The sequence below is a fragment of the Pipistrellus kuhlii genome, unplaced genomic scaffold (genome assembly GCF_014108245.1).
Source record: "Pipistrellus kuhlii isolate mPipKuh1 unplaced genomic scaffold, mPipKuh1.p scaffold_m20_p_16, whole genome shotgun sequence".
Taxonomy (NCBI): Eukaryota; Metazoa; Chordata; class Mammalia; order Chiroptera; family Vespertilionidae; genus Pipistrellus; species Pipistrellus kuhlii.
Window position 1 is genome coordinate 982,556 of NW_023425471.1, and position 144,179 is coordinate 1,126,734.

Sequence of the window (144,179 nt, forward strand, 5' to 3'; positions counted from 1 at the left end):
AGGGGACCGTTTGCATATTAGCCTTTTATTCTATATACACTGAATGGCCGGATTATTATGTGTTCAGAGATCATCATCATCTGGCCCCTCAGTGTATTTCCCTTCATTTATTTACGTCTTTATTGCATCCTCCAGGGTCCTGGTAGGAAACAGGCAGCACAATCAAGTAAGAAATTGACAAATTTAGCAAAGTGACTGTTAGTGACAGTGGACAGGATTTAGGGAAATCAGAAAGGATGCTACAGCAGTTCGAGGGCGGGTGGGGGTGGGGGTCCTTACAACACCAGAGCTCAAATGGCAGAGGGAAGGGGTAATTAGTGGAATTTGGGAAGAGTAGCCATTGGAGGGCATCAGCTGAAAAGAGTTTCATTAGTGGGTCGCAGCCAACCCACAGCTAGCACGGGGTCATGGGATGTAGGGGCGGGAGCCAAGGAGTTACATACTCGGACCCAACAGGAAGCTGTTGGTGAAGTTCTTACAGCTCAGCCTCCAGGGTCACAGAGCAGGGCCGGAAGGCCTACAGAGTGGATCTGGAGGGGAAATGGCCCGCACACAGCCTCTAGGTGAAGTATCAGCCCCCCCACGCTGCCCCCACGCCCTTCCTTCCCACCATGTCATGTCAGTTTTCTTCCCAAGTATTTCAGAGCTTTGTTACTGCTTGGAATGGGGCCCGTCCCATGACCAATCTGGATCAATGACTGTTTATATGCAAGAAGACTGCTGATTTTGACAAATGGTTTGTGTAGCCAACTGCTTTGCTAAGAAGGCGTTTGATTTTTACTGTCTGTGTGAATGTCATATGGGGCCTGGGGAATGTCCATTATCTTTCCTGCATTCATTCCATCATTTTGGTAAAAAAAAAAAAAAAAAAAAAAAAAAGTGATGGTGGGGGGGATAATACATTATAGTTTTTTAGTATTTAAGGAGATAATACATATGAAGCAGTTAAAACAGTGTCTGCCTCATAACAAATCCTTGGGAAAGATCACACATTATTATTATTATTATTATTATTATTATTATACCTAATACTTTCAGCTGATTTGGGGCTTTTCCATTCAGCATATTGACCCTGATCATTATCAGCTGATTTCCCAAGCCAGACTGCATTTTGCAAATTCTCCCCAGAGGGACTGGGCCAGTGGTCGGCAAACTCATTAGTCAACAGAGCCAAATAGCATCTGTACAACGATTGAAAGTTCTTTGGAGAGTCACATTTTTTAAACTTAAACTTCTTCTAAGACCGCTTCTTCCAAATAGACTCGCCCAGGCCATGGTATTTTGTGGAAGAGCCACACTCAAGGAGCCAAAGTGCTGCATGTGGCTTGTGAGCTGCAGTTTGCCGACCACGGGACTGGGTGAAGGATTTCAAACAGACCTGGGTCTTTTTTTAAAATACATTTTTATTAATTTCAGAGAGGAAGGGAGAGGAAGAGAGAAACAGAAACATCAATGATGAGAGAGCATCATTGATGGCTGCCTTCTGCACGCCCCACACTAGGGATCAAGCCTGCAACCTGGGCATGTGTCCCTGACCAGAATCAAACCCGGGACCATTCAGTCCCCAGGCCGATGCTCTATCCACTGAGCCAAGCTGACCAGGACTAGTACTGGGTATTTTGACTCTACCTACAAAAGGCCCAGTAAGCAGTGAGGAAGGGAACAATCCCTTGGGGACCCCACTTCGAGAAGCAAGGCTTTTGGTGACAGCAGACTGCAAGCACAGCTGGCCATCTCTAACTGGCGATGGAACTCACTGGAAGCTTTGCACCTGCTTAGAACCCAGAGTTCCTTTCGGGTGGGTGTGCAACCCCACCAGGTCAATTGGAACATCTCTGAGGTAGCTACGGAACAGTGGTTTTCAATGTGGGCGCTTTTGCCCCTCCCCCCTCCCCCGGGCTGTTGTGCAATATCTGGAGACATCTGTGGTTATTACAGCTGGAAGGGGTCATGCTACTGCATCTACTGCAGTGGCTCTCATCCTTCCTAATGCCGCGGCCCTTTAATACAGCTCCTCATGTGGTGGTGACCCCCAACCATAACATAATTTTCCTTGCTACTTCATAACTGTGATTTTGCTACTGTTATGAATCATGATGTAGATATCTGTGTTTTCTGAAGGTCTTAGACTCTACAGCAGACAGGTTGACCCACAGGTTGAGAACCACTAGCAGGGTCGCCTAAGACCACCGGAAAACACAGATATTTACCTTACGATTCATTAACAGTAGCACAATTACAGTTATGAAGTAGCAATGAAGGTAATGTTACGGTTGGGGGTCACCACAACACGAGGAACTGGATTAAAGGGTTGCAGCATTATGAAGGTTGAGAACCACTGATTTAATGGGACTAGTTAGAGATGCCACTAAGCATCTTACAATGCCACAGAGAGTCTCTCAGAAAATGCCAGTAGCGCTGAAACAGGTTTGGCTCAGTGGTAGAGCGTCGGTCTGCGGTCTGAAAGGTCCCGGGTTCGATTTCTGTCAAGGTCATGTACGTTGGCTGTGGGCACATCCCCAGTAGGAGTTGTGCAGGAGGCGGCTGGTCAATGTTTCTCTCTCATTGACATTTCTGGCTCTCTATCTCTCTCCCTTCCTCTCTGTAAAAAATCAATAAAATATATTAAAAAAAGAAAAAAAAGAAAAAGAAAATGCCAGTAGCACTGAGGGTGAGAAACTACTGTAAAAAAGAATGATCAGCCCTGGTCGGTTTGGCTCAGTGGATTGAACTTTGGCCTGCTGACTGAAGGGTCCCGGGTTCAATTCCGGTCAAGGGCACATGCCCGGGTTTCTGGCTCAATCCCTGGCTGGGGACATGCAGGAGGCAACCGATCAGTGATTCTCTCTCATCATTGCTGTCTCTCCCTCTCCCCTCCTCTCTGAAACAATAAACATGTCTTTTAAAAAAGAAGCAGCAGAAAGGATTTTAAATATAAATTATTTTTAAAAAGAAGAAGAATGATCAGTCCCCCAGGATGTGCAGATTTAGAGACAACGTCACCCCAGTTATGGAGGTGGAAATAAGAGGAACCTGGTATTTCTGCAAATCTCATGTCTGGGGTGGCTCGAATAGTCATGCTCCTCCCCCTCCCCACCAACCTTGTCTTTGTACTTGGGAAGTCCAGGTCTGTGATTTTCCACCTTCTGTTCCTCTTCAGCTCAGAAGGCTCCAGACGGGGACCTGCTCCATGCAACCAAGAAAGGTATGGGAAACTTGGGGATCCTTTAAGTAACTGGATAGAGGAGCCATTCATTCTCGGGGAGCGGGGAGGACCGTGAACCCCAGTCCTAGGCCAGACCATTTGTTGTAGAACTGAAAGAGCAATCTCGGTTCTTCAGACTGATCTTCCCAAAAAGATCATTTCTTCAGAGAGAAATCAGACTTCTCATAATGTCAGACATGGGGGGGGGGGTGTCTCTGGAGTTTGTCTCTGATCTGCGGGACTTGGAGGAAGTCAATGCCATTCAGAAGACTCCCATAGCACATCGTGAAGCAGTGTTTGAGGCGGCAGTGCCAGGCTGGCATTTTCAGGGCATGGTGTGGTGTTTTCTCTTTCTTGTAGTTGATGCTATGCGGCACATCTCAGGCTGATCTGGACACCTCTCGTGGCCTGCTCTCTTCAACCAGATGTCTGTTCTTCCTCTGGAAGAAGACTAAACATGGTAAGCAGAACTTGGAGATCCCTAAAAAGTGTTACCTTCCATCTCTGTGGGAAGAGCTGAAATCAGCTGGCAGGAGCCACAGGGGGGAATCTTCACTTTGGCTATTTGCTGGGGGAAAGTTCTCAGTGATATTTCATCATCAATAAGAAGCGTGTCATAATTTCAGATTAATCAACACTTGCTCTGTCCAAGGAGAGACAGACGTTTGCGTTGGGAAAACAGCTTCTCTGGGTTCAATTTTTTTTTTCATCATCTGTGTAGATTGTTATGGATTTCAGAGAGGAAGGAAGAGGGAGAGAAGTATTGATCAACCACCTGCAATCCTGGCATGAGCCATGACCGGGAATTGAACTGTGACCTCCTGGTTCATAGGTCGACGCTCAACCACTGAACCACGCCGGCCGGGCCCTAGGGTTTGGCTTTAAAGCCACACAGATGGCTGAGGTTACTGTGTGCTGTCCCGACCTCTGGTGTCCCCGGAGCGAGCACATTATCGGGGCTCACGTGGGACCAGGCTGGAGAGCAGGCGTGCTGTCTAGGGAAAGCAGGGTGGCGGCTGGGCCGCATCCCTGAAGAAGGAACAGTCCCATGTGAGATTGCTGGGTCACCCAGCCTGAGAAATCATGCTGGTCATGGCTTTTAGGAGGAGTTATGTTTGAAATCACAGTGCATGAGTGGTAGGGGGTCAACTCTCTCCCCAAGATACAGGCTGTGTGTCTTCATTCTGTATTTATATATTTTTTATTGATTTCAGAGAGGAAGGGAAAGGAAGACAGAGGGAAACATCAATGATGAGAGAGAACCATGGATTGGCTGCCTCCTGCATGCCTCCTACCAGGGATCGAGCCCGCAACCCGGGCCTATGCCCTTGACTGTAATGGAACCCGGGACCCTTCAGTCTGCAAGCCAACGCTCTATCCTCTGAGCCAAACCGGCTAAGGCTTGTGCAATCATTTTGTATCAGCTGGACCTGACTTTCTAGAATGATGAGTGCATCTGAGAGAGAGGTGTGTGTGTGTGGGGGGGAGGGTACATGACACTGGGGTCCCATCAGAGCAGGCTCCCTGATCGCAGCGTTCACTGTGGTCTGAGGTAACTGCCTTCCATATAGTCACCAGGCAGGTCTGGGAGCACCTGCCTCTGAGCACGGAGAAGGGGGGTCTTGTCCCCTTTGAGCCGTTTCAGTGCCACGCTGTAAAGCTGCGTGTACTGCGCTGTGCGAGCATGTTCTAGGTGTCACATGGGTTAGCTGTCATATTTTGATGCCAGCAGCGCCTTAAGGATACAATGATGCCTGGTCAATATGAAGTGGGTTGGTAGCTGCAAAAAAAGGGTGTGTGGAGAAGTTCTATGGGTGAAGAGTAAGGAGGAAAACCAAAGTGGATTTGAGCCCTGGTCAGGGTTGCTCAGTGGTTAGAGCGTTGGCCTGCTCACTGAGGGGTTGCAGGTTCATTTCTCAGTCAAGGGTCAAGGGCACGTGCCTGGGTTGCAGGTTCAATCCCAGCCCAGGTTGGGGTGAGTACAGAAGGCAGCCAATTGATGTGTCTATCTCATATCAATCTCTCTCTCTCTCTCTCTCTCTCTCTCTCTCTCTCTCTCTCTCTCTCCTTCTCTCCCTCTCTCCCTCCCTTCTGTTCTCTCTGAAAAGCAACAACAACAAAAATATCCTCAGGTGAGGATTTAAAAAAATAGGCTGAAAAATAAGAAAAGAAAACCAGAGCTGGCCAGTAGTTAAAGCTTTGAACACAGACTTTGTCCAGGGACTGTGGCGAGAGGGGAACAGAGAACTTGGCATAGAATTGGGCTCCCTTCCAAAGCCAGCAAGTGAGGGGGGGTTACAGGCAAGGAGCAGAGTGAGGCTCGCTGGATGGAAAAGTATTAATACTAGGAGGAAACATCAGGGTATGGGACACATGGGATAAACTTTGTGGCCAGGGCCCTTGCTGAGGGCAGGCCAGGGACCAGTTATCACCCAGGAGGGGGCAGGGATGCGGTGGGATCAGACAGCAAGGTTGACCAGATGTCAGGTTGAGGAGTTCTCACTAAGCTGGTTTAGCAGGAATCTCGTGAAAACTGGGCAGATGGACTCAGATGCCCCAAAGTCAAGGTCTGGTGGCTCAGAGGAGCCTGATACAAGTTTGCCCAGTGAGCCTCTCTCAGTGCCGACTGACTCAGTTGCCAGCTGGGGGACCTGTTCCCCCCTCCTGCCCTGAGCCCTCTGAAACTGTTTCTCTGCTTATCAAATGAGCAATATAATGCCTTTCCAGTTGCCATTTAGGGCCAGTGTGCAGCTCAAATAACAGTGTACACTGAGTGGCCTGATTATTATGATCTCTGAACACATCATAATCTGGCCACTCAGTATATATATATATGTTGGAGGCCCAGTACATGAATTCGTGCATGGGTGGGGTCCAGCCAGCCTGGCCAGGGGGAAGGGACATGGGCGGTTCACCGGCTTGCCCGCTGGTTGAACTCCTACTCAAGGGGGCAATTTGCATATTAACCTTTTATTCTATAGGATATACACTGAATGGCCAGATGATTATGTGTTCAGAGATAATCATAATCTGGCTACTCAGTGTATAGGCTCAAGTCTTTTGCAAGCAGTGTGAGTCATTAGGTCTGAGTATTATCAGAAAAACACCTCAGTGGCCTTTTTCTGAAGTGATTCTGTCACCCGAGTTAGATGTGATAGAATACACTCACCAGGAGCCCTCTCCGCCCGGAGTTCTGAATGTGGGCGCCAGGGCTCACTGAGGTCTGAGGTCTAATGAAGAGTTAACCCGGGTTTATTATGTTACAGAGGAGACAACTGCTTATAGTTTCATTTCCTAGAAGCTCAGGTGGCTATTTTTATGCACACCCATGCCCACATCAGCCCTTGCCCCTTGAGGGATGGAGGATTGATAGACAGCTCATGTTTGGTCTAGCCAGCGTAGCTCAGTGGTTGAGCATTGACCTATGAACCAGGAGGTCACAGTTTGATTCCAGATCCAGGCACATGCCCGAGTTGTGGGCTCAATCCCCGGGGGGCGGAGGGGGGGTGTCATGCAGGAGGCAGGTGATCCAGGATTCTCTCTCATCATTGATGTTTCTCTCTCCCTCTCCCTTCCTCTCTGAAATCAATAAAAATATATATTTTTAAAAAGACAGCTCATATTTGTTGACCACTTACTACAGTGGTCGGCAAACTCATTAGTCACCAGAGCCAAATACCAACAGCAGAACGATTGAAATTTTTTTGGAGAGCCACATTGTTTAAATTTAAACTTCTTCTAAGGCCACTTCTTCTAAATAGACTTGCCCAGGCCGTGGTATTTTGTGGAAGAGCCACACTCAAGGGGCCAAAGAGCCGCATGTGGCTCATGAGCTGCAGTTTGCCGACCACTGACTTAACTACAGGTCAAGCATCGTGCTGAGGCTTCAGGTTGAGAAGCAGCTTTGAGGCACTGATGGAGAGCTCCAAGCCCTGGTGGAGCTTGACTGGTCTTGACTGGGCACCTGACTCTGGAAGCCATGCCGGGACCAAGCCTAGCAGTTACCCAGCCAACACTCAGTGAACTCATTGAATATCCATTATGATATCTTACTACTTACAAAAAAAGGAGAAGTTGGTATGTCTCTTTAAAGAAGAGATGTGGACAAGTTTTTCAATAGACCCAATACAAAAGGCCAGAAAGCACAGGAAAATTATGGCACCTTATTAATAATAGTTAAAGGTCTGATCTTTTGATATGGAAATTCCACTTATAAAATCTCTTGTTAAAGAAATGATCAGTGATGTGGCAAACTCTTTACAAAGATAGTCTACGGCCGTAACCGGTTTGGCTCAGTGGATAGAGTGACAGCCTGTGGACAGAAGGGTCCAGAGTTCAATTCCTGTCAAGGGCACGTACCTTGGTTGCAGGCTTCTCCCTGGCCTGGGCCCTGGTCAGGGCTTGTGCAGGAGGCAACCAATCGATGTGTTTCTCTCACATCAATGTTTCTCCCTGTCTCTCCTCTCTCTTCCACACTCCCTAAAAATCAATGGACAAATATCCTTGATTTTGCGGATAAACAACAAAACAATAATAAAAAGATAGTCTGTGCAGCATGGCAAAGGGAATCTCTCATGTCCAATGTTGGGGAGGGGTTCACTCATTGAACTTCACCATTGAGTGTAATATTATATAGCCATCAAATCATTTTTAACAATAATATTGGAAGACATAAGCACATATGCATGATATAAAGGTAAATGAAAAAAAGCAAGCTAGAGTTGGGGAACTAGCATATATTCCTGATGTTTTTCATACACAGGTTAGATGCTTACTAAATGTCAGTCTGTGATGATGGTTTACATGAATACATGTGTTACCTGATTTAAAAAAATCAACTGAGTAAATGTAAAGATCTAATTGGCTTTATTAAGCAATTCATGAATCCTCAGCATCCCATCTAACCAGTAGAAGGGTGCTCCAAGGAGTTGTAAAAAATGGGAAGTTTTGTCTGGCTGGTGTGGCTCAGTGGTTGAGCGTCGACCTATGAACCAAGAGGTCATGGTTGGAATCCTGGTCAGGGCATATGCCCGGGTTGCGGGCTTCATCTCCAGTAGGAGGCATGTAGGATGAAACTAATCAATGATTCTATCTCATCGTCTGTGTTTCTATCTTTCTCTCCCTCTCCCTTCCTCTCTGAAAAAAAAAAAATGTGTGTGTGTGTGTGTGTGTGTGTGTGTGTGTGTGTGTGGAAAGTTTTATAGGAAGAAGGGTGGGGCAAGGGGGCTATTAACAAAAGAAAGGATTGTTCTATTTTATTGACTTTTGAGAGAGAGGCAGACAGACAGAGAGAGATAGAAAGATTTGTTGTCCCATTTATTTTTGTATTCATTCATTGGCTGCTTCTTGTATGTACCCTGACTGGGGACTGAACCCACAACCTTGGCATATTGGGAAATACTCCAACCCAAGGGTTGGCAAACTCATTAGTCAACAGAGCTAAATATCAACAGGGCAACAATTGAAATTTCTTTGGAGAGCCAGATTTTCTAAACTTAAACTTCTTCTAATACCACTTCTTCAAAATAGACTCGCCCAGGCCATGCTATTTTGTGGAAGAGCCACACTCAAGGGGCCAAAGAGCCGCATGTGGCTCGCAAGCCATGGTTTACTGACCACTGCTTCAACCAACTAAACTACCCAGCCAGGGTGAAAGGACTGTTCCTGTGCCAAGGCATCCTTTCTCAGGGGAGGAGAATAGGAGGGTTTTGCCATGCAGTCGCCTCTTCTTCCTGTGGTGGATGGAGAGCGCCCACCAGCTCAGATTACTTCCCTGGTGCTTGATCACTAATTCAGGACTGGGTGACTAAGATGATGTTTGTGGGAGAGGCTGAAATGCAATCAGATCTGGAATTAAATCTAGCTTCCCTAGCATGGGCTTTTAGCACGAGTGATGCCATTTTGGACCTGTGGATTTGTGTCTTTAGCAGTTAGAACCCCATGAATAGATCGTTTATGTCTTAGAAGCCCCTTCCCTCCCAAAGTTAAGGGGCTGGGCTTGGCACGTTATGACTATGGGCCATACCCAGCCTGCCCCCAGTCCTTGTCTAGCCCACAAGGTCAGAATGTTTATGTTTTAAGTGACTGGAAAAGCTAAAGGAAGCCGAAACCGGTGTGGCTCAGTGGATAGATCATCGGCCTTCAGACTGAAAGGTCCCAAGTTCGATTCTGGTCAAGGGCATGTACCTTCGTTGCGGGCACATCCCCAGTGAGGGGGTGGGGGGTGCAGGAGGCAGCTGCTCAATGTTTCTCTCTCATCGATGTTTCTAACTCTCTATCTCCCTCTCCCTTCCTTTCTGAAAAAAAAATCAATAAAATATATTTTAAATATATTTTAAAAATGAAAGAAAAAGCTAAAGACTATTCCTTCTCATGTGTAAAAGTTGGATTAAACTCAAATTTCAGTGTCCACCAATAGTTGTATTTTGTCTAACTGCTTGTGCACTGCAATGCAGACGTGTGGGAGGGTGGAGTGGTGGTGACAGAGGACAGTTGCTGTAAAATGTAAGCTGTTTGCCGATGGGGCTTACGGGAAGAAGTGTACTACTCATGGTTTATGGAAAGCAAGTGGATAAGGTGTAAGGCCAAAGAAGTTTTGAAATTTTTTGTGATGCATGACAGCTGTTGAGTTCTTCGCTTATGTAAGCCTGCTTTATGCCATTTTATTTTTTTCTTTTGAAAACCAAGTCTGTTGGACTCAAATGGTGGGAAATTAATAACAAAAAATCTCTCTTTTTTCCAAAGTAAGAGGGTAATCTTCTTGTACTTTATTCTGTGTTCTATAATGAGACTTTGACATTTAGGGTAAGTACACTTTGCAGAGATTAGCCTATGATTAGAAATATGTTGAAGTGTGCAAGAAGAGGATATTTGGTCATAAATCTATTAGGGAAGTCTCCAGTGGAGGTTTGGTCTAGAAAACAAATAGCGTAGAAGAAACTTTCCTAATTCGAGGTGCTCAGTTAGCCTTGAGTGGGTGTATGCCACGCACATCTAGTTCTCAGGCAGCCCAGTGCTAGATTGATATGGTGGATTCAAATGGAAGACTTTCCAACAATGACTCCACTCCTCCTCTCTTCCCTGGTCCTTTCTCCTTACTCTCCTGCCAGCCATCACCTCTAGGTCAGCCCAGTTCCATGGTTGGCAAACCACAGCTCGTGAGCCACATGTGGCTCTTGGCCCCTTGAGTGTGGCTTTTCCACAAAATATCACAGTCTGGGTGAGTCTATTTTGAAGAAGTGGCATTAGAAGAAATTGAAGTTTAAAAACTGTGGCTCTCCAAAGAAATTTCAATCAGTGTACCGTTGATATTTGGCTCTGCTGACTCATGAGTTTGCTGACCACTGGCCCAGCGCATCTGAATGCAGGCTCTAGCCATGACAGAGTCCCTTGCTTCCACAATTTGTCTCAAGTGACTTCCTCCACTGAAAATGCATCTCCCAACACTTCCTTTTCAACTCGGGCAACTTGGCTTTTTCAAACATAAGCTTTAATTGATTTTGAGAGAGAGAGAGGAAGAAGAGGGAGAGAGAAACATTGATAAGAGAGAAATGTCACGGATCGGCTCCCTCCTGCACGCCCGCTACTGGGGATCGAGCTCACAACCAGGGTATGTGCCCTCACCTGGAATCAAACCATGGCCTCCAGGTTCATAGGCCGAGGCTCCACCACTGAGCCACGCTGGCTGGGCTGGACTCTTAAACTGAGGATGACATTTCTATGCTCCCAGCTAAGGTCTCCTTCCTGCTCGCCTATACAGGGTCAGCACCTCAGCCTCCTTCCCTTTCTCTCTTACCACATCCTCCTCTTTATTATGAGTTTGTTATTATTATTTGCTCTCATGACCTGAAGGGTGTAGTTTGCACCCGTATTACAACATGCTCTTATTTCTCCCATCCTAAAGTAAGCTCACTTGACCCTACTGGCCCTGGGAAGGCTGCCAGCGTCTTTGTTCCCCCTTGCAAGAAACTTCCCAGAAAGGTCCACTCTCTCTAACCCTCTCCTCACATTCTTCCAAGAACTTTGAAGTCATATTTATTTTGGCTTCATATTGAAACACATCCAGGACCTGGCAAGTTCTCCACCTCCACCCGTGCCAGCTGGGTCTTTTGCTTGACTTACTATAATAGCCTCTTAAAATATATATATTATTGATTTTAGAGAGGAAGGGAGAGGGAGATAGAAATATCAATAATGAGAATCATTGATTGGCTGCCTCCTGCATGCCCCCTACTGGGGATTGAGCCTGCAACCTGGGCATATGCCTTGACTGGAATCAAACCTGGGACCCTTTAATCCCCAGGCCGATGCTCTAGCCACTGAGCAACACCAGCTAGGGCTGTAATAGCCTCTTGACTGGTCTCTGGGCTTCCACCCCTGCCCCTCATTGTTTCTTCTCAACACAGCACCCAGCATATCCTTCTAAAATCTAAGTCAGACCACGTCACTCTTCAGCTCAAAACCTGAGCAGCTCATGCCCCTCGGAGGAAAAGCCACCATCCTTGGAATGGCTGAGAAGGCCCTACATTCTCAACGGTGGTGCTGTTCCCCTCTCCCTTCTTCAACTTCATTTCCTATTGTTCTCCTCTCCTTGCACCAGGCCCGCTGGTCTTGTTGCCATGTTCATGAATGTTCCAGCATGTTTCTACCTTAGGGCCTTTGCATAAGTCTCTTCCCTCTGCTTGAAATGCTTCCTCGCTGAATAGCTCTGCATGGCCAGCTTCCTCCTCGCCTTGAGACCTTGGCTCAGATGTCAACTTCTCAACAATGCCCATCCAACCCACCCTATTGATAGTCCCAACCCCATCTCACATTCCTGATCCCTCACACACTGCCATAAGTTTTCTCTCCCCATTACATGTATCATCTAACAGCCCACATCATTTATTGGTTACTAGAGGCCTGTTGCACTAAGATTTGTGCAATAGGCCTTCCTTTCCCTGGCTGCCAGCACTGGTTTTCCTCTGGCCACAGCGGAGAAGCCAAGTCTCTTCAGTCTTCAGTCTTCTCTCAATGCCTGCATATGCAAATTAACCCACCATCCTTGTTGTTTAATTTGCCTACTCACTCCTGATTGGCTGGTGGGCATCATGGGTGTATTGGGCAATTTGCATATTTCTCTTTTATTAGTGTAGATAGCATTTTGAGTTTAGTATTTGGAGACCATAAGCTCCAGAAGAGCAGGGATCTTGTCTGTTTGTTCCAGGGATGTGACTCAACACATAAAATCAGGTACCTGGCCCTAGACGGTTTGGCTCATTGGTTAGTGTTAGCCCTCAGACTGAAGGGTCATGGGGCTGATTCGCTGTCAAAGGCATGTACCTTGGTTGTAGGCTCCATTGCTGGCCCTGGCCACTGTGCATGTGGTAGGCGACCAATGGATATGTTTCTCTCACATCAATGTTTCTCTTTGTCTCTCCCTCTCCCTTCCACTCTGTCTAGAAATCAATGGGAAAAATATCCTCGAATGAGGATTAAAAACAACAACAAAAACAGAAGCAGGTACCTGGCACATAGCAAGTATTACTAAATACCTGTTGAGTTTTTCTTTTTTCACAATTTCCTCCCACATTATTATGATGAGGTGAGGTTTTAGTACATCTTCTGTAAATTTTAGAATGTTTTTTAAAAACCATACATATTCCTTATAAAAAACAAAAACAAAAAACAAACCAAACCTTAGAGAAGGATATAGAAATCACTGTTAAAGTTCCTTATGTGTTCTCCCATACTTTTCACTGCCAACACAAAGCAAGTGTGGGTATGTGTGTGTGTGTGTGTGTGTGTGTGTGTGTGTTATCACAAAGGGATCATACATTATATGTTATTGTGATTCTCCTTTAAAAATTGATTTAAAAGTTTTACAACTTCCTAGTATATCTTGCATGGCTTTTTATTTCAATACCTAGAGCTCTACCAGCCTTCTAAAGGTATGTCCCACTATCGGCGGTTTCCCACTTTCAACCATTTCCCCAAATTGAGGGACCACCATCCAGTTCTCACTGTGTTTCCCCTTTCTGTGAGATCCTTTGAAGGTTCATGGTGATTGGAGTCTTTGCTTAGCATTGGCAGCCGGACCTTGGCAGGCTGAGACTGTTTCTGGGTGGCTCGGAAAGCACCCAGCTGAGGCCACATCCTGGCAGAGAAATTTCAGGGGGAGCCAGGGCAGGCCTCAGCATTATAGAATAACCACAATAGAAAAGTCGCACTGCCCTAGCCAGTGTGGCTTAGTGGATAGAACATCAGCCTGTGGACTGAATAGTTCCAGGTTCGATTCTGGTCAAGGGCACATGCCCAGGTTGGGGGCTCGATCCCTGATATGGGGGCCTACAGGAAGCAGCCAATCCATGATTCTCTCTCATCATTGATCTCTCTCTCTCTCTCTCTCTCTCTCTCTCTCTCTCTCTCTCTCTCATTCTCTCTTTCTCTCCCTTCCTCTCTGAGATCAGTAAAAAAATATTTTTAAAAAAGAAAGGAAAAGGGGCAGTGAGGTAAGTTAGTTCAACCTCCACCGTTTGCGGGTGAGCAAGTCCAGATTTAGGAGGCTTTAGTCTGTAGCACTGCCTCAGAGTGGCTGACTCCGGATCTGACTTTCCGTTCAGAGGGTGCTAACCCCCAGAAAAAATAAACATGAGAAGTCAGACTAATCCTGCGCTTCCTCTAACTCGTTGTGAGAAGCAAACCACTGAAGTTCACTTCCTCACTCTTGCCATCTGTCCTCTGAGCCCTCACATTGCATCTGTGCATCTGCGGTGAACTTGCCAAGTCTTGAAGATAAAAATACTACCTGCAAAGCTAGAGACATCCTGGTGGATGTATCTTGCTATCAGTCAGTCTCACAACTCTATGGCCTCAGGCATTCTGGTGGAAATCTAACATGGGTGTAAAATCGGGAGGAATCGCCCTGACCTGTTTGGCTCAGTGGATAGAGCATCGTCCTATGGACTGAAAGGTCCCAGGTTTGATTCCGGTCAAGGGCATGTACCTTGGTTGTGGGCACATCCTCGATAGGAGGTGTGCAAGAGGCAGCTGATGGATGTTTCTCTCTCATCAATGTTTCTAACTCTCTACCCCATTCTCTTTCTCTCTGTAAAAATCAATAAAATATATTAAAAAAATAAATTCTTCTCAGGTTTAAAAAAAAAATCAGGAGAAATCAGTTCGGAATACTGGTCTTGTCCTCCAACTTCTTATTCTCACTATGGATCGCCTGGTGGCAGAGCCCTGTGCCTTGGAGATAGGCATGGCTCCTGAGATATGGCAGCAGGGCTTTTGGTTCCTGACTGCTCAGGAGCAGTGTCTGACTCATCACGGTTCCCTGCTTTGCCTAGTACAGTGCCATGCTTACAGTACATTCCCAGTGATGTTTGTTGAGTGACTACACGAGCATGGAATTTTTTATTACAAAGGTAGAGCTCAGCATGCCTTCATTTAAAAAAATATATTTTATTGTTGTTTTTTGTTTGTTTGTTTTTTTACAGAGAGGAAGGGAGAGGATAGAGAGTTAGAAACATTGACGAGAGAGAAACATCCATCAGCTGCCTCCTGCATACCTCCTACTGGGAATGTGCCTGCAACCAAGATACATGCCCTTGACTGGAATCGAACCTGGGACCTTTCAGTCCTCAGGCCAATGCTCTATCCATGAAGCCAAACTGGTTAGAGCTCAGCATGCATTTAATATGCAATTTCATAAACTAACCTGACATAGCATTTACTGGGCATCAGATGCGATTCATAAGAAATATATCTCACTCATCTTGGGGAAATAATGAACAACCTAAACCAATGAACAAAAACAGACCCAGAGACAGGGAAGCATTGATAAGACTGTCAAACCTCAGAGGGAAGGTAGGGGAGGGTGGGGGTTAGGGGGAGAGATCAACCAAAGGACTTGTGTGCATGCATATAAGCCTAACCAGTGGTCATGGACAACAGGGGGGTGCATGCATGGGGAGGGGTTTGGGATGGGAATGGGGGGATGAGAACAAGTATGTAGTACCTTAATCAATAAAGAAATTTTAAAAATAAAAAACAAACAAACAAAAGAAATATATCATCCATTTTGTGATAGCTCAAGCAGCTTAGTAAAGGCATAGAGGGAGAGAACTGTCTTCACAAAAAGTGAGTGAAAACAGATTAATTTGTAAAAAGTAAAGTGGGAATCCTCTCCATGTTATAAGCTTAGAGAGTATGGAAGCATGAGGAAGGAAACTGGTAGGGAGTCTTGAATATTAGCTTCTATGGTATTTTAAAATGACATATGGGGAACTCCTAGAAAAAAATATCATTCAAAGAATCTCTTTTTCTCACTCAAATCATGCCAGGGCAGACCAGCAGCCCCTGCGCAATGGATGAGTGATTACTCTGACACAATGTTTGCTGTGAAAGAGAGGCTAAGGGACTGCCTGGCTGAAGGAATCAGACAGCCTAGATTGCCTGCCTCCTTAGGCTTTTATTGTAACAGTTTGAGATAAACATTATCTTTTAGATACAATTAGTAGGGTAAGTAATCTTGGGAGGACACATGTGTTTGCAGTGTCCTTTAAGCAAGAACACATAAATATTAAGCATAAAAATTCCAGTAAACACACGAGGGTCCACATATACACAGACTTGCTTGGAAAGATCAAGGAATAATTAGGAGTGGCCACCTTCAGCCAAACTCCCCTAAGTCAGAATTCCAATAAAGGGGGCAGGCCACCTTCAGTCCACTTCTTTTTTGGAATTTCCTCATTACTGACTTTCCAACCAAGTCTCCCATGCTTCCCTACAAAATCATCAATACCTTTTTTAGTATTTGGAAAGTTTTCTTATAAAAACTCTAATACAACATCAAATCATTGCATTACCAAGAACCATTTCACTGCAAAGGAAATGAACCAAGAGGCAGACTCACATTATCCCAAGTGCATTGGCTATCACTATAGCAGGCAACTTGAAGGGGATTGGTAAAAAAGGAGCTCAAATCTTGGTTGGAAATTGTTCCTCCAGTCTCTGCTTCCTCATCAACCAAATGGAAATATTTATATGTTCTTAGATTTCATTGTCAGGGCTCCGTGCTGTAATATAAACAGTGTGTCGTACCTGGCTGGTGTGGCTCGGTGGTTGAGCATCAACCAATGAACCAGGAGGTCACCGTTCAATTCTGGTAGGGCACATGCCCAGGTTGTGGGCTCCATCCCCAGTGTGGGGATTGCATGAGGCAGCAGATCAATGATTCTGTCTCATCATTGATATGTTTCTCTCTCTCTCTCTCTCTCTCTCTCTCTCTCTCTCTCTCTCTCTCTCTCTCTCTCTCCCTCTCCCTTCCGCTCTGAAATCAATAAAACATATTTTTTAATGTTTTAAGTATATTTTTATATTTTATATATTTTTAAAAAGCTGTGTGTCTACCTCAGCACCTGTCACATAGTAAGTATATGATAAAGGCAGCTCCTATTGAAAAACAAACAAACAAACAAACAAACAAAAACTAAAAACATGACTGATTGAAGACTGTTCAATGTGGATTCTACATTTTCCATTTTGCAAAAACAGATGATTTGCTGAAAGAATAGAGCACCTGTGCATACAAAATCAAACATCCTCGTTTTTACCATAATTAGCTTGCTAATTGGGCATCCAAATTTATCCAGTGTGTTTGCATGTGTAATTAGCTATGATTCATTACCAAAGCTGGGCCTGTGTCATGGTGTATTATGCTAGTTTACATATCTCATTCTTGAAAGACTCATGTCTTTAGGCAACCGTGGCCCCAAACAGCAGGCAAAACCAAAACCATGTGGATTATTTGTATCACAGACAAAAGAGACGTGGCTCAATGATGAATGAATTCTTACATTTAAAAATAATGCTGGTTGAAGCTAAGGCCCCAGCTTCAGTCTGAAGCACACAGTCCCCAATGGTTTAAAAGGGGAAATTTCCACACTTAAGGACATTTCCATTGGAATCAAATATTTACCAATTTTCCATCTTCTTCTCAAGACTACCTTTTTTTTTTATTGACTTGAGAGAGAGAGGGAAAGAGAGATAGAAACATTGATGAGAGAGGAGAGATCAATCGGCTGCCTCCTGCATGCTCCCTACTGGGGCTCCAGCCCCAAACCCAGGCATGTGCCCTGACTGGGAATGGAACTAGTGACCTCTTGGTTCATGGGTCAGTGCTTAAGCACTGAGCCACACCGGCCTGGTGAAATTATCTTTTAAGTTAGGGAGCCTCAAAGGTATTATTTCTATTTGAATAACACATTTAGAAAGGTTCCATTCATTGAATCACCCCCCCCCCCAACCTGCTTAATCAGAACCCAGACATCTCATTGTAGTTAATGCTCTTTTCTCTGCCGAGAGACGTCTGGTCTGGCCTATATCATCTCAATGGCCAATGGGGCTGGGCCTCAACTATTGAGCACAGGACAGGAGCAGTCCCATTCTTGCTGTGTCTGTTCCCAGGAGAGACTAATGAGAACATGCTCAGCATTCTCGCTGGGGTTTCAGGTTCAAGGGAACAGTATTTCTGAGAAAGCAAATCTATAGGTGCCTTCCCTCAGCTCCTGTCCCATGGCCTTCCTCTGACACACCCCTTCCTTCTGTGGCACTTTCCCCACATTAACCCCTCTTCTTTAAAAAAAAAAAATGTTTTTATTGGTTTTTAGAGAAAGGGTGAAGGTGAGGGAGAGAGAGAGAGAGAGAAACATTGATGAGAGAACAACATTGATCAGCTGCCTCCTGCACACCTCAACTAGGAATGGAACCGGCGACCTCTTGGTGCATGGGATGATGCTCAGCCGAGTCACACTGACCAGGCTCAACCCTTTATTAAAAAAATATTTATTTATTTATTTATTTATTTATTTATTTATTTATTTAATCCTTACCTGAGGATAGTTTCCCCTTGATTTGTAAAGTGAGTGGAAGAGACAGGGAAAGACAGAGAGAAACATCCATGTGAGAGAGACTCATGGATTGGTTGACTCCTCCACGTGACTCGTCCAGGGCCCGGGCTGGGGAGGAACCTGCAGCCAAGGTACTTGTCCTTGACTGGAATTGAACCTGGGATCCTTTGGTCCACAGGCCAACGCTCTATTCACTGAGCCAACCAGGCCAGGGATCAACCCTTCTTTTTAGAGGCTCCACGCCCTCCTGGTTTCTCCTTGTGCCCTTGTCAAGCAGCTGATCTTTGGGAAAAGTTTACTCTTTGTGATCATTCAGTGTGACTCTTCCATGGGACTTGAAGGAAGTTCAAAGCCTTGGTTTATGCAGCAAATATGTGCCGTGCGTTCCCCATGTGGCAGGCAGTATGCCGATAGGGCACATGGAGTGGGAGGGCTGACATGGAGACTTCTGGAAAGGGGGTGTAGGGGAGCTGCTGAGAGCACAGTTCTACTTGAATCACCAGGTCTCCTGTGCAGCCAGTTCCATAGCCTCTGTGTCAGCTTCTTCTCTGCAAATCTCTTAGAACTGGGATGAGGATGAAATGCTGGGCTAAAGGCTGTTGGTTGAAGTTAGCGGAATATGAACCAACTTACAGGCTTTGCAGGGAATGGAATTTCTTCTGAGATTCGGCAGTCTCGGACAGACTCTGCTTTGACTTCATTCCATGGATAAGTTGACTGCAGCCTGAGATTTTTGTCAGCACACTGCAGCCCGTGGGCCAAATCTGTCCCGCCACCTGCTTATGTAGGGCTTGTGAGCTAAGAGTGGTTTTTGTGACTTTAATTAGTTACATTCTAAAAGTTATTTAAGTGCCCACAGAATGTTGCCTAAGTTGGTTACTGTACAGTCCTTTACAGAAAAAGTTTGCCAACCCCGGTCCACGCCAATGTTCTCTAATAGAACTTTCTGGAATGAAAAAAGTCCCTTATCTGCACACTTGGACTTCAGTCTCCTGCAGCTTTTGAATATTTGAAATAGAGTTAGTGTTGCCTGGCCAGTGTGGTTCAATGGTAGAGTATCAACCTATGAACCAGGAGGTCTTGGTTTAATTCGAGGCCAAGGCATGTGCCTGGGTTGTGGGTTTGATCCCCAATGTGGGGCATGCAGAGGGCCACTGATCAACGATTCTCTCTCATCATTGATGTTTCTATCTCTCTCTCCCTCTCCCTTCCTTTCTGAAATATATATATATATATATATATATATATATATATATATATATATATATATATATATTAAAGTTCTCATCACCAGAAAAAAATTATAACTACTTGAGGTGATAGATGTTAAATAGACTTACTGTGGTAATCATTTCACAACATACACACACACACACACACACACACACACACAAAACACACACACTCATTATGTTGTCCACCTTAAACTAATACAATGTTACTTATGTCAATTATCTATATATATAAAAGGATAATATGGTAACTGTCCAACTGTCCAAGTGGTCACAATGATGTGCACTGACCACTAGGGGGCAGATGCTTGACGCAGGAGCAGCCATGACAAACACTGGCTATTAATAGAGAAACAGCACTGTGGACCTGGTGCCCACAAAGCAACACTTGACTTCCCCCAAGTGGGACACAGGCCCCACCACCACTCTGGAGCAACAGCCCACCAAATCGCAGCCAATGCTGCCAAGACTCCATGGCACAAAATGTAGCCCCCATCCCAACCCAGCCCAGAAACGGTGCTGTGTGTGCCAGGTAATGATGTCACGTAGGCTTCCTCTCCCTAGTGACTAGCCTCCTTGGAGTGTCTTCAGCCCAGGAACATGACTTGCTTTATAACCAGGTGGAAACATGTCTCACTTTAATCAAATGTCTGTGAAGCATTTTCCCTTGCCTCATCTCATTTGATCCTTACAGAAGTCCTGGATAGGTAGACAGGAGACTCAGTGAAATCCTGTTTTCATTAGCTGGAAAATGAAGAGTTAAAAAGCTTAGAAACTTGACCCAACTGAAAATAAATAAGAAATGGTGGACCTTGAAAATTACTTCAGGTTTTCTCACTGCACAGAATATAGTCAAACACTGCTGCAGTTAAATATTTTACCCTTTGTTCTCCCTAGATGATATTGTTGATATTTACGGCTGTGTTGCTCACAATTACCTGAAAGACAAGTTGGGGTGCTTCACTGGGCTGGAGAAAGTTTAGCTAAATCAGAAAGCAGGTCTAATTAAGCAAGTGTGTTCTGTATATAAAAGGCTAAATTGGCTTGTGCATGCATGATACATATAAAGCTCTTGCTGGTGCCAATTACATGCATGTATTTTGATCTATCATTGTTTATCATGAATTTGGTTGACACTTCTATTATATAGAAAGGGTGAATAGCATTATTAAAATATTTCTTCTAATTAATTTCCTTTCAATGTGCATGAATGCATGCACCGGGCCACTAGTATTTAAATAAATTGGAAAAACAACAGTCACAATTGGAATGTTTTGCCTTCCAAGACAACATGGTTGGTTGTGTCAAGTGTATTGTGATGGCATCACTGGGGTCCAGCTTTCCAGCCTCCGATATTAGGGTCTTTCTTGCTCATAGACTGACGACATCCATATCACATAATTTAGATTCTCTCATGGCAGCAATTTATTTTCCAGTTCTAAATTCTATACTGTCTAAAACTAGCTTTGCATTTATATCCAATAGAAATAGAATTTCCATTTAAAAATAGAGACAGAAAAAGAAAATGCCATAGAAAATCCAATTAACACTGAACTAGTATACAATTTTATGATTTCTTATAAACTGGAAGTTGGCAGTTCAGAGCCATTATTGAGCATCAACCTATGAACCAGAAAGTCATGATTCAACTCCTGGTCAGAGCACATGCCTGGGTTGCAAGCTCAATCCCCAATGTGGGGTGTGCAGGAGGCAGCTGATCAATGATTCTCTCTCATTATTGATGTTTCTATCTTTCTTTCCTTCTCCCTTCCTCTCTGAAATAAATAAAAATATATTTTTAAAAGAGAAATATACAGGAGGAAAGAGACCAGACCTACTGGTAAAGGACATGTTCCAGAAATTGCACATTTCACTTCCTTTCATTTTACATTGGCTGTAACTTAGTCTCTTGGTCTTCCTTAGCTGCAAAGGAGTCTGGGAAATATAATCTTTTTTTTTTTTTCTTTTTTTTTTTTCAGAGTGGCATGTGCCCAGTTACAAATGGAGACTCTATCTCTAAGAGATGAGAGGAAGGCGGGGGAAGATATTAGGAGATATATAACAATCTCTGCACTCTATGAGAATAATAAAAAGAATTAATTGGAACTATCAGAAAATATAACATGGAATTAAAACAACATATAATTAAGCTACATGCATATAAGTGTTGGCATCTTATCTGGAAAGAACTAATGGTCTTTCCATACTGTATTTTTTAAATTTACCTTTATTATTGAAAGTATTACAGATGTCCATTTTCACCCCATTGGTCCCTTCCTCCTACTGTCCCTTCTCCACACCTTCTCCCCACTGTTGTCTGTGTCCATGGGTTATGCATATATGCATACAGGTTCTTTAGTTGATCAGCAGGGTGATTTCTGATCATGCTAAGGGCTTTGAAGGCAATCAAGCAGGGCCGTCAAGTACAGAGTACACATACCTCTCTGTGCCTCAGTTGACTCATCTGTGAAATGGAGATAACGATAGAGGTCTGTGACTCCCAAATCCTCAAGCTGAAAGCTGTGTTCTAACTCCATGGATGGCAAACTCACCATGATCTGAACTCATATGAGGGCGAATCTTGACCAGAACTGAATGAGCTAGTTCTTCCTTTTCTCTTCTTCTTTTTTTAATCCCATTTAAAGTGGCAGTGTTGGGCTTCACTGAACAAATGATTGTGTTTGATTAGGGAATGCTGCCCCAGACCACGTTAGTAGTATTGCATCCTATGGGGTACATGCATCATATGATCTTCTAAAATCTGAAAAAGTCTGAGTTGCAAAAAACATCGAGCCCCAAAGTTTTGGGGTAAGGATTGAGGACCTTTAGTAGCACCTCATGTGATGATAATGATGATTAAATGAGTTAATGCATGTAAAGCATTGAAAATGATGCCCAGCATACGGTAGGTGCTACGTAAGTTCACAAATGTCATGTCATTGTTATTATCACTATTATTACATGGGTGTATGTGTGTGATTATTTGGCCAAAAAGAGCCTCTTTGAGAATGTTTCAGTGAAGCAGACACTTCGAAGATGGCAATGACTTGGCTTGGTGAGAAGAGGAAGAAAATGATCATTTCAGGAAGAGGGAACAGCAAGTGTCACAACTGGCTTAAATGCAGAACAGAAAGCAGGCCAGATGTCTGGTGTGTGGTCAAAGAATGGGAGAGATGGTTTCAAGGTCAGAGAGATAGGCTGGAGTCAGGATATTCATGATATTAGCCAAGGTAAAGACTTTGATTTTCATTCAACGTGTAGTAGGAAGTCATTGTACTTGATCTGATTCATGTTTACAAAATAATGCTCTGATGTCATTTGATCAGTGGATTGTAGAGGAGAAGGGGAATCAGAGGCAGGCCCATCTGGAATCTGGTTGTCTGGAGTGAAGTATTGAAATGATAGAACTTGAGAGCAAGTCCTAGGTTCAACCATCCTCAAAGGCAGGGCAGCTTCAAGGTGATAGGGTGATTAGTAAAGTTCTTCAGTGCTTCCATAGTACCATTTAAGGTCTTTCTTCCCAGGGTCCAACTGTCTCTTATGTTAAACTCGAATGCCCAAGAAACATCATTAAGGGTAGGTCCCCAGATATCCCAATTTTCCTGCCTTCACTTGCCTCAGTATCCATCCTGCTCCATCAGCTAGGGGTCACCTAGGCAATGACTGACTCTACTCCTTTCCAAATTTATGTAAACTCACTGTGAAAATGTTCATCACCTTGGAGATAATTTGCAAAAAATAATACAAGAGGAGCCCTGGCCAGGCGACTCAGTTGGTTGGAGTGTCATCTCATCCACCAAAGGATTGTGGGTTTGATTTCTAGTCAGGGCACATACCTAGGTTGTGTGTTGGATCCCCAGTTGGGGTGTGTATGGGAAGCAACCAATCGGTGTTTCTCTCACATCAATGTTTCTCTCTCTCCCCTCCCTCTCTCTATATCTCTACCTCTACTTCTAAAAATCAATAAAAACATACCCTTAGGTGAGGATTAAAAAATTGTTTTTAATACAAAAAGAAAGCCAGTATATAGAATGGCAGTGCCAAAATAGCAGGAGTTGGGTGACCTTGGAAAATTAGCTAATGTGGCTGAACTGTCTTAATCTGTAAACTGTTTACTTACTTAAAATATTAAGTGGTTCAAATATTGTGAAAGATTCATGTAATGTGTACCAGAGCAAACTTAGCAAGCAAGCATTAATTGTATTAAATTCTTTTTAAAAATTTTATTGATTTTAGAGACAGAGGAAGGAAAGGAGGGAGGGAGAGAGAGAGAGAGAGAGAGAGAGAGAGAGAGAGAGAGAGAGAGAGAGAGAGAGAGAGATTTGTTGTTCTACTTATTCTGTTCCACGTATCATTCATTGGTTGATTCTTGTATGTGTCCTGACCTGGGATTGAACCCACAGACTTGGTGTATTGGGATGATGCTCTAACCAGCTGAGCTACTTAGCCAGGGCCACATTAAAGTTTTAATGTGTTTTCTTCCCAGAAATATTTGCATATTAACATTCCTTCACCCCCAAATTTCACACCTTGGCAGCTAATTGACTTATCTTCCATGGTAGCACTTAGATAACGGTGAACAGGAGAATGCTGCTTCTAGCGCTTTCAAAGCTAGGTAACTGAAAAGCTAAGATGCTAAAACCTAAATATGTAATAAGTATTATGAACCTCAGTGACTGACAAATACAGTCATGGGTGGGGGTGCTGTTTAGGCAGTTGGGAAAATACCTGAGTTGCTTATTTTATTATTTTTTGAAAGAATAGTTTATTGATTTTCAGAGAAAGAGGAAGGGAGGGAGAGGCACATTGATTGGTTGCCTCCATCACACCCCAGACTGGAGATGGAACCTGCAACCCAGGCATGTGCCCTGACTGGGAATTGAACCTGTAACCCTTTGGTGTGTGGGGCGATGCCCAACCCATTGAGTGACACTGGCCAGGACTGAGTTGTTTATTTTAAAAAGAGTGGCAGCAAAGGGGAATTTTCAGTTCTGATTCTTGTTCTGTTTTAGAATGGTGATTTGTGCTTTCTTCAACTTACAGGTGTTTCCAATGTGGACTTGGAAGAGACAATTTCTTATCCTTTTGCACATGATCCTCATTTCCAAACTTGGGGCCAGGTGGTTTCCTAAAACTCTGCCCTGTGACGTCAGTGTGGATAACCCAAACGCCCAAGTGATTGTGGACTGCACGGACAAGCATTTGACGGGGATTCCTGAAGGCATTCCCGCCAACACCACCAACCTCACCCTCACCATCAACCACATCCCAGACATCTCCCCCACCTCCTTCCAACGGCTGGACCAGCTGATAGAGATCGATTTCCGATGCAACTGTGTACCCATTCGACTGGGGCCAAAAGACAACGTCTGCACCAGGAAACTGCAGGTTAAACCCGGAAGCTTTAGCGGACTCGCTCATCTAAGATCCCTCTACCTGGATGGAAACCAGCTGCTAGAAATACCGCTGGGTCTTCCCTCTAGCTTACAGCTACTGAGCCTGGAAGCCAACAACATCTTTTCCATCAGCAAGAGTAACCTAACGGAACTGGCCAACCTAGAGGAGCTCTACCTGGGCCAAAACTGTTACTATCGCAATCCTTGTAATGTTTCCTTTTTCATCGAAAGAGATGCTTTCCGAAAACTGCTCAATTTAAAACTGCTTTCCCTAAAAGATAACAATGTCACGGCCGTGCCCGCTGTGTTGCCATCTTCTTTAACAAAACTCTATCTTCACAACAACCTTATTACGCACATCCAAGAAAATGATTTGAAGGACCTCAATCAACTGCAACTTCTTGACCTAAGCGGAAACTGCCCTCGCTGTTACAATGTCCCATTTCCTTGTACACCCTGTGCAGATAATTCTCCCCTCCACATCCATCCAAATGCTTTTGATGCATTGACAGAATTACAAGTTTTGCGTCTACACAGCAACTCTCTTTGGAGTGTGCCCCAAAGATGGTTTAAAAACCTTAACAAACTGAAGGAACTAGATCTTTCCCAAAACTTCTTGGCCAAAGAAATCGGGCAAGCTGAATTTTTGCATTTTCTTCCCAACCTTGTCCAGTTGGATCTGTCTTTCAATTATGAGCTGCAGGTCTACCATGAGTATATGAAACTGTCAGGTGCCTTTTCTTCCCTGAAAAACCTGAAAGTTTTGCGCATCAGGGGCTACGTCTTTAAGGAGCTGAAATTGGTTGACCTCTCCCCATTACATAAGCTTACCAAGCTTGAAGTTCTTGATCTGGGCACCAATTTTATCAAAATTGCTAACCTCAGCATATTTGAACAATTTCAAACACTGAAAAGGTTAGACCTTTCGGTGAATAAAATATCACCATCAGGAGATACAAGTGAAGTTGGCTTCTGCTCAAACACCAGAACTTCTGTAGGACCTCATGGGTCCCGGTTCTTTGAAGAATTACATTATTTCAAATATGATGAAGAGGCGAGGAGTTGCAGATACAAAAACAAAGAACCCCCTTTCTTGAGTTTTAATGAAGAGTGTTACAAGTATGGGCAGGCCTTGGACCTAAGTAAAAATAGCATCTTTTTCATCAGGTCTTCTGACTTTCAGCATCTTTCTTTCCTCAGATGCCTAAACTTGTCAGGAAATAGCATCAGCCAAAGTCTTAATGGGAGTGAGTTTCAGCCTTTAGTGCAGTTGCAATATTTGGACTTCTCTAACAACCGGCTTGACTTACTCTACTCAACAGCATTTGATGGGCTACACAACCTGGAAGTTCTAGATATAAGTAGTAATAGCCATTATTTTCAATCAGAAGGAATTACTCACATGCTAAACTTCACCAAGAACCTCAAGTTTCTCAAGAAACTGATGATGAATGACAATGACATCTCTACCTCCACCAGCAGGACCATGGAGAGCGAATCTCTGAGAACGCTGGAATTCAGAGGAAATCATTTGGATATTTTATGGAGAGATGGTGATGACAGATACCTAGGTTTCTTCAAGAATCTGGTAAATTTGGAGGAATTGGATATCTCTGACAATTCCCTGAGTTTCTTGCCTCCTGAAGTTTTTGAAAGTATGCCTCCACAGCTAAAGACTCTCATTTTGGTAAAAAATGGGCTCACGTCTTTCAACTGGGGGAGACTCCAGTATCTGAAGAATCTAGAAACTTTGGACCTCAGCTACAACCTGTTGAAGACTGTCCCTTGGAAATTATCCAACTGTTCCAGCAGCATCCAGAAACTAATTCTTCACAATAATCTAATCCGGTATCTGACAAAGTCTTTTCTCCAAGGTGCTTTCCAGTTGCGGTATCTGGACCTCAGCTCCAATAAAATACAGATCATCCAAAAGTCCAGCTTTCCGGAAAACGTCCTCAATAAACTGGATATGTTGCTTTTGCATCATAATCGGTTCTTGTGCACCTGTGATGCGGTGTGGTTTGTCTGGTGGGTTAACCATACGGAGGTGACTATTCCTCACCTGGCCACGGATGTGACTTGTGTGGGGCCAGGAACACACAAGGGCCAAAGTGTAGTCTCTCTGGATCTGTATACCTGTGAGTTAGATCTGACCAACCTGATTCTGTTCTCGCTCTCCATCTCGGCCGCTCTCTTTCTCATGGTGGTTATGACAGCGAGCCACCTCTATTTCTGGGATGTGTGGTATAGTTACCATTTCTGCAAGGCCAAAATAAAGGGGTATCAGCGTCTGATATCTCCAGACTCTTGCTATGATGCTTTCATTGTATATGACACTAAAGACCCAGCAGTGACAGAGTGGGTTTTGGAAGAGCTGGTAGCCAAATTGGAAGACCCGAGAGAGAAACATTTTAATTTATGTCTCGAGGAAAGGGACTGGTTACCAGGGCAGCCGGTTCTGGAAAACCTGTCCCAGAGCATACAGCTTAGCAAAAAAACAGTGTTCGTGATGACAGACAAGTATGCGAAGACAGAGAATTTTAAGATAGCATTCTACTTGTCCCATCAGAGGCTCATAGATGAAAAAGTGGATGTTATTATCTTGATATTTCTTGAGAAGCCCCTGCAGAAGTCCAAGTTCCTCCAACTCCGGAAGAGGCTCTGTGGGAGCTCTGTCCTTGAGTGGCCAACAAACCCACAGGCTCACCCATACTTCTGGCAGTGTCTGAAGAATGCCCTGGCCACAGACAATCACGTGACCTATAGCCGGGTGTTCAAGGAGACAGTCTAGCCCTTCTCTGCAAAACTACGACTGCCTAACTTATGAAGGAGAAGCTTGGCTGCCCAGACTGTCTCAAAGATGTCTCACCAAGAGTGGCTTTAAATTCTCCAACACTTGGGATTGCCAGCATCCGAAAGGCGCCACCAATATATGACAACGGAATTGGAAAATGGGGTTTATGTAGTTCATTGAGTCGTCTTTCTCATCTCTCTGTGCTTTTGCTGCCATTTGATTCTCTTCTTTCTGCTCCTGGATGAAATCCTATTGGGAGAAGGGTGGCAAGCAGAGGAGATGGGGCTTTGATTCTCCTGTAATTGTGGTTATTAAGTACACACGCAATCACGAGATTAAGAACTACACTTTCCCCCGTAGGAAGTACTGGCATGTATATAAATAGGGTAAAAAACCAAAAACACAAAAAACCGGCATCTATCTACATGACATCAGAATGTACCAGAGTTAAATAGTGAAGTAAAAACCCTAACGCATCAACTAATTACTTCAGTGTCATCTAGCGCCCCCTTCTGTGCAGACGGAGTATTGGCTGCCTGTCAAAATACCACCTGCTCTTTTCCCTGGGGTTCCATGAGAGAGTGGTGAGAAACAGCTTTCCCATTGATGGGCATGTCTGTTTACACATGGAAGCAAAGTGATCTATTTTCATACCGGTAATGCTCTTTACCTTTGATAATCATTTATCTGCTTAGATATTGTATGTATTGTATAGACTCTTTGTTTGCTCCCTGCACCCCCCCCCCCCCAATTCATTGCAATCCTAACCCTCAATGGGATGGTGTTAGGAGGGAGGCCTTTGGGAGGTGATAAGGCCCTGAAAGTGGAGTCTTCGCGATCTGATTAGTGCCTTGATAAGAAGCCAGAGAACTAGCATTCTGCCTTTCCACTATGTGTGGATGCAAAGACAAGTCAACAGCCTGCACCCAGAGGAGGGTCCTCCTGGAACAAGAGCATCCTGGCACTTTGACCTTGGACTTCCACCCTCCAGAACTGTGAGAAATAAATGTTTGTTGTTTAAGCCACCCACCCAGTTTACGGTACTTTATTATAGGAGCCCGAGCTGCCATAGACAAATAGTTTTTAAAATATAAATAGTTTTTAAAATATATTTGCATTGATTTCCGAGAGAGGAAGGGGGAGGGAGAAAAATTACAATGCTGAAAGAGAATCATGGATCAGCTGCCTCCTGCACGGCCCCTACCGAGGATTGAGCCTGCAACCCAGGCACGTGTCCTGACCAGGAATCGAACCCTGACCTCCTGGTTCATGGGTTGACATTCAACCACTGAGCCACACCTACCCAGCCATAGATAAATATTTTTATCTGAATTGCTAAGTATTGTGTCTAAAATCTCCCCATCCAATGATCTTTCAAACTGCTTTGTTAACTACTGTGGTATATTTATAAGTATCTGCAACCTTGATCTGACAACATTTGATGACTTTGATGGTGAACTCTAAAAGAGGAGCCAAGAGCATGTATTTATTTGTAGTCATCAGGCAGGGTGACAATGGTATGGCTTCCTTTAAATTAGGGAGGAAGGGGGAGGGGAAACCGAGGTTTAAAGACCTTATCACTGAGAGAGCTTCAATCTTGAACTTCAGCTTTACAGCTCAAATATAACAGAAAGGACCAAAACATTCTGAAAACACACATCGTTTCAACTGGGTTGAAATTCACCTGAGTTATTTAGTTTTATATTTTGTCATAGATGGAAATGCTAAAAGTTTTAAGTATGGTTATAAATACATAATATATGGATTATTCCCAAAGGACATGCAATCAATTACTAAGGCTCACAAATTCGCAAATTAATCTTTAGAATGGAGGATGGTTACATTGCCAGGGTTGGCTGTACTTATAGATGCCTTCCCTCTGCAGTGAAAACAAAGAGTAACACAGAACATTGGCTTTTGGCTATCCTAAATTTTCTTCCTTTCAAATACATAAAGTTGAAGCTATTTTGCCAATTTATAAACCATAAAGCACTTGAAGGCAACTCAGACATCTTCTGTAAGGCATCAAGAGGAGGGGAAACAACCCTAGCTGGTTTGGTTCAGTGGCTAGAGCGTTGACCTGTGGACTCAACGGTCCCAGATTCGATTCCAGTCAAAGGCACATGCCCAGGTTGCGGGCTCGATCCCCAGCGGGGAATGAGCAGGAGTCAGGCAACCCATTATTCTCTCTCATCATTGATGTTTCTCTCTCTCTCTCCCTCTCCATTCCTCCCTGAAATTAATAAAAATATATTTTTAAAAAAAGAGGAAGGGAAACAGAAAATAATGCAACTTAGAAACCACAGCACATTTTGGGACCGGCTTCAAGTACAGTGGTTTGTTGTAGGAAACAACCCAAAGTGCATGAACAGATGATTTTAGTTTTAATTCCTTTGTGATCTTTTTTTTTTTTTTAAAAAAAAAAAACAACAATAAATCTTTTTATTTCAGAGAGGGAGGGAGAGGGAGAGAGAAATAGAAACACCAATGATGAGAGAGAATCATGGATCGGCTGCCTCCTGCACCCTCCCCACCTTACTGGGGATCAAGCTCAAAACCCAGGCATGTAACCTTGACAGGAATCAAACCTGGGACTCTAAAGCCTACAGGCCCATGTTCTATCCATTGAGCAACACTGCCTAGGACCCTTGGTAATCTTGACAAGTCACTCGTTGAACCTTCTGAGGGCCCCCTGTGGAGTTCTGAACAACTGGAGCCGTTCATAGATGGTTCCAATCCAAAGCCACCAAGTCAGGCGACAAGACAGAGTGACTGCCTAGTCACCTGCCAAGCTCGGAATGTCCTGCTCGTCCTCTGACTTGCTTCTGGTTGGCTCTGCTCTGGAATGGACTTCCAATTCTCCATAAAACCCACTCCACCATCCAGGCTGGGTTGGGGTAGGGGGAGTCTCATGGAAGAGAAAGCTATGGTTGCGGCTGTTGGAAGCAGTGGCTTTGCATGCGCTTTGGTTGAGCACTGATCTCTTTCCCACACACAGTAAAGTTCCAGCTGCTTCAGTGAGCCCTGCCTTCTACATGCGGCTCCCTGCAACCTTCCCCCGGGGTCCTCTGGCCTGACTCACCACACATTCACATGCATAATCTATCTTATCTCAACTTTCATGCATGTGAGTTAAGGCCTACTACACTGCCTTGAATATTATCCTAATTTTCCTGACCAGCCTGGCTCAGTGGCTGAATGTTGACCTATGAACCAGGAGATAATGGTTCAATTCCCAGTCAGGACACATGCCTGGGTTGTGGGCTTGATCCCCAGTCTGAGACATGCAGGAGGCAGCTGACCCATAGTTCTCTCTCATCATTGATGTTTCTATCTCTCTCCCCATCTCCCTTCCTCTCTGAAATCAATAAAAAAATATTTTTTAAAAAACTTAAAAGATTACCCTAATTCTATGTTGTACTTAATTTCTTTAAAAAAATATTTATTGACTTTTGAGAGAGAGAGAGAGAGAGAGAGAGAGAGAGAGAGAGAGAGAGAATCATCAATGAGAGAGAAACATTATTCAGCTGCCTCCTGCACCTCTCTACTGGGGATCAAGCCCGAAACCAAGGTGCATGCCCTTGATCGGAATCAGACCCAGGACCCTGCAGTCTGAGGGCAGATGTTCTATCCACTGAGCCAAACCACTTAGGGTGTAATTTATTTCTAACATGTTTGTCATGACATTTCAGTGGTGGTATATATATATGCCCCTTCTCCCTCTTGGTGCTTTATATTATTGTTTGGAAGAGCCCAGTCTTAAACTGACTGAGAGAGTTTGTCACGGTGTCTCAAGGAGCACCCTTCAGAAATGGCTGGAAAGACCCAGAGGGGAAACAGAAGTCCTGGTGGCCTTGTGGTAGTTTTCAGACATCCCGAGAGCCTGCCAATGGACAAGATGAGGTGGGCAGTTGCTTCCATACACAGAAAGTGGTTCTCAATGTTACTGTGGCCCATGGCAACCCCTGAGCCTAAGGCCAGACAGCCAATTAGGACACCACACTTGTATGATACACGTGTCTGCCTCACTCAAGGGCCGAGGAGATGCAGTGGCTCATGGAGTCCACAGGCTTCCCAAATAGTGAATTGCGTGAGTTGATATCATGAGCAATGGAAGATTATAGTAACACTAGAGGCCTGGTGCATGAAAATTCATGCACTGGAGTGGGGAGGGTCCCTCAGCCTGGCCTGCCCCTTCTCACAGTCCGGGAGCCCTCAGGGGCAGGAGGCTATGTCCCCATCACACCTCTGCTACTGCCACTGCCAGCAGCGCAAGCCTTGGCCAGCCTTGGTTACCTGTACTTCAGGCCAGCCCTGGGGGGCTGGGGGGCTGAGGGGACTGGAGCACTCTGGAGGCAGATGCATGGAGCAGCCAGACTCAACTGGGGGCAGGCCCAGTTGTGCCATGCACCTGCTGCTCTAGTGGGGCTGAGGGGACTAGGTGCTGCCATCTTGTGGCTGTGGGCACCACCATCTTTGAGGCCATGGCAGTCAATTAACATGTTCCCTCCTTATTGGCTATGGGCACTGCCATCTTTGTGAGGGTGTGACAGTCAATTAGCATATTCCATCTTTATTACATAGGATCTCTATGAACTCATATCTGAGGCCAATTGTCCAGGGGGACCACCCTGGTGAGAAGAGTGCATGGGCTCTTCTGGAAGTGAGAACTCGTCTGCTGTTCTGTAGTTACCCCTGGAACAGTGTGTAACACTCCTGGGCCAGGTCCACATGGAGGCCCACCACTCAGGGCCTTGTGACCAGGTGACGGCCCTTAAATAACGGTTCACAGTGCTCACCTCTCTCTCCCAGGTCTGCATTTCCCATGATTTTTTGCCTTTTGATTGAAGCATCCTGTTAGAAATAGCCAGATCATTTATAACCTGCCAGGGAGTGAACGCATTACTCTTGTCCATTAATGCATCACGATGGGTCAATCTGTGAGAAGGTCACCTCTCCAGAACAGGCCACCTAAGTGGACAGAACACAGGCATCCTGTTCTGGTACCTGGACAATGTTATTGGGCAGGGCGTGGTAAGAAAGGAGAGGAAGGAAAGTCATGTTTATTAAGCAGCAAATGCAAATTAAATGATTCATTTATTCCATTAAATCTTCACATTGCCTCTAGGAGGCTGGTATTAGAAGCTCCATCTCAAAGATGATGGGTCAACTCAAAGTTGAAGGTGGGATCAGAGGGGTTAAGTCAAATGCTCAAGGTCACGGAGGGACTGAATGGCCCTACCCAAGATGACACTGTTCTGTCCAACCAATCCAAATACTTTTCCAGTTTTCCTGGGGACCGGAATAACCTAGGGAGCTTTGAAACCATGTAGATTCCAGGTCCACACCCCAGAGATGCTGGTCTCTGGGGCTCAGGGATCTGCATTCCTGGAAACAGCCCAAGTGCTTTTGCAGCAGATGGTCTGCGGACCCCATTGGGAAACACCATGTCATCCTTTGGGGTACCAGGGACTGTTATACAGGAGTCACCAGCAAGGAAAGCCTGCCCCCTTTCCCACAGTGGCAATCCATTTCTTTCTCCTCCTGTGTGTAACCCTAGGTGCCCTTCGCCCCATTGCTAGGGAGTGGAGCTGCACTTCAACTCAAATTGCTTTCCACTTGGCACTTGCTTTGGAGGGATCTAATGAACTCTATAGAATTGGCAGTTCTGTTCAGGACTGCAATGTGAAGACAGCTTGGGCACGTACCCTGGGCAGATTTAGGTAGAGATTTAGGGGCACATGGCCAACTGATTCACAGTCCCATAGGTCCTGCTTACAGTTATGATTTAAGGGATGTCTTTAGTGTAATCTTCCTAGTATCTGAATTAGATGCTGACTGTTGTTCTGTGTATGTGGTGGATAGTGTCACCTAGTGGAGCCTTATGGGTATTGATGTTCAGCTACCTTGGCTGGGTCTCCAAAGAGGGGTGTGGGAAGAAAATATGATAGACTAGAGACCTGGTGCATGAATTCATGTACCAGTGTGGTCTCTTGGCTTGGCCTGTGCCTCTCGCAATCTGGGACCCTTCGGGTGATGTCAGACTGCCAGTTTTGGCCCAATCCCCACAGGGCCAGGCTGAGTATGCACAGATCTTTAGTTAATCTCTTCCCACACTCCCACCCTCCTTCCCTCTGAGATTCATCAGTCTGTTTCATGTTTCCATGACTGTGCATTGAGCGTCTGCCCCCTTGTGGTCATTGCACATTATAACTACCTGCCAGTTGGCTGGTCGCTTAGGCTTTTATATATATATTCATCTTTTAAAAGGTGTGTTCGTGGCTATTTTACCATAAGCCCAGTGTGTTAATACAGATATGTGTCAAATGTCATTTGTTGATGAGAGGGCAATATAAAAAAGGTTGAAGACCATACACTATGACATCTTTGGACTGTTTATTTCCATTGCTTTTGCTTCATATTTCAAGAGGAGCTGGTTGTGTATTGCCCTTTGCACATGCGGGTGTAAATGAAATACCCAAGTTAACTGAGTGAGCAGCCCTTCCCCCCATGACATAATGACACATTTCCTTTTCCATAGAACATGACCCCCAATGTTAAACTGTGGTTTAAGTAGCAATGGACTCTCTCTTAGTCTTTCTGTGTGTGTGTGTGTGTGTGTGTGTGTGTGTGTGTGTGTGTTCTCTCTCTCTCTCTCGTCTTCTCTTTATCTCTATCATCTCTGTCTCTGTCATATTTCTCAGTAATCTAACCACTAACTATTCTCTCAGCCACTCCCTCCCACTCCAGCCCACAAATGGTATCTTTAAAGCCCACTATAACTTGGTAGCTTCAGGGTTAGCAGTCTTTTTATTTTTTGTTAATCCTCACCCAAGGATATTTTTCCATTGATTTTTAGAGGGAAAGACAGAGAGAAACATCGATGTGGGAGAAACACATCTATTGGTTGCCTCTTGAATGAGCCCTGACCAGGGCCTGGGCCAGGGAGGAGCCTGCAACCAAGCTACATGCCCTTGACCTGAATCGAACCTAGGACTCTTTGGTCTGCAGGCCTACGCCCTATCCACTGAGCAAAACACAGCCAGGGCTTAATCCTATTTAACTGAGTCCATGAAAACTGTTGTTGAGTGGGCATGAGTCTTGCCCGCTTCCCACAGACAAAGTTAAGCAGGTCTAAGATGATGCATGCTCACTTGCTGTTTTGAATATGTAAATATATATAACATTCCACATACGGCAAATATTTTTACTCTTTTTCTTTTAGCATACAGTATCTGGGAATTTTCTTCTCCTAACCATCTGCTTTGTATAAAGTTTTGGCTCAACATTTCATGTGCCATATTTACATATTATATTTAAAATATTTTTATTTAAAAGGTGACAATGTGTTAGCTTGTCCATTCATTACATAGTCTGTCTCAATCACTGCTTGGCCTGCTTTTGATTTCTTTGGACTTAAGCCCATCATACTTTACAGAAATGCCTCAAATATCCAGAGCTCATGTCTGAAGGCTTTTAAAAATATATAATCTTTTATTTTCCACAACCTTCTTGCTTTCATGAGAACGCTGACCACTTCCTGCTTAAAATTTGCGAGGGAAGTCCCTTTTTGCTGATCCAAGTTCCCATACATCCCCAGTTCTGCTTTTTCCTATGATCCTGCAAGAAGCAGCAAATCCAGAAGTATGAAGTCTTGCCAAATGCTGGTTCACATGAGACCAGGGTATGGTTCTGAATCTGGAAGAATCGGGATGGCATTCTTCCTGCCATCCCGATTCTTCCTGCGCTTACCTCCTCCTCATCTCCCTGCTCTGGCTATCATTGATCTCCATGTCACACTGGAGTTTCTATTTTCCCAATATGGCTTGTTGTCATAAAACTTCATTTACAAAGCTCTGTTTGGACAGACCGTGTCAATGTTTATATACAAAAATGTGAAGAGCTTTCTTCTGAGAATGTTCTGGGCATGGTTTTTTCCTCCCTAAGAAAAGGACAAGTTCCCATTCTGCCCCATTTCAGGAGTTGATGTCAAAAGGTAAGGAGACGATGCTGGGACTGTGTGGCTCAGTGGATGAGCATTAACCTATGAGTGAGGAGGTCACAGTTCGATTCCCCATCAAGATACATACCCAAGATTTTGGACTCAATCCCCAGTAGGGGGTGTGCAGGAGGCAGCCGATGGATGTTTCTCTCTCATTGCTATTTCTCTCTTTTCCTCTACCTTTCTGAAATCAATCCAGATTAAAAAAAAAAAAAAAAGTTAAGGCGAAGAGAAAACTCCCTCTAAACTGCCATTCAAAATCAATAAGAAATAAATACAATGTCAGTGAAATGGTCTATACTAATAAACTAGTCTTCAAAGCATCATGCCATGCTTGGATTCTGGAAATGAGAAGACTCTTCTTTTTGGAGACTAAGAAGCAAAATGTATAGATCCCCACCCTCGTGTGGGCTGTACCTTACAGATCTCCACCCTCGTGTGGGATCTACAGAAGAGAGAGTCCTTACTGTTAGGAGCACTAAAGCTATCATTTCTAAGACTCATCATTATTGATTGATTTCCATTTCCATAATTTAATCTGTAAGATAGTGATGAATGTCATATGAAGTGTGTCTTCTGCATTATGTAGATGTGGTACTGAGACGCTGTCAATTGCATGCATTCATTCATGCATTCATTCATTCATTCATTTTGTTCAGTCAGTCAATGAACAGTTATTGATTGCCCACCATGGCCAGGTGTGGTATTGGGGGCTGGGGAGACACTGGTGAGCAGAGATGGAAATGCTCCCTTTCTCCCAGAGCTTATTCAGAAACCCGTTAAGCAGGTAACCATGCTGAGGGAGCTTCAAGATCTTTGAAGGAAAGGAAGAGGGTCCTGTGAGATTATATCACTCTCTTACAACTCAGGGAGCTGAGTCAGATTGAGGAGGGGTGGAGGAAGGCTGCCTAAGGAAGGCGCTGGAGCTGAGATGTGAAAAAAGAGTTAACTGAACAAGACAGCTCATGCTTGTGGGTGAGAGATCATTGGCAGGTTTCCAATGCCCAGCCTGGAGATGCTGAGCCAGTAGTTGGCCATAGTCTATGGAGCTCAAGGACAAGAGCTAAGCTAGAGATGTGTAGAGTCTCCCGTGGCAATGACAATAATGGGCACCTCGGGCAGAGATGATGTAGTCTAGGGCCGTGGTCAGCAAACCTCGGCTCTCAAGCCACAGTTGGCTCTTTGGCCCCTTGAGTGTGGCTCTTCCACAAAATACCACGGCCTGGGCGAGTCTATTTTGAAGAAGTGGCGTGAGAAGAAGTTGAAGTTTAAAAAATGTGGCTCTCAAAAGAAATGTCAATCGTTGTCCTGTTGATATTTGGCTCTGTTGACTAATGAGTTTGCTGACCACTGGTCTGGGGTATACTAGTCAGTAGCCTGGTCTTCGGGATTTTAAAACTCACAGAAACTGCCAATATACTACTGGCCATTTGAGAGCTCGAGCTTTGCCGTGTGGCTCTCAAACTCCATCGGTTTCCCTGGCCCTGCCCCTAGTGCCTGGGTTTCTCTGTTTGAGTCCTGACAGCTGCCTGTTAAATGAGAACCTGAGAACCAGCTGATCCCCGCGCAAACGAGGCAAAGACAAACCTTTGGTATTTATGAGTTACCCTGGGAGGCAGAGCAATCTGCGAGAAGGTAACCTCCCTCTCCCCCTGCCTTTGCTCCTGGCAAACTGACCTCAAGCTCTGCGCACGCAGCCTCGGGACAGGTGCGGGGCAAGTTCCTTGGGGTTTGTCTTCTAAAGGCCTAGCCCAGTGATCGGCAAACTCAGTCCGCAGAGCCAAATATCAACAGGACAACGATTGACATTTCTTTTGAGAGCCACATTTTTTAAACTTCAACTTCTTCTCACGCCACTTCTTCAAAATAGACTCGCCCAGGCCGTGGTATTTTGTGGAAGAGCCACACTCAAGGGGCCAAAGAGCCATATGTGGCTTGCTAGCCGCAGTTTACTGACCACGGGCCTAAAGGAATCATGGGAGACGGGGTGTGGAGGAAAGCTACTCAGGGACACCTGGGCCACCAGGAAGGGCAAAGGGAGAAGGCTGCTCTCCACACCCCTGGTGGAGAGAGAAGAGACGAGGGCTACGCGGTCTCTTGGTTCCGAGCAAAGAGGGAACCTGCCAAGTTTGTGTGGGAAAAGGTTAAGAAATGGATTGTGCATGCATGCCGCCCAGGCGTGTCACCACATCAAACCCAGCACCTGTGCACCAGCCCTGGGAGGCCAGGGTCCCATTCCCCTGGAGGTCTGAGTGCAGCTCCCGGAGAACCAGGTAAGAGGGAAGCTCAAAGCCAGAAGGGAAACTGAGGCACACAAAGTAAGGCCGTCTTGTTGCACATTGCAGCTGATAGGCTGAGACTCACACGGACATGCGTACAGGTACTGCTATTTGAGCATTTCCCACAGGGCTACCTTTCTCATGTAAGCTGGTTTTGTTCGGTTTGGTTTGGTTTGGTTTGGTTTGGTTTGGCTTGGCTTGGTTTGGTTTGGTTTGGTTTTCTCACAATGCAACTCAGTAAACGGATATAGAATCTGTGCGGGGGAGTCTGAGCTTCACTCAGATCATCTGTAGTTTTGTGAGATTGACCCTTCTCTAGCTCATTTCTCAGTTAAAGCGACCTGTTCCCAGATGGGGAGCAAAGGCTTGTTTCACGGTGTTTGCTTTTCTTAAACGTTTCAACACTTTAAGACCCATGGGGCAAATTATGATTAAAATGGCTTTTATTTGGAAACTTGGATTACCTGAAATGAAGCTGCCCCCAAGCCAGGAATAGAGCTTTTATGCCTGTGTGGATTTTATGAACTTTTACAGCAAATTAAAGTTTTGTGCTCATTTAATCCTGTACATTTTTTTTAAAAATATATTTTATTGATTTTGTGCAGAGAGGAAGGGAGAGAGAGAGCTAGAAACATCAATGAGAGAGAGTCATTGATCAGCCGCCTCCTGCACACCCCCCACTGGGGATATGCCCGCAGCCAAGGTACATGCCCTTGACCGGAATCGAACCCGGGTTCCTCAGTCCCCAAGCCGACGCTCTATCCATTGAGCCAAACCGGTCCTGGCTAATCCTGCACATTATCACACAATGATCCGGCTGCCTATTCAGAAAGTCCGAACTACAGGGCGGGAGCGCCACCTGCTGGCAGGATGGTTACTGACGCCTTTGCCCTTGACTGGATCTTCCGGAAGTAATTTATGACCCTGAAGGCGGTTCTGAAGTTCCTTGAGGTGCGGGTGCAGAAAGGAAGAAACAAACATGTTTTCTCCAATTCTAAAAGCACCATTTTGGCCTTAGCTCAACCACTGAGCCATACTGCCTGGGCAAGGGCCTTGGGAGTTTTGAGTACTACTCCGTTTGGGTTTTTCTGATACTTTTCTTATGATGAGACTTGTGTTATAGGTTTTGATTCCCCTTCTCCTGACATCATATCAGAGGTGCCTGTTATCAGCAAAACTGTCTTTATATTCATCCATCAGTACCTATATTAAGGTAAATATGGCTTTTTGCTGATATTTCCAGCTCCAGCCCAGAACCACGTGGTTTATTCTAGCCTTCCACTTTTGTCTAAGCTCTATTTTTGACCAAGCCCTGTTGTAGCTTTAAAAATATTTTCTCTCCCCCTCCCCCTGGTCTACACCCACTGACAAGGATGGCTAACACTCAGAGCTTTACAAGCTATAAAAACATTTCCATCTGACTGTGGGCGCAATGGAACAGTCACACAGGATGGTCTCGCTTTATCAACCAGCTCATTCAACTGTGGCTGTCAGTTCACGCTGCCATCCACTGTCCCCTCAACCTGACCTTGAAATCCTCCCCATCTCCCAGCCAATGTTCACTCTCTCCTCTGTAGTGTGTCCCTCCATTATAGTCAGGGGCTCAGAGGAAGCCCTGACTTGAGCCCGCTTTGCCAGTGTTGTCATAGAGGAGAGCAGAGTGGGAACTAGATAAATTATGGTCCAACCAAGTTAAGTCAGGGGCCTTCTCATTACCCATCCCATAAAGGGAAGACAGACCACAGAATATACCCTGTAAAGGTTAAAGTTAATCCCAACATTTTTTTTTACTCTCTGTTTTCCCATACCAGTCATTTTCCACAGACACAACAAATATATAAGTTCCTGGTATAACTCAGTGGTTGAGCATCGACCTATGAACCAGGGGGTCATGGTTCAATCTCAGTCAGGGCACATGCTCAGGTTGCAGGCTCCATCCCCAGTGGGGGGCGTGCAGGAGAAAGCCAATCCATGATTCTCTCTCATCATATATGTTTCTTTCTCTCTCCCCCTCTCCCTTCCTCTCTGAAATTAATAAAATACAATAAAAAAGAGGTGGGGGTGGGGAGGTAAGAACAAAGGGTTGATGGGAGCCAGAAAGCCCACCCTCATCCTCTTTTCAGAATGCTGACTAAATGTTCCGCTGCTGGCTCTTCCCTTGGGGCAGTTGCGAAGGGAGAAGTTGAGAGAACACAAGAGCGGAAGCACAGCAGTGAGAGTTCCAATACTTCTTTCTGCCTCTCTCACCCCCTTGACCCTTGGCTTCAGTTCCCGCATGCAGGAAATAAGGGCTACTTCCAGCTCTAAGTTCTGTGGTTTTTTTGGGGGGAAGGGTGTTGTATCTTGGCCAATTATTTGGGAGACGCTGACTTCAGGAAACACAGGAATGGGTTGAAAGTGATGGACAGACCCTGATAAATGCTCTGCAATCTAGAACGGACCCAGAAAGGGAAATGGCAGGGGATGGAAGGGACCCTGCCTTGTCCCTGCGTCTGTGAATGCAGACAGGCCATTGGGAGGCAATGGTCCCATTCCTCATGGTGAAATGAGCTTCTGGGAGCACCCATACGATTGTCAGTTGATTTCTCAACAGAAACTATGCAGGCCAGATGGGAGTGGCAAGACATATTCAAAGTGATGAATAACAAGAACCTACAACCAAGCTTACTCTACCCAGCAAAGCTATCATTCAGAATTGAAGGTCAGATAAAAACTTCACAGATAAGAAAAAGCTAAAGGAGTTCATCACCACCAAACCAGTATTATATAAAATGTTGAAAGGTATTTTTTTAAAGTATATTTTTATTGATTTCAGAGAGGAATGGATGGAGAAAGAGATAGAAACATAAATGATGAGAGAGAACATAGATCAGCTGCCTCCTGCATGCTCCACACTGGGGATCGAGCCCACAACCCGGTTATGCACCCTGACTGGGACTCGAACTGTGACCTCCTGGTTCATAGGTTGATGCTCAACCACTGAACCATGTTGGCCAGGCTCTGTCTTATTCTTAATCTTAAGGTAAAAACTTTTAGATTTTGCCCATTCAGTATGTTAGCAGCGAGTGTTATATATGGCCTTTATTTTTATTTATTTTAATTATTTCTATTTTTATTTTGTTTTGCCAGTCCTTTTTCATTTTCAATTTTTTTTATTGATTATGATATCACATAATTGTCCTCATCCCCCTATTCTCATCCCAAACCCCTCCCTACAGATGCCCCCACCTCCCCGTTGTCCATGGCCACTGACCAGGCCCATATGCATGCACACAAGTCCTTTGGTTGATCTCTTCCCCTTACCCCCACCCTCCCCTACTTTCACTCTGAGGTTTGAAAGTCTGTTCACTGCTTCTCTTTCTCTGGGTCTGTTTTTGTTCATTAGTCTATGTTGTTCATCATTTCCTCTAGATGTGTGAGATCATGTGATCTAAGAAATACCCTTGTAAGAACCTAAACTGAGACAAGCCATAATGGTTATGCTGAGAGGCAAATGAATCAGTCTGTATTGAGTTCCTTTCTGGGCCAACAGTTTTGAGTCCCCATTTCAATGTCAAACAGTTATGTGTACATGTCAGCCATGCTATTTCAGATCTTTAAGAAGAGGAAGAAGAAAAAGATAAAGATAAAAATCATGAACAACAAATATGTATCTATCAACAAGTGAATCTAAAAACCAAGGGAATCAAAAATCTGATGAACAGAATAATCTGGTGAATATAATAGAATCAGGGGCACAGAAAGGGAGTAAACTAACAATTCTCAGGGGAAAAGGCGAGTGGGGGGGGGTGCAGGAAGAAACTGAACAAAAAGCGTACACCTATGGATGAGGACAGTGTGGGGCGGAGGGTGGGATAAGGGCAGAGGGTAGGGTAGGAACCTGGTGGAGGGGAGCTATGGGGGCAAAAAAGAGGAACAATTGTGATAATCTGAACAATAAAGATTTATTAAATAAAAAAATAAATAAATGAGCTTTTGTTTGGTTAGCTGGGCCACTGTGGACAGTTGCACAGGTTGGCCACAGCTGAAGGTCAGCTGGCCACATGGCCAAGTGAGGCTGCAATCCCTCCCTCCCTCCTCTTCCCTATCTCTGCGCTCTGATTTGGGGCTACTCGGCCCCCTAGGAGGAGCGCCTTTGGCTTAATTGTTCACCCAGAGAGCCACCATTTCTCCATGGGCACTGAGGCGTTGTGTAGACAAGCACTTTAAGCTTTGGTTTGAAATAAGAAATAATAGTACAGATGCAGAAGAACTGTCTGGTGTTGGGAATGAGCATAACGGGGTAGTTGGGAGGTAGGGTGAGTGCTTGAGACAGAGAGGGTTCAGAAGACTGGGTTACAGCATCCAGGAGGGAGGGAGGAAGAGAACAGGGGAAGGAGGACCACGAGATCTACAATGCCTTCTACTGCGGCTGAGTCCCACAGCCCATCTCACTCGGGTCTGTGCTGACCAGGCAAGGGCAGCTTGCTGTCCCCTAAAGAGCTCTGTGCCTCAATTTAAGACCAAGATGCTCATATCAGATCTGCCTTGTGTAAAGGATCCTCTTGCGTATCTCTTCACCCGATCTCCATAGAAATCCTTTGCTTAAAAAATGTTTCTTTTACATGACTCTTTCCACTTGAGCCATTTCTCTTTCTTTCTTTCTTTCTTTCTTTCTTTCTTTCTTTCTTTCTTTCTTTCTTTCTTTCCACTTGAGCCATTTCTCTTTCTTTCTTTCTTTCTTTCTTTCTTTCTTTCTTTCTTTCTTTCTTTCTTTCTTTCTTTCTTTCTCTCTCTTTCTCTCTCTCTCTCTCTCTCTTTCAGGTTAACCCTCACCTGAGGCTATTTTTCCATTGATTTTCAGAGAGAGTGGAAGGGAGGGAGAGACACACAGAGAGAGAAACATCGATGTAAGAGAGACACATCAATTGGTTGTCTCCTGCATGTGCCCCAACCAGGACTGGGGATCAAGTCTGCAACTGAGGTTTGTGCCCTTGGCTGGAGTCGAACCAGGACCCTTCAGTCTGTGGGCTGAGGCTCTGTCCACTGAGCCATACCAGCTAAGCCAGCCTTTTCTTATTTGATGTTGTTGTTGTTTTTTTTCATTAACCTATTCCCAGAACCTGGTACTGTCCTAGGTCTTGCGGCAGCTCCAGGGCTCCATGGTATTTCCTTCTGAGGACTTTACTGCAGCCTGGATGTGGAGAATCCATCTGCTGCTCTATGAGTGCTCTGGAGCTCAGCAACACCACAAGAGAGGGTGTGGCCTAAACCAGTTTGGCTTAATGAATAGAGCATTGGCCTGCAGACTGAAGGGTCCTGGGTTCTATTCCAGTCAAAGGCATGTACCTTGGTTGTGGGCATATCCCCAGTGGGGGGTGTGCAAGAGGCAGCTGATCGATGATTCTCTCTCATTGATGTTTCTAACTCTCTATCCCTCTCTCTTCCTCTCTGTAAAAAATCAATAAAATATTTTCTTTTAAAAGAGAGGGTGTGGCCAGCGCCCCAAGAGTGGTTCTCTTGGCCTTCTGTGGCAGCAGCCAGTAGATGAATGGATCCCACAACAGAAGTAACAGTAGCACTAGCTCTACTTGTTGACCAGCCAGTAGAAAACCTAGGAAGGCTCATTAGGCTTAACTCAGTAGCTCATCAGGCGCTAGACTGTTTGTAAGTATACCCCTAGTGTGTGCCATGCTTTATGAGATCCTAATTAACTGGTCTATAATTGGATGACACATTGTATCCAAGAAGCCAGAGCATGTGCATTTGACTTTTCTAGAAAGGTGGACCAATGCTATAGCCTTAAAGGGTCTTCCTCAGTACATATGGCAGCCATTTTTTAAAAATATGTTTTTATTGATTTCAGAAAGGAAGGGAGAGGGAGAGAGAGAGGAACATCAATGGTGAGAGAGAATCATTGATCAGCTGCCTCTTGAACACCCTACAGCAAGGATTGAGCCTGCAATTTGGGCATGTGCCCTGACCAGAAATCGAACTGGGACCTCCTGGTTCATGGGTCAACTCTCAACCACTGAGCCATGCAAACCGGGCTAGACTGGCAGTCATTTTGACTTTCCTTATTAACCTTATTTCTGAGCAAAGGTTTCAAGGGAAACCAAGGGACTGGGTGGCGGCCAGATGAGGTCTTTGATCTCACAGTCGCCAAGGGTATTGGTGAGCATGAAGCCACGAGCTGTGCTTCCTGATGTCATGGTAACCCCTTCCCAAACTATGCACCAGGCCCTGAATTGCCTGAGGGACCAGTCATTGCGGATCAGTTTAGGAATGGCCACCCAAGCTATTGCTGACATTTTGTTGCTATTAATCCTCACCCAAAGATATTTTCCCATGGATTTTTAGGGAGAGTAGACGAGAGAGGGAAAGACAGAGAGAAACATCAATGTGAGAGAGACACATCACTCGGTTGCCTCCTGCATGAGCCCTGACCAGTACCTAGGCCGGGGAGGAGCCTGCAATCAAGGTATTATAGAACCTAGGAAACTTTGGTCCACAGACCGACACTCTATCCACTGAGCCAATTGCCATGGCATCGATGACTCCTGAAAGCATGCCTTCATAGCAAGGATTTACAAATATGTGTGTTGTCACAGAGAGAGGTTATGCCAGGGAGGGGAACCAAAGGCCTGGGGGAAAGTAATGATAGCAGTGTGTGTGTGTGTGTGTGTGTGTGTGTGTGTGTGTGTGTGAATGTCAACCCTACCCACATTGTCCCCAATGTATGTGGTTTCCTCCAAATGAAGGCATGTGAGGCAAGATGAAGCACATTCTGTTCCATTCTAACAACTCCTTTGGCCAGGGGTCAGCAAATGTTTTCTGTAAAGGAAGTAGTTTAGGCTTTGCAGGTCAAAAGGCGAATTGAAATTGCACAATTACCTAATGATAAAATTCAAAATACAATAATCAAGTGCAGCTTTGGTTAATATAGGCAAATAATGGAATTCTTTTTGTTGTTGTTACTCCTCACTGGAGGATATTTTTCCATTGATTTCTAGAGAGAGTGGAAGGGAAAGGGAGAGACACACAGAGAGAAACATTTATGTGAGAGAGACACATCAATTGGTTGCCTCCTGCACGTGCACTCACCTCAGAGCTGGGGATCAAAACTGCAACCTAGGTACATGCCCATGACAGAATCAAACCCAGGACCCTCTATCCACTGAGCCGAACCAGCTAGGGCAAGAATGGAATTCTTTGATAATAGTTTGCCTAGCTGGAGTTTAAAGTTAGTATTCTCCATCATCACATGAGTAGGAAAAGTTTGCTGGCCCTCTCCCTGAGAGCTTACAATCCAATGCACGTATTAGGCCAAATCCAGAAACTACATCTTCTTGCCTCATGAATGAATGTTCACGCCCATCCATTCACTCCCTCCTTCACTCATTCTGTGCAGTGTTTTGGAGCTTATAATATGTGTCAGATACCTGGTGGAGGGTCCACACCTACCTTGGAAATGTGCTGTCTTGGAAATGTGTGGAACAGCCCAGCCGGTGTGGCTCAGTGGTTGAGCATCTACCTAAGAACCAGGAGGTCAGGATTTGATTCCTAGTTAGAGCACAGGTCCCGGTTCTGGGCTCGATCCCCAATAGGGGTCGTGCAGGTGGCAGATGATCCATGATTCTCTCTCATCATTGATGTTTCTATCTCTCCCTCTCCCTTCTTCTCTGAAATCAATACAAATATATTTAATAAAAAAAGAGAAATGTGTGGAACAAATGAAGCAATACAAATATTATTTATTTATGTCTAAAAATTATGTAACAAAAGATGAATTTGGGTAATCTTAAATTGTGTACAAATTTATCGCAAACTTAAAAAAAAAAAATCCACACCCTAGCCCTGGCCAGTTTGGTTAAATGGTTGGAGCATTGGCCTCTGGACTGAAGGGTCTCGAGTTTGATTCCCTATCAAGAACACGTACCTCATTTGCAGGCTCGATCCCCTGCCCTAGTCAGGGCGAGTGCAGGAGGCAACTAATCAACGTGCCTCTCTCACATCGATGTTTCTCTCCCCCCCCCCCCACCTTTCTTCTCCACCACTCTCTCTTAAAAAAAAATCAGTGGAAAAAACGTCCTCGGGTGAGGATTAAAAACAAACAAATTAAAAACACCCTAGAGTTTTCTTAGTAAAAGAATAAATTTCCCAGTTTCTGTCCCTCACTTTCCCTTAATTCTGCTCTTCGGAGCTAACTGCTGCTAACATTTTTTTAAAAATATTTTTTATTGATTTTTTACAGAGAGGAAGGCAGAGAGATAGAGAGCTAGAAACGTCGATGAGAGAGAAACATCGACCGGCTGCCTCCTGCACACCCCCTACTGGGGATGTGCCCGCAACCAATGTACATGCCCTAGACCGGAATTGAACCTGGGACCTTTCAGTCCACAGACCGATGCTCTACCACTGAGCCAAACCAGCTTCGGCGCTGCTGCTAACATTTTGGTGAGAATCCTTGTATCCGCCCTGCCCCCACTTACCCTCATACATATACTCACAAAAATACACTGTCTGTGTCTGGCTTGGGGAATATTTAGATCATTTTATAAATAACTTGCCTCCACCCAGCTCAGTTTTGAAATTGTAAAGCAGTGTCCATAAATGATTTGGCAATAGTTAAGAAATCACAAGTTCCCCTCTTTTCAGATAAACTTCTGCAAACCGCATGCTCCGTACCACTGGTAGCAACACGGCCACTTTCAGGAAGCACAACAGTTTCTCTTCTTCGCGCACCTGCTGCCAGCGGGTACCCCTGTGGCGCTTAGTGCGGGCCATGCCATGAGAGACTAGGAGGGTCGGCAGCAGAAAAGCGGTAAGCTGTTTCTATTCCTTTCACCAAGCTTTCCAACAAAATAGGTGATTGCTTCCCCCCCCCCCCCTGAAATATGGTTTGGTGGCCACTGGTGTGACAGGGACAGTGGTGAATGGCAAGCAAGCGTGGAAGGTTTGGTGTTGAAACCGCTGGAAAAGTAGGCACAGTGGCCTGGGATGCAGGTTTGAAAAAGCAGGTGCATTGTTGTGGACAGGAGATGAAGCAAATGCCAACTTAGGAAGGGCATGGGAACAGTCCTTCCGGTCCTGCCAGAAGCAGAATTCTCTTTTAGGACCAAAAGGGTGGGAGTGAAGCAGGTAGGACGTATCTCTCCTGTTGCTTCTACAGAAAGGCCCACAGTCCCCTCACAGGCCCAGCCGGAAGTCAGGGCAGTAAGAGGGGCTTAATCTTTAATATGACTTGCTACTGTCATCGTTCGGATGGTTTAAGGGACGTGTTACTAGTTCTAGAACCATATTCTCTAGTGTTTAGGCATAGCAGGTGGTCAGTTTTGTTATTGTCAAGAACTGCCAGATTGAAGATTAAACTTTATAAATTTTTTTGGTTAATCCTCACAACAGGATATTTTTCGATTGAGTTTTAGGGATAGGGAGAGAGGAAAAGAGTGAGAGGGAGGGAGAGAGGGAGGGAGGGAGGGAGGGAGGGAGGGAGAGAGAGAGAGAGAGAGAGAGAGAGAGAGAGAGAGAGAGAGAGAGAGAAACATCTATATGAGGACACACATCCATTAGTTGCCTGCTGCAAGCACCTTGACCAAGCCTGCCAACCTTCTAATCACTGAGCATACTGGCCAAGGCTAACCTCTATAATTTTTAAGAATATGTTTTCTAGAAAATTCAATAAGACCTAAGAACAATGGAAGAAGTCTGATTTCAAGTGAAGCTCTTCTGAAACTTACCCAATTTCCCCCACACCTATTTAGTGCTTAAAAAAGGACTTGGAGTCATTTCGTCAACATTTAATAGATACTCAAGTTTAAGTTCACTTGTGCATCCATTTGGTGCCATTATAGAGCTTGAATGTAAATTAATCCTGCGCTAAAATGTTGTAATGCTTTACAGAATCGCCTGGGCCTGTGGTGGGCAAACTCCGAGCCACGAGCCACATACGGCTCTTTGGCCCCTTGAGTGTGGCTCTTCCACAAAATACCACGGCCTTGGCGAGTCTATTTTGAAGAAGTGGCGTTAGAATAAGTTTAAGTTTAAAAAATGTGGCTCTCCAAAGAAATGTCAATTGTTGTACTGTTGATATTTGGCTCTGTGGACTAATGAGTTTGCAGACCACTGGCCTGGGCCATTGTGGCGATGACGTGTATGGAATGGCAAATGAAGTCAATGTCAACTTGATATTTGTCAAGTGCCTTGACTGTGTGTCGGAATGGCAGAGAAGCTTTTAGGAAGTTGGGCTCCCAGGCTGAGCCCCGGCCTAATGAGGTCAGAATCGTGGGGTGGGGTGGGGGTGGGGGCTGGGCTTTGTAGCTTTCTGGCTTCGCAGGAATGTAGAGCGCAGCTCCACTGAGAAGCGCTGTGGTCCTTGCACTAAAGAACACAGTGTTTTTTAGGGGTGACGAGGCGGCGGAAAGACCAGAAGCTTCTTCGTTAGCCCCTTGGGCTTGATTTCAGGAAGCAAAGGAGAAGTGCAGGAGCCCTGGCCGGGTAGCTCAGTTGGTTAGAGCAGCATCCCCATATGCAAGGTTTCGGGTTTGATCCCCAGGCAGGGCACGTACCAAAATTAACCAATGAATGCATAAATAAGTAGAACAACAAATCTCTCTCTCTCTCTCTCTCTCTCTCTCTCTCTCTCTCTCTCTCTCTCTCTGAAATAAGTAAGTAAATAAATAAATAAATAAAAACATTTAAAAAGCCCACCTGGTGTGGCTCAGTGGTTGAGTGTCTACCTATGTATCAGGAAGTCAGGGTTTGATTCCCGGTCAGGGCATATGCCCCGGTTATGGCTCCATCCCCAGTATGGGGTATGCAAGAGGCAGCCGATCAGTGATCCTCTCTCATCATTGATGTTTCTATCTCTCTCTCCCTTCTCCCTTCCTCTCTGAAATCAATGGAAATATATATTTTTGAAATAATAGTAAATAGCCCTGACTGGTTTGGCTCAGTGGATAGAGTGTCAGCCTGTGGACTGAAGGGTCCCAGGTTTGATTCTAGTCACGGGCATGTACCTTGGTTGCAGGCACATCCCCAGTAGGGGGTATGCAGGAGGCAGCTGATTGATATTTCTCTCATCAGTGTTTCTGACTATCCCTCTCCCTTCCTCTCTGTAAAAAAATCAATAAAAATATTTTTTAAAAATAGTAAATAAATGGGGATGCTGGATTTATTATTGTTGAACTATGACCCCCAGTTTATAACTATTCTGGGCTCTAAGAACACAGTAAGTGTAGATACACAACCACGGTTCTGGGTCCGCGTTAGCAAGCACAGGCTGTGTGGACTTTGGCTGAAATCAGTGCATTTCCAGTTGTTTTGCAGGAGTACAGACTGCTCCCCGACAGACTGAGGGGTGCAGAAAGGCATTGTGGGTAGTCCACCGGCACTTGAATCCTGAAGGTTCCAGGATGGCTATGATGACTTTGCTGATGATAGAAACCAGATCATTGCTAACTGGCCTCTTGGCTGCAGCCCTGCCAATTCGTTCATCACATGTGAGCTCAATCCCAGCTCTGCCACCTATGTTCAAGTGGCGGTGGGCAAAGTAGAATCTCTGAGTCTCATGTTCCAAGGCTGGAAAATGGAGGCCTCTGAGAGTACCACCTCGCCGGTTTGTAGGAGAATTAAAGAAGAAAATGCATGACGCTCACTCAACCCACTGTTTGCCTGGTGCTAAAGCACTCACCAAGTGTTCCCTGCCATATTTCCCAGATTTCGAATAGCATAATTTTTCATATTTTTAAAGAGAGAATCCTTTCTTAAAATATGTATATTTTCATTGATTTCAGAGAGGAAGGGAGAGAGGGCGAGAGAGAAACGTCACTGATCGGCTGCCTCCTGCATGCCCCACACTGGGGATCAAGTCTGAAACCCGGGCATGTGCCCTGACTGGGAATTGAACCCCGATCTCCTGGTTCATAGGTCGACACTCAACCACTGAGCTATGCTGCCGGGCTTTCATATTTTTTATTAATGTAAAATCAGGATCCATCTGTTCATTGATGTGTCCATTTAATGTGATAGAGCACATGTGTCAAACACAAGGCCCGTGGGCCAAATCCGTCCCGCCAGGCCTTGCAATGTGGCCCGCACAGCGCTGTCATCACTGCACTCCGCTGCGTTTCCATCACAATGACAGTTTATGACTGTTCAGTAAACCATTTGGCCCGCGATTTAGGCTGGATTTTAGATTTTGGCCCCTTCTCTGATTGAGTTCGACACCCTTATGATAGAGGGTTTTTTCATCTTTCAAAACTGTTCATGAGTCTATCGAATTTGGACAAAATATGGTATTTTGGGATAAAAGAAAGTATCTATTATTAATTGTACATTTCAGATGAGGTGACAAATCCTATCTGCACAACCATTACTTTATTAATTCACTTTCACAATATATCATCAGTGGTCACCATAGGCAACTACAAATTAATCAGCACCCATTAAAAATTAGAAATAGCCCTGGGTGGTGTGGCCCAGTGGTAGAGCATCAGCCTGCACACCAAAGGTTTGATGCCCAGTCAAGGGCACATACCTGGGTTGCATGTTCCATCCCTGCCCCGGTTGGGACATGTGTGGGAGGCAGCCAATCAAGGTATCTCTCTCTCTCTCTCTCTCTCTCTCTCTCTCTCTCTCTCTCTCTCTCTCACACACACACACACACACACACACACACACGTCAATTATTAAAAAATTCTTGGGTAAAGATTTAAAAAAAAAAAGAGAAATATTTCTTGCTTGGCGAAACTTCCGTTCTGGTTGAATCCCACATCATGCCCAAGCAGCTAAGTGATCCAGTTGGAGCATTAATCACATCTTATAATCAATAGATCCTCTTGATGCTACAGTGTTAGGGGGCATCAGCAGGAGTGCTGAGAAAGGGGTGCAGCTGGGGAGGAGGGCAAATCACATCTTGGTAAATGAAGTCTTTCAAAGAGAGAAGGAAGGACACCTTGTTGTGACATCTCTGCTTGCAACCTAGGACATGGCGTGAAAGGATAAAAGCATTTTAGCCAGAAAGGCAGCCTTAGCCATCTGGTAGACCCCTTCACCCTAGATTGCATGGGAAAACCTACGGGATTTATTTTGGCATCGCCGGGTGGTTCAGTCTTTTTGAACCCAGTCTCTGCCCTGCCTTCAGCTCTCATCCCCCTCCTAGGCTGGGTCCTGGGGGTGGTCCCTGGCTCCCTCTGAGTCCCAGAGTTCCTCAGCTAAGGCAGACTTTTCTGAGCTGTTTCTCCACCTGTGCTGATCTTTTAAAATTGTGTTTTTGGGCTCCAAGTTGAGAAGGAAGATTTAGACAAGGACTGAGACAGGTTGTTTTTTGTTTTGGAAAAATATATATTTTTATTAATTTCAGGGAGGAAGGGGGATGGAGAGAAGGAGAGAGGGAGGGAGGGAGGAAGAGGGGGAGGAAGGGAGGGAGGGAGAGAGAGAGAGAGAGAGAGAGAGAGAGAGAGAGAGAGACAGAGAGAAACATCAATGATGAGAGAGATTCATTGATCAGCTGCCTCCTGCATGCCTCATACTGGGGATCGAGCCCACAACTTTGGCATGTGTCCTGACCGAGAATTGAACCTCTACCTCCTGGTTCATAGGTCGGCGCTCAACCACTGGCCAAGTGAGACAGGTCCTTTTTATCATACTATTTGACTCCTGAACCCGAGGAGTTTTGGCTTTTCATGTGCCATGGACCCAACTGGAGACCTGACTCTGTTCGGAACATAGGAAAGCAGTTGTGAAATAGCTTCCTCCATAGCTAGCAACAGCTGGCTTTGGCAGGGAGGGAAGTTAGGCAGATTTCTTGGTATGTGTGATTCACCGGCTTTGTCTAAAGAAGCGAGTCTGGATTTCTGTGGGCGTTTCAAGGCCACACCCGGTGAAAGGTCCAGACCATGCAGACTTGGTCAACCTCAGGGTGTTCTGTGCAGTGAGCTCACCAAGGCCATGTCCAGCCCAAGGGCCTTGTTTCGGCAGCTTGAACTTCTCTTGACAGTGGGCTCCATTGCACACTCATTCACCTGCTGTCTGCTCTCACTCTCCATCCCAAGGCTGCCACAATAGAGTCACCCAAACTTCGTGGCTGGAGACAACAGACATGTCTCCTCTCCCGATTCCGGGGGCCAGAAGCCCGCCATCTAGATGTCCAAGGGTCGGCTCCTTCTTGTGGGCTCAGAGGGAACTGTCCCATGCCTTTCTCCTGACTCCCCGGGGAGGAGGGCAGCCTCGGTGTTCTTGGTTTGTAGCCGCCTCACTCTGATCTCTGAGTCCATCTTCACGTGTCCTTCTTTCCTGTGTTTGCCTATGTCCAATGTCCCTCTTCTTCTTCTAATAGATTTGTGTTGATTTCAGAGAAGAAGGGAGAGGGAGAGAGAGAAACATCAATGATTGACAGAGAATCATGGATCAGCTGCCTCCTGCACGCCCCCTATGGGGGAGGGAACTTGCAACCAGGCATGTGCCCTTGACCAGAATCAAACCCAGGACCATTCAGTCCAAAGGCCGACACTCTATTCACTGAGTCAAACTGGATAGGACCAAATATCCATTTCTTAGAAGGATATCAGTCATTGGATTGGGGTGCACACTAACCCAGTGTGACCTTGATTCCATTTGTAAAGACCCTACTTCCACATAAGGTCACATTCACATGCCCTAAGGTTCAGAGTACTTCAACATGCCTTTTTAGGGGGACACAGTTCAACCTGCTACACTTCCCTGTTCTGACCTACTTCCCCACAATGCTGGTCCTTTACGTCACCAGCTCACAGTCTAACATTGAATCTACTTTCCAGAAAGTACCTCCTGCTTATCTGGGGGCCTGATCTGAGCCCGTTAGGCTGTCATTGACAACCAGGGCCAACTTCTCCTTAGGCACCGGAGGCACCTGGCCTGCGGCTCATGACACGTTTTTACTGTTTTTAATCCTCATCTGAGGATATTTTTCCCATTGATTTATAGAAAGAGTGGAAGGGAGAGAGGGGGGAGAGAGAGAAAGCACACACATTGATGTGAGAGAGACACATCGATTGATTGCTTGCCTCCCGTATGCACCCCGACCGGGGCCAGGATCAAACCTGCAACCTAGGTACGTGCCCTGGACCAGGAATTGAACCAGAGATTCTTCAGTGAGCAAACTGATGCTCTAGTCACTGACCACACCGGCCAGGACAGGTTCATGGTAGTTTAAGAAAAGATTATAATTGCTTTAGAAATCAGCAAAATAATGAATATAAGGTAGCCTGAATTATATTCATTTTTATTATCCTCTCCAGAGGATATTTTTCCATTAATTTTTAAGGAGAGTGAGAGACAGAGAGAAACATGGATATGAAAGAAACACATCGATTGGTTGCCTCCTACATGAGCCCTGACCAGGGCATAGGCCGGGGAGGAGCCTGCAACCTAGGTGTGTGTCCTTTAGTTCGCAGGCTGATGTTCTATCAACTGGGCCAAACCAGCTAGGGCTATATTCTTTTTTTTTTTTTTTTTTTTTTACCAAAGGGATCATAAAATATAATAGGTACCATTATTTTTTTTAATGGAAGAAGGGGGCCATGGAGGCCAGAGTGCCTCAGGGCCATGAGCTCCATAGCTTGGCCCTGCCAACAGCCACATTCTATTTCCTGATTTAACATGTGCCAAGGAGAATTCAGGACTTGCTGTGTGTCTGCAACAGAGGAGATTTAAGTATTGACCCACAATTTCTTATCAAAAACCTGTGGGCCAGAGTGGTGTGAACGTTGAGAATTCTTGTTTTAGCAAGATACCACGTGCCTGCATGCTACATGACAGATCACCCCCAGCGGCTCTGGGCCTCGCCGCAGCTGTTTCTGCTGCGAGACCAGATGCTCACGCTAAGTGGCTAAATCAAGATGACAGTGGCCTTGAGTCCGTCCAGATCAGGGTTTGCTGCCAAATCCGTTTACAAAATCTTCTGGTGCTCAGACCTTTGGGAATTTCAGAATGAAAAGGGGATTGAGGAGCTGTGCCCACAGGACCTGGGTGAATGAAAGAAGCCACACATCAGCCCTGAGCAGTGGTGAGAGCACTGGCCACCGTGCCCAAGGGTTTGCAAGTTCAATTCCTGCTCAAGAGCACTTACCTCGGTTGCAGGCTTGATCACTGGCTCTGGTTGGGGCACGTGCAGGAGGCAACCAATTGATGAGTTCCTCTCACATCAATGTTTCTCTCTGTCTTTCCCTCTCTTTTCCACTTTCCAGAACATCAAACCTCAGGGAAGGCAGGGGAGGGTGTAGGTAAGGGGGAGAGATCAACCGAAGGACTAATATGCATGCATATAAGCCTAACCAATGGACACAGACAACAGGGGGGTGGGGGCATGAATGAAGGGTGGGAAGAATGGAGGAATAAGGACACATATGTAATAGCTTAATCAATAAGGAAATTTTTTAAAAAAGAATCAATGGAAAAATTGCCTCAGATGAGGATTAACAATAAATTAAATTAAATTAAATTAAATTAAATTAAATTAAATTAAATTGAATGTTGCTATCTTGCTCATCAACGGTTTTAATTTTTGTAAATAGTGTTCATCCCAATGACTAAGTTTTTGGGTATCCCTTAATTTTTTTAAATATATTTTATTGATTTTTTACAGAGAGGAAGGGAGAGGGACAGAGAGCTAGAAACATCGATGAGAGAAAAACATCTATCAGCTGCCTCCTGCACATCTCCTACTGGGGATGTGGCCACAACCAAGGTACATGCCCTTGACCAGAATCGAACCTGGGACCTTTTAGTCTGCAGGCCGATGCTCTATCTACACCGGCTAGGGCTTGGGTGTCCCTTTAAATTGTGGACTCAAAACCCCGCTACTTACTGTGCCTGTCTGTCTTCCAAGCGAGGTCCTCCAGTCTGCTGCCTGGGTGCTGGCGTGGGATGCTCAGAAGCCCATGGCTGCCTGAGTTCCCAGAACCCGGGGAGTGAAGAGGTCAGGGTTCCACACTCCAGACACTGACTGTTCTTTCACCTCGTGTTTTCTCCTTGACAGTTGTCCGGGCCTTCCATCTTGCCTGGAGGCCTGAACCCACGGCTCTGGATTCGACCTTTCAAGATAGTAAGTCTCAGGGAGGGGCCCGGGAGGGGTCTAACTCTCAATGAAGACAACTAGCCAGTCCCCTGCCCTGGCTGCTGCCCCCTTCCAGAGCCTTCCAGAGTCAGGCCTCTGTGATGTGAGTGGGCTTCGCTCTGGCTGACTTTGAGGCTCTCTGCTCCGTCACCTAGGCCCAACCACCTGCACCGGCATCTTCCTCACCTTACTATGCATCCCTTGTCTGCTGTGGTCCCTCTTGTGCCTTCTCTGATCTTGGAGGGTCCTAGCCCTTACTGTCACTTTAATGGGAACCTTCAGCTGTCAGGCTCAAACAGCTAAAGTCTCTCTCCTCTCTCTCTCTCTCTCTCTCTCTCTCTCTTCTTTCCCCCACCTCTCTCCATCTCTCTCTATCACTCCTGTTCCCCCTCTTTCTTTCCCCTTCCCTTCCTCCCTTCTTTTCTACCTCCCTTCCTCTCTCCTTCTCAGCTTCTGTTTTATTTGCATAGTTCCACTTTCCATCTTATTTGCATAATTGCCCTTTCCCCTCTATTTATAGAGTTGCTAGTTCTCTCTCTCCCTTTCTTTCTTTCTTTCTTTCTTTCTTTCTTTCTTTCTTTCTTTCTTTCTTTCTTCCTTCCTTCCTTCCTTCCTTCCTTCCTTCCTTCCTTCCTTCTTCCTCCCTCCCTCCCTCCCCTCCCTCCCTCCCTCCCTCCCTCCCTCCCTCTCTCTCTCTCTTTCTTTCTTTCTTTCTTTCTTTCTTTCTTTCTTTCTTTCTTTTTCTTTCTTTCTTTCTGCATTGTTGTTATTTCTCTCATTTATTTGCAGACTTGCAGTTTGTCTCCTGCCAGGCTGGATGGTCCCCCCTTAATGAGAGCAAATTCTCCCTGGGTTCCTTCTCACTTTGTCTGGGACTTGCTTTCCTCTGAAGTCTTTTTGGAGCCACAACGCCTGGTAGCCAGGGGTCTGGGTGTTGCCAGAAGGGCGGGGGAGAGAGAGAGAGAGAGAGAGAGAGAGAGAGAGAGAGAGAGAGAGAGAGAGAGAGAGATCAATGATGGGAGAGAATCATTGATTGGCTGCCTCCTACACGCCCCACTGGGGATGTGCCCTGACCAGGAATGGAACCTGGTTAATGGCGACCTCCAGGTTCATAGTGTTATGCTCAAGCACTGAGCCACACTGTGGGGCCTCAACATCTAATTTCAAATGCAACTGTCTCTCATTCAGCGCTGAGCAATTGAGAATAGCCGCTAGGGGACGCTGGAGACCAGAGGGGTGCCTTTAGAAATTGGCTGTTCATTGATTGGCTGCCTCCTGCACGCCCCCTCCCCCTCCGGGTCAGCGGCAATTTAAAGTAAATGGTGACCCATGGGAATGATCACAACATTCCGGAGGGGACTTGGGGGAGAGGAGCTTGAGGTCCCTAACTCTAGCCTCTGGAAAGAGTTCTGAGGTAAGAACTTGAGTTAACAAGTGCATGGGCCAAGGAATAGGCAGCTATGGGAGAAGCTGAGGAGCTAACCCTGACTGTGCAAGCCTCTCTATCCATGTCAGGGCCTCGCAAAGGTGCAATGGACCGCAAAGGCTTCTCATGCGCAGAGTGAACCTACCTCACTCCACCCAGCCACAGCTGAGGAGAGAGAGCACCGAGTCCGGGGCCAGGCAAGAACTGTGCCTCCCGCCAAGTTCTTCCTCTGGGGCGCACACTGCCCTGGATGATCTCATTCAGCCCAAGGCTGTACTTGCCATGGCTCCCAAGTTCATCCCTTTATCAGAACTCTCCTCTGAGTCTACCACACACATAGGCAACTGCTTCCTGGCCATCTCCACAAGAAGAGCACAAACTCAACATGTCAAATTTAATGAATAACATCCACTCCACCCGCCCCTGCCCCAAGCTAGCTTCTGTTTCAGTGAATGACACTCATCATCCAGTTGCACAGACCAGGGACCTGGAAGTCACCTGGAATTCTTCAGTCTCCCTCTCGATCCCCCCATTATACAATACATCTGTTGCCATGGCCCTCAGTTTTACCTTCTAAGTATCTCCTGAATCCACTTCTCTCTCTCTCTATTGCCACCAGCTTAGTTCAAGCTGTCATTACCTAGCTCCCAAAGTTCTGTGCACTTTGCCAGGGACCCCTGTAGGATCAATGGGCATGGTATCGTCCTGCTTAAACCCTTCAAAGGCTTGTATGGCTCTTCAGATAAATATCAAAATCTACTCTCATCTTAAAAAAAAAAATATATATATATATATATATATATATATATATATATATATATATATATATATATTTCAGAGAGAAAGGGAGAGGGAGAGAGAGAAACATCAATGATCAGAGAGAATCATTGATCGGCTGCCTTCTGCATGCCCCCTACTAAGATTGGAACCCACAACCCAGGCATGTGCCCTTGACCGGGTCTACACCATGGCACTCTTTCAAGCCCACATGAGCCCCTGACCGGAATGGAACCAGGAACCTTTCAGTCTGCGGGCCGATGCTCTATCAACTGAGTCAAACCAGCTAGGGCCACACCCTGGCACTCTTGGTTCCTGTCCACGACTCCTCTGAAGGCACAGCATGGGGAACTTGGAGTAATACTCTCAGGGCCTTTGCATATGCTGGAACAGTCTTCGGACTTCTTTCTGCCTTATACATGCCAATCGCAGCTCAAGTTTCACTTCATCAGGGAGATCTTTCCCAGCCTCCCTGAGCAGGTCAGAGCCTCTTGTTTGGGCTCTTATGGTACCACATGCTTCTTTGTGTCACAGTTGAAATCTTGTAATGTTGAGTTTAACTCATGTCCAACTCCCTAGACCCGTGGTCAGCAAACTGTGGCTTGAGAGCTACACGTGGCTCTTTGGCCCCTTGAGTGTGGCTCTTCCACCAAATAGCACAGCCTGGGTGAGTCTATTTTGAAGAAGTGGCATTAGAAGAAGTTGAAATCTAAAAAGTTGGCTCTCAAAAGAAATTTCAATCGTTGTCCTGTTGATATTTGGCTTTGTTGACTAATGAGTTTGCCGACCACTGGGTGGCTAGACGGTGAGCTAATGACTAAGCTATATGTGGAATCAAATAGACTCTCCAGGCCACCTCCTAGCTGGGAAAGGACAGGGAAGAATCAGGAAGAGACTTCTGAATCTACGTAGCTATGTTCACACTTGGAAATCACACAGGCTTATATGTGCTTAGAGGCCAAGTAAATCTTACCTAATAGACAAACATGTAAGTTGACCATACCTCTGCCACACCCACAGCCAATCAGAATGAGTATGCAAATTAGAAGGCCAAAGATGGCGGCTGCCCCGCTGCTCCAGGCACAGAGTGGCCAAGTGGGGCAGGACGCCTGCTATGAGAAGGAGGACAGGGGGCGAAGGGATCTGCAGGAGCAGAGTGCGGCAGCCAAGAAACATTACAGACTCCAGAGTCTACAGCCAATACAAAGAAGGCAGACTCTGGCCAGAGTGAAGGCCTGGGAACCGGGTGCTGGAGGAAAACCAGTGCTGGGAGCCAAGGGAAGGAAGGCCTATTGCACGAATCTCTTCGTGCAACGGTCCTCTAGTATAACATAACCTGGGTCACCTCCCAAAGTTGCTCACATCCCCAAGCTTCATGGCCCCTGGACACACCTGTGTCTCCCAGGGGAGATGCTGAGCCTGCAGACCTATGGTGGCCTCTACAAGTTTTCAAGCCAGGAAACCTCTTTTCACATATATTATCCAGACATATTTTTTTCTATTTCCACATAAATAACCCCCACATTTAGAGGTTTCAAATACTACCACTTATCAGCTGCATTTCTTGTAGGTCAGAGGCTGGGTAGGAGCCTGGCTTCTCTGCTCAAGGACTCATAAGTCAATGTGTTGGCCAAGCTAGACTTTTAGCTAGGGGCTCTGGATAAGGATCCATCTCCAAGTTCATTCAGGTTGTCAGTCAGCTTTAGTTCTTTTCTTAAAAAAAAAAAAAAAAAAATATATATATATATATATATATATATATATATATATATATATATATATATATATATATTATTCATTTCAGGGAGGAAGGGAGAGATAGAAACATCAATTATGAGAAAGAATCATTGATTGGCTGCCTCCTGCACACCCCACACTGGGATCAAGTTCGCAGCATGGGCATGTGCCTTTAACCAGAATTGAACCCGTGACTCTTCAGTCTGCAGGCCGATGCTCTGTCTATTGAGCCAAACCAGCTAGGGCAGTTTTAATTCTTTGTGGTTATAAAATGGGGTGGGCTGGGAGGGCATTTTCTGTTGGCTGTCAGCAGGGAGCCACTCACAACTGCCTTTATTCCTTGTCAATGGCTCTGTCCATCTTCAAGTCAGCAAGAGTGCATCCATTTTTCTCCTGCTTCCAATCTGTCTGACTCTCCCTTCTGCTTGCTACTAGCCAGAGAAAACTCTGCTTTTAATGGTGCATATGATTAGATTACTAGTAAGTCCAACTCGATCTTCACCATTTTGCCACACAATGTAACATAATTACAAGAGAAACATCAGAGGACAAAGTCATAGGGGCCATCTTAAAATGCTGCTCTACCACACCAGCTGAAGCAGGGATTTCTTTTAGTAAAAGTTAAGCTTATAAGCGTTAAGAGGACTTTGAGAAACCAGTGTGAATGCCCTGTCTTGAACCATAAATACTCTGGTCATATAATAAAGTTGCATCTTCTTGGTCAGGTCACCTAAAAGGTTGTGTCTGATTGGCAAATTCTTGGTACCAGTCCTTACATACAGTATAGGCACCTGATTTTTTTAAAAAGTTACACAGGCTGGTGTGGCTCAGTGGTTGAGCGCCAAACTAGGAACCAAGAGGTCACTGGTTCCATTCCCAGTCAGGGCACATGCCCAGGTTTTGAGCTCCATCCCCATTGTGTGTGTGTGGGGGAGGCGGGGGGGGGGGGGGAAGGGGGGTGTGTGTGTATGCAGGAAGCAGCTGATTGATGATGTTTCTCATCAATCTTTGTATCTCTCCTCTCCCTTCCTCTCTATCTAAAAATTAATTTTAAAAAACCATTTAAAAAAAAGTCACTTTGGAACAAAAAGGATGGGTAACTACTATTATTTATTTATTTTTTATGTAACTCAATGAAAGTTATACCTACCCTGTTTCCCCCAAAATAAGACAGTGTCTTATATTAATTTTTTCTCCCAAAGTTGCGCTAGGTCTTATTTTTAGGGGATGTCTTATCTTTCCATGCACTAGGTCTTATTTTTGGAGGATGTCTTATTTTCGGGGAAACACGGTATTTTTTGTCAGATCAAAAAACAAAACAAAAACCATGATGTAATTTTGGGTGTACCACAGCACTCTAGTAGCTAGCTTCTGTGGGCCATGAGATGCAAACGGTTGAAAATGGCTGGTCTGTGTTTGAGGCATTGCTATGGCAGGAAGATTTTAAAATGAGCTTGTGTCATGTGACAGCTCATTTTGAAATCTTCCTGACCCAAGAGTCCCAGCTCTGCAATCTATCCCCCTTAAGAGTTGCTTAAGCCTTGGACTTGGTTCCTTCCCTTACAAAATATGGACGGTAATAGAGCCTACCTCGTAGTGTTGCTGCGAGCATGGATACAGGTGAGAACATGTTTGTTCTGAACCTAATTTAATGCAATTTCTTTTGTGGTTCAGAGAACTCCCACTTCAAAAGCCGTACAAAGTTTGGTGATCCCCGGTTGATTTCCTCAGAAGACCCCCAGCAGCTATGACCGCTCTAATACTGTGCCTCAACATTTGATTTTCCTTAGGAAAACATGACCCTTCCGTCTTTGCTTCTGACCTGCCTTGTCCTGCTAATCTCGGCTTCCTGTGGGTTCCCCACGGAAACCAGTTATTTGAGAAGAAGCTTTCCTTGCGACGAGAAAATACAAAATGAAACTGTTGTTGCAGACTGCAACAACCGTCGGCTGCAAGAAGTCCCCCAAACCGTGGGCCCAGGTGTCATGGTGCTCGACCTGTCTGACAACGTAATCACACAAATCAGGAACGGATCTTTTGAAAGCCTGCACAATCTCACCTCCATCAACCTGAACCGCAACGCCATGCTGCCGCCCTACTGTGAGAATTATCGCAGAACTAAGAAAGGCATGAACATCACAGATGGGGCATTCCTCAACTTGCAAAAGCTAACGGAGTTACTACTTGAGAACAACCAACTAGACAAAATACCCTCTGACTTGCCGGGGTCTTTGAGGGTCCTTAGTCTAATTCAAAACAACATCATTTCTGTAAGTAAAAACAACACTTCTGCACTGAAGAACTTGGAAAGTCTCAATCTGGGCTGGAACTGCTATTTTGGTAATGTTTGTAATAAAACTTTTATCGATGACGGGGCCTTCGAAGAGATGACAAATTTGAAGGTGCTCACGCTGTCCTTTAATAACCTTTCCAGGGTACCCCTCAACCTGCCAAGATCCTTAAGGAAACTGTTTCTTAGCAATACCAATATCCACACCATCCATAAAGCAGACTTCGAGGGCCTGGGAAATTTAACAGTCCTCGATTTGAGCGGGAACTGTCCAAGGTGCTTCAACGCCCCGTTCCCCTGTACACCTTGCCCAGGAGACGCTTCGATTTCTATACATGGTAGTGCTTTCGAGAGCTTGACCAATCTTAAATATCTCAACCTCTCTAGCACTTCCCTCCGGAAGGTGAATTCAAGCTGGTTTGACAAGATGCCTCATCTAAAGGAGCTGCATCTTGAATTCAACTACTTGGTGCATGAAATCGCCTCTGGGGAATTTTTAACAAAACTGCCCAGCTTAGAAATACTTGACTTGTCTTATAACTATAGAAAGACACAATATGTAGATTATATTGATCTTTCCCCAAACTTCTCTAAGCTTACCCTTCTCCGGTCTTTGCATTTAAGAGGTTATGTGTTCCAGAACCTTCGCTCTGAAGATTTCCAACCCCTGATGAACCTCTCGAACTTAATGACTATCAACTTGGGCGTTAACTTTATTAATAAAATTGATTTTGGCATTTTCAAGAACTTCCCCAACCTGACAGTCATCTACCTGTCAGTAAACAGAATATCGCCCTTGGTCAATGGTACCCGGCAAAGTCTCTCCACTCTCCACAGTCATGTCCTCAAACCACGCTCAGCCGATAGCGAGTTTGACCCCCATTCGAATTTTTATCACAGTACCAAACCTTTAATAAAGCCAGAATGTGTCAAGTATGGCAAAGCCATAGATTTAAGCCGAAACAATATTTTCTTCATTGGGCAAAAGCAATTTGAAGCTTTCCCTAACATCTCTTGCTTAAATCTGTCTTCCAATGGCAATGGGCAAGCATTAAATGGGAGCGAGTTTTCAGCTCTGACCCAGCTCAAATATTTGGATTTTACCCACAATAAACTGGACTTTGATGCTAATAGTGCTTTCAATGAGTTGCCTGAGTTAGAAGTTCTAGATCTCAGCGACAATGCACACTATTTCCAAATAGCAGGGGTCACACACCGGCTAGGCTTTATTAAAAATTTAACAATGCTGCAAGTTTTAAATGTGAGTCGCAACAACATTTTTACCCTAACAGAGTACAACCTGAGCAGCGGGTCCCTGAAAGAATTAGTTTTCAGTGGGAACCGCCTGGACATTTTGTGGAAGGCTGCAGACAAGAGGTACATGTGCATTTTCAGGAATCTCGTGGCACTGGAACAGCTTGATATATCCTTTAATAATCTTGAGCGTATCCCCCAACAAGCCTTCGTTAACCTGCCCAGGAATCTCACAAGGCTATATCTAAATGACAATAGGTTAATTTTTTTTAACTGGACATTACTCCAGTACTTTCCTCGTCTCCAGTTGCTTGACTTAAGTAGAAACCGTCTGTATTATTTAACATATGGCCTATCTAAAATCACACACTCTCTTCAGACGCTGCTCCTGAGTGAAAACAAGATTGTCCAGCTGCCACCTGGCTTCGTTTCACAAAACAGCAGTCTGGTAACCCTCGATCTAAGTGCCAACCAGCTAAAGATGATCAACAGATCTACATTTCAGACAAACGAGAACAGCAACTTGGCCCTTTTGCGACTAGACGGAAACCCCTTTGATTGCACCTGTGACATGGGAGATTTTCTAAGATGGATGGATGAAAACCCGAATGTCACAATTCCTAGGCTGACATATGTCATGTGTGGCAGTCCTGGGGATCAAATAGGGAAGAGTATTGTGACTCTAGAGCTAACCACATGTGTTTCAGACACCATTGCAGCCATACTATGTTTCTTCACATCCTTCATCACGCTCACGGTGATGTTGGCTGCTCTGGCTCACCACTGGTTTTACTGGGATGTTTGGTTTATGTACCATGTGTGTCTAGCAAAGATCAAAGGCTACAGGTCTCTTTCCACATCCCAAACTTTCTATGATGCGTATGTTTCTTATGACACCAAAGATGCCTCTGTTACAGACTGGGTGATCAATGAGCTGCGCTTCCACTTGGAAGAGAGTGAAGAAAAAAATGTGATGCTGTGTTTGGAGGAGAGGGATTGGGACCCGGGATTGGCCATTATTGATAACCTCATGCAGAGCATCAAACAAAGCAAGAAAACAATATTTGTTTTAACCAAAAAGTATGCCAGAAGCTGGAGCTTTAAAACGGCATTCTACTTGGCCTTGCAGAGGCTGATGGATGAAAATATGGATGTGATTGTATTTATTCTGCTGGAGCCAGTGTTGCAACACTCTCAGTATCTGAGGCTGCGGCAGAGGATCTGCAAGAGTTCCATCCTCCAGTGGCCTGACAACCCCAAGGCGGAAGTCTTGTTCTGGCAAAATCTGAAAAATGTGGTCTTAACAGCAAACGATTCGCGGTATAACAATTTGTATGTGGATTCCATTAAGCAATACTAACTGATGTTAAATCCTGGTTTATCACATAAGACAAAGGCACAGCAATGACCCTTCTGCCTTGGTCAGCTATTGCTGTGTAACAAATTACCCCAAAACATACTGGCTTAGAATGACAGAATTTGTTACCATGTAGTCTCTGTGGGTCAGGAGTCCAGTATGGCTTAGCCACGTCCTCTGCTTGGGGTGTCTCAAAGGCTGCAATCTAAGTGTTACCAGGGCCACACGCATCTCCTGGGATTAAGACTGCAGTCTTTGAGAGACCCCAAGCTCACACTCATGTGGCTGCTTTCAGGATTCGCTTCCTTCTGGGCTGTTGGCCAAAGGCTGCTCTCAGTTATCAGTCAAATGGACCTCTCTTACATGGTAGGTTGCTTCATCAAAGCCAGCAAGAGAAAGAGATTTTTCTGTTTTTTAATTTTTAATTTTTATTTTTATTGATTTCAGAGAGGAAAGGAGAGGAAAAGAGAGACAGAAACATTAATGATGAGAGAGAATCATTGGTCGGCTGCCTCCTGCATGCTCCACACAGGGGATCAAGCCCGTAACTCGGGCATATGCCCTGATCAGGAATCGAACTGTGACCTCCTGGCTCATAGGTTGACTCTCAGCCACTGAGCCACACTGGCCAGGCCAAGAGAGAGAGCTTTCTGGCAAGACAGAAGTTACCATTTCTTATAATCGAATCAGGGAGGTGATATCCATTTCTTTGGCCATATTCCATTTGTTAGAAGGAAATCACAGTCCCCACCAGCTCAGTGGGAATGGTCCTCTCAGTCCGGGGAAACTAGTCTATGATGAAGATGGGTGATTGTAATGGCCCCCATCAGAGACTGAATATCAGGAGGTGGGGGATCATTGTGAGCCAGCTGGGCAGTGGCCTACTCCACTTTCTTTTCAATATTTAAGAATTTTGGGAACCATAACTAATAGTTCTGATGGTAAGTGGCTTAGATTTATCATACATTCATAGCTGTATGATTATATTATACCGTGTTTGCACTAGTCTTTCTCTTAGAATTATTCTTATAAAATATTTGCCTTCTAAGGTGTAGATGCCATTTAAAGGTTCATGTAGTTTTTAAATGGTTTACTTTTCTGCTTCTTAACCATATTTTAGAGTATTCAGCTAAATTAGAAGCATCTGGAGTACCTGTCAATTGTCATTGCTGAGAATCTTGAATAATTAAAAATGCTTCATTTCACATAATGAGCATATTATAAATATACAATAGGAAAATTGATCTATAATATCAAAGCGATTGGCATCTACACTGGGTTTTTTGAGAACACTTTTTAAAAATGGTTGTTAGAGCCCTAACTGATTTGGCGCAGTAGACAGAGCATTGGCCCGCAGACCAAAGGCTCCCAGGTTCAATTCTGGTCAAGGGCATGTACCTTGGTTGCAGGCTCCTCCCCCGCTCAGGCCCTGGTCGGGGTGTGGGCAGGAAACAACCAATCAATGTATTCCTCTCACATCGATGTTTATATCTTTCTCTCTCTCTTCCACTCTCCCTTAAAATCAATGGGAAAATATTCTTGGGTGAAGATTAATGAGAGAGAGAGAGAGAGAGAGAGAGAGAGAGAGAGAGAGAGAGAGAGAGGAAGAAAAGTCTCTTCAGAATTAAAACAAGAAAAATCTCTAATGCACCATCCTTTAGTACATGCAGGATGAGTTCTCTCTAAATCTGTATTTCCAAGGAAATGTAGTAAGATATTTTGCTGGTGTTTGTTGAGGCATGGGAACAAATATCTGAAAGCAGGGTCACTCCAGGAAGGGAAACCCCAAAAAGGAATGGTCAGGGCAGTTACAGCTCGTCTCTGTTAATGCCACAGTTGTTTGTGGTCTGGTAGAAGCTCATGGCTGTGTTGCCTGATTGTTTTGGTTAAATAGAAATGTAGATTTTTAGCAGTATTAGTAATGATGGAAGTATGTGAACCTCACACCCTCTGGTAGTGTTCTGTTGACAGAATCAAAGTGAATAAAAATCACAGGCAGTTTTGCCTTTCTTGCAAATATCTTCATAAAGTTGTGAAATCAGTGGTTAATAACAACATTTATTTCCGAAACTCACTTATTCCTCATCTAGGGTTCTCGTATGGTAAAATCAGACCTATAATTTGTTAAAGAGAAAATCAGCATTGTTCTGTTTTTGTTATTTTGAAATGTATATATGCTAATACCTGCGGTTAAGTCTTTAAAGTTCCAATTTTACAAAGATGTACAGTGAAATTTCATCTCCCTCTCAATACAAGTTCGCTTCCTAAAGACAACCACTAGTAAAAATTCTTATGTGTTCTTTTGTATGATAGTGTAAGACTCAGTTGCCTTAACAAAGTGATCCAACAACACAGAAGTTTATTTCTCTACCTAATGCTGTGACCTGAGTGTTTGTGTCCTCCCCAAGTTCACAGATCGAACCCTGAAAGTGGTGGTGTTAGAGGTGGAAAGTTATGAAATTGACCCAAGAACTTTCCCTTGCTCTTTTGCCTTGTGGCGGTACAGAATGTGGGCTATCACCAAACACCAATCTGCCAGCACCATCATCTTGGACTTCCAACCTCCAGAACTGTGAGAGGAATGGTCGTTGTTTATAAGCCACCCAGTATCTGGTATTTTGTGTGTTTTTAAAAATATATATTTTTTATTGATTTCAGAGAAGAAAGGAGAAGAAGGGAGAGAGAAACATCAATGATGAGAATCATTAATCAGCTGTCTCCTACACACCCCACACTGGGGACTGTGCCTACAACTCGGGCATGTGTTCTGACTGGAAATCAACCCGTGACTTCCTGGTTCATAGGTCAACGCTCAATCACTGAGCCACACTGGCTGAGCAGTCTCTGGTATTTGTGAAAACAACCTGAAAGGACTAAGACACCTTGAATAGTTCAAAGAGAATCGTTTAGGTTGGCAGGGCAGCTCTGCTCTCCATAGCCATTCAAGATCCCTTGTTCTTTTCTCTTATTGCGCTGCTGTCCTCTGGGGAATTAGCATCACCTGCATGGTCCAGGTTGAGTCATCTCTACGGCTGGGGAAAAAGGAGGAATAGTACTCAGACAAGTGTCTTAAGGTGTAGACTCAATAGTGGCACACATCTACTCACTTTCTATTAGTGAAGACCTATTTGACCTCACAAAACTGCAAGGTATGCTGGGAAAGATGCCCAGTGAGAAGTCTGTAACTGTGGAAGAAAGGGAGAGGAGATTTGGTAGACAGCTAGAAGTCTCTGCCACAACTTCTAGAAGTGTTCAGTTTGCACATCTGAGCCTTCCATTGCTCATCTAAAATAATAAAAGGGTAATATGCTAATTAGACCAGAGGACCTTCCAGATGAAGCCAGGGCTGCGAGGGAAGCCGGGTCCAGGTGGCTGCCAGCAGTTGGAGAGAAACCTGGGTCTTGGTGCCAGAGGGAAGCCAGTGCTGGCAGCCAAGGGAAGGAAAGCCTACTTTTGCCTGAATTTTGTGCACCAGGCCTCTAGTTTACTATAAAGGAGCAGACTTTATGCTAGTGTTCTACATTGGGGCTTTTTTCACTTAATTTTTTTTAATGACTGCATAGAACTGCCTTATATGAATGAACCATAGGTATTTTCCCAGTCCTTCATTGGTCAACATTTTTATTGCTTCTAATCTTTTGGTATTACATCTAATTTTATAATACTCTGTCTTCATGTTCACCTATGCATATGTCTAGAGAATAAAAGAAGTTTGGTACAGCAATACTGAAAGTGTTCTGCAGACTGATGTTGATCTGCAACTGGTTGTTACTGGTCTGTGATGAGATAAATACAAATCTGATCTTTTGCCCCAGGTGGCTTGAGAAGTACAGGTCTAGAAGTGGAATTATGGGGTCAAGGAGCTTATGAAGTTTAAAGGTTTATAGACACTACCCAATTTGTCCTACATAGTGGTTCTCAAATGTACACTTCCACCAAGAGTCTTGGCAGAAAGATATAAAAAATTACAGAGTCAAAAAAGAATTGATGGTGCCCTAGCCAGTTTGTCTCAGTGTATAGTATGTTGGCCTGTGGACCAAAGGATCCTGGGTTCGATTCCAGTCAAGGGCTTGTAACTTGGTTGCAGGCCCCTTCCCAGCCCAGGCCATGGTCAGGATAGTGCAGGAGGCAACCAATTGATGTGTTTCTCTCATATCAATGTTTCTCTCTCTTTCCCCTCCCTCTTCCACTCTTCCTAAAAATCTATGAAAAAATATCCCTGGATGAGGATTAACAAAATAATAAGAATTGATGGTTGTCATCTCCAAAAATAAGACAGAATGTACTCAGAGTCCATCTTGGCATTCCTTGTTGAAGAACCAGTAGAAGTCATCAATTTAGTGTGGATTTGGGCAGCCAATCAAAACACACTATTAGCACAGGTGTGATGTAAAAGTCTAGAACACTCCTGGCATTGTGAGATCTGTTGGGAAGGGAGTTAGAAACGCATATTTAGCATATGTATTGCTTTAGCTCATTTGGTTGGAGTGTGTCCATATGTTGAGGTTGTGGGTTCTATTCCCAGTCAGGGCACAAGCAAGAAATAACTAATGAATGCATAAAGAAGTGGAACAAGAAATTGATGTTTTTGTCTATCTGTTTCTCCCCTTACCCTCCTCTCTCAAATTAATTTAAAAAATTTAAAAACTACACAATGCAAATTTCCATACAGTGTTATTGACTGATGTTGATCATGGGAAGAGGAAGAAGCCCTGTGGAAGGATGGGTTGAGGATCACTGAGATAAGTGTTACTGAGCTTGACGTGATTACGTAGCTGAGTGATGATGGAAACAGGTATGGCTCCATGGAGGCAGGAGGAGAAAAGCCTGAGACTACAGCCAAGAGCTGGCTCGTGGTTTTGACTGATATTCACGTCACAGCTTCTTTGTGTATTCACTTTTTACCTTCTGACCTCTGGCCCTGGCAAACGATAGGTTCAGGTTTATATGGGTTGAGAAACAGGCCTCTCTGACGTGGTTAGGAATCTATCTAACATCTTTTTAGGGTAATGCTAGGTTTTCTTTGCCTTGTAATCAACCTTGATATTGGAACAACCAGCTGAACCAAGCGCTTCCCACTGTCCTCAGCAAAGGACATAGACGTTAGGAGAAAAGTCGCGTCTTTTCAGGGGAGAAGACTCTGCCAGGATGGTTTTTTTCCAGTGGTCTGGGGAGTCGGACCCAGCAGATCCTTCTCCGCACTCTCAGAACCTTTTGCTGCCAAGTGGAGACTGTCTCAAGGGAATTCTCCACTGTTTGGATAGAGCTTGCTCCTGCACATAGTCTTCACTGTTCATGCAATAGAAACGAAGTGAGCACTAGTTGTCACTGTGTCAAAGCACATGTGTGGGGTGTCTTTGGACCAATGATGACCCATCTTTCCTTCCCTCTCCAAGACCAGGCCTTGAGGAGGGGGCAGGTGAGCATGTTTCCTTGGGGTGAAAGGGGGGAAGGAAGAGAGGGCTGTGGGAGAGGGGGTCTGTGTTACAGCAGTCAGCATCTGTGTGTGAAGGACTCTCTGGAAGGTCTCCCAGGCCTCTGAGCTCCAGCTGGTCCTGTCACAGTACTAGGAACCATCCGCATCATTCATTGCCATGTGCTGCAGGAGTGGAGAGTTAAGTCATGAACACTTACTATAATCAGATGCTCAGACCCCGTCTATTGAGAAAGAATAGGTCTCACACATTCCAAACTTTTTATTTATTTTTTTCAAGGTTCCATTCTCCCCTATTACCAGCTTTGGTGAGGCTATAAAACGATTAGGCTTGGGATATTTTACCTATCATCTCATCCATCTTTCACTTTAATTCAAAATTTATACTTAGTAGATAAATGCTTGTTGCATAACTAATATGTCTGAGTCCTAAGGTGCATTCAAAAATGGCCAAAATCCATCAACTAATCAAAAGGTAAATAAAGCGTGTTCTATTCATACAATGCAACATCACCCAGCATAAAAACAAATCAAACACTAACACATACTACAACATGATGAACCTTGAAAATATGATGAGTGAAAGAAGCCAGACACCAGCACCACATGTGGTCTGATTCCGTTTATGTGAAATGTCCAGAATAGGCCATTCCATAGAGACAGTGGATGATTGGTTGCCCTGGGGCTGGGGGTTGGAAGAAGATGGGAAGTGACTGTTACTGGGCATAAGACTTATTACTGGAATGCTGCAAATGTTCTGAGATTGATTGTTGGGACGGTCACACAACTCTGAACCTACTGACTGCCTTATTTCTCTTTGTTGCCCCTCTTGTTGGTGGCTTTCCTAGCTGGGCCCCCTCCATGTGTGAAGCTCCTGGCATTTCCACCCTACACTTTGTTGTTGTTGTTGTTAATACTCACCTGAGCATATTTTTTACATTGACTTTTAGAGAGAGTGGACGAGAAAGGGAAAGACAGAAACATCAATGTGAGAGAGACACATCAATGGGTTGCCTCCTGCATGTGCCCTGACCAGGACCCAGGCCAGGGAAGAGCCTGCAACCAAGTCACGTGTCCTTGACTGGAATCAACCCTGGGACATCTTTGGTCCGCAGGATGATGCTCTATCCACTGAGCCAAACAGGTTAGGGCTCCACCCTACACTCTTGAAGTCCTCTCTATCAGCTCACTCTGGTCCCTCTGCTTTCTTCTTGGATCTGCTCAAGATTTGCCAAATCCCTGTTTGGCACTGATCTCTGTCTGTTTGCCTCTGTAAAAACAAGTATAAAAACAACCAAACAACAGAAACATTCTGAACTACAGGTATTAGAATGTCCAGTTCTGATGATGGCAAGGGAACTGGGTGGCTCTGGGCCAATCACTCCACCTTTCTGAACAGAATTCCTTCTTGTAAAATGGACTACATGATCTCCAAGGTACTTTCAATATTGCAACTGTATGAGCTTCCTCGGGTTGCCATAACACAGTGCCACAACCTGGTGGCTTAAAACAGCAGTTCATTGTCTCAGTTCTGGAGACGGAAAGTCTGGAATCACTGTCTGCATGGCTATGAGCCCTCTGAAACCTGCTCTTCTAGCTCCCGGTGACTGCTGGCAACCCTTGGTGCCATGCCAATCTATGCCTCCATTGCCACCTGGTTATCTTCCTTCTACTCTTTAAAAGTATTTTTATTGATTCTTTTAGAGAGAGGAAGGGAGAGGGATAGAGAGTTAGAAACATCTATGGGAGAGAATCATCTATCAGCTGCCTCCTGCATGCCTCCTACTGGAGATCTAGCCCACAACCATGGTACATGCCCTTGACTGGAATCAAACCTGGGACCCTTCAGTCTGCAGGCTGATACTCTATCCATTGAGCCAAACCAGTTAAAGTCTCTCTCCTATTACAGTATGACTTCCTATTGACTAACTAGAGGCCCAGTGCACAAATTCATACACAGATAGGGTGGCTGTTGGCTGCTGGCAGGGTACTCCCTCCCTTCCCCAGCTGGCCCTGCCCCCTGGTCCAACTCCCAGAGTTCTCCCTGTTGAGGGGACAACTTGCATACTACACTTTTATTATATAGGATTACATCTGCAACAGCTCTATTTCCAAATGAAATTGCATTCTAAGGGACTGGGGGTAAGAACTTCCACATAAAATTTGGGAGCTGGCATGCAGTTCAACCCATAACATCAACCATAGCTTTTCTTTGTTAGAAATTACTCAGAATCCTATGAAAGTTGAAAATGCCCTTGTGAATGGGAAAGTCACTTATGATTGTTGTACAAGTAAAGGCCGTTTCCCTCTCAGCTATTAATAAAGCTGTTATGGTGATACGGCCAGGGTTCCACTGTCATTATCATTGAGCTGAAAGCCATAACAGAGCCCATTCTTTCCAGTGGGCACAAAAGGTCACACAGTTGTGTTCTCTTCCTTTCTGCCCTTGAGCGTTTCCAGGGGATGGGACATTGGCAAAGCCCCGTGTCTTCATCAGCAATCACATTGTCGACTTGGAGGAACAAGGCGGGGGATAGCTGTGCCAATGACCAAGCACAGATAATGATCTTCATAAATGTGCCTCCAGTGTGCAAAGGGAGGGCACTAGATTTCAAGTTCATAAGACATCACCCTAGCGCAGTGGTCAGCAAACTGCGGCTCGCCAGCCACATGCGGCTCTTTGGCCCCTTGAGTGTGGCTCTTCCACAAAATACCATGACCTAGGGGAATCTATTTTGAAGAAGTGGCGTCAGAAGAAGTTTAAGTTTAAAAAATGTGGCTCTCCAAAGAAATTTCAATCGTGGTACTGTTGATATTTAACTCTGTTGACTAATGAGTTTGCCTATCACTGCCCTAGCTGGTTTGACTCAGTGGATAGATCATTGGCCTGTGGACCAAAGGGTCCTGGGTTCAATTCCTTTCAAGGGCACATACCTTAGTTGCAGGCTCCTCCCTGGCCCAGGCCCTGAACAGGGTGCATGCAGGAGGCAACCAATGTTTTTCTCTCATATCAATGTTTCTGTCTTTCCCTCTCTCTTCCACCCTCTCTAAAAATCAACGGAAAAGTATCCTTGGGTGAGGATTTAAAAAAAATAAAGTTCACAAGATATCAACAAAAACAAACACAAAAACCCCACTATGAGAGCAGAACGCTGGTGTTGGGAAGCTGTTTATTATCAGAGCCTGATGCATCTCTAATGGTGAGGAGAAAAGAGCCCTGTGTCTTACCTTCCCAGTCTTGCTCCATCTGACATTACACCCGGACTATTTTAGGGATAACACCACAGTTATCTCAGCAATGATGGCACCAAAAGCTCAGAGATGACAGCACAGTGCCTGGGTTTGCAAGAAGAGCCAGATCCAAAACCGGTGTGGCTCAGTGGATAGAACATCAGCCTGCGGACTGAAAGGTGGTCACAGGTTCGATTCCGGTCAAGGGCATGTACCTTGGTTGCAGGCACATCCTCAGTAAGGGGTGTGCAAGAGGCAGCTGGTCGATGATTCTCTCTCATCGATGTTTCTAACTCTCTATCCCTCTCTCTTCCTCTCTGTAAAAAAATCAATAAAAAAATATTTAAAAAAAAAAAAGAAGAGCCAGAATCCTTAGGCTTATTCTTGATTTTCCATCTCCTTCCCAAACATTTGGCCAGCACTCTTGATTTGACCTCCTCAATTTCCCTCACATCCATTCTCCATTTCCATGATCAAACTCCCTTGTCCACACTACCAGCATCTCTCATTGGCTTCCTGGTATCGATTCTGGTCCCTCCAATTCAGTTCTAGCGGCTGGAGTGATTCTTATAGAAGATGTGACTTCTGATTTAAGTTTAAAATTGTAGTGAATTCTGAGTTCAGATGTGACTCCTGAATTAAGTTTAAACTCTTTTTAAATATATATATATATATATATATATATATATATATATATGTGTGTGTGTGTGTGTGTGTGTGTGAGTATATATATATATATATAATTGATTTTTTTACAGAGAGGAAGGGAGAGGGATAGAGAGTTAGAAACATTGATGAGAGAGAAACATGGATCAGCTGCGTCCTGCACACCCCCTACTGGGAATGTGCCTGCAACCAAGGTACATGCCCTTGACCGGAATCGAACCTGGGATCCTTTAGTCCACAAGCCGACACTCTATCCACTGAGCCAAACGAGTTAGGGCAAGTTTAAACTCTTGACCTCGGCTCACAAGGCCCTCTGTGACCTCCCCTTTGCCTGTCCTCCAGCCTCCACTCTTAGCACCCCCATGAATAGCCTTTAGTTCATGCTGAGAACACAGCAAACTCTCTTGCCTCAGCACCTCCACACATGGTACTATCCCGAGGCATCGCTTCCTCCAGACTCCACTTAGCTAATTCCTGTACATGCTATGGGGAGAGGTTAAATGTCACTTAAAGAGGCGTTCACCCTGACTGGTTTGGCTCAGTGGATTGAGCGTCAGCCTGCCAACCCAAGGGTTCTGAGTTTGATTCCAGTCAAAGGCACATATCCGAGTTGCGGGCTCCATTCCCAGTGTGGAGTGTGCAGGAGGCAACCGATCAATGATTGTCTCTCATCATTGATGTTTCGATGTTTCCCTCTTCCTCTCTGAAATTAATTAACAAAAATTTTTTAAAGAAAAAAATTGATGAAAATACAGACCAATAACATGAGATGGGGCAGGTGAGGTTTACTACCACCAGAGGGCGCGCAGCTTTCTATCGCGTCAGTACCAACTACTGCCGGCAGGTGGCAGAAACAGTCTATCTAAAGCATCGGTTTTAGCTTCACGGGGAAGGCGGAGGGGTGGGGGAGGAGGGCATTCTCTTTGTTTGCTCTGAAACCTGGCTCCTCACCTGCCTGTGGACTCAAATCCCACAGCAAGCTGGAGCAAGCGTGTTGAAACTCCGAGAGCTGATGAAAAGCTGGAGCCCATGCTAATCAGGCAGTGGGCTCAGAAAAGCAGCAGTTTGGGGCGGGGAACCTCACCCAGCTAGGCTGTTGGTCCCGCAGTTTCTGGATTTAATCAATTTAGATAGGAACCCGTAAACTCACGTAGAGGTTTTCTATTGGCTTCTGGTGATGTCACACGAGGCTGGGAGAACTGGTTTTCTAGGTGTGGGGTTTCTTTATTCCCTGATACATCTTGAAAAAAAAAAAAAAAGAAAAGAAAAGAGAAAAAGGAGCGGGGCCTCCAGTTGTAACTGGATATTAAGCCTTTCCCAAACAAACTATTTATAAACAAGTACCCCCACCCCGCCCCCGGCCCTCCTCAGGAAATAGAAGTGTAAAGTGGGCGGAGGCGGTTCTCACCAAGGAAATCACCTGGGAGTTTCAAAGTGCACCTGCAGGCACCAGGCCCCACCCCAGAGATTCTGCCTCAGTGGTGGGGTGCGCCTGGGCAGCTGGAGATTCTGAAAGATGTCCAGGTGAGTCCATGGGGTAGCCAAGACCGGGAAGCGTGAGAGGTGCAGCCTTTGGTCCTTTGTTAACTAATCCCCATGCCGGCTAACTACAGACGCACCTCGTTTTAGTGTACTTCTCTTTGTTGCGTTTCACAGGTATTGCGGGTTTTCCCTGCAAAACGGAAGGCACCACCCTCCCCACCAGTGAAAAGATTAGACTTGCTTTATTGCGATCCTTGCTCTATTACCGTGGACCCAAACCTGAAACACCCTGCATGTATGCCTGTAGTTTCGTTTCCTTGCCGTGAGCAAATCTATATATATAAAAGGCTAAGTGACTAGCTGGCAGCTATGATGTGCATTGACCACCAGGGGGCAGGCGCTCAATGCAGGAGCTGCTGAGCAACAGCAACTTTGCAGAGTGCCCTCTCACACTCTGGGATACAACTTCTGAGGGACCCCACCTGCTGGAGGGACCCCACCTGCTGGAGGGACCCTGCTCACTCCACAGATGCCCTTGGAGCCCCAGCGCTGTCCCAGGTGAGGCCGGCTTGGAAGACACTGCAGGAGGTTGTCTCCAGGGCATGTCTGGCCCATCTCACCCAGTCCCGCCCCACTGGCCACCTTCTAATGAATTTCCTTTCAATGTGCATGAATGCATGCACCAGGCCTGTAGTTTAAAATAAAACCCAAACTTAGTAAGAAAAAGCTAGCACAGGGTCAGAGGATTAGGAATTCGATTAAAATAGAACATAAAGCAAAGTCAGGTTTTTTTGTTTGTTTGTTTTGTTTTTAAATGTATTTTATTGATCTTATACAGAGAAGAAGGGAGAGAGATAGAGAGCTAGAAACATCGATGAGAGAGAGTCATTGATCAGCTGCCTCTTGCACACCCCCTACTGGGGATATGCCTGCAACCAAGGTACATGCCCTTGACCAGAATCGAACCTGGGACCCTTCAGTTCCCAAGCCGATGCTCTACCCATTGAGCCAAACCGGTCTCGGCAAAGTCAGGGTTTTTTCTCTCTCTTTTGAATTGCCCCCATTCCCAGCTCCCAAAGCATACCAGCCTGCTATGTAGCCATTTCTGGACGAAGCCTGGGATTTGCTGACCTTCAACTACTTCCAGGTTGTCTAAAAGGAAGCTGATGGGACTTTGACTTTGACTGACCTGGCAATTTGTTGGCCTCAAATCCCTTTCAAACCTCTGCAGTGGACAGTGGAGAACTGAGTGTTTCCGTATGCAGCTTACCCTCTGCACTGGGAGGCTGCCAACACAATTTAGGTCAAAGCAATTACACCGGAACTGCTGATGTCAGCAGTGATTCCGGGGAGTTCCATGCTACCTCATTTCCACAGCCACATGCCCCCACCTACCCACCCACTCACCTTAGCTCCTGGTTACATCTGTGAACATGCTGCAGGTCCCACAGTTCGCATGGGCAGCTCGTTAGACTAAGCAGCTCTCGGGGTAGACAGAGTTGGCAGTGCAGCATGGTTGTGAAGGTGTGAAGGAAGGACCAAGACCTTGGACTATGCGACAAGCTGGGCTCACCACTCTCTCACAGCTGAGTGATGTAAGCAAGTTTTCACTGTCTCTGAGCTCAGTTTGTTCATCTCTACTATAAGGGGAATAATAACTATTTTGGGTGCTTTTTCTTTCTCTGTTTTTTTTTTAATATATACTTTTATTGATTCTAGAAAGGAAGGGAGATGGAGAGAAAGAGAGAAACATCAATGATGAGAATCACTGATCAACTGCCCCCTGTACCCCCCACACTGGGGATCGAGCCACCACCCTGGCATGTTCCCTCCTGGCTCATAGGTCAACACTCAACCACTGAGACATGCTGGCCAGGCAGCAAGTTGGGTGTTTTTTCTTAAATAATTAGGATAAAATTGAGATGTGCTGGTAAACGTTTAACAACTGTGTGTTGTTGTGTTTTGTGGTTTTGTTGTTGTTTTGTTTTGTTTTGTTTTGGGGGGCACTAATTAGTGTTTGCCAATTTCCATGGTGTAAATACTCCCACTGTGGCTGATTTCAAGATACCAAGGTGGCGTTGGGAAGAGACTTCGCCATCTGGGATACAACTTCCTATAGCCCCTCCCTACAGTGTAGCTGATTCTCACAAAAAAATTACACTCCCCTTCACCCGAGAGGGACATTTATGCTGACAGAGGGCTTTGCCATGTTGAAAACGTTTTATTTTTTATTTTTTAAAAATATATTTTATTGATTTTTTACAGAGAGAAAGGGAGAGGGATAGAGAGAAACATCGATGAGAGAGAAACATCAACCAGCTGCCTTCTGCACACCTACTGGGGATGTGCCTGCAACCAAGGTAATGCCCTTGACCGGAATCGAACCTGGGATCTTTCAGTCTGTAGGCCAATGCTCCATCCACTGAGCCAAACCGGTTAGGCTTGAAATGTTTTACATACACCATCTCAGTCCAGTTCCAGGGCAACATTGTGAGATGGCGGGGTGAGCATTGGTTCTGTTTTAGAAATGTGACGCCTTGGGCTCAGAGACAAACAAATTACTCAAGGGCATGCAGTGAGCAATCTATAAAACGGGTGTAGTCAGCAGACTAATGGCCCACAAAGATGTCCACACCCTCACCCCTGAAACCTGTGAAGGTGTAGCTTTCCCAGCAAAAGGTTTGTAATTAAGGTTGCTAATCAGCTGTCCTTAAGATACCAAGTCCCAATCCCCCAGGTGGGGCCAATGTAATCACCAAGATCCTTACACGTGGAAGAGGGAGGCGGAAGAGGAGAACCAGAGGGAAATGTAACCATGGGGAAGGGTCGAAGTTATGCAGTGCTGCTGGCTTTCAAAATAGAGTCACAAGCCCTAGCCGGTTTTGCTCAGTGGAGAGAGCCTCGGCCTGTGGAGCGAAGGGTCCCAGGTTCGATTCAAGTCAAGGGCACATACCTTGGTTGCAGGCTCCTCCCAGGCCTGGGCCCTGCTCAGGACTCAAGCAGGAGGCAACCAATCCATGTGTTTCTCTCACGTGGATATTTCTCTGTCTTTCCTTCCCTCTTTCATTCTCTCTAAACATCAATGGAAAAATACCCTCGTGTGAGGATTAACGACGACGACGACAACAACAACAACAACAACAAAAATGCAGCCACAAGCCAAGGAATGTGGGCAGCGTCTCAGAGCGGCAAAAGGTAGGAGCCTTCCCTAGAGCCTCCCTCCAGTGGTTTTGGGATTTGGGCCCCATGAGACCTCTGTATGGGACTTCCGGCCTCCAGAGCTGTAAGAAAATACGCGAATGTCACTTAAGCTGTGATATTTGTGGTCATTGTCATGGCAGGAATAGGCAACTGTGCAATAGAATTGGCCATTAGGTCTCCTCATTCCTCACATCTCGGCTCACACCCCACCTTCTGAGGGAACCTTTTTTTCTTGCCCTTTTTAGGCCTTTGCTTTCTCCCCCATCAAGCCTGGCTTTTAGCATTGACCGTCTGTGGTTGCAGTTCTTGTCATTCCTGTCCGCTGCCTTCCCAACCCCCAAGGGGCAGGTAGTACTCTGTCACTTCCTGCCAGCATGGTTCCACTGGAGCCATGGTTGGCAAACTGCGGCTTGCGAGCCACATGTGGCTCTTTGGCCCCTAGAGTGTGGCTCTTCCACAAAATACCATGGCCTGGCCCAATCTATGTTGAAGAAGTGGCGTTAGAAGTTTAAGTTTAAAAATTTGGCTCTCAAAAGAAATTTAAATCATTGTGTTGTTGATATTTAGCTCTGTTGGCTATTGAGTTTGCCGACCCCTAGAGCAGAACCACTAGACTGAGAATGTGTGGCTAAACCAACCAGTGAGTGCTGGGCTCTGGCCTTAGCAATGGCCCTGTACCCCGTCACTGCCTGGCATCACAGGCTGAGCTATCAGTGCTGCAGGACAAGTAAAAGCATGGCATGGGTCCAGCCAGCATGGCTCGGTGGTTGAGTGTCCACCTACAAACCAGGAGGTCACAGTTCAATTCCCAGTCAGGGCACATGCGCAGGTTGTGGGCTCGATCCCCAGTGTGGGGTGTATAGGAGGCAGCTGATCCATGATTCACTCTCATCATTGCTGTTTCTCTCCTTCTCCTTCCTCTCTGAAATCGATAATATATTTTTTAAAAGCTTGTCTTGGTAGGCTGGAGCCCCCGACTCCCTCCATACAGTGCCATCTGTCTTTCAGGCCACTGGCCCAGAAGTAGCCTTCCCCGGGCCAGCATGCATCTGCTAACCCCTTCTGCAGGGGAAAAAGAGTTCTGGCTGGACCCTGGAGAAAAGCAGGCATGATGAGTGGGTTCCAGGAGCCCCAGGCTCCACGGCTGCCATCTTTGTCTCAGCAAAGCTCATAATTGGATTGGGCCTTTAGGCCACTCACTTACTCCGCCTCGTTTATCAAATGGGCAGGATAACAGCTCTGGGCTCTGCTTGCTTTCACGGCTTCTGAAAGAGAAATAAAAGACATGTGGCCGGCCTGGCTGGAGTTGCTCAGTGGTTGAGTATTGGCCTAAGAACCAGGAGGTCAAGGTTCGATTCCTGGTCAGGGCACATGCCCAGGTTGTGGGCTCAATCCCCAATGTGGGCCGTGCAGGAGACTGCTGACGAATGATTCTTTCTCATCATTGATGTTTGTGTCTTTCCTTCTCTCTTCCTCTCTTTGAAATCAATATAAATATACTATATATATTTTTAAAAGATATATGGCCAGGCCTTGACTGCTGTCACACAGCTAACACCCTGAGAGCAGCTGTGACCACGTGATAAGAAGGGCCAGGGCTGCTAGGAAAGTTCCCATTCACACAGGAGGGAAGTGAAAGTGAATCGTGTCACTTTCTGTCACGTGACAGCTGTGGGAGGCTGATCAAATTACTGAGCCTCCGCTTCCTGTGTGAACTGGGGGCAATGTCCTCCCACCGGCTGCTGGCTTCCAACACGCCCACCCACTCCAAGCCCTACACCAGTGGTTCCCAGCGTGGAACACCCCACAGGGGGGCAGTTTGATGTTTAAGGGGGGCAATTCGAGAATGAGGTATTCACAGTGAATTCTGTGCCTTTCTTATGGTCCTAGGGGCCTCATATACAGTACATACACACACATTGTGACATATTTGTGCATTTCAGTTCTCTATGATATGTTTTGGAACTTCGTTTGCTATTTTTTCATATCACTTCATATTATTATTATTATTATTATTATTATTATTATTTTAACCATGTCTTAGTGATGTCTTCCTCAGGATTTCCACTGTCCCTACGTCCTTTGATTTTTCTCACTCACGGATGCCGTGTTCTCTGGAAGCGTGTGTAGACCAGGTGAATAGCCTTTTAGGCTCCTCCACGTGACTGGGGTGACCTTTGTGAAGAAGAATTCTAGGTCACGGGGGGTGGGGGGGCACTAGGATTTTAGAGGTGCTGAGGCGGGGCATGGCCAGAAGAAGGTTGCGAACCACTGCCTACACCAGTGGTCGGCACACTGCAGCTTGCGAGCCATGGTTTGCCACTCTGTTGACTAATGAGTTTGCTGACCACTGACCTAGATTCTCGATTCCAATAATTACAGGCTGTTGTTCCTTGTGATTAAGCCCCTATCCCATGCAGCTCTTTGGCCCTCTGAGTGTGGCTCTTCCACAAAATACCACGGCCTGGGCTGGTCTATGTTGAAGTAGTGGTGTTAGAAGAAGTTTAAGTTAAAAAAATGTGGCTCTCCAAAGAAATGTCAATCGTTTTACTGTTAATATTTGGCTCTGGTGACTAATGAGTTTGCCTACCACTGGCCTACATCATCATCCTTATTTCACAGGGCCAGCATGGGGACTGGCTACAGAATGTGCAAGCCCAGTGCTACCCTCCAAAAGTGATTAGAATGAAGCAAGCTCAGGGCTCTCCCGAGGGAGAAGGCAAGGGCGGCCCCTTGTGACCACACAGGTCTTGGGGCCGTGGGCAGTGGGACTCCAGCCTCCTTCGAGGAGGGAGCAGCTTGCAGGCTCTGGAGGTTGCGTGGGGAGGGACATGCCATAAGGAATGAATGATAGACCCTCCGGCCACAGCCCTGGTTACTTGGAGGAAGCAGATGCGTGCTGGTAGATAGCACTGGTTTCCAACTGAACTGTGGGCCCCGAAGGCCAAGGAGAGGCCCTTGCCCTTTCTGGGGCCGTGGTGGGGGGAGCAGGAAGGTTTAGGAGCAGCAGGGAGCACACAGGGCAGGAGCTGACACCAGGGGACAGTGTGGAGCAGGCTGAGTAGGGCAAGCATGCTTCCTGGAGGAGTTCTTACTGGGACCCTGCAGGGCGCAGTGATAAGGGGCTGGGGGAAAAGAAGAGTGGAGAAGGAGTGGACAACTTTGATAAATCCAGATTGCAGTCTGATACAGGGGATGCAGAACAGCTTCTGAGGCCTGATGGCTTGGCCTTTTTAAAAAAAAAATATATATATATTTTTTTATCGATTTCAGAGAGGAAGGGAGAGGGAGAGAGAGAGATAGAAACATCAATGATGAGAGAGAATCTTTGATCGGCTGCCTCCTGCACACCCCCTACTGGGGATCAGGCCTGCAACCTGGGCATGTGCCCTCGACCGGAATAGAACCCAGGATCCTTCAGGCCACAGGCTGATGCTCTATCCACTGAGCCACACCAGCCAGGGCTGGAAATATTCTTTATGTCAATAGGGGTGGGGGGTCAACCCTCTTGGACTGTAATGAAAATGAATACATTTCTTTCTGCACGTGAACTTCCTGCACACCGGCGCTCAGAGGACTCAGGCATTCTTTGCTCCATGAAGCCATGTGCAGAGAGGACATGCTGCAGCTTGCCGGGTCCCCAGGAGCCTCACTGCTCCGGTTCTGACCTGCCTTCAGGGGCCACCCGGTGGGCTGCAGCAGCTCTGCCAGGGAGGAGCCTGTGCTGAGGCCCGTCAGGGTCAGGCCCGGCCAGGCCTTAGGGACTGTGAGTAGCTCAGGGGAGCTCTTTGGCTCACTTGTCTAGCCCCTGGCTCTCCTGGTCTGACCCAGGCTTGACTGGCCTCGAGGGCCTGCTTGGCCTGTCTGTGGCTCCATCAGCTCTTGGGGTTCTCCTCCAGTCGCCACTGGGTTGCGCTCTCGGCCACCTCCCCACACCGCTGCCTTCTGCCCTCTTCCCTCCCCTCTTCCCCCTGCTTCCTTTCCTCCTCCTCCTCCCCCTTGTCTTCCCCTTCCCCCTCCCTCTGTCCCCTGTGCCTGAGGACCAGCTGGGGCTGAGCTGGCTTGAGCCCCTAGGGAGAGAAATGAGAGTGAGGGACCTGAGACTTACTAAGCCCTCTGCATGTGCATGTGTTTGTGTGCATGTGTGTCTGTGTGTGTTTGTGTGTGTGCCTGCCAATGTATGTGTGTGTTGCCTGTGTGTGCTTGTGTGTGTCTGCCAATGTGTGCATGTGTACGTGTGTGTGTGTGTGTGTGTGTGTGTGTGTGTTTAGGTGGACCTGGATGGACAGACGGCCAAAGTAGAGAGCAGTCTGTGAAACAGAAGCATGTCTCATATGTGACCTGGGATCACTTACACTGGTCCTTTATCTGAAATTCCAATTTCATGCGTTTTGATGGATGGGGAATGCCAGGGCAGGGAGGGAAGACAGTGTTCCTTTAAGCTGGCGCACGGCACCGACAGGGAAACATGGCCACACCTACACAGCTCATCACCGGGACACCAGGTCGATGCCAACCAATAATGGCAGAAGCGATGGTGATTGTAGGGCAGGTGTGTGAGGCTGCTTTGCTCTGCGTCCATGGAGGTGATCAGCCGACATGTGTGGGGGTGGGGAACGTCTGGCCCACGGGCCATATAAGGCCCGTGAAATCACTTGGTCTGGCCCTGCCAAGGCGTTGGTAGTGAATTAATTGAATGTCTGACCCAACAGAGCAGGCTCATGTTTGAGTGGATGATTGTGCATGGGCTGCGAATGATGTTATAAATATCCAATGGCCCTTGGCAGAGAAAAGGGTCCCCGCCCCTGCTGTGAAGGAGACTGGTGGGCCCTTCCCACCCCCACCTGCTCTGGGGGACCCTTCCTGACCCCCCGCACTGTGAGGCCCCACAAGGCGAGAGTAACCAGGGACCATAGGCTTGGATGAGAGGCTGAGAGGGCAGGCCAGAAGCCACTCCTGCCCTGCATCCAGCCTCACCTGTACTTCCAGGCTTTCCCACCTGTTACCCAGTTGGGCCCCTCCCTTGTCACACACCCCCCTCCCGGCAGGGCTCTGCTGGCCCTGAACTCTCGAAGTGGACAGAGAAGAAATCGGTAGAAAGTTACTTTCAAATAAACAGAAGGAGGTCTGATGAAAGCCCAGGAAACCACAGCTCTTCCTTTGCTGGGGCCCAGGCCAGGAGCCAGCCGGAGACCAGGGCAGGTTGCTTGCCAAGTGCCTGTCCCATCTCTTCACTTGCTGATGGGCGCCAGCTACCCCATCACCCACTCCTGGGCTGTGTGGAGGCACGAAGGAGCCAGCAGGTGCAAAATAAGGGCAATGCTTTCAAAGACAGCATCTGTACAAAGGAGCACTTTTATGGCCATTCAACATGACTCTGGGTGTTTCCGCTTAAAGAAATCCAAGGCCTGAATGTTCAGACCCACACACACATCATTAGGCAGTTCCAAGAGCGGTTGCCCTCCATCACTGAAAAGAGGACTCAGTTTACCAACATGTCAGGAGCTCCCATTTCTCAGGAAAAACCAAGGGGCACTGCTCTGATTCAGGATGGCTCTCCTGGGCCTGTGGTGTGTCTCAGTTGCATTCTAGAAAGGAGGCCTGCTCTGGCCCTGACTCCAGTCAGTTGGATTTAAAATTCTAAGAGCCATAGCCTGGACAATAACTGTCCGCTGTCCCTTTAAGATCACAAGTTCCTTCTATTGCAGGAAGCAGGAAGTGCCACCACTCAGTCTTGGCTGTGTATTTCACTTCCTTTCAAAGGTGTTTTCTTACTAAAGTATCCCCAAGTCCTATTTCTCTTTCTTCCAGAGGTACATTCAGCTACATTTGTGTTGGTTTTGTGAAATGTCTTGAGCAGACAAATATACAAATAACATATATTTTTTAAAAATATATTTTATTGATTTTTTACAGAGAGAAAGGGAGAGGGATAGAAAGCTAGAAACATCGATGAGAAAGAAACATCGACCAGCTGCCTCCTGCATACACCCCACTGGGGATGTGCCCGCAACCAATGTACATGCCCTTGACCGGAATTGAACCTGGGACCTTTGAGTCTGCAGGCTGACGCTCTATCCACTGAGCCAAACCGGTTTCGGCATAATTTTTATTTTTTAGTAGACTTTTTCAGAGCAGCTTGAAGCTTACAGCTAAATTGAGTGGAAGGTAGAGATCTCTCATACACCCCCTTCGCTCGCACATGCGCAGTCTCCCCCATCGTCAACACAAATAATGTTTGTTAAATATATAAGAGAAGAGCCCTGGCCGGGTAGCTCAGTTGGTTGAAGCATCATGCTGATGAGCCAGGGCTGTGGGTTCGATCCCTGGTTGGGGCTCATACAGGAGTCAGCCACACTGACTTGTGGGGCCTCACAGTGCGGGGGGTCAGCAACAGATCAATGTTTCTCTTTCTCTCTCTCTCTCTCTCTCTCTCTCTCTCTCTCTCTCTCTCTCAAATCAATTTAAAAAAATAAAAGAAGTTAGTTAAATATATAAAAGATGAAAGTAAAGCAAAATGATATTTAAAACTAGAAAAGTAATACCTGCTTCTGGTAAAATGTAAATGGTGGAAGATTCTCCACCCTTTTACCCAGAGGTACCCTCTGTAGTTCTGAAAATTCCTTTCTGGAAATTGCCTCTGCACACCTCGCTTGTTTATCGCACAGAGGGCGTCGCACACTATGTAGGAGGTTCTCTTTCTCCGCTGAAGGTATGCTTTGGACATCCTTTCAGGGCATCATGGGTAAATCTGCCTTGATCTTTTCCTAGTGACTGCGTGATTTCCCATCGTTTGTAACTCTTCTGCTAATGATTCTACAGTTAGGTTGACTCTAACCTTTCCTTTTACCTCCGATGCTCTGGGGCAGTGATTGGCAAACTGTGGCTCGCGAGCCACATGCGGCTCTTTGGCCCCTTGAGTGTGGCTCTTCCACAAAATACCAAAATACCACAGCCTAGGCCAGTCTATGTTGAAGAAGTGGTGTTAGAAGAAGTTTCAGTTTAAAAAATGTGGCTCTCCAAAGAAATTTCAATCGTTGTACTGTTGATATTTGGCTCTGTGGACTCATGAGTTTGACCACTGGCCTGGGAAGAAAGCTATGCATGTGCATGTAGATGTAGACATAGATTCATATCATTGGGTGAGTGTTGAAGGGGTTCAGAACAGGCCTCCCCAGGATCTGCCACCTGAGCATGAGACTTATTTTGAGTTGAAGGCGAGAGATCCCTTGGGGGGTCATGAGAAACTTTGACCTCTCCCTTAAAGAATTTGAATTAAGGGCCTTGCCCGTAATAAGAGTTATCACTGAAAATAACTTTTTATGGCCAATCTACAGGGCAGGACAAACTAGTAAGCACTAAACATCTGTTCTTTTTTTTCTTTTTTTAAACATGTTATTGATCTTTAGATTGCAAGGAAAGGAGAGGGAAAGATAGAAACATCAAACATTAATCGGCTGCCTTCTACTGAGGATCGAGCCCGCAACCCAGGCATGTGTTCTGACCGGGAATGGAACTGGCGAACTCTTGGTGCATGGGTCAATGCTCGACCATTGAGCCACCTCAGCCGGGCCATCTGTTCTTCCTATCATCCTGCAATGTCCTTCTTCCCTGGTGCCCTTTCTGTCCCTGAGCCTCTCAGGTGTGGGGTCTCAGACTCTCCCATGTATGCAGGGCTCCCACATGTATGTGTAATTGCATTGGATGATTAGTTAGTCTGTTTCATGTGGACTTCATGATCAGACCCACTGAAGGAACCTAGGAGGGTCCAGGAGAGTGCTTTCCTCCCCCACAACGTCCAGTGTGGCCTTAGAGAACAATCCTAGCAGTGGAACCACTGGACCGAACTGGAAATGCTGTTTTAACTGTGGGAGCCACTGGTACCTCTGAAAGATTGATACAAATTTATACTTCCCACGGGGGCTCTGAGAATGGCTTTCAACTTGACTGCTTTCGTTTTCTTTCCCTGCCGCCTGGCCAATCTCAGATGTTACTCAACCTCCTGGTTTCTGTGGGGCTGAAAGGGGCAGAGAGGGCCTCCTTGTGTGATTCACACATGAAAGCCTACCGTGCAGGGACCTCTTCCCGCATGAATCCTGGATGGTGAGGAGGGGCTGACAGGCCAGACTTCAGAACCAGTTGGAGCTGGGTGCAGTCCCAGCTCAGCCCGTTGCCAGCCTCAGTTTTTCCATCTGTAAAATGGACATCCTCAGACAGAGTGCATGGGGTCATTGAGAAGACCTAACAAAGCAATATGAAGTGGCCAGCACTTCCAGAGGTTAGTCTGTTTCCCAACCAAGGAAATAGCTGTGAGTTCACCATTCCCTTGCTTGCTGCCCCTGCTTGAGAAAAGAAGATGCAAATGAAATGGTGGAAAGGAAAACTTCAACTGTTGCCCTGGCCAGTTTGGCTCAGTGGATAGAGCGTCCGCCTGTGGACCGAAGGGCCCCGGGTTCGATTCCAGTCAAGGGCACAGGTCCCAGTTGCTGGCTCCCGGCCCTGGTCAGGGCATGCAGGAGGCAACCAGTCCATGTCTCTCTCACATCAAAATAAGCCTACGTTTTTATGAAAATGGAAACTTTTGTGTGTGTGTTTTTGCGGCCCACAACCACTGAGCCACACAGCCAGGCAAAGGTTTATCATTTTTGACACAGAAGGCTATTGGGAGTTTGTCCTACCTCTCCTTTCAATATGTTTATGACCTACTAATTTTTTTTTAAACCATTGTAATATGAATGACCGCGGGAGAAAAGATTCAAGATTTAAAAAATTCCCTGTACTGAGAGCATCGGGCTATGTAGGAGGAGGCAAAAGAGCAGAATGAATTCCTGTAATGACATAATTTGAAAATTGGAGCAGGCAGATTTTTAATTTATGTGATCTCTGACTACAACAGCGATGTTTGAAGGTTTTAATGATGGAAAAGTTGGGTGATTTATAGGACGAAATCTAAAGGCCTTAGCCTAGGATTCTAGAAAATATCTAAACGAGGCAGCTTCTGAGCCAGCCAGTCTGAGTTCATCCCCTGCCTCTGGCTTTCACTATGTGGTTTTGGCTAAATTACCCCAAGGCTCCAGATTCCTACATCTGCCATGGCGGGAAGTCACAGGGCCTCTCTCAGAACTATGTCAGGGTTTAGGGAAGCTTCTAGGCACATAGAAATGTTTACTACCATCGCCCTAGCCCAGTGGTCAGCAAACTGCAGCTCGAGAGCCACATGCGGCTCTTTGGCCCCTTGAGTGTGGCTCTTCCACAAAATACCACTGCCTGGGCGAATCTATGTTGAAGAAGTGGTGTTAGAAGAAGTTTATGTTTAAAAAATGTGGCTCTCCAAAGAAATTTTAATCGTTGTACTGTAGATATTTGGCTCTGTTGACTAATGAGTTTGCTGATCACTGCCCTAGACAGTTTGGATCTGGATAGAGTGTCAGCCTGCTGGCTGAAGGGTCCTGGATTTGATTCCGGCTCAGGGCACATGCCCGGATTGCAGGCTTGGTCCCCAGTAGGGGGCGTGCAGGAGGCAGCCGATCAATGATTCTCTCTCATCATTGATGTTTCTATCTCTCTCCTCTTCCTCTGAGGTCAATAAAAAAAATATATATATTTAAAAATATTTACTACTATGAATGCCAGTATTAGAGTCATGATCCGTGTTGTTGTTAGAATTATTCTACAACATGGCCCCTGTGGGCCTCTCACCGTTACTTCCTGTTCTGTGCAAGCCCCAGGCAAACTAAGCTACTCACCACCCCTGCACACACTGCAAGGCTCTCTGCCTTCCTCTTGCCGCCTGGCTGTGCAGAGGCTGAGCAGCCACTTGGAGGGGATGTTGGAAAGGCAAAGGCAATCCCCAGAAAGGAACTGAGTCGAATGCAAGTTCCTTTCTCTCTGAGATTCCATCAGATCAACAAAGCGGACAGGAAACTTAGCAGCTCAACATTCAACATTCTCCAGAGTGATCTCTGACTCCTCTCCTGTTCATCCTCCACTCATTTTTTAATTTTCTTTTTTAAATATATTTTTATTGATTTCAGAGAGGAAGAGAGAGGAGAGAAAGAAACATTAATGATGAGAGAGAATCATGGATTGGCTGCCTCCTACTAGGGATCAATCCTGCAACCCAGGCCTGTGCCCTTGACCGGAATTGAACCTGGGACCCTTCAGTCCTCAGGCCAACGCTCTATCCTCTGAGCAACACCGGCTAGGGCCATCCTCCACTCCTTTTTAGCCCACTCACTGAGGGGGCCTTACTTTCCAGCGCTCTGAGCCCCTGTGGGGATCCTGGGCAAGAAGTTTCAGCTGATTGTGAGGCAGGAATGGGCTGTGATGGAAGGACACACGCCCGCTTGGCAGACCGACCTGGGGCTTGATCTCCAGCAAGCGGCTTACATTCTCCCAGCAGTTTCTCCGCCAGTAGAATGGGGACTCGGTTCCCACTCCCAAGGCTGAGAATTGAATTAGCTGTTGTGTACAGAGCGGCCCCGAAGAGCCTTCCCCTCCCTGGCCTTCCCCTCCCCATTGTTAGGGGGGCATGCAGGCCATGTCTTTACTGGGATTTAGATGGACACGTGGGGATTTTGGGGCCACGGGGGAGGGTGGGCTGCTGCAGGAAGGTTGGGGCAGATGGCGGGAGGCCTTGAAATGCAAACCAAGGGCCCTAGCCAGTTTGGCTCAGTGGCTAGAGTCAGCCTGCAGACTGAAGGGTCCCGAGTTAGATTCCGGTCAAGGGCACATGCCCACATTGCTGGATGGATCTCCAGTAGGGGTCATGCAGGAGGCAGCCGATCCATGATTCTCTCTCATCACTGATGTCTCTCTCCCTCCCCCTTCCTCTCTGAAATCAATACAAATATATATTTTTAAGAAAAGGGACCTGGGCTTGAGGAAGCAGAGTTAGGGGCCTGGCTGTTCTCACCCCTCCACTGTGCCTCCTCCTCTTCCTTCTCTCTGCTGGCCAGCACTCTGCGCAGCAAGTAACAGGGTAAAAATAACAGGACGGATCTTCACGAACACAGACTCGGGGGATTGTTTCCCAGCACTGGAAATGGCTACAGAGTGGTCCCAGGCCCACCCTGGAAAAAAAATAAAATAAAACACAGTGTGCCCTGAGCCGCTTCCTGCTTCCAGCTGGCACAGGCATAAGGGGACACCCTCCCATGCCGGCCCCCCAGATGAGGAAGGCAGGCCAGGTACGGGTCCTTTCCATTGGGATCGAAGGCCCGCACCTCCACCCTGGTTGTGCCCAGCACGAGTCACCACTTAGAAATGGAAGCTTCTGGAAGCAGGACGTCCCTGCTGACACATCAGTACTGAAAGGATCATGATCTGGACAGGAAAGCGCGGTGGCTGGGGTCACAGGGTCAGATCTGGGGGAACTAAGTACAAGGACCTTCCTCACTTAGGCAAGCCGGTTCGGTATAATTCATCACTGTTCATGGAGCAACTTCTGTTTGTGGGCACAGCCGCCTCCGGGCGCGGGGTGAAGACCTGTGTGTGCTCTCAGCATGAGTAAGGATAGCAACCCACCAAGTTAGCAGACAATGGCCCTCTAAGCCTCAGTTTCCCCTTCTGCTGAAGAGGCTCGGGCCCAAACTAATGCAAAGAGCCTCCTCTAGTGTCTGCCCTTAAAGCAATGGGAGCTGCTTTTTATTTGCAGAAAGACTAGTGTAAGATCTGTGTGACTAGTACTTGGCTAGAAATAGCCAATCTGAAAACATCTTTTTAAAAAGAAAAGCATCTTACATGCTTACTTAATGCCCAACGCAAGCATCTTTTTCTGTCCTGTTTTCAACCTTTGATTGAAGAAGAAGAAGAAGAAGAAGAAGAAGAAGAAGAAGAAGGAAGGAAGGAAAGAAAGAAAGAAAGAAAGAAAGAAAGAAAGAAAGAAAGAAAGAAAGAAGAAGAAAGAAGAAAAAAGAAGAAGAAAAAAGAAGGAGGAGGAGGAGAGGAGGAGAGGAGAGGAGGGGGGGGACGACAGCCTGTGGACTACCAGGCCCAGTCCTAAGCATTTAGGCCTCCAAACAACCCAGTGACATGAGCCCCCTTTACAAACGGGACACAGCAGGCCCAGAAAAGGTCATGGACGTGGCCAGGGTCACGCATGGCTTCAGAATGGTCCTTGAGCTTGTACTCCTTGCAGCTGCCGCCCCGGCTCCTTACCATTGTCTCTGGCTGACAAGTTGGTGAGACACAACCCTCCCTCCCTGGCGCTTCCTCTGTCCCCGCTACCCTCTTCCTCTCCGTACCCCAGCACCGCGATCTGCTGCTGCCCCCAAACTAGGGAAGCCCCAGCCTTTACAAGGACTGCTCATCTCCCTTAGAGGCAGCTCTGGGGGCAAGGCTTGGAGGAGCAGCTGGTGGGGATGGTTGTTATGGGCGAGCTGGGGAGGAAAGAAGTGACTCTTGAGGGCCGTGGCGGGGGAGGGGGGGGTGAGGGGGACGAGTCCCAGAACCCACAGAAGTGGTGTGGCAACTGCCGGTGGAACTGGCCAGAAAGATACCCTGTGTGACCTTGACTGAGCTTTCACAGCGAGGTGGCCGGCAGCAGGGAGACTCGGGGTCCTGTAACCAGAGACGTGACATCCTGTGTCTGCACCGGAGGGCTCGGCACCCCCATTCGGAGAGCAGCCACCCACCAGAGCGTGAACTGGGGAAGCCAGACAGCTAGTCTGCCCCTCCCATGTCCCCCCAGAAGAAGGAAGTGCAGGGGACGAAGAAATGGGGAAGTCCCAGTAGCCCTGACCAGCTGTAAGGGTCCATACCACAGCAGACCCCTGTCCCCTTGCAGACCAAGCCTCGGCCATAAACATGATGAGCATGGATTTGGGGGCGTCTGGGCGGAGAAAAGTGTCCCAGGCCCTCTTCTGCATCTAAGACAGCCCTAGGAGGCCATTTCAAGCCCCAGGCCTTGCCTCTGGCCTGGCTCTCTGCAGGCGCAGGGCGTGGTCCCTGTCACTGTCTGAGCTGCCAGGGGTCAGTGGTGCAGAAGCAGGTGCCATTTTGAAAACTGCTCCTGGCTGCCTACATTTCCGGGTGGAACACACCTCAAAAATGCCTTGTGCTGGAAAAGCCTCCCTTCAAAACCCAGAGTTCCATTTCTCAGGCTTCAGAAAGAAAGGCGATTGCTTGTGTTTGGCATCTGCCGAGGGCCTCCAGAGATCACTTGTATAATTTAGGAAAGAGGGGCAGGAAAGCAAAAGACCCTCCTCCCTGTCAAGCAGCAAGCCCATAGCACAGCTTGAACTTGACTTCTGTTTCTCAGGGAGGGGCGGGCAACTCTATACATGGACCTCACAGCAGCAAATATTGCGGTTCTTTGGTTTGGATGTGCACAAAAATGACAGCGCCGAAAGCAACTCGCATGTCACACCGGAGAAATGTTTAAAATTCACTTTGTGGTGTTTTACCTCCCACCCCAGTAGCGGAGACCGACGTCGACGAGACAAAGAGGGCCGGGTGGGGCCCGATGCCCTCCGCTGGCCGGAGAGCTGAGTCACACGAATCGCGCCCGCAGTGGGCGAGGCCCCCCTGCGAGGCCACACCGCACCCTGGCTCGGCGATGGCTCCACCAGACAAAGCCAGGCTGGCACGAAAGGAATGCCTGTTCCCCTCGGTACCCCTCGGGCTCTTAGGGATCCTGCCCGGGTCCCCTAGAGCAGGGTGCGGGCTGTTGCAAAAATCCATGATGGCAAAGCGGACCTAAAGGGGAAAAATGCATCAGGAAGGGCGTGTTGGGGGCTGGGGGGGTTGCTCTCTTATTTTTCCGCCCTCACTGCGGTTAGGGGGCATCGGTGGGCGCGGGTGGGGGGCCCCCCAGGCGCCACGTAGGGCCCCGGGACGCTGACCCAGACCCCGGGCGCGAAGGAGTTAAGGCGGAGCGCGGTGATGTCACCTCATTTGCATAGCGGCGCGCATATAGGGCCGCCCGCCGCCCCGCCCGGCACTCGGCGGCTGTCCCGGAGCTGATCGACTTCTCTCGCTCGCGCACCTCGCTGGGGTGAGCCCGGGGCCCCTGCTCCCGCGCCTGGGTGGATCCCCTTCCTTCCCCGCACCCTGCTGCGGCACCCCCAAAGGCGATCCCCGGAAAGGGCTGCCTAGGGGAGGCTGGGGAGTGTCAACGCTTTCCAGATTCCGGGTAACGGGGCGATTTTTTGTTTCCTTTTTAAGCATCCACCTGGCGTCTTGGTACGCGGCTCCCAGGGAGCAGGTTTCCCCTTCTTTCTCCCCGGGAAGGCACCCTCCGTAGCCCCCGAGGCAGCGCTCCATCGGGAACAGAAAGCGCCTTTGTTCCAACGCGCACCCACCAGCCCGGGCTGCGGCCACTGCGCTCCCCGCCCGCCTCGGCGGCCCCGTGGGCTGCCTCCGCCCAGGTTCGGGGCGTCTGGGCAGCCTCGGAAGCCCTCCTTGCAGGGGGCGATGCGTGCCGAGGTGGCAGAGGGGGCCGGTTTGGGGGCGCGGGCAGCTCGGTGCGGCGTCCGCATTGTTGCGCGCCGGCGGGGAGGCTGGCAGGGCGGTGGTCAGTGCCTTAGAGACAAAAGGAAGCAGCGCCTTTGCAGAGGAGAAAGCACCTGGAGGAAATGGGATGGCGAGTGCAGCCCTGGCTCCACCTGAAGGCTGTTCCCTCGCTTTTTTTCTCCCCCGGAAACGCGCCCTGAGCCCGATTTTGAGGTTGCAACGCCGCAGTGAAGCCCGCAGCGCCCCGTCGGCCTCCTGATGCGGGAGCGGTCCTCCCTGCGTGGCGCCTCGCCTTCGGGGAGATTGAGACGGGGCGGGGGGTGGGGGCTCCTTTTGCAGAGAGAGAGGTCTCTGGCTGCGAGGGGGCGCGGGAGGAGGCGGAGGTGCGGGTTCAGGCGTGAGATTCGAGGCCCGAAGCGCGCTTCTGCGCTCACCCTCCTCCCTCCCGCTCTGTGCCCGCAGCTTCCTCTGCAACCATGTCTGACAAACCCGATATGGCTGAGATTGAGAAATTCGATAAGTCGAAATTGAAGAAGACAGAAACGCAAGAGAAAAACCCACTGCCTTCAAAAGAAAGTAAGCCCCCACCCCCTTCTATCCCCCCCGCCTTCTTGAGAAAGGGCTGAGAGGGAGGGCCGGTAGGGAAGATGGGAGGGGCGGGGCGGGGGGGGGGGGAGGAGGGTGGGACCAGAGCCGACAGTTGATGAATGTGGCTTGGAAAGGTTAATTAAAAATGAGTCTGCAGCCAACAAACGGAGTTTGAATAACCCAACGCAGGAATGTTTAATATGTCCTAGGCGTAGGCTTTATCTGTCTGATGCTCCCAGTTCATAAAAAGCCTTCGTGATGAGATGCCTATGGGTACTTGCAGGGTTTTGCTCCTTCGGAGGAAGGATCCTTTACACGAAAGCACTGTGGTCTTCCCCTAGGCTGCAGCGAATCCGCATAACTGACCGCCTCCGCCTTTCTCTCTCTCTCTCTTTCTTTCCCATCCACAGCGATTGAACAGGAGAAGCAAGCAGGCGAATCGTAATGAGGCGCGCGCCGCCAAGATGCACTGTACATTCCACAAGCATTGCCTTCTTACTTTCCTTCTTTTAGCTGTTTAACTCTGTAAGATGCAAAGAGGTTGGATCGGTTTCAGTGACTGTGCTGCCCCTTTTCACATCAGAACTACTGACAACGAAGGCCGCACCTGCCGCCCCCATCTGCCCGGCCGGCTGGCGGGGAAGGGGGGGGACTACCATGCATGTGGGTGAAGGAATGGGCTGGGGGGGGGGGGGCGCCGGTGAGATCTAAAGGAAACACCAAGTTGGTCAGGGGGTCCTGCAGGCTGTAAAATGCAGTTTAATCAGAGTGCCATTTTTTTTTGTTCAAATGATTTTAATTATTGGAATGCACAATTTTTTTAATATGCAAATAAAAAGTTTTAAAACCTGGCTGGCGTCACTTGTTTGGTGTCTGGGAGGAGCGCCTTATTCGCGGAGGGAAAGGGTCTCCCCGTGGAGGGGTCAAGGGGAAACATCTGGTAAAATGGGTGTCACCCGGGTGGGGGCAATACCTCAGCTGCGGGAGGTAAGTGGGAGGGAATTACTCATGGCTGAGTTCCCAGCATGAATTGTATAAAAACGGATCGAGATGTGCAGTTCTTTATATAGAGAGTGCCAAGCCAATGCTGCATTTTGTACCCGATTAAAAAAAAAAAAGATAGTTCCCAGCACAATGTCTTGGGTGTCAAATTGAACTTGGCTGGCCAGCTAATGACCCACAGGGACAACAGGACTGAAGCATTCCTGTCGGAGGGGGAAAATGAGGGGAAATGCGTTTTAACAGCTGTTTCATCGAGGAAGCCCACACACGTTTTTCCTCACCTAACTGGGTTCTAATTAGAGGTCAGTATTGGAAATGGCTTTTAGAGAAGAAGCGCACTTCAATGAACAGGATTTTAAAATTCGCACTTGAATAACAAAGCGGTCGGATGAAGGCGGGGTGGAAATGGTGCCACGTTCAAGTGCAGGGACTGAACTGGCCGGTCCCCAGGGCTGGTCTTGGAGTCCAGAACCTCTCAGTCCTTGGACGTGCCTATTCTACCTGGTGACTTTGGGGAAAGCCAAGCCCTGCATGTGGGCATTTAGGGTACAGAAAGGGAACCGGGGATCAGCATGAAGTGGGAACATTTAAGGGGAGGTCGTTTCAAAGCTAAGGTTCCCAGTGCAAGCGCCCAAGAAGTTCAACCCCCTCCCCCTCTCACCCCCCCAAAAGAAACTCATGAAACCCTCCTTATGAAGGAGGGGTGGGGGCCAATTGCTGATCATTATTAAACGGGTCCATTTCCTTTCCTTTGCTCAACACTTATTTTGAGAAACGCACAGGAAGCCATTTACCTGCGGTTAGCAGCCGCAGCAGCAGCAGCAGCAGCAGCTAGAAGCCTTTATCTGCATTGCAGGGGAGGGGGGGGGGCGTGTCCCAGCTGCGTGCGGTGAGCACAAAGGTCTGGAGGGGCCCGGCGCCCCGCATTTTTTCCTGCTGCGAGGAAGGGCGTGGGCAGATGGGCGTGCCCCGGGCACAAAGGCCCGCGGCGGCCCGTGCCGTGTGCACTTTTCAAACAATGCAGACGTGAAGGAGGATTGGAGGGGGACCCAGCTCCGGGGCTCCCCCGTTTCACACGGAAAAGGAGCATTCAGGGGACGGGGCGGTCCTTGAAGTTCAGGGATGAAAGAGGGGTCCTTTCTCTCCTGGGAGCTTCAAGCTAAAATTTAGGGAGAAAAAGAAAAAGGGGGGTGGGGGTGGGGGAAGTGAAATGAACAATCTGGCAATGATTGCCTTGGGCTGCTAGGCTCGCGTGGGCTGGGCCAATTCAGAAGCTCCTGCACACACAGCACTGAGCTGCGGGTGAGAGTGGGGGTGGGGGTGAGAGAGCGAGAGCTTTTTTTTTTTTTTTCATTTGAGGGGGGAAGTGAATTCTTTTCTCTTCCCAGGAGAGAATCCTCCCAGAGGCCCGGGTATGTCTGAGCCAGCTGGGCTTTTACACTGATTGAGGAGATAGTGTTGGAAAAGAATGTTTTTCTCACCGACACCACGGGACCTGAGGTTTACCATTCAAATGGGGGGTCATCTCAAACGAAGGAACCCCTGTACCCCCACATCTTTGACTCCCTCCGCACCCCCAGGAGGAAACGGGTTGAGGGAGGTTAAGAGCCGAAGACCCCAAGGTCCTGTCTGGGACTTCTGCAAATTTTGCACCGACAGACCTAATAAAGCAAAATAGGGGAAGCAAGAGACCCAGCAAAGGCTCTGAGGCTGGCTCACTCTTTCCTAAATCCCAGATTCCTCAGCATCGCAGCCACGTTTGCAGCCTCCGGAGGAGGGAATTTTAGAGCTGCACGATTCTTCCAGAACAGCACAGTTCTTGGGCTGTGTGTGCAAGGATGGGGTGGATGCAGTGGGGGTTGCTTGTGTAGGGGAGAGGGGGAATGCAAAGTCTTAATGAACTCCGAGCCTCTCCCAGTGTGCAGGGCCTCCTCTTCCATAGCTGGCCTCCTCCGGCACGCTGGGGTTTAGATACTGTCTCCTTTAAATGCACCGGGGAGATCTGCAGATTTCCCGAGAGAAGCATCTCACCCCACAAAACACAAAAAAGAACCTTCGACTCTTTCTCAATGCACGGGACCCATTTTCTGCTGACCAGAAAGACAGCGAGTTTTGAAACCAACATCATGGTCCCCCAAATAAAGAACCCTTCTGCCTTTCTCAGCTCAAGAATGTGAATTGAAAACATGCCGTTTCATACCGTTGAAAGCACTTAGAGCTTGATCTGCCCCAATAACACTTTGGCGGGTCTGGCAAGAGAGGAAGAAAAATACCTTTCCCTACCCCCAATTTCTCACTTGTAAGAGAGACTGACACTGCAATCTAGGAGAAGTAAACACATCAAGTTGAAGTTCAACGGTATTTTATTTGCATGTAACGAGAAGAGGTTGCATTACAAATTTAAGACACAGGTGTGCAGTGAAGTAAACGGAGGAGAAAATACATTTCGGAGACCTGCAGTTACCTGGCTGATTTTTAACTCTCATCTCTCTAGTCACATTGCTAGTGCTACCCCAATTCTGAGAATTGTGGGCAGGGGACGCACACTCTACGCTCATCCTATCTAATAAAGATAGAATATGTAAATTGACCGTAACTCCACAAAAAGATGGCAGCACCCACAGCCAATAAGGAGGGAATATGCAAATTATGGGACAAGGTGAGAGGCGAAAAGCAGCTCCTGCTGGAGCGAAGGTGGTGCCAGCAGCCAGGGGAAGGAAGGCCTATTCTTACATGAATCTTTGTGCATTGGGCCTCTAGTGTTTGTATATTCTCTCATGTCCAGTAGCATCTCACCTAGAAATGAAAGCATATTAGAGCTTCAACATGCACTTTCCCCCTTCATTGTTGGAGATGTTACTTAACATGGTGTTTTGGGGCACCATCGAATACATGAGTATTGTGTGAGACAGCACAATTTTAAATACATTTTTACAAACATGTAAAGAACTTTGAATGCTAATTTGCCACTGTCCCTGGTCGTGCTGATTTTGAGTCAATTCTTATATTATTGAACTTGCATACTAGGTCATTAGGTTACCCCACCAATATGTATTAACTGTGCAATGCCTGTATTTTATGTGCTGCAGAGATACAGTCGTAAATAAGAAAACATAGCCTCAGCCCCCACGTGTCTCTCTTGGTTAAAGTTGCCTTTTTCATATGAATCTGAGTGGAAAATGCCAAGATGCTATTGTTTTCCAATTTTGGGGTGAATCCTGTACCTAAAGGCTGTGGACTTCCCCCAAAATGTATCTATAATGATCACATTTCAATTCCTCACAAAGGTCACTGGAAAGTGAAATGTGATGGAAACCAACTGACTCTTTGCACCACAATCCAATATTTGATCACCATGGGGAGGTCAGGAGGAATAGCTCTTGCCTGCTATCTTTTGATGACCCTCTCGGAGGCATGCCCAAGATTTAGGACATGATTTTAAAATGGATGTTCTTCTAGGATTTGACAAGGTAGATGCTGGGTCTCCAGAGAAACACTTCATATTGCTAAATCCGTCCCCTCCCTCTGTCAGCCTTCTTTGTTCTATTTGACTTTTGAAATCCCTCTGGGGACAAGCGAAATAAAGGATGGCCACATGAGGATATCTGGAAGTGTAGCACCTCGGCGGCTGGCAGTTGGGTCACATCTGTGTAGCGGGAGCTTGCACGGGGAGGGACGGGTCCTGCTGGAGATCTATTCAGAGCGGGTGCAGCTATTCCTGTGTCATTCTTGTCAAACCACGGGAAATGAGGCCTTTCCTCATCGCCACATTGGGCTCTGCCACTGGCCGATAACTGTTGCCTAAGACAAAATATATAGACAGCACAGCCCCCTATCTGCATATCGAGGGCCATCCAGTCAGCTCAGCCTGGATAATGTCTTGCATGAAGGGAGCAAAGACTCGTTTTTTTTATTGACTCAACAAACTATTGCGCACCTCCTGTGCGCCCAGCTCTTTCCTGGTTGCTGGGAAGAGGGCCATGAGTCAGCCTGGGCCCCTGGGAGAGGCAGATGCATGTGGATGAGTAGCCATGGACCGCATGAGCCAATGAGCCGGCTCATCCATGGTGGGGGCAGAGAGCTGGAAGCAGATGTGAGGGCCCCTCTGCCTGACTCAGGGGTTTGCAAGTTCAGTTTCCTTCCGGCACCCAGGAGCTATCTGAAGCTCCATTGCTTAGCCCACAGGACACAGCCTGCGGACTTCCTGCTCAGAGTGCAGCTGCATGGGGCGAAGGGCGAAGAAGAAGCTGTCCATACTTGTCATGGAGACGGTGATGAGCAGGGCTACATGCACTCAAGTACGAGATGATGATAAGTCATGCGTTTATTGAAGCTGCCTAGGCTGCGTCTCAGTGAGACAGGCTGGGACACCTCCATATTGTCAACACGTGGCATGCTCATTTGCTACCAGTTAATGGTGTGAACAGAGAGTTGGCATTTGAAACGCTTAAAATGGTCATTCTGGTGAGATCTCTGAGGTTCACACATGAGAAGCTGATTGTCTATCTTGTATAGTTCCCTAAGGCTGCTGTAACCGATCAACTCTGTGTCTTAAAACAACAGAATTGCCCTAGCTGGTTTGGCCCCGTGGATAGTGTCAGCCTGCAGATTGAAGGGTTCCAGGTTTGATTCCAGTCAAGGGCACATGCCCGGGTTGCGGGCTTGATCCCCAGTAGGGGGCCTGCAGGAGGCAGCCAATCAATGATTCTCTCTCATCATTAATGTTTCTATCTTCCTCTCTCCTCCTCTCTGAAATAAATATTCAAAAAAACAACACAGAATTCATTCTCTTATATTTCCAGAGGCCAGACAGAAGTCCAGCATCAAGGCTGGTGATGCCCAGAGGGAAAGGGGGTGGGGAGGTAGAAGAGGGTAAGGGGAGATAAATGGTGATGGAAGAAGACTTGACTTTGGGTGGTGAACACACAATACAATATACAGATGATGAGTTATAGAACTGTACCCCTGAAACCTATATCATTTTATTAACCAATGTCACCCCAATAAATTCAATGATTTTTAAAAAATTAAATACAAATAAAAAGTCACAACCCCCCCTCATGATCTGTAACTACATTTGCAGAAACTCCTTTTCCAAATAAGTGAACATTCCCGAGTTCCAGGGACTGGACATGGACTGAGCTTTCTCGGGCCACCATTCAACCTACTAGGAAGGGTGCCTCGTAGGCCTTCAGGTGGAGGGATTGCACCCTGAAGGCAGAGGTGGGGAGCTAGGCAGCTGTAGGCTAGCAGGGAACCCTTACCGAACGCTTGGGTTTGTGGAGGAGAGAGGGTGATTGCAGTTTTTCGTTCTTTCTACTAATCAGAAAGTTACTCCGATATAAGATTCATAGGGGACCGTGAGTGAGCGGAGACACAGAAAGGGCCATGGAATGAAGGAAAGCAAAGGTTTGGGATCGGTTCTGTTTACTGCGATTACAGAGCTGAGTAAGTAGCAGGGCGAGACAATTGTGCTGGGACAGTCATTTGAAAGGCCCTCAAGGCAAATGAAAAATACCGTCTGGGGATAAGTATATGTACTCTTATAAGTAGTTGGAGAGGCCTGTCCTGAAAATTAAAAAGTAAAAAAAAAAAAGAATATAAACCGGATTATTTGAAGAAAGGATTTTAATATACAACCTTGAACTTGGCATTTTAAAAATTATTGTTAACTTGAGCTAGGAAATGAGAGCACCGTGAGTTCATACAGCCCAAAGTCAATCCTCAAAGCCACACACACATGCCTAAGGCGTTGCCCTGAGATTCCAGGCATTTCTCTGTAAAAGCCTTGTGTCCTAACAGAGATGCATGAACACACATATGCACCAAGAACAAACACAGTGGCAACAAATGGCTTTTTGTTGGGCTGTTTGTTAACCCTCACTTGAGGGTATTTTTCCATTGATGTTTTAGAGAGAGTGGAAGGGAGGGGGAGAGACAGAGAGGGAAACACTGATGTGAGAGAGGCACATAGATTGGTTGCCTCCCCTTCGTGCCCCCACTGAGGCTGGGGATTGAGCCTGCAACCGAGGTCCATGCCCTGAACTGGAATCGAACCTGAAACCTTTCAGTCTTCAGGCCAAGGCTCTATCCACTCAGCCAAACCAGCTAGGGCGTGGCAACAAATGCTTTTTAAAAAATTTCTTTATTGATTAAGGTATTACATATGTGTCCTTATTCCTCCTGTAACTCCCACCTCCCAGTCATGCCCCCACCCCCCTGGTGTCTGTGTCTGTTGATTAGGCTTATATGCATGCATATAAGTCCTTTGGTTGATCTCTCTCCCTTACCCCCACCTTTCCCTATCTTCTCTGAAGTTTGACATTCTGAGTGATGTTTCTCTGTCTCTGGATCTATTTTTGTTTATCAGTTTATGTTCATTATATTCCACAAATGAGTGAGATCATGTGATGTTTATCTTTCTCTGCCTGGCTTATTTCGCTTAGCATCATGCTCTCCAGCTCCATCCATGTTGGGCAACAAATGTTTTGAACCTTCATCCAATCAGGGCTGCTTTTCAGAACCGGGCCAGAAAAGAGAGGAACCCAGCAGGAGAGATGAACTGAAAAAGACAGCTAGTTAGGTGTTCCCAGGTGAGGTCAATTGAATCTAATTTAGGATTGAGAACCGCCTGCCCAAGCAAGGCCGCGCCACACTTCTGACCAGATTCCTTTGAGCAGCTAGAACTGATCTCCCTCTCCCCCTCTCCCCGGAGCTGACACCTCTGATGGCGGTGTCTGTGTGCTCAGGATTTCTTAGGCATTTGGCTTGACAGAGGTCAGGGGTGATGGGCCGTTCTGTGGACCACAGGGGATGCTGATGAGGACCTTGTTAGGGTGCGAGGGCATGTAGGGACCAGGTGAATGAACTCGAGGGGCGTCGGATCGGGGAAGGAAAACAGGCGGAGGGAGGAGGCGGAGGGCCGGCCCGCTGGCTGCTGTTCTAGCCTTGGCTCCTCGAGCCCAGGGCCACGTCGCAGGGCCACACCCTGGAGCGTGGTTTTCAAGCCACGGGCGTGGCCCCTTACCGGTTCAGGAAATCAATGTGGTGGCTTCTTGCCAGAATGAAAAACCAAAATGGAACAGAAAAGCCAACAGGCCAAGACAAATCCCTAAAGAGAAACGGAAGGGGAGTGAGCCGACTCACCTGCCCGGCAAGGGTAAGGGTTGTTTCATCAGACGGTTTTGGTTATTTATGGCTGTGTGTATGTGTGTGTGTGTGTGTACTGAACAGCCTGTGGTGTAAACTGTTTTTCTCAGGGTGAGTCACAGTCACATTTATCAAGACACCCACCTCCACTTGCCTCCTTGTGAGCTCATTTCCTTTCTTTTCTTGGTCTGGTTTCCCCTCCTGACCAACCCCTGCACCTTGGCCCTAACCCTCCTCCCCTCACCCCTACTAAGCCATCCTGCACACCCCAGGCCTGAGTCCACTCCGAGCCCGCCTCCCCATTTCTTCCCCCAGGCTCCCCGGTGCCAGCAGCTGGAATGGCACACTACCAGGCTGTCAGCATTGAACTTGGCTCCTGTTCCTGGTCAGCTCCCCAGCGGCTGTGCAACCTTGCACACACTTCATAACTTCTCTGTGCTGGGCGTTTCTCATCTGAAAACTGGATGGTGGAGAGGGGGAGAGACACATATGTGGTCTTGTTGTGAAGCTTGAAGGGGCCTGTGCACCTGGAACATTCTAAGTGCCTGATCGATGGTCACTTTTATAAGAAGGACATTCTCTTACATAAGCCCAGTACAAGTTCGAATTCAGGAAATTTAACATGGACATAACGGTACCGTTTCTCTAATATACCGTATTTTTCAGACCATAAGACGCACCGGACCATAAGACGCACCAGTTTTTAGAGAAGGGAAATGAAGAAAAAAAGATTCTGAAACAAATAGTGTCCTAAAATATTTTATGTGCATTAAAACCCAACATCACAGTCATAAACACATGTAATCAACCCTGTAAAGTAAACAGCAGCATTTAGAACCATTTTAGAGCCAGGCAAGCACACAGAGACCACACAGAGCCGGGCAAGTAAAAAAACTTTTTTTTTTAAGTATATGTGTAGACTATATTTGGACCATAAGACGCAGGGACTTTTCCCTCCCACTTCTGGGGGAAATAAAGTGCGTCTTATGGTCTGAAAAATACGGTAATGTCCATTTTTAAATTTTGCCAGTTCCATTAATAGAATCCACTCCAGGGTCACACACTGCAGTTAGTTGTCCTGTCTTTTTGTTTTGTTTTGTTGGTTAATCCCCACCCGAGGATATTTTTCCATTGATTTTTAGAGAGAGTGCAAGGAAGGGGGAGAGACAGAGAGGAATATTGATGTGAGAGAGACGTATCAACTGGTTGCCTCATGCATACACCCTGGTCAGGGCCAGGGAACCTGCAACCAAGGTATGTGCCCTTGACTGGAATTGAACCGGAGACCCTTCGGTCTGCTGTGGACCAACACTATGACCACTGAGCATCCGGCTGGGGCTTATCCTGTCTGTTTAATCGGAAGTAGTTCCCGCTGTTCTTTGACTTTCAAGACGTTCACATTTCTGAATAGGACAGACCAACTGCTTCGCAGAATTCCTCTCAATTTGCGTTTGCCTGATGGCTTTTCAGGAGTAGAATCAGCTCATTTCTGGTAGGAATACCCTGCAGGTGTGCTGTGTCCTTCTCTGGGGCCTCACTCGGGAGTGGACCATCCGGTCAGTTGTCCCCTTCATAGATGATGACTTTGATCTCTTCGGTCCATGGCTGCCGGGTGTGCCTCTATGAAACCATAGCTCCTCTGTGCAATGGGTAAGGGATCTGTGCAGAGATAGTTGGAAATTCAAATCACCTGTTCCTCATCAAACTTGCACCAAGTACTTTTGGCATCTACTGATGATTCTTACCCGAATCTGTTACTTCTCTGATGTCAGCAACAAAGTGCATTTCTAACTATTATTTCTTCCATTGAAGAGTCTGTCTTGACTCCATTGTATGCTCTTGCCTCCTTTGTCAAATATGGAGCATAATGGCTTGGCTCGATTTCTGGGTTCTCCATTCTGTTCCATGGCTCTGTGCGGCTGTTCTTGTGCCAGTACTGGGCAGTTTTGAGAACCGTGGCTTTATAATATAGCTTGATATCTGGTATTGTGATCCTTCCAACTTTGTTCTTTTTTCTCAGGGTTGCTGTAGCTATTCAGGGTCTATTTTTATTCCACATGAATTTTTGGAGAGTTTGTTCTAGATCTTTGAAATATGCCATTGGTATTTTAATTGGGATTGCATTGTTATTCCTTCTAATGTAATGTATTTTTGTGTGTTCCTCCTTGTATGCATAAGCCAATGAATGCAATTTCAGAATCTATATGCTCACAGAACTAAAGGTGAAAGCGTCTTGCCCTAGCCAGTTTGATTCAGGGGATAGAGCATCGGCCTGCAGACTGAAGGGTCCCAGGTTCAATTCTGATCAAGGGCACATGCTTGGGTTGCAGGCTCGATCCCCAGTAGAAGGCATACAGGAGGCAGTGGATCCATGATTCTCTCTCATCGTTGATGTTTCTCTCTCTCTCTCTCCCTCTTCCTGCCTCTCTGAGGTCAATAAAGAAATATATATATTTTGAATGTGGCTGACAGAGGCCTGTGCTGTCATTTCCTCAAGAGTCAGCCCAGGGCTGTTTGCAGCAACCACCATTGTCACATGTTATGACTGTGATTTTCAAGCAGAATCCTGATGCATGAGTGTGAATCCCAGCCACATTCATTGCAGGCTAGACTTGAACATCCATTCTGACCAACTGCAGATTTTACCACCTGGCAGAGAAACCGCGTGGTAAATTGCTGCGTGGCCACCACAGAGACTTGAAGTGTTTGGGGATGGCGGAAGTGGAGCCTTCCCAGCACCTGCAGGACAAAGGGTGTTTGCATTGCACAGGGCACCTGGCCAGACCTGGGCTCGCAGGCCAGGCCTTGAGCACCTGCTTCTGTAACTAAGCTGGGCAGAGCCAAGAGGTGGTTTGGGGCCCTGGCTGGTTTGGCTTAGCGGATAGAGCGTCGACCTGCGGACTGAAAGGTCCCGGGTTCGATTCCGGTCAAGGGCATGTACCTTGGTTGCGGGCACATCCCCAGTGGGGGGTGTGCAGGAGGCAGCTGGTCGATGTTTCTCTCTCATTGCTGTTTCTAACTCCCCTCTCCCTTCCTCTCTGTAAAAATCAATAAAATATATATTTTTAAAAAAGAGGTGGCTTTGGAGCTGGCACTTTGTCTTGAGTCAGGTGCCTGCACATCAGCGACTTGAACAAACATCACCTGCTCTACTGGTCAAACACACCTCCCCGGCTGGCCGAGAGGAACAGAAGGGAGAGCGCCAGGGTGGCTGGCCCGCGTCCACCGTCTACGTGGAAGAAGTGTGTGCAGCCAAACGCTGCTGTTTGCTGATAGCCACGGCGCCCTTAGGGTGGAAGGCCCGGGCCAGTGCTAACACAGCTGCCTCCCTACGCACTGACTCACTGGCCCTTTGAAACACACCTGGTGGGGTGGAAGCCGGGAGAAAGGCTGATGTTAATGGAGTCTGGCCTCAGAGGAGACAAGCTCCGGTGTGTCATCACAGCATATACACATTGGCTCCTGTTCGGTTTTTCAGAGGAGGTAACAGTTGACCTATTTTGTGGTGTGGGGGTGAATTCTCACCCAAGGATATTTTTCCCATTGATTTTTATTTTTTATTTTACCTTTCTTCTTTTGTTGAAAAATGATTTTATTATTGAGAGTATTACAGCTATCCCCTATTTCCCCCCTTGGCCCCCTCCACCCCTCTCCCAACCCATCCCAGGCCTTCACCCATTGTCTGTGTCCATGGGCTAGGACTAATCTGGACTTTAAATCCCTTCTGGGAATTGAACCTGTGATTCTTCAGTGGGTGGGATGGCACTCTAACCACTGAGCCACTTAGTTAATTTTGTTCATTAGATTCACATATAAGTGAAATCATATGGCACTTGTCTTTCTCTGGCTGGCTTATTCCACTTTGCATCATACTCTCTAGATCACATGTGTCAAACACAAGGCCCGCGGGCCAAATCCGTCCCGCCAGGCCTTGCAATGTGGCCCTCACCACGCTGTCATCACTGCACTCCGCTGCGTTTCCATCACAATGACAGTTTATGACTATTCAGTAAACCATTCGGCCCGCGATTTAGGCTGGATTTTAGATTTTGGCCCCTTCTCTGATTGAGTTCGACACCCCTACTCTAGATTCTCCATGCTGTAGCCAAAGGTAACGTTTTCTTCTTTTTCAGAGCCCAATAATATTCCAGTGGGTAAAGGTACACAGCTTTCTTTGTCCACTCATCTACTGATGGGCTCTCGGGCTGTTTCCAAATCTTGGCTGTTGTAAATAACACTGAAATGAGTATAGGGTGATTATATTCTTTTGAATTAGTGTTTTGGGTTCCTTCAGATATGTTCCCAGAAGTGGATTCACTGGGTCATAAGGCAGTCGTTCTATTCTTAATTTTTGAGGAAGCTCCATACTGCTTTCCACAGCGGCTGCACCAGTCTGCATTCCCACCAGCAGCGCACACTAGCATGGTGTTTGAAACCACTTGGATTTCACTGAGAAACAGCAGTAAACTGCATAACATTCCCTTTTCTCCACATCCTGGCCAGCACTTACTCTTTGTTGATGGTAGCCATTCTGATAGGTGTGAGGTGACACCTCATTGTAGTTTTAATTTGTTTTTCTCTGATGATTAGTGACCTTGAGCTTCTTTACATATGTCTCTGGCCTTCTGCATGTCCTCTTAGAGAAGTGTCTGTTCAGGTCCTTTACCTCTTTCTTTCTTTCTTTCTTTCTTTCTTTCTTTCTTTCTTTCTTTCTTTCTTTCTTCTTCCTTCCTTCCTTCCTTCCTTCCTTCCTTCCTTCCTTCTTCCTTTCCTTCTTCCTTCCTTCCTTCCTTCCTTCCTTCCTTCCTTCCTTCCTTCCTTCCTTCCTTCCTTCCTTCCTCCTTCCTTTATTCCATTCCTTCCTTCCTTCCTTCCTTCCTTCCTTCCTTCCTTCCTTCCTTCCTTCCTTCCTTCCTTCCTTCCTCACCAAAGGATATATTCCCATTGATTTTAGGGAAAGTGGAAGGGAGGGGTAGAGACAGAGAGAGAAAAACATTGATGTGAGAGAGACACATCGATTGTCTGCCTCCCACACACCCCCCTGACCAGGGCCGGGGGTCGAGTCTGTAACTGAGATGCATGCCCTTGACCAGAATCGAACCTGGAACCCTTCAGTCTGAGGGCTGATGGCTCTGTCCACTGAGTGAAACCAGCCAAGGAACTTCACCTATTAATTGAATTGTTTGTTTTCTTGGTGTTGAGTTGTATAAATTCTTCATATATTTTGGAGATTAACCCCTTATCAGATGCATCATTGGTGAACATGTTCTACACAGTGGGTTGTCCTCATTTCATTGGTGGTTTCCTTCTCTGTGCAGAAGCTTTTTAGTTGATGTAGTGCCATTTGTTTATTTTTACTTTTGTTTTTCTAGCCGAGGAAACATAGCAGAAAAAAATGCCACTACCAGAGACTTCCGAGATTTTACTGCCTTTGTTTTCTTCTAAGAGTTCTATGGTTTAACGACTTACCAGTACATTTAACTCTTATCTATGCTGAGTTTGTTCTCCTGTTTGGTGTAAGGAGGTGGTCTAGCTTCATTATTTTTTGCACGTATCTGTCCAATTTTCCCAACACCATTATTCCTAAACTTGAAAAATAACAGTAGTAATCATGTACATGTTTCTTTAAAACCAATCAATCAAACAATATGGAATAGACTGAATGAAGAAGGGGCAGCTCCCCTAACCTCCACCTCATATGCCAGAGGTAGCTACTGTTAACACTTTTATGTGAGCCATTCCAGATGTTTCCTAGCCATGGTATTAGTGGCATGAGCTGCTTGGGGAATTTTCCAGAAATGTGAGAGGTGACTGTTAAACGCAGGCACTATTAAAAATGAAATTATATGAGTTTATAATGAAATAAATCACTTTAAAAGTAAAGGTGATGGATACTCATAACTCATCAGGGTCTGATTATTTTGCTCTTGGGGTTTATCGCATCGGTTGTGTTTGGGAGAAATACTACCAAATGGTGCCGATTGGCAATGTCAACTCCTCTTGAGGACTTGACACCTCGATTGGCAGAGAATGTGAAAGATAACCCATGAAAATGAATCAAAGCATAATGTAAAGATGCAACTAACATGCTAATGCAATTATGTTTACATTGAAAGAAAAACAGCATTACAATAAATGGTATTGCTCAGTGAAGGAAAAAAATAACTGACTCTCTGCAGAAACCAGTTTGGCTCAGCGGACTAAAAGGTCCCAGGTTCGATTCCGGTCAAGGGCATGTACATTGGTTGTGGGCACATCCCCAGTAGGGGGTGTGCAAGAGGCAGCTGGTCGATGTTTCTCTCTCATCGACGTTTCTAGCTCTCTATCCCTCTCTCCTCCTCTCTGTAAAAAAATCAATAAAAAATATATTTAAAAAAAGATAACTGACTCTCATAGATGTACATCCTTTCCTTTTAAAAAAAAATTTGGATGCCCAAATAGACAAGATCTGTCCTCTAAACTCATTTAGTCTTTCTTTAAAAATGTATCTGTTGTTTAAAGTATTACAGATGTCCTCCCCCCATTTATCCCCTCCACCGAAGTCCCACCCCCGACCCCCAGGCCTTCACCGCCTTCCTCTTCCTTCAGATTTGTCTGTTGAAGGACAGGGGGTGTTGACTTGTAACATTTCCCATAGTGGGAATGTTGCTGATGTTTATGGAATGGTGTGGCTCAGTGGTCTGCAGTTTCTACATTGTAGACCCCCAACTCACTTTCCTCATCGGAATCACTGAGTTGTTTTAAATTGTCAGTATTATTGCTTGGGCAGCTCATCTCTACACCCCCCACCTCGCTCTGTCTGCTTACTTTGTTTCTCTATCACTCACTTGACCCTTACTCTAATCAGTGGTTCCCAGCTGGGGCACAGGCCTCACAGGGGGGGCAGTTTGGTTGTTAATGGGTGCAATTTGAAAATGAGTATAACTGAATTTTTTGCATTCCTTATGGTTCTAGGGGCCTCATAGATAGTGTATAAAATATATACTGTGACATGTTTATGATTTCAGTTCTCTATGATATGTTTTGGAACTTTATTTGCTATTTTTCATATCACTTCGTATTATTATTATTTTTTAACCATGTCTTAGTGATTTCTTCCTCAGGACTTCCACTGTCCCTCCGTCCTTTGATTTTTCTCTTTCACGGACACCGTGTTCTCTGGAAGCGTGTGTAGACCAGGTGAACAGCCTTTTAGGCTCCTCCACATGACTGGGGTTCCCTTTGTGAAGAACAACAATTCTATGTCACCGGGGGGAGAGGGGGCATCGGGATTTTAGAGGTGCTGAGGGGGGGCATGGCCAGAAGAAGGTTGCAAACCACTGCTCTAAATGGTCAATCAACATCTTAGGCACTTTCCATGTTGGGAGGGTGAAGACGTCTTCTGATCTAACAGAACCAAAGGAATGATCACACTGCTGGCCATAAGGGTTAAGTGTCCTGGCTCCTTCGACCCTGTAGCACGTACCATGTAGGGATGCTCCCACGGGAGAAAACTGGCTTCTCCTCAGAGGCTGATTTTGTGTTCTTTTCAGCCAGGTGGTTCTCCAGGTGGAATTGAGCCAAGATCCTGGTCTTTCCCTCACCAGATGACAGGGTTTCCTCCAATCATGGCATGTATTGCCTTAAAAGAGAACTCTAAAACCTCTTCCGTGTGGTCTGGCCAGTTGGCTCAGTGATTGAGCTCCAACAAGGAGGTCACAGTTTGATTCCCGGTCAGGGCACATGCCCAGGTTGTGGGCTCGATTCCCAGTATGGGGCATGCAGGAGGCAGCCAGTCAATGATTCTCTCTTGTCATTGATGTTTTTTTTTCTCTCTCTCTCTCTCCTTCTCTCTGCAATCAATAAAAAGAACAAAACAAATTTTAAAAATAAATGAAACCACATCCATGTGTGGGGTAACTCTTCTGTAAGTGCCCCCAATCAGAAGGTTGTAAAGGCAAGGGTTGGAGGATTGGACGTGCGGTGTGAATACAGGCCGAGGGAAGCGAGATTGTTGAGTAGATGCAGTTGAGTAGGTAGGGAGTGAGGTCTTCCACGGGGTAAGGGGAAACAGGATTTGCAGAGACCCTCAGGGTAGCAAAGCTCTGATGAAAAAAAAACCAACTCTATAAAAATCTGTAAAGTCCCTCATAAGAACACATTAATAAAAAATAGAGCAATGACAACAAAATAAGAAAAAAGGAACCTAGACATAGAGCCAACTGTTGTAGATCAGAAATCATTTTCCCAGTCAATGAAAGGACCGGCAAGTGTGGTTGGAGCGTCGGCCAATGAACCTAAGTTCTCAGGTTTGATTCTCTGTCAAGGGCATGTAGCTGGGTGCCCGCTCCATCCCCAGTTCTGGTCCAGGCGAGTATGGGAGGCAACCGATCAATGTGTCCCTCTCACATCAATGCTCCTCTCTCCCTCTCTGTCTCCCCTCCTTTCCACTCTCTCTGAAAGCCACTGGGAAAAATATCCTCAGGTGAGGACTAACAACAAAAAAGACTGTACAGTTGACTTGGGTTTGTTAGTTTTGTTGATTCTCTAGCCATAGTCTCAGTCCCAGTGTGCCTAGACCAGTGGTTCTCAACCTTTCTAATGCCGCGACCCTCTAATACGGCTCCTCATGTGGTGGTGACCCCCAACCATGAAATTATTTTCATTGCTACTTCATAACTGTCATTTTACTACTGTTAATGAATCATAATGTAAATATCTGTGTTTTCCAATGGTCTTAGGCGACCCTGCTAGCAGTTCTCAACCTGTAGAGCCTAAGACCATTGGAAAACACAGATATTTACATTATGATTGGTTGCCTCCCGCGTGAATCCCTGCCGGGGCCCCGGGCCGAGGAGGAGCCTGTAGCCAAGGTACATGCCCTTGACTAGAATTGAACCCGGGACCCTTCTGTCTGCGGCCTGGTGCTCTACCCACTGAGCAATACCGGCCAGGGCACATATACGCTGTTGGAATCAGGGAGGGTCAATACTCACTGTGGTTCCCCTTGCCCCCGAGAACATAACTAGAAGCTCTCCTCCTCAATGGTGAGCCGGCAGCACTACCTTTCCATATGAAGACCTGCTGGATCATAATTAAAACTTTCATTTGACTATTAAAATTAAAGAAGAGCTATAAATTAAGGTAACCCTACTCAAACCTCTGGGGGCAAGTCTAAAGATCCTGTCTGTAATTAGAGAGCTACAAACCTTAAGGAACACAGATTTTTCTCGGCTTCGAGGTCTCATTTTGCGCCAAAGCCGGTATTTTGTAAATCACAGCTCTTCCAGGCTGAGGACACATTTCGGTTCTTGATTAGCATGATCGCCTAAAACGCGTGGCCCTTGGGGAACTCAAGTCCCAGCTAGAAGACTGACTTCGTATCCAGATTGTATATGCACGAATCTGGGTGGTCTGGTTCATGACTTCTCTAGATTAGAGTTGCTATAGCTATACAGTGAACATGTTGGGTTCCTAACCTTACTTGACTGTCTTAGTTTGAAAAGCTTGAGGCTTTATTGTAATAATGACAAGAAGCCCTTAATGCAAGCTCTCCCAGAAAGCGGAAGGCATTGTCCTGGCTGGTGTAGCTCAGTTGGTAGACATGTCATCCTGTACACCTGAGATTCCTGGGTTTGATTCCTGGTCAGAACACATGCTAGGTTGCAGGTTCAATCCCTGCTCCCAGTTCGGGTGTGCATGGGAGGCAAGTGATTGATGTTTCCCACAGTGATGTTTCTCTCTCTGTGTGTGTCTTTCTCTCTTCCCTCCCCTCTCTCTAAAAATAAATGAAAATATCCTTGGGTGAGGATTAAAAAAAAAAATCAACCTACAAGGCATTAGTTGAATAGGTGGTGGCTTTGGTTATTAATTGTTTGGATAGTCTTCTTTGCACTTGTCTATATTTTCCGTGTGTGTGTGTGTGTGTGTGTGTGTGTGTGTGTGGTCATCTATAATAATAAAAGTGTAATGTGTTAATTATACCAGACATCCTTCTGGACAAAACCAGGCTGCAAGGGAAGCCTGGGTCCTGGGTGCCAGAGGGAAGGGGGTGTCGGCAACTGGGGGAAGGAAGACCTACTCTTGCATGAATTTTGTGCATCGGACCTCTAGAATAAAGAGAAAAGCTGTATTTGAAAACACAGTAAAGACGACATACACATATAGGTTTTTCATTAAAACTTATTGAATTAAACTAAGGTATTGTGCTCAGGTAGGCACGCCTTAACTCTTCAGTCCATTCCCTGACTGTCATTTTCCCACTCGCCAGTCTTAATATTTGTCCTTTCTCTTTATAGATCTTACTCCTCAGTTTTTATCTCTCTTTTTTTTTTTTCCATTGGATTAAAACAAACAATGAGCTTTAAAAAGAACATTCTCATGGTAGATATCTCCGGAGAGCTTATATTTACTTTAAGCTGAATTCTTGCCAGACCGCCCAGTGGATATTACTAATTTTTCTTCATCAACATGTTACATTGTAATGGATACAATGCCCTAGAAATGGGGTAGCCAAGCAAATCTCCCACAGCCCAACTGGGCAATACAAAACCATAACCACTTTCTATCTAGTTGTAGAAAATAAACATTTAAAAAGTTTTATTTAATACTAGTGACCTGGTGCATGAAATCTGTGCACATTAAAAGGGGATTAATTAGAAGAAATATTTTAATTTTGTTATATGCCCTTTCTCTATGGTAGAAGTGTCAGTGATGAAAGAAAATTGGTAAAATGTATATGAAAATTTTACTCCTGTCAGAGTCTGGGGTGCACCACAGGACCCAGAGTCAAGTCCCTGCACACCCATGTGCACCTTGAAATCAATGCAAGACCCAGACCCAGCTGGCCCCACCCCCATCAAGCCCCACTGGATGCGGGGAAGAGGGTGGAGCCTCAGGTCCCCCGTCAAGCCCCGCCAGGTGAGGGGTGCAGCCTCAGGTCCCATGGTGCATGCCAGGTGGGGGGGCACAGCCTCAGGTTCCCTGGCACACCCTCAGGTCCCCCAGGCTGGCACTGGGGCAGGGGCCATGGCCTGAGGTCCTCTGTCAAGCCCCATTGGGTGGGGGGCTCAGCCTCAGGTCCCCTGCTCTAGTGCCACACAAGCCCAGGTCCCTGCTGATGGCTCATTATGGGAACCCTGCCTCCAATGTGGGCGCAGCCATCTTGTGACAGCTCTATGGTATGAGGGTCAATTTGCATATTACCTCTTTATTATATAGGATATTTTTATTGATTTTGAGAGAGAGAGGAAGGGAGAGAGAAGCATCATCGATTGGCTGCCTCCTGCATGGCCCCCACTGGGGATCAAGCCCGCAACCCGGGCGTGTGCCCTGCCTGGGAATCAAACCTCGACCTCTTGGTTTCTATGTTGATGCTCAACCACTGAACCACACTGGCCAGGCTAGAAAAATAATTTGTATTTTTCTCCCTCCCTCCCACCCACTCTCCTTTTCCCCCTCCCTTACTTTTATTTTCCTTTTGAGGTTGGTAAAAGGCAAAATTATAGGTATAGTAATTTGGGCCCTAAGAATTTGGGAAAAGGAACTGCCACTTGCCATGTTTCCCATCGGCTAAAGAGATACCTTTTGCTAAGAATTTGAAAACATTACAATCCAGTATCTATGGTCGTTGAAAGTTTTGTTTGTTTGCTTTATAACATGATGCCAGCATGACACCGTAGTCAGCGGTGCCTGAATCTAACATGACATAGTTTGTGTTCAAAGTGTTGAATGAGGACAAGGAAAAGCTGGACATGGGGGCTTACCCATGATTCTCTTCAGTGGACAGGGATCTTTAGATGCGAGCCCACTTCTGGTTTGATTATCTTGGCTGGTTGCCAGCAATCACATCCACGGATTTGCCATTTCTTGGCCCATTTGTCACACATACTGATGTGTGTATGTCAAATAGTGTGAAGGATTCTGTGGTAATATTAACATATGGTGGGGGTCTCCCGCTGTGAAAACCAGGAGGTACATCCCAGTTTTCTGAGTCAATTGGGCGGGATGAAATGCATATACAGGACCAGTTCCTTTAGCAAAAGAAAGATCTGGCCTGATTTGTTAACCTGACCACTATAAAGACATCTTTGCTCATTTAGTTCATGTCCATATACTTATGACTTTTTTCATCCATAAGATTTTCATTTCAAAAGGGAACAATTGCCCTAGCCAGTTTGGCTCAGGGTAGAGCATCGGCCTGTGGACTGAAGGGTTGTGGATTTGATTCCGCTCAGTGTCACATACCTTGGTTGCAGACTTAGTTTGGGACACATCCAGGAGGCAACCAATCGAATGTGTCTCTCCCACATCAATGTTTCTCTCTCTCTCCCCTTCCTTTTCACTATCTCAAAAGAAATCAATGGAAAAAATATTCCCAGGTGATGATTAACAAGAGAGAGAGAGAGAGAGAGAGAGAGAGAGAGAGAGAGAGAGAGAGAGAGAGAGAAATCTTTTATAATGATTAACTCTGATAATATCTCTCTACACACGAGAGTTAGCAAACATAACCAGCTACCTGTTCTTCTAAGCCTGAGATCTAAGAATGGTACCGGTATTTATATTTGTAAACAAAAAACCAATCATACTGTTTCTTGGCATGTAAAAATGATATGAGATCAAATATCAGGATTCAAACATAAAGCTTGGCACACTAGTTCCCTGGGGCTTGTCGGTGGCTCCTTTCATGTTCAATGCCAGGGCTGGGGAGCTGTGACAGAGGCCATATGGCCTGCGAAAGAGAAAATATTTACTAAGTGACCCATTTCAGGAAAAGTTTGCTGCCTCCAATACAGACAAAGCTATTTGCAAAAGAAGAAGTGAGGTGCAGCGTGAAGTGTGTAGACAGACACATAAAAACGATCACAGGAAACTGGCATGGGTTAGAAAGCAAACTTCCCATGCGATATCATTTCTAGTGAAGCATCTGGCATAAGCAGGGAAAATAAACATCTGCAGATTCAAGGACAAAAGAAAAATCCAAACCCTGAACTGTGCGTAGTGGGAAAGTTTGAAGAACAGAGCATAAAGATGGAAGGCATTTTTAATTTTTAATTTTTTTTATTGATTTCAGAGAGAAAGGGAGAGGGAGAGAGAGATAGAAACATCAATGATGAGAGGGAATCGTTGATTGGCTGCCTCCTGCATGCCATGCCCCCTACTGGGGATTGACCCCATAATATAGGCATGTGCCCTGACCAGGAATAGAGCCGTGACCTCCTGTTCATGGGTCAGTGCTCAACCACTGAGTCACATCTATTGGGCATAATACATTTTATACATTTGTGTGCTCATTTCATTGATAGTTTTATTTGTGTTATCAAACAGTGCACATTGTTTGGCTTAATGTTCTATGGAAGCATAACAAATTATTACAAATTTAGTGACTTAGGCAACACATTTGTATCTTACAGTTTTCATCTGTTAGGAGTCGGGATGGTATAGCTAGATCCTTGCCTCAAGGTCTCCCCAGGCTGCAATCAAGGTGTTCAGGCTGGAGCTGTGTCCTCATCTGAAAGCTCGGTACCCTTCCAAGCTCAAGTGCTCACTGGCACAATTCTTTTCCTTGAAGTTGTGTAATACATGGTGACTTGGAGCAGGCCTAAGCCTTCTTTTAAAGGATGCCAACTGATTAAGTCAGGCCCACCAAGAAAAACCACCCTGTGATTACTGAAAGTCACAGGGATTTGGGACCTTAATTACTTTTGCAAAATCCCTCCTACCTTGCCATACGATGTAACATAATCAAGGGAGTGACATCATCACCTTTGGCACATAATATAACCTAATCACAGATCATACAAGGGGGCTGAGAACATAGGTACCATCTTCGCTTTTTTTTTTTTAATTTTAATTTTTTGGGTTTAATCTTCACCAGAGGATATTTTTCCATTAATTTTTAAAGAGAGTGGAAGAGAGGGGTAGAGACATAAAGATAAGCATCGATGTGAGAGAGACATATCAATAGATTGTCTTCCGTATGCACCCCTAACAGGCCCTCGATTGAGTGAATCGACCCCTGGATCTTCCAGTCTGCAAGCCAATGCTCTGTCCACTGAGCCAAACCATCTAGGGCCCATCATGGAATTTTGATATCATGCTGTGGGCAAGAAAAGCAGAATTCTGAAGAGTTGGAGGGAGCCAACTGAGAATCATAGTTCTCCCACCTCCCAGTTGTGTGACTACACATTCCCAGACCCGAGTACCTTTGGCTGTAAACTAGAGATCATTCTAGCATTCTAGCACCTACTACTTTGGGTGGTGCCAGAATTAGATAAGATTAGATTTCTAGCCCTGGCCATTTTGGCTCAGTGGATAGAGCGAGCATCAGACTGCAGACCAGAAGGTCTCAGGTTGGATTCCGAGTGGGAGCATGTGTCTTGGTTGTAGGCTCCTCCCTGACCCAGTCCCTGGTCGGGGCACATGCAGAAGGCAGCCAATTGATGTGTTTCTCTCCCATCGATATTTCTCTCTGTTTTTCCCTCTCTCTTCCACTCTCTCTAAAAATCAATGGGAAAATATCCCTGGGGAAGGATTTAAAAAAAAAAAATAAATTGTACTTCTGTATACTAGCAACCAGCAATTGGAAATTAACCCTTTGCACTCTGCTGTCCCCTCTCAGGGGACATCGGAATTCTAACATATCACTTGGATGTCCCCTCTCAGTGGGGACATTGCAGTTTATTAGTGATTACGGGGAATTGAGTTAATTCAACACACGTGTCCGCCGCAAAGTAGCGTCAAGTAGCTGGTAGCCAATGTCCCGAATGGTTCGGAGTGCAAAGGGTTAAATATTAAAAAAAAAAAAAAAAAGATACAGAGGGTCTAGCAGAGTGACACAAACAGGGACTGGGTATTAGATAGCTTCATTGGGTATTTGATAGCTTCAGTAGCTATTGCTGTTCATCCATTCAGACATTGTATTTGTGCAATAAGAAAATAATACTGGCCATCCCCAGAAAGTGCCTCATTGGATCGCCAAGAAAGCAAGGCGAGAGGAGGGACATGACGGATGCAAATGACTCCTGGTTTATCATAGAAAGGGCTTGGTGTGGTGATGATTGAGAGCAAGCTAGTTCAGTTAATGGTGCTTTCACACAAAGCAGATACTGTGTGGGAAAGCACCTACGCCTAATAAATATTGAAGTCAAATCTGGGCAGAAGTACATGCTTAATAACTGTTAGTGGATTAATAGGCGTGGTTATCTGCTTCTGCAAGTCAGATTACTTGCTAACCAAATGGTTTCTTTCCCTCCCCTGTTACCCACAGAAATATTTGAATATGACAAACATTTGATTTGCCAGATGGCTCCTCCTCCTTCCCAGATCTAAGGTAAGGCCTGTTAATATGAAACGGATAGAGAACGTTCAAATATAAGAACCTTTGTCAAAGGTCTTGATAATGTGTAGAAATTAAGAAATAGCAATACAAGCCCGGGACCTCTAGTATTGGTGCTGGGAAAATGTGCTTATCTACTTCCTCCTCTCAAGTTCAAAGCTGCCGTGAAGGGGAGAAGAAAAAGAACAAAAACACTCCCTCTCCAAACAAGAAAGCTCCCCCAAACATACCACTCTAAATCTGCTCCTGTCCTGGGAAAGAAAAAGAAACAGTCCCCCTGGGAGCAACTTCCTAGTCCCAGTGCATGCATCTTCCCCCCCCCCCCCCCCCCCCCCGCCGTGACCTTGAGCTCACAACAATGGGTGGACAGAAATGCACACAGTGCAGGCTTTGTCTTCTGATATTGTCATCTTGCTCCGCAGGAGGTCCTCAGGCCTGGTGACAGGGTGACAGCCCTCTCCAGCGTGACTGGTGTGGCTGTGGGTGGGCCTGGGAGCAGGGGCTGGAGCTGGGGTGACTTGGCCACCCTGGAATTCCTGATGAGGCTGGGCTTTGGGCTCCCTGTGTCCCCATCTGAGTGAACCTGAGAACTAACGGTTCTAAAGTTTTATGGAGAAGGAGAGAGAGAATGAATATATGTGAGAGGGGCCCTAACTGGTTTGGGTCAGTGGATAGAGCGTCAGCTCATGGACTGACGTGTCTCGGGTTTGATTGGGGGCTCCATCCCCAGTGGGTATAGTGGGTACATGGGGTGTGCAGGAGGCAGTTGGTTAATGTTTCTCTCTCATTGATGTTTCTAGCTCTTTATTCTCCTTTCCTCTCTGTAAAATCAATAAAAATATATTACACACACACACACACACACACACACACACACACACACACACACTGAGTGGCCAGATTATGATGATCTCTGAACACATAGTAATCTGGCCACTCAGTGTATATCCTATATAATAAAAGGCTAATATGCAAATTGTCCCCTCGACCAGGAGTTCGACAAGCAGGAAGGCTGGCCAACCGTCCATGTCCCTGCCCCTTGGCCAGGCTGGCCGGACCCCACGCACCAGGCCTCTAATATATATATTGAGTGGCTAGATTATTATGCATTCAGAGATCATCATAATCTGGCCACTCTGTGTGTGAGTGTGTATATATATATAAGATTCAGATTTTGCTAAATGGCTCATAAAACAGGACTTCTATTTAGAGGGCAGGAGGAACAAACAGACTATAGCATTGGTAAGTCATTTTTTGCTTTACTTCAAGAACTTCTGCATATGATCTTTCTATTTTTTTTAATCATTAAATGATTGGAGAAAAATAGAATAGTGGAGACAACTGTCCAGAAGTTTCCAGACATTGGGTGCTTGACATAGTGGAAATATATAGACACAGATTGTCTAGTCTTTATGTGGACTCATTATCTATCACTTTTATTCATTTCTTTATTTCTATGTATTTATTTAGAGGAGGTAGGATGTGGGAAGGGCCATGGACAGACTTTATTCATTCAGCACACACTCCCAAAGCAGCTCTATTGGGTATAAGATACTGTGAAAGACACACAAATAAATTCTAAACACAGAGAGAGAATGAATATATATGAGAGAGCTGTGCTGCACTCATTTACCTCACTCATCTTCCAGAAAAGTTGGTCAAAAGCATTCAACAGGCATGGCTCAGTGGTTGAGAGTTGACCTATGAACCAGGAGGTCATGGTTCAATTCCCTGTCAGGGTACATGCCTGGGTTGCGGGCTTGATCCCCAATATGGGGCATACAGGAAGCAGCCGATCCATGATTCTCTTTCATCATTAAAGTTTATCTCTCTCTCTCTCCTTCTCCCTTCCTATTTGAAATCAATAAAAAAATAAAAAAAATTTTAAGCATTCAATGGGTTGTCTAATTCTAAATAAGAACAAGAGTTGCATTGAATAGACTTCAGCAAATGTGAACTTGAGTGCCTTTTATTTTCCTTCTAAACATTTGTGGTGTTTTTCTTTTTATGAAACCTCACTCAAGGATATTTTCCCTATTAATCTTCAGAGAGAGTAGAGGGAGGCAGGGAGGGAAGAAGAGAAGGAGGGAGAGGAAGGAGAGGAAGAAGGGGGAGAGAGAAACATCAATGTGAGAATGCACGGGCCAACGCTCTAACCATTGAGCGCACTGGCCAGGGCTTGTGGTGTTTTTCTTGAAATAACAACCAACCTAATATATACATTATTTGTCCCACCAGCAGCATGATTGCCAAGAAGAATAATCCACGTGAGTGCTGAGGCAGTTAGCCTTTGATTTCTGAGCTGTTGGAGCTCTCTAGGCAGCTGGCCCCAGAGGGCAGGAGGGGGGTTGGGGGGATGTCCCTAGAGAACCTCTGAACACCTTACAGGGAGGCACTCCTTAGCCAGGGCCGCCCCAGCTTTTGGCTATGAGAGCGCCTCTGATGATGAATCAAAACCCCACATTAGCCAGGCCAGCATGGCTCAGCAGTTGAGCGTTGACCTTGAACCAGGAGGTCATGGTTTGATTCCCTGTCAGGGCACAGGCCCAGGTTGCAGGCTCCATCCCCACTGGGGAGCATGAAGGAGGCAGCCAGTCAATGATTCTCTCTCATCATGGATGTTTCTCTCTCTCTCTCTGTCCCTCTCCCTCTCTAAAATCAATACAAATACATTTTAGGAAAAAACACCCACATGAATGAAATGTGTGCTTCCATGCATGGTATAAGAAACTCTTCTCTAGACTGGCGAAGTGTCATGTGCAGGGTCTCTCCTGACAAAGGCAGCCAGGAAGGGACTCTCTGCTCCCCAATTGCTTTCTCCTGCTCAATCAGGTTAGAAAGGAGGGGAGCCCTTTTGTACCCTTCTGCTCTGCTTCTCCAGCCAGAGCTCAGATGCCTGCCACGCATTCTTCAAGGGCTGCTAAGGAAGGATTGTAGCAAGCAAGTGCTTCTGTTTTGCTGCCCGTCCTCTGGCGAGGAAATGAAAACAAAGGGATGACATTGAACTTGGCGCTTGAAACTGCAGCACTGTTGTTTCTGTGCTGACTAGCTGGACAAGCTCACAATATTCTGGGAGCAGGAGCCAGTGCCCTGAGCCAACTCAGCCATTTCTTCAGAGTGAAAGCACAGGGGCGGGCAGTAGGGTTTCCTCTTTCCGACCTGCCCAGCAGCAGGCTGGGCCAAAACGCATGCAAATAAAAATCAAGAAGCCCAGATAGCAACCAAATCATTTCTAGACAATTCGAAAATGAACTTCAAGTCTTCAGCTCAAATATCACCTACTTAAACACATCTGTTCTAGCTCTTTATAGACTATGAGGTTAAATACATAAACTTACAGTATTAGAATTCTCTCTGTACTGATACTGGCATGTGACTTAAAAAATTAACATTATTAAAAATTGATTTCAGAGAGGGAAAGAGAGAGAGAAACATCAGTGATGAGAATCATTGACCGGCTGCCTCCTATACACTCCCCACTGGGGATGGAGCCCACAACCCGGGCATGTGCCCTCACCAGAAATTGAATCATGATCTCCTGGTTCATAGGTCAGCGCCCAACAACTGATTTTTTAAAAAGACAACATACAGTGATTTTTAAGAGCCTAGCATTTATATCTCAGTAAAGCTGGGGTGGGGAGGTGTCTAGCATTGAATGAAAAGACTTAAATGCTTTTGGATTTCCTTTTTCTGATTTTGAAGGTGTTTTCCCCCCTTTCCTTTATTAAGCTACCTTAAAGATTTTAAAATTGAAGCGAGGTACAAGGAAGCTGCAGAGGAGCAGAAATGGTAGAGTCAGCCTGAGTTCAAGGCGAGAATCCCAGGCCTTCTGATCCTTTTCTCATTCTTTTTTTCTTTCATTTTTTTTTTTTATTAAGGTATTATATGTGAACATATCTTACCATTGCGCCCACTCCCCACTCCCATACATGCCCTCCCTCCCCAGAGTTTTGCGTCCATTGGTTATGCTTATATGCATGCATACAAGTCCTTCGGTTGATCTCATTCTTTAGGGTCACAGATCTGAATGCTGAGTCCCGGGTCAGTGGGTCTACTGGTACCAGGGATCCCATGAAGGCGAGGCTTAGTCCACAGACATGTAAAAGCTTCCTTTCTCCCTGAGGCGGGAGATTTATTGAGAAAATCTGCCTGCAGCTATTGTGGCTGCTTGGCAGCCTTGCTGCTCTGGTACTTCCTGTTAATCATTTGCATTTCTATGGCCCATTATAGCTAAACGTTTGAAAGGACGGATGATGGGAGGATTAATTTAATTAAACTGTACCTCTCTGGCTGAGGGACAGCTAGGACAATATTTTGTTCATTTCAGACCTGGGAGATGAAGGCTCAAAGTTGCAAAGATATTTCTCTTTCCTAATGCCGCATATGGATGTGGAATGTGAATAAATCTTGCAGTACAGTAAAAAAAAAAAACAAAAAAAAGAAGAAGAAGAGAAATACAGATTTTTTTTCCTTTGGGTTGGAAACAGAAACCCTTTTCAGAGATTTTTGAGGTGTCCCCCCCCACCACCACCCCTTAGCATTATTCACAAGTCAGCTAACTAAACCGCCATTACAAAACCAACAGCAGCATCTAATACCTCTGTGATTGGGGAGGCCATAAAGAAATTAGCTACGGAATGCAAAGCCTCCGTTTCCAGGACTTTCAAGATCTTGCTCCTCTATGAAAACCCACTGATTGCTCCTTGTCAGAATTTTCCATGTATATTGCTGTGTCCACGATTCTGAACTTTTCATTATTTTTTAGAATTTTGAAATCGATTAGAAAGAGAAGAATCTTCCAGCTAAGGAAATGGTACTCAATTGTTTGGGTGAATACATGTTTGATATGGAATCTGTCATCCCTGTTAAAACTCTCTGAGCTAGTTACTAAGCTAAAGAGGTCCATTGGCCCGAGCACATCAGAGCCCAAAAAGACACGAACAGGAGCTTGTGGCAAAGAAAGTAAGGGTTGCCAGCCAGTGTGGCTCAGTGGTTGAGTGTGGACCTATGAACCAGGGGGTCACGCTTCGATTCCAGCTCAGGGCATATGCCCTGGTGATTCCAGTGTAGGGTGTGCAGGAGGCAGCCAATCAACGATTCTCTCTCATCATTGGTGTTTCTGTCTCTCCCTCTCTCTTCCCCTCTGAAATCAATAAAAATATATTAAAAAAAAATAAAGTACGGGTTTATGGTAAGGAAGTGACCCACAGAGTCAGAGGTAGCTAATGGTCCAAGACCTGGCTGCCTGATGGACTATATAGGAGAAATATCCTTAATCCTGGTGACTGGTCGGCACTGGGGTAGGGAGGGATTAACTGACCTGTGTATCTAGTCCTGAGGTCAGCCACCAGAGTTGCTTCTGGTTTTGCTGCTTTTCTGGGCCTGGAGCTGAAACACAACTGAGTTATCTTAAACATAACTGGATGTTATCTCTAGTTTGACCGAAACCCTGTCTCTGGGGACAAAGGACCTGAGGCTTGGCTCCTAAGATGATTTGATGCAGACCAGAACCCCATTGTCTTGAGGGTTCAATGATTAAGACATGCAATGGGGGAGGAGGCAGGTGAGCCGGGATGAGACCAGTGTGAATGAGAAAGGAAAGAAAAGAGAAAAGGTCATACTGAAGAAATGAAGTCTCTATGCGGTTACAGGAGTCTGGGACCTAGAGCGAAGAGTCTGGTTATTTTCACACAGCCATTCGCGTGCTCCCTCACCTTGTCTTCTAGTTGTTTCTTAGCATTTAATTTTCAAGGGTGGGAGTTAGGCACATTTTTGTCTCTCACGGGCTGGCCAATAGACCAGCTGTCATTGCCTTGCCTGGTCATTCTCTCCATTCTCCTTCTGCATGGGAAGAGGCACTGCCCCGACTTTCCCAGCAGAGCTTTGGTTGCTGCAACTTGCTTTCTATTTGACTATAAAGTGAAGGGTCTCTGGCTTCCATCTTGTGAAAATCAGACCAAGTATCTATGGATTAACAGTTCCCATCTTTGCAGACTTTGTCCTTTGAAGCTCGTTTGCTTTCTTCTCTTTTAATTTTATGATGAGAATGAAGAGCCCAAAGACCTAGTCTCTCCAGAAGGATGGTCAGGGCCACGTGGCTGGATGGATAAAGCGTCCAGGCCTGATCCGTTGGCTGTTGGAATAGTCAAGTGGGGAAAAAAATAATGGCCCCGTTAACCACCTTTTCTACCCGAATTTGAGTCTTGGTTGCAAATTGTTTCTAATATCTTTTCAGCAGAGTCTTTACAATATTCTTGTCAATAACTTATCCTAAAAATCGTTGAGAAGGCTCCATTAATGCTTAGCGCAGATGTAACCTTTGGATTCCTTTGTGACTATTGCTTTGCTCTTAACATGTGCTGGTATGAACTTGTTTTGAAAGTCCTGACCTGACAACACATTTCCACCCAGCAAAGTCACCGACACCTTCCTTATGGGCTGGTTTTAAAGGGCCTCTTCATCTCACTGGCAATGACCTTGGAACCTTACGTCCACCATGAACATTTCCAGCGCGCACACTCCCACACCTCATTGCTTCTTTCATTCTCCAGGTTGCTGGATATTGAACATATATCACCTCAAGTGTGGCTGCTTAGAATTTGGTTTGAAATCCCAGGAGTCTCTCTGTGTAAGAACGATGGATTCTTCATTGGGTTTAGAAACTGGCTTATGTTGCTTTCTCCAAAGATAAGTGGGATGCTTTTTCATTTTAAATAACATGTAGTGACTTGCCATGGGTTCTGGATTTTTTTTTTTTTAATTGCATGGTTCTCTGATGTTGCTGGGGATTCAAGTTCAGGCATACAATGTAACTGCAGCCACGAAGGATGGGTCTGCTCTTGGCTTCTAATTGGCCACGTGACTCTGGGCAGGTCACTCTCTGTGGCTTTGATTTTCATTGGTGAAATGATGTAATTCAGTCAGTGCTTTGCAGGCCTTGTCCTGGTCCTTTATTTGTAAAGGTCTCTGATGACAGGTGAGCCATGTCCTCATGAGTCCCAGCGCAGCGCCTAAGGCCTTGTGCTTTCCTGGAACACTCATCTCCTTTTGGGTCCCAGGCTTCTGAAGAAGGGCGGGTGGAAAAGGAGACCCGAAACCCAAGTTGTTTCAGTTCTGACTTGGTGAGTTTTGAATTTAAATGCGTTTGCATATGAAGCAGTGAATAGGCAGGAGAATCCTACAAAAAGAGAGTCCTGAGGTTGGATGAGCAATGCACAACCCCTTTCTATGGATAATTTGCTTTGGGAGCAAAACACATCACCACTCAAAGCCAACAAAGGGAAAAATAAGAATAAGGGGAAGAAAAAAGAGAACCCATCACACCACGTGAGAGGCATTTATTAAGCAAAGAGAACATGCAGCATGTGTGTCCATGTATGTGTCAGGATGGTTTCTGGGATGGAGGTTCTTCAGGCAGAGGACTTTGCTCCCAGTCTCAAGACTTCTTATTTAAAAAAATGGGGGGGGAGGGGAACACCTGGTCAGTATGGCTCAGTGGTTGAGTGCCGACCTATGAACCAAGAGGTCACTGTTCAATTCTTGGTGAGGGTACATACCCTGCTTGTGGGCTCAATCCTCAGTGGAGGCGTGAGGGGGGCATGCAGGAGGCAGCCGATAAATGATTCTCTCTCATAATTGATGTTTCTATCTCTCCCTTCCTCTCTAAAACCAATAAAAATAAAAAAGGGGGAGGGGCAATGCTAGGAAGGAACCCTGTTCAGACCTATGCTACATGCTGTAGCATCTTCCAACTAACTCTATGGGATGAATAGCACTTGAGTTGTGACATGTGATAATGCTGCGACTAAGAATGGTGGACTATGGTGCATCGCCATTGCTTCCTGTTACGCCCAGACTTCGTGATCCCCAAGGACCACCAGGGAGCCGAGTCTGATGCAATAAACAAAAGAGCCTCTTCCATGCTAGCATGGGCTCTGTCCCACTCACGCCAGCAGCATGGCGGAAGAGAGAGTGAATTTCGCCAAGGCCCGGGGGGGTTTTACTCCGGTGGTGATGTCACTGCTTTGGCTGTCCCTGATTGGTTGGGTGAGGGCTAGGGTCCAGTTACACAAAAGGGAGGATAACTCTGCCCTGTCCCACAGTGGAGTCAGGGTTCTCAGGAGTTCGCCTCTCTCTGCCCTGCTCTCTCACTTCCTACTACTTCCCACCAAGGCAGAGATCCCTGTTGTGTAAGGGATCCGAGCACACTACCTGCACATACTATGTTTACTCCTTTTACATTCATTTGAGTCCTGACTGACAAATGAGTTCCAGGCAAATGGTTATCTGCATGATTTTTCATAGAATTTTGTTATATCAGCCCTCACGTGAAATAAAAAAACCAATCGGAGGGAGGAGGTCTGAAATGTTGCTTGGGAGTGTCAAGAGGAGAGGGAGAGAGATGCTAAGGATTGAAGTAGAAAGAACTAGCAAGGAAAAACATATGACACTATTACACTGGAATTTTTCCTTTTTTGGCCATCCCCGAATTTCCATAACTATAACCATTCATCTCAAGCTATTCCTCTGATATTTGTGCATCTTATAAAAATGAAGAGTTTATAAAAGGCAAAATCTTGGAGACCTAAAGAATCTGTAACTGGCCTTTTTGTTGTTGTTGTTGTTGTTGTTGTTGTTGGACGTTGTTACTTATCTGCCCATGAGTGCCTTTCTAAGCTTTCCTTGGATTTATTTTTTTGGAGAGGGAGAGTTTGAGGGAAAATTAGTTTTTCTGTTTAAATACTGGACCTCCCAGCCGAAACCGGTTTGGCTCAGCGGTAGAGCGTCGATCTGGGGACTGAAAGGTCTAGGTTTCGATTCCGGTCAAGGGCATGTACGTTGGTTGCAGGCACATCCCCGGTAGGGGGTGTGCAAGAGGCAGCTGGTTGATGTTTCTCATCGACATTTCTAGCTCTCTATCTCTCTCCCTTTGTCTCTGTAAAAAATCAATAAAATATATTAAAAAAATAAATAAATATTGGACCTCCTGGAGAACATCTGCTTCTCAGAGAGTGATAAATAAGGAAAGGAGATACGCATAGAACACATTTTTAAAAATATCAGTTCCACGAAAGAAAACATGACATGAGATTTGTGGGAAGGGTTCAAGGGAAGTCAGACCTCATGCAGAAAACAGCATAATGTGGCCCTGAGTGCAGATAATGAAGAGATGCTTCTAAAGAATCAAAAAAGAACTAAGAATTGCAAGTAATGTTGATTTTTCTCTTGGGCTTAGAAACTTTGGGGAACCATTTAAAAATAAATACTCCACAGTTCTCCCAAGAAGAGTCGGAGAGGAGGGAGATTCCTACTGGACAGCCCTCTGTGTGCCTTAGGCTGTTCCAAGTCTTGGAAATACAGAGTCTAAAACACACTCAGTTCCTGCCCCCAGGGAGCTTGCCTTCTAGTGAAGGGTCACTGACAAACTCAGAGATATCTATTAGGCAAGATGTATTGGTAAACACTTTGGACAGAAGTAAAATAGGCTAGCCCTATCCGGTTTGGCTCCGTGGATACACTGCTGGACTGCAGACAGAAGGTTCGATTCTGGTCAAGGGCATGTGCCTCGGTTGCAGGCTCAATCTTTGGCCCTGGTCGGAGCCCATACAGGAGGCAATTAATCATTGTGTCTTTCTCACATGGATGTTTCTCTCTCTCTCTCCCCCTCCCTTCTACTCTCTGTAAACATCAGTGGAAAAATATCCTCAGGTGAGGATTCACAAAAACAAAAAGTAACAGAGATGATGGGAAGGTAGGGATCCGGGCTGTTTCCCATAGATTATGGTCATAGAGGTCATTAAGTCTAGTTGAAGGGACTGAGGTTAGATGAATCGTTCAACACCATACCCATTCCAACTTATGCCAGCAGTAGCGGTACCTAAGAAAGAATGGTCTGATGTGCTGGTGGTGATTAGGGCATTGCGTAGAGTTGACCTGATCAACTGTGTGGTCAGTAAGCACCATGACACATTGAGGAGGAGAGCACTGTTAACTCCAACTTTTAACAAAATACACATTTTTATTGATTTCAGAGAGTAAGGGAGAGGGGGAGAGATTGATTGGCTGCCTCTTGCACAGCCCATACTGGGTACTGAGCCCACAACCCGGGCATGTGCCCTGACCAGGAATCAAACCTTGACCTCCTCGTTCATAGGTCCACGTTCAACCACTGAGCAACACAGGCCGGGCTGTCTCTCCGACTTTAATGTTCACAGGAGTCTCTGGGAAGTGGGTGAACATGCAGATTCTGGTGCAGTAGAGCCACGGCAGGGCCTGGGACTCTGCATTTGCAGCCAGCGCCCAGGGGATGCTGACGCCACTGGTCCACAGACCACATGCTGAGGGGCCAGGTCTGGTGCGCGGAGCACTCTGAGAAGGAAACCTCAGAGTTCCAGCTTGGATTTTTCGCTCAGCATTTCCCCCATCGCCCCACTCCCCACCTTCGGAAGAATCCAGCCTATAAAAAGCAGACATTACGAAATGCCAGTGCCAAGCCCGAATTACCATGTCAGGCACATAATTATGTGCGCCAGAAACAGATGTCTCAGGCTGGGGCTCAGCTCGGCCTGTCGCCGGTGCCACGTGATGAAGTGGCTGGTGGAGGCCACCCAGCAGACGCGCGAGGAAAAGGGGGTCCAGGTGCCTGCGCCTCGGGGATGAGAGATGTGAGCAAGGGTCACCGTTGCATAACGAACGCTGGCCACTTCCCTTCCCCAGCAGATTGCACGCTGAGCCTCCTGCGCGGCATCTTGGCTGTGAGGCTGACTCAGTCTGTGTCTGTCCTGGCAAGCGTTTCTCCTGGCTGGGGAATAAAAATAGCACAGCGCGTGTGCCACGAGGGGGCTTGGCCTCCACACCAGGCCTTCGCCCCAGCAGCCCTGAAGGAAGAGGCCTGAGCGAGGCCCTAGTGGGGCAGCCTGCAGAACCAGCTGTGGAGGCAGGCTTCACATATGACCTGCCTGTCGTTGCTCTTTATTTTTTTACTAGAGGCCTGGTGCACGAATTCGTGCAAGGGTGGGGTGGCCTGCAGGGATTGGGCCGAAATCACCATCCAACACCTCCTGCAGCTCCTACCTGATGCTCCCGCTCATCCTGGCCCCGCTGTGCCTGCCTCAGGCTCGCACCCAATCGGTCCCATCTGGGAGAGGCTCACACTGCCCCAGCAGTGTTCACTAGCCATTGGCCCTGCGTCTGGTGTCCTCCCAAGGGGAGGGGCCTGTGGGATTGGGCTGAAACCAGCTCTCTGATATATGTCATAGGGAGCGGTTGAGCAGTCTTAACATATCATTAACATATTACGCTTTGATTGGTTGTTCTGCTGTTTTTGCCATTCAGTCTATTTGCATATTACCCTTTTATTATATAGGATTTTTGTTAATCCTCACCCACGTGTACTTTTTCCATTGATTTTTAGAGTGAGTGGAAGGGAGGGAGGGTGGGGGAAAGAGAGGGAGAGAGAAACATTGATGTGAATGAGACACATAGATTGGGGGGTGGGGGCAGGCTCAGGGATCGAACCTGCATGCCCTTGACTGGGAATCGAACCCTGGACCCTTTGGTGTGTGGGTCAGTGCTCTAACCACTGAGCAGCACTGGCCATGACTCATTGCTCTTGACATTTGAGCCTATTTGCTGGCTTGCTGCACTGTCTCACTGTCAACAGCTATGTCTGACCCTGCTTATGTAAATACACGTCCTTGGGACTCAGCCACCAGCTCAGGAGGGAAATTCCAGCCCCTCTTTGTTGTGATCTGGCTGAGTTTGGGAGAACTGAGTTTCTTTTTTTAAAACAGATATTTTAGAGAGAGAGAGAGAGAGACATCGATGTGAGAGTGAACATCAATCAGCTGCTTCCAGCCTGCAACCTGGGCATGTGCCCTGATCGTGAATCAAACTGGCAACCTTTTGGTGCACGGAATGACGCCCAACCCAGTGAGCCACACCAGCCAGGGCTGAGCTTAAGTCTTTTTGCAAGCTCAGTTCCTTCTCGGAGGAAAATGGGGACAGTGATGATGAGAAAAAATTAAATTGACATCTCTAAGTGGACAGTTCCCGTGATTCTCATGGAGGCAAGACTAGTTCTGGTGGGTCTGTCACAGCTACGGGGAGGGCTTTGTTTCATTTTGAGACTTTGGACCATTGGGTCTATAAGACCCTTGGGGGATGTGAAGATGAGGAGGCCAGTCGGTGGTAGATATCTGACTTTGAATATCTAGGCATGTGCCCAGATCTTTTAAACCAACTTACTCCTTCTGTAATCAAGACTGTCACCACCAGGAATATGACCATTTGCCTTGGAGCATATGAATCTCAGCAAGACAAACAGAACTCTCTGGACCCCCAACCAATGGTCTAGGAAGCTGAACTTCACTGTGGGAATTTCTGCTCATCTCTGTTCAAAGTTGAACTAGAGAGGTGGTAAGGAGAGGCGGATCCCTCTTATCAGTGACTGGAATGCTTTTCCATGACCCAGAGAACCGGTCAGGGAAACAAAGACTAGTTCCCTGGCCAATAGCAGCCTCCCAGCCTTGGGGAAGGGAGCAGCTAAGGCAAACCCCTCCCCCTTCACCAGATCTCAGTCCATCTCAGTATCTCAAGGATGCAGCCCTGGGGTGGCCCAGCTGTGGCAGGCCGTGGGCTGACTGGAAGCCAGGGTGACTTCAATAGCTGAAGGGACCTTCATCTTTCTGAGCATCAGATTTTTGTCCTCATCCACCATGTTTTGCACGGCTCTAGGAAGAATTTGAAAACAGATGAACGTAGAATGCATTGCCTGGTGTAACAGGACTCAAAAAAAAGCGATTGTCTATATTCCTTTATATATCATCAAAGAGCTCTTTCCTGCCTGTGAATTCCTAGTAAACATGAGGGACTCTTTGCAGTAAAAAGAGAACACACTTTATATTACTAAGAAGAAAAATAGGTGCTGTGCACATGTTTTGTTACAAGGCAAAGGGGAATTGGGGTTGCAGGTGGAATTAAGGTTGCTAAGCAGATGACCTTAAGGTAGGGACACTATCCTGGAGTATTTGGTGGGACCTAGTGTTCCCAAAGGGTCTTAAAAGGGAAAAGGGAAGAGGTAACTATAGAAGATAAAACTAGAGAGATGGCTGTGTGAGAAGGACTTTGCCTGGCATTGTCAGCTTTGAAGATGGAGGAAGGGCCATGAGCCAAGGAATGTGGGCAACCTCTAGAAACTGGAAGAGTTCAGGAAGCGGCCTCTCCCCAAGAGCTGCCAGAAAGGATGCAGCCTTGCCAACACCTTGAACTTAGCCCTGTGAGACCCACGCCAGACTTCTGAGCTACAGACCCACAAGCTTGAAAAATCATGTTGTTTGAAGCCACTGAGTTTATGGTCCTTTGTTACCATGGCGATAGAAAGCGGGTGCACCTGTTAGTAGACACCCTGGAGCAATGCACATTCTTGGCTGTAGGAATGAGATGCTTATAGTTACACAGGTTTTTGGGGACCTCTCATTCTTCTGCCCGTGCATAATTACAGGTGAATTAGTATCCCCCCTCCCTCAGCCCCCATTTGTTTGGAATGAATCGCAACTGTTGAACTCAGAGCAGCTACCTATAGCTCTTTTTACACGTTCTATGATGTTTGCAAACGTGTACGTACAAAACAGTTGTGCCTGATGTGGGCTCCCTGATGTGACTTTGTACAGGGTGTGTCCGGGCTGAATTAAAAGGGAAATTCCCACTCCAGGGCAAAGTGACATTGCTAAATTCCAACTGAAAATATTTACAGATCTCAAGGATTCCCTGGGAACCGTGCAGATGGCCTCGCTAACTTTTGCATATAAAAGCAGAAATGACAGAAACCCAGTTCGCACTGTTCCGCCCCCTCAGCCTAGCTCAGAGCTGGAGAGGCACGTCCGAACTCTGAAGTAAACATCTGTAAAGGGATTTGGGCCCCTGGAGAAGGAAGTTGGGAGGCCGGCCGAAAGGGAAGGAAGGCCTATATTTACCGGCCACGGATTGTAGTTCCTGTTGTGAAACTGACTCAAGGCTGTTTCATAACAGCGGGGGGCCGCGGGCTGGGGTGCGATGAGGAAGCAGCTCCTGGTTCCTCCATGTCACACAAGTGCAAGGCCTCCTCTGCCCACAGCGATCCAGGGAGGAAGGAGGAAGCACGAGCTCTTGCAGACACAAGACTGCTTGGTTTCTAATCGCAGAGATAGGTTTTCGAATGGAATATTTGAGAATATGCAGCATGTCATGTCCTCTGTTCTTGTGTGTGCTCTTTGCTTGTCTGGAGATTCAAATAGCTGAAAGCAGCAAGCACACTCTCACCTCCTTCCCCGCCCATGGCATGGAGCAGTTGTCATCGCACAGTCAGGGGTTGCAAAAGCCAGCAGGGCTCTTTCAGAAAAGAATTCCATGCAGGTCCTTCTTCTCATCTACCTTTGCCACAAATGCCAGAAAAACCGTGTGGCAGCAGATCTGCCTGGAAGTTCAGCTGATGAGTTGGGCAGTGGGAATTGCAGCTGATAAATGAAAATGGAACCTGCCCTTGTCCCTTTGAGGATGAATCCTAGAGGGGCTAACATACAGGGAAGGACTGCAGACACTGTGCGGAGCTCTCACTGGGCAAACACTCAAGAGTCTAGACCCGTGGTCGGCAAACTGCTGCTTGAGAGCCACATGTGGCTCTTTGGCCCCTTGAGTGTGGCTCTTCCACAAAATACCACAGCCTGGGCGAGTAAATTTTGAAGAAGTGGCATTAGAAGAAGTTTAAGTTTTAAAAATGTGGCTCTCCAAAAAAAGGTCAATTGTTGTACTATTGATATTTGGCTCTGTTGACTAATGAGTTTGCCGACCACTGCTCTAGCCATTGAGCCAAACCGGCTAGGGCCATTGGTTGCTTCTTGCATGTGCCCTGACAGGGGATCAAACCTGCAAGGAAACTGTAGCCAACTGAGCCGCCAGGCCAGGCCAGGGCTTGGTTTCCTAATTCCTCACTAGAAGCCCAGTGCACAAATTCATGCATGGGTGGGGTCTCTTGGCCTGGCCAGCAATCCAGCCCATTGGAGTTTGCTGGCCAGGGGGAGAGACCGCAGAAAGTTGGCTGACCAAGAGTGGTTGGCTGTGGAAGCATCTGCCCCCTGGTGATCAATGTGTAGTCATAGCAACTGGCTGACTGGTCATCTGTGTTAGGCTTTTATATATATAGGTTAGATTCTAGGTGCTCCAAGACTGGGAGCTGAGGTGAGCTTTGCATTCCCAAGGATCTCTCTCCAATCCCAACCTCAGGCCATTGACACTTGGCCTCTTTGCTGGGAGTATTTACTGACATTTGCACTGATTCCTGCATTGGTGGCTTTCCCTTTCCAATGCAAGCTTCTAGAAAAGCAAGGCAGGCTGCTTTCCCCGTGGCAGGCTCGGAGGGGGTGTGTGTGTGAGGTGCACCCACCACTGCAAGATTGGCCCCTGACTGGCCTGCATTCTGACTGTTTCCCTCCCAGCAGGTGACATTCTGGACTCTTACCCCAGATGCTGGCTCCATCGCAAAGGCCTGTCCTTAGCATTTTGTCACTGACCGCACTGGAAGTGAAACCCTTGGCTGGCTTTCACGCGGGGACACAGTGTATAAGGAAGTAAAAAGGCAAAAAGAGAACAGACCTGCCTTGTTCCCTTTCGGTGCAGGTTGGGTAGGTTGCAGCATGGAGAGCTGCATTGGAGGCCAGCGAATGACACCACACCGCCACCTCCGCAGTCTCCAGGGAGCCTGGCAACCAAGTTCCTCTGCGGGAAGTTGGGGGGTGCCTTGCCTGGGACATGGAAGGAACTCAGGAGACTCGCCTGTTATGATGGGGCAGGGCCCTGACAGGAGCACTGCAGGACTTGCACTGGCAGCTGGCATGGCATCTTGTGTCTTCCTTTCTTCTGGACCAAGTTCTTGCTGGGACTTAGGGGATCCATTTGTTGAAGGTCCCACTGTTGCATCTGATTCCGGCCTTTCCCAGCTTGAAGTTCAAACCCATGGGGTCTTCTCTCTAACCCACCTCAGAGTCAGATCACTCTCCATGGGTGGTCTTCAGAGTGGCCCCAATGCCTCTGAACTAGCGCTCTCAGGTCTCGGCATCTTCAAAAGGCAAGGCGAGGGCAGGCCTTCTTGGGATGCCTCTCCCTCACCATTCAGATCCTTGCACCCACTTTCCTGTCTCAGCCCACAATTATTATTTCCTCTCCTAACCTTACAAATCAAGAAGGTTGGGCCAGAGGGCAAGCCCAACAGGCTCAGCAGCGCCTTGCTCTTGGTGTGGTGTGAGATGGAGAAAAGAAGGTGGGATTGGTGTCAGATTTGGGTCCCAACGGCAGCAATCCTGCTCCCTGGCTGTGCGGTTGAGTCCCTTCTCCAGGTCTCAGTTTCCTCATCTCTGAAATGGGAACGATAATGCCAGTCTCAGGGTCGTTGAAAGAGCATGGATGGAAGAGGTCTTGCATATGAAAGAGGCGAAGCATCTGGCATATACAGTACTACATGAACTTAGCTGTTATCATTAGTGTGTTATTATTACCATTAACATCTTTCATAGGATTAAGAAGTAATAAGAACTTGTTGGGCCCGGCCGGCATGGCTCAGTGCTTGAATGTTGACCTATGAACCTGGAGGTCATGGTTCCATGCTCGGGTTATGGGCTTAATCCCTAGTAGGGGGTGTACAGGAGGCAATAGATCAATGATTCTCTCTCATCATTGATGTTTCTGTCTCTCTCTCCCTCTCCCTTCCTCTCTGAAATCAATAAAATATACACATTCTTTAAAAAGAACTTCCTAGGCAAGACCTTACAATGATATGTTAAGATCCTAGGCCAATGATCAGCAAACTCATTAGTCAACAGAGCCAAATATCAATAGTACAACGATTGAAATTTCTTTTGAGAGCTGGAAACCGACTTCTGTGCATGGGCCACAAAGTTTCAATCGCACTGTATGTGTGTGCCTACATGTGGTATTTTGTGGAAGAGCCACATTCAAGGGGCCAAACAGCTACATGTGGCTCGCGAGCCGAAATTTGCCGACCACTGCCCTAGGAAATAGTAAATTCCATTCTCTGCCAACAATACTCTCGTGTTTCTCCTCCCATTTTGGGACCCAAGTCATATCTTATTGTATAATTATTATTTCTGCTGTGATTTCTACTATGTTTTCCTTTGTCATATTCCACAGAACCTGACAAAGTGTTGTATGCATGGGAGTGCATTCTAAAACAGAACAGATTGAATGGATTGTTTTCCACCTAACCAACCAGCCTCTTATGCCAAATGATCAGGGTGACAATTCCCACCATCCCGAGCAATGATCAGAGTGACACAGCAAAGCAGCGATGGCCTGGGATAGTCATGGCCACATACTGAGCAGCACCCTCGAGTTCTCATGGCCAATGCCAAGGACACCACTTGGTTCTCCACACGCAGGAGCCAAGCCATTCAGGGCTGCTGGAAGCGGGGCCTGGAAGAGGCACAGAGGTTGAGTGGAAGTAAGAAGGTCCTTCTAACTGAGCGGCCACATGGAGCTGACACTGGCCACCCGCTATTTCTCATAAGCCTCCCAGCCACCCTCAAGGCAGAGATTTTGTCTCACATTGTGATGAGGACACGGAGATCCAGAAGGATTAAGTAACTTTCTCAGCGGCCAGCCAGACCGTGGACTTGACAGCCTTTGCCTTCCTGCCCTGCTATCTGGACTGCTCAGCACTGCCAAAGGCATCGCTTATCTCACCCAGGCTCAGACAACATGCTTCTGTATCACTCAGTTCTCTCCGAGGCGCCTCGGGCCTTCAATGACACCTTTCCCCCATTTTCACCTCCCTCTGCCTCCCTGGGGTCATCAGGAAGTCATTCATTGCCTATGTTCCAAATGAGGGGCCCCGAGTTAGACTTTACAATAGTAGGCTCTATGGGAGAGGATTAAGCTATCCCACGTGGCACCCTTGCCTCCATCTCCAATAAATATCTTCCTGATGGAAGAACGTGTCCAATAAGCACACCCCCTCCCACGTACTACTTAGATCAATGCACTTGGAAGGACATCGATCTAAGACATCAGCGACAGCTCCTGCTAGCAAAAGCCCTCGGAATTCCCCCGCAAACACAGACTCCATGGCAACCAAACAAAAAGAGGGAAAAAAGGAGAAACTCCCTCTCCAGCCACCAGCTGTCATTCCTTTCTGCTCAAAACTGCAGGGCAATGCAGATGTTATGGAAAACGTCGTTGTTTTTACGCCTGGCACACAGCATGACCCTGGTCTGTTGCTCTAGTTGACCTCTAAGTGGCACGGAGATTTGGGGGTAAGATATTTTTCTGAGGGATGAGTCCATAAATTGGAGCAATTTGACTTCACTGGTCTATACTGGAAGCAGTCATTTTGACTTTTTCCCAGACACTCTGGTCTCCTGACAATCTTCATCCTTTCCCCCAGTGAGACTCTAGCCCAGTGGTCGGCAAACTCATCAGTCAACAGAGCCAAATATCAACAGTAAAACGATTGACATTTCTTTGGAGAGCCACATTTTTTAAACTTAAACTTCTTCTAATGCCACTTCTTCAAAATAGACTCATCCAGGCCGTGGTATTTTGTGAAAGAGCCCCACTCAACGGGCCAAAGAGCTGCATGGTTTGCCAACCATGGCCCTAGACTGGCGTGTCTCTCTCTGCACAGTGAGGAGCCATTGGTATGTATAGGCCAAAATAATCGATCTATTCCTGGTTTCTCCCCTGAAAACAACTCACAATTATATCCCTGATTATGACTGACGGTTGTGTCCTAAAAAGAGTTTTGTATTTATTTTGCTACACGTGGCTCCGTGCCCAGCACCACCATTACAAAGGTCTACGTACGGATTCAATTCCGAGGCCCATGACAAATGTTCAGAACTCGGTGGTGAAAAGAGAGGTTTCCTTCTGTCGCCCTCCCTGCCATTTATCTTGTGCGACAAACGCCTTCCCCCATGACAGTTTTTTCCCCCCTGGACAAAGAACTTACGAGGTCTCCCACTCAGTACATTCTCCATATGCTCTTCTCCCTGGAGTGGTTTAAAAATCAGAGCTAGAGGGCCCGTTTCTCTCTCCATAAATCACCCCAGAATGAGCCTCTGACAGATCAGCAGTTGGAAGGACTCCCAGCCAATCCTGGGCTGATTCCTTTCTTCCCAAGGAGTGGGGTCCAGGGCCCCGGGCTCCCCTCCCTTATGGCAGCCGCAGCCCACACCGCTCAGTGTGTGGTGGGTTTAAGGAACTCCATCTCCCTTCCTCTCTGTGATGATGTGTGTTCTCTTATGAGGTATAGAATCCCTCGCTAGTTTTCTCTGAGAAGAGCAGAGGCTTATCTGCGCGAAGATTCCCCACCAGGGCTGTCAGAGCATCCAGCCGTCGAAAGAGAAAGTTGGAAAGAACCCGAATACCCAACGAACGACACTCAGCACATAAATTGCCGTAGAACAAAGTGGGATATGAAGGGTCCGTTTAAAATGAGGTGTCTGAGGGCATTTTCATGTGGTGGAAAGTTTCTGATCCCTGTACCGGACCCTGTGTGCTCATGGGAGAAAGTCTGTAGGTTCCATTTCCGGGAGTGAAGTTGCTTGTGGGAATGTGGAATCCTGTGCAAAGGCCCTGGGCAGGGGAGGAGCGGGAGGGGAGGAGGGACTGCGCGCTGGTTTGGGGGAAGGAGAGGAGATCTGTGTTGAGTCCTGGGCGGTCCCGGAGTGTAATGGATGGGGAAGAAGCCCGCAGGCCTTACTGGTCATGATCTGATTCTTCTGTAATGGACAGAGGGCGAAGGTTTGAAACAGGAAGTGCGGTGATCTGAACATTTGTAATAATAGTGTTCTAAAATAGTAACAGTGTAGAACAGTATAGTGCACCTATTATGATTGTTGGTTTTTCTTTTTAAATCCGTTTCAGAGAGGAAGGGAGAGGGAGAGAGTGAAACGGAAATATCAGTGATGAGACAGAATCATTGATTGGCTGCCTCCTGCACACCCCACACTGGGGATGGAGCCTGAAAACCGGGAATGTGCCCTGATTGGGAATGGAACCGTGACCTCCTGGTTCCTAGGTCGACGTTGAACCACTGAGCCACGCCAGCTCTGAGAGCTCATCTTTCTAATGCATTTAGGAAAGAAACCTTGGGCTGCAGGTATAGATGGCAAGACCCAACCCAGGGACAGGGGGGTGAGGGCTTAGAAGGGAGGCAGGAGTTGAGCAGGAGATGCAGAGCGCAGGCCCGGGCCACACGGTGGGAACATTCTGACTTCAGCTCTGGTGTTTGCTTTGCTGTGGGGTCACCACTGCTCTGCCCTTTGGCTACAATAAAACAAGAGCAACTTGAGAGGAAGCACCTCCCCCCCCCCCCCCCCGCCCCCTGGGGAACAACAGCTTGTTTACCTGAAATGGAAAATTCCTTGAAGCAGATTTGCCAGCTCCCAAGGATTGCGATGCTGTGAGGTCAATACATGTTCTGACTTGGATAAGGTCCGCACAGACTAAGCGGAAACTCACAGCAGCCTGGAGGAAGGCTTCTGTTTTCCAAGTCCATTCTCTCCAGGTTTGCTTTAGAGCAGTGGTTCCCAGCGTGGGCACGCCCCACAGGGGCGCAATATGATTGTTAAGGGGGGCAATTCAAGAATGAGTATTGACAGTGATTTCTGTGCATTTCTTATGGTTCTAGGGGCCTCATATACAGTACACACACATATATTGTGACATATTTATGCATTTCAGTTCTCTATGATATGTTTTGGAACTTTATTCACTATTTTTTCATATCACTTCATATTATTATTATTATTATTTTAACCATGTCTTAGTGATTTCTTCCTCAGGACTTCCACTGTGCTTCCATTCTTTGATTTTTCTCTCTCACGAATGCCGTGTTCTCTGGAAGGGTGTGTAGACCAAGTGAATGGCTTTTTAGTCTTCCACGTGAATGGGGGTTCCCTTTATGAAGAATAAGAATTCTGTGTCACAGGGGTCACCAGGATTTTAGATATGCTTAGGTGGGCATGGCCAAAGGAAGGTTGTTAACCACTGCTCTAGACCTTCTACACTGAGTGGCCATATTTGGCCACTCAGTGTGTGTGTGTGTGTGTGTGTGTGTGTGTGTGTAGAGACCTGGTGCATGAATTTGTGCATGGGTGGGGTCCAGCCATCCTGGCCAGGGGGAGGGGACATGGGCGGTTGGCCGGCCTGCCTGCTGGTTGAACTCCTGGTCGAGGGGACAATTTGCATATTAGCCTTTTTTTCTATAGGATATACACTGAGTGGCCAGGTTATTATGCGTTCAGAGATCATAATATGGCCACTCAGTGCATAACTGCTAGGAGCTCTCCTCTCACAATTCCATAATAGTTTGCACATCAAATTTCCATGACTTGCCTCCCTCCACACATCCCGCCCTGAAGCTGTTTCCACAACAAACCCACAATGGCTGCATCCTGCCCAATGATTGCTCACTAGAAGGCCAAGAAGCCAGGCAGGGCAGGGAGCTGGTGTCAAGCAAACACAGCAACACATGTTGAATGGAAATGGGCTGTTTCTCTTTCTGGCCAGTTGTTTTGTTATGTAGACAGAGTCAAGCCCTAGCTGGTTTGGCTCAGTGGATACAGCATCAGCCTGTGAACTGAAGGGTCCCAGGTTTGATTCCCAGTCAGGGCATATGCCTGGGTTTCGGGCTCAATGCCCAGCGTGTGTGTGTGTGTGTGTGTGTGTGTGTGTGTGTGTGTGTGTAGGAAGCAGCCAATCAATGATTCTCATCACTGATATTTTTATCTCTCCCTTCCTCTCTGAAATCAATAAAATATGTATATATTTATTATTATTTTAAACATTTTATTAATTTTTTACAGAGAGGAAGGGAGAGGGATAAAGAGTTAGAAACATTGATGAGAGAGAAATATCAATCAGCTGCCTCCTGCACACCCCTCACTGGGTATATGCCTGCAACCAAGGTACATGACCTTGACCAGAATCAAACCTGGGACCCTTCATTCCACAGGCTGATGTTCTATCAACTGAGCCAAACTGGTTAGGACTGAAAAATAAACATATTTTTAAAAAGCAAATGTCAAATCTACCCAATTCAGGGCCCTTGGCCAGCTGTTTACCCAGCCAGCAGTTTCCCTGCTTCCCCTGGGCATCCTCAGAGTGGGACATGTCTTCAAGGAGTGATCGGGCCCCTTCCAGTGCTGTGTAAGGGTCCTTCCTTTCACTCTTTCATAGTCATCCCAATTGTCCTCTCCCCCTCCTCCCAGCCACTCCTTGGGAGACAAGGAGGATGTCCCTGCCTGTTTGCAGTCTTAAACTGAGCGTGGCCATATGGTACTGACACGTGTCAGAGAAAGCCAGTTTAGACCTGCACATCTGGGGGAAATTGCGGTTTTCCTCTGAATTCAATGGGCAGAGAATGAGTTTTCCAGCCCTTCAGCTCCGGGAGCTGCTGTTGTGTCTGCTGGTGGGTGTTTGCAAATATAAAGTGCTCAGTACACTTCCTTTCACTGGGAAACGAGGCTTTCTGAACTCACAAGTGGATAGCATTTATGAAGGTTTGATTAGATTTTGAAAATAATTTAGGTGTGTGTGTGTATGTGTGTATAAGTGTAAAAAGAAAACTTTGTCCTGCCGTCATGGCTCAGTGCTTGAGTGTCAATCCATGAACCAGGAGGTCACAGTTTGATTCCCAGTCAGGTTACATGCCTGGGTTGAGGGCTTGATCCACAGTGTGGGGCGTGCAGGAGACAGCCAATTCATGATTCTCTCTCATTAATGATGTTTCTTTCCCCCTCTCCTTTTCCCTTCCTCTCTGAAATCAATAAAGATATATTTAAAAAAGAAAGAAAGAAAGAAAGAAACTTATTGACATGAAACCACGGTGCTGGTAGAGGGTCTAGTAACCAGAACAAAGGGTGGTCTCTTCGGTTCCTTGAGCGGGCCACATTTAGGAGAGAGCTTGGGTTGGCAGGAGAGGAAGCTGGTTACACCTTCCCACTTTGGCCTCTACAAAAATGTTTTTCTAACAAGAAAAAGAAGCATAGATCATAATACAGCAGGTCATAAAAGTCACCCTTGCCATGTTCTAATGTAGGCCACTTTATAAAAATGAGGAGAGAGAGAGATACTCTGATGTGAGAATAAATACGGAAAACCATCTTATCTACAAAGAAATTCAATGAGAATCACAGCTAGAAAGTACTCGTTAGGCTACTAGTAAGTGATTAGAGAGAGGCAAAGGCTGACTGGCATGCAAGAACTTCACTTGGACACATGTTTGATTCCCTGTAAGGAAGGTGCAGAATATCTGTGACCTAAATATCTGAACTTGGGTATTTCCAAGGAAACCACCCAACTTTCCCATTGTCTTAGATTTAACACAATTAATGAAATACCCAACAGGCCCCAGAGGTCATTTGTGTAGTTAGATCAGCGGGAGTACCAGCAGCTGAGATTTAGATTTCTCTTCAACCAAGACCCCTTAGACTTAGTAGCATTTCCAAGTGCAAAGAAGTGGGGGAGGGAACCCCAGAAAACAAACAAAAACAAATTAACCTGCTGATGCAATTAAGGCCCTAGCTTTTCCCCGAGGGTGAACAGCTGAACTCACGTTACCAGTGAGACAAAAGGAATGTGTGTCTCAGAGTTACTCAGTGTTAGGCACAATGCATTGTTGCTGTTTTAATAAAACATGGGTTGGTAGCAATAGAATCCTTGTGTTTTAATAAAATTCAGGTTAGTGCCCTAGCAGGTTTAGCTCAGTGCATAGAGCATAGGCCTGTGGACTGAAGGCTCTCAGGTTCAATTCCAGTCAAGGCATGTACCTCCATAGCAGGCTCAATCCCTGGCCCTGGTCTGGGTGCATGGGGGAGGCACCCAATTGATGTGTCTCTCTCAATCAATGTTTCTCTCTCTCTCTGTTTCTCCCTTTCTCTTCCACTCTGTCTAAAAACCAATGGAAAAATATCCTCAGATAAGGATTAGCAACAATAACAAAAAATTCAGGTTAGTATTATCAGCCCCATTTTACAGATAAATAAACTGAGGCTCTGAAAGTCACCAGCAGTCCCAAAGTCTAAGAGATTGCAAGGCAAAGTCTCACCCAGGACCTTGAGCCTAGAGCTGAGAGTATGTGTTATCTTCCTACCAGTCATAGCTTACCTAGCCTCACTGGAAAAGGGTGATTTCACATGCTATTTATTTAAAGTGAGGATGGGGTGGAAAATAAAAATGTGGCCCAACACCTAGCCGGTTTGGCTCAGTGGATAGAATGTTGACCTGAAGACTAAAGGGTCCTGGTTTGATTCCAGTCAAGGGCACACACCTCGATTGCAGGCTCAATCCCCGGCCCTCATTGGGGTGCATACAGGAGGACCAATTGATGTGTCTCTCTCACATATATGTTTCTCTCTGTCTCTCCCTCTCCAAGTGTCTCTTAAAAAAATCAATGGAAAAATCCTCAGGTGAGGATTAATAACAAGAACAATAAAAAAAAAAAAAAAAAGAGGCCCAAGAGTATCTCAAAAGGAAGACAGCTCATTGGCATGCCACATCATGAAATGAGACCAGGATGTGAATGTGAACAGATCACAATGCATGTGGGAATGGCCCAGACACAATTGACTGCACCATCTGGAAAAACGGTGAAGCCTCCCATGATGGAACGCCGAGCAGAACAGTGATATGGGTTCATGTCCAGCAAAGATCAACATCTCGTTTCTTTTCACTTTAAGTAGTTTTCCTACTTATGTCATATCCCTTGGTCCCAACTGACATGAGTTTATTAGTTGAGTGCAAAGCAGGAGGAAAACCAGTTGGGAACTGATATTCTATTTAGATTGAGCCTCTACCCGTGAGACCCTCAACTTGGGGCCAACCTTCAGGAGTTCCATGACAGATTAGTTTCTTAGTAGACTTTCAAAGTTCTTCCTCATCTTGTACTTGAAGGATTTGCATGAAGGATTTGTAGGTTGGAAGAGAAAACCCTGCTCTGTAGATTTTAAGATAAGGTTATGGAGAGTAGGATGGGAAGAGGAAGGTAAGTAAATACCTGCAGCTTGGAAGACAGGATCAGAATTCAGAAGAAGCCATGGCTGGTTTGGCTCAGTGGACAGAGCGTGGGGCTGCATACTGAAGGGCATGCCCAGGTTGCGGGCTCGATCCCCAATAGGGGGTGTGGAGGAGGCAGAAAATCCATGATTCTTTCTCATCATTGATTTCTCTCTCCATCTTCCTTGCTCTGTGAAATCAGTAAAGATATATTTAAACACACACACACACACACACACACACACACACACACCAAAGAATTCAGAAGAAATTAAAAAAGGTTTCATAAACAACATAGTCCAGCAAAGGCTTGTTGAGTGATAAAGATGGAAGGCAGCTCTTCTGAGGGAGATGGAGATGGAGAAGCAGCTTATAAAGCAAAAGGTCTGTGATCATAACTAGGCTGCCTTTGCTTCTGAAATAGAAACCCAAGATATGTCACGACAAGCAGAAGTGTACACATACCGGCGCTATTTGACTCATTCTATTGAGATGCTGAGGAGGCAGAGAAAAAGGAAAATGAAAATCAAAATGATCAGGTCAGCTGCCTTGTGGGCACTTGGAGGCTAGTTCCTGATTGGTGCATTAAAATGCTCTCCGCTAGTATTTTGCAGCTATGGGGGCAGTCATTGACATTCAGTAAATCGCATGTGTTTAAAATGCGCAATACAATGAGTTCTGATTTACACACACCTGTGAAACCGCGGCCACAATCAAGCTAATGAACTTACCCATCATCCGTGCAAATTTCCTCCTGCCCCTTGGTAAGACCCGCCCCTCAAACCTCGGTACCCAGGCAACCACTGACCTGTTTTCTGTTACTATCAATCAATCGTACTCTATGGGCTGATTTTATATCCATGAAATCAGGCAGTCGGCACTCTTTTTCAGGCCAACCCCTTTCATTACACATATAATTCATGTTTCAAGTGTCAATATTTCATCATTTTTTATTCCTAAGTAGTTCCATATAGTTTTTTTTAAGCTTAGTTATTACTTTCCTGGTGGGAGGCGTGCAGGAGGCAGCCGATCAATGATTCCCTCCCTCTTCCTCACTTTCTGAAATCAATACAAAGATATTAAACAACAACAACAACAACAACAACAAAAACACACATGAATCCCCACTCTCATGTCCTTAACCTTCTAATGAGAGGAGCTGGGCAAGAACTACAGCCAAACAAAACTCTTACAGATGTGAGAAGCACACCTGCGCCATTTGGAAATAACAGAACTAGAGAAGGCCATTAGATGCCATCCTAGCGATGCAGCCTACACTCGGATAAGCGCCCACCCATTAGACTGAATGGACACTTTGGTGTCTTCTGGGTCAAACACACAATTCCATGGAAGTCAACGTGGAACAGGATTAAAAGAAGACCAGGCCCCCATGAACATGAACGGCAGGAGTTAGAAAATGAGGGGCTCTTGCCGTTGGCTCTGCCCCCAGATATGAAGCTTTGGTGTTCACCATAGTCCCTTCCCCCAAGGTTGGGCATCAAGTTAGAGACTTAAGTTGGGAGAACAGCCTAGCTGGTGTGGCTCAATGGATAGAGTGTCTGCCTGCGGACTGAAAGGTCCCAGGTTTGATTCCTGTCAAGGGCATGTACCTTGGTTGCAGGCACCTCCCCAGTAGGGCATGTGTAGGAGGCAGCTGATCCATGTTTATCTCTCATTGATGTTTCTAACTATCTATCCCTCTCTTTTCCCCTCTGTAAAAAATCAATTATATATATATATATATATATATATATATATATATATATATATATTTAAAAATAAAAAAAAATAAACTTGGGCAGGCTTGGAGAGGAGGGTTGGACAAGTTGCTGTAAGGAGGAGGGGGACCCTCTCGGCCTGCCTTCAACGCTTTGACCCCCCCGCCACCTGGCCCCGGGCCAAGGCAGGCTGAACTTCTGAGGAACTTGACTTCCTGTTCCCACCGCCTGCGCTGGCTGAGGACGGGGCAAACTTCACCCGGGAGATTCTTAAAAATCTTATGGGAAGACAGTGTTTTGTTTTGCATCAGAGTCACTGAAATCATCAAACCGTGGACTTCTTAGAACCCAGAGGGGCCCTTCCTATGACCTTAACTCTTATATTTAACAGAAGAGGCGAGGCCAAGTTCAGGGCTATTAAGTGACAGGGAAAGGAGGCGGGATGGGAACAGGATCTAGTTTTCCTGACTCTAAACATGCTGTCATTTCCTCCACAGATTATAGAACATAAAATATATATATATATATTGATTTTTTACAGAGAGGAAGGGAGATAGTCAGAAACATCTATGAGAGAGAAACATCCATCAGCTGCCTCCTACACACCTCCCACTGAGGATGGGCCTGCAACCAAGGTACATGGCCTTGATCAGAATCGAACCCGGGACTCCCCAGTCCGCAGGCCGATGCCCTATCCACTGAGCCAAACCAGCCAGGGCAGATTATAGAACACTTTAATTCCAAATACTAGGCCTTGGTGAGTTTTACTACATGTAAGTTGTGTGTCACAACCTAATTAAAAGAACACACCACAGGGTCTGTTACCCAGGTCTCCCCTTGAATTTGACTCCAGAGCTTTGGGCATTCCTGCCCTTTGACCCCCAGTAGCATTGTCACTCCTGTGAATAGGTCGCCCTGTGGTGCCTTGTGTTTGAGGAGGAAGCTGAGGACTGAGGAGGCTGTGCTGCAGGAAGAAGTCACTGACTGTGGCCATGGAGGGAGAGTGGGGGGGAGGAGGGGAGGCTTGCTGAGTCCTGAGCCCCAGGGGGTCAAGAGCTTCTGATAACACTATGTCAATTTCACTTCCCAGTGAAATGAATCACTCTTCACACAGAGGGGCCTTTATGTGGACACCAGTTCCTGCATGGGGTTCAGGGTCAAAAACAAAACAGGGCTG

The 144,179-nt window shown here is 46.4% G+C and overlaps 3 protein-coding genes across 5 annotated transcripts; all 3 read left to right on the forward strand.

Annotated features, from left to right (window-relative positions):
- The first annotated feature begins 2,954 nt into the window (after positions 1-2,954).
- TLR7 (toll like receptor 7) lies at positions 2,955-28,543 on the forward strand. Its single transcript, XM_036439806.2, has 3 exons — positions 2,955-3,205; positions 3,566-3,665; positions 24,375-28,543. Exons 2-3 carry the CDS (start codon positions 3,663-3,665, stop codon positions 27,516-27,518), a joined length of 3,147 nt encoding a protein of 1,048 aa, XP_036295699.1. The 5' UTR covers positions 2,955-3,205; positions 3,566-3,662; the 3' UTR covers positions 27,519-28,543.
- A 17,922-nt stretch (positions 28,544-46,465) lies between these two features.
- TLR8 (toll like receptor 8) lies at positions 46,466-64,229 on the forward strand. Its single transcript, XM_036439808.2, has 2 exons — positions 46,466-46,605; positions 60,607-64,229. Exon 2 carries the CDS (start codon positions 60,613-60,615, stop codon positions 63,718-63,720), a length of 3,108 nt encoding a protein of 1,035 aa, XP_036295701.1. The 5' UTR covers positions 46,466-46,605; positions 60,607-60,612; the 3' UTR covers positions 63,721-64,229.
- Positions 64,230-91,568: 27,339 nt separating this feature from the next.
- On the forward strand, positions 91,569-93,624 carry TMSB4X (thymosin beta 4 X-linked). 3 transcript variants are annotated; one of them, XM_036439982.1, is made up of 3 exons: positions 91,569-91,727; positions 92,648-92,761; positions 93,184-93,624. In XM_036439982.1, exons 2-3 carry the CDS (start codon positions 92,662-92,664, stop codon positions 93,216-93,218), a joined length of 135 nt encoding a protein of 44 aa, XP_036295875.1. In that variant the 5' UTR covers positions 91,569-91,727; positions 92,648-92,661; the 3' UTR covers positions 93,219-93,624. The 3 variants fall into 3 exon arrangements, with proteins under 3 accessions (XP_036295875.1, XP_036295876.1, XP_045438223.1); XM_036439983.2 differs by lacking the exon at positions 91,569-91,727 and adding an exon at positions 91,735-91,758; XM_045582267.1 differs by lacking the exon at positions 91,569-91,727 and adding an exon at positions 91,847-91,865.
- The last annotated feature ends 50,555 nt before the right edge of the window (positions 93,625-144,179 follow it).

Bases quoted from the DNA above. Each gene is read 5' to 3' on its own strand.
- TLR8 (XM_036439808.2), top strand. From the start codon at position 60,613: ATGACCCTTCCGTCTTTGCTTCTGACCTGCCTTGTCCTGCTAATCTCG.
- TMSB4X (XM_036439982.1), top strand. From the start codon at position 92,662: ATGTCTGACAAACCCGATATGGCTGAGATTGAGAAATTCGATAAGTCG. The intron at 92,762-93,183 runs GTAAGCCCCCAC...TCCCATCCACAG, and splicing joins CCCACTGCCTTCAAAAGAAA to CGATTGAACAGGAGAAGCAA.